The following is a 144179-nucleotide window of genomic DNA, read 5'->3' as shown; positions in this document are numbered from 1 at the left end:
TAACTGTAGCACACAATGAGTGTTATCCTTACAACAGAAACATTCGTTTCTCCTGTATTAATATCACAAATTCCTCAGAAAAGAACACTCATGAGCGAATAACGGCATTTAAAAATTGTGCAGACCAAGTGAGACGGTTACGGTTCACTGCTCCACACAGTTGTCACATAATTCACTCACAAACATCGTTCTAAATCCTTTCATTTTTAATTCTCTTTTGACGTGAACTTGCATTATTGTGTACGGTACTTTAAGTTCAGCTGCTCCTTTGCAAAAGGATTTCACTGGAGCGTGCTCAGTTGGTTGGCCAACAGCGGCCCACGCTTCCTCTCGCATTATTTTAGGGAACTGCGGGGTGTTCTCGGATGTCTTGAAAGATGTTTCATTGTGTAAAGAGGGTCGGCATGGTTAGTAATGCATTTGGCGTGGTTGAGAAATGACGGGAATCACTTCCAGTCGGCGTCCCGTTACACCACCCGGACGAAATGTGTGTACTCCAAATGTCTGCGTGTAGTGTTGTTCTTGTGAAAGTGGGCAAAAGTTTCTTTAATGTCTCCAAAAGTTGTAACTGATGTATAATATGGGTACCAGCACAGTGTTCACAGGGTAGGGTGTGGGAAACGGCCTAAAAACCATATCAAAGCGCAACGGCACACCGGCCCTTGTCGTTAACCTACCAGGTGGCGATTATGGGACGGTGCATCTCCCCGGAAGGGGGACTCTAACACGCTATGCTTTCCGGAAGGCTGAGGAAGGGCTTATGTGTGGTCATTTAATCAACATAGAGTTGGAGAGTAAAGGATCGATTTTTATGCGGACTTTACGACCATAGGCGTGCAGCTACTATTTTACCACATTTTCTAACTGCACGTAAAAAAACTGGCCAGGTGCGAGTAGGACTGGCGCGTTTAATCGAGAATCGACCATTTTTGCCTGATGTCGACATTGATATTGGCAAGACATTGGTACCAGAGATTCCAAGATTTTAGAGAATGTTTTAATTTTTAAAAAAAATGGCTCTGGGCTCTATGGGACTCAACATCTGAGGTCATCAGTCCCCTAGAACTTCGAACTACTTAAGCCTAACTAATCTAAGGACATCACACACATCCATACCCGAGGCAGGATTCGAACCTGCGACCATAGCGGTCGCGCGGTTCCTAACTGAAGCCCCTAGAACCGCTCGGCCATACCTGCCGGCTTTTAATTTCAGTGACATAAATGTGACGAAACTCATGAAGGTGGCAGGCGACCGCTACTATAATAATCAGTAGTTCTGCATTCGAGTTGACTGAGTCGCACTGCTTAAAGTCAAATATCAGGCACGGAATGATTTTATTGTTTACATGACGTGTTTCGGGATTTATCCACCATAAGACTCCATAAGTGATAGTTGTACGTCGTATCTACTTGCAGTAATCGCTCCTGGATATCGGATGACGGATGAATTCTGAAAAACGTCATATGAGCCATAAAGTGATTCCCTGCCTCATGTTTGACTTTTACCTTTGCGACCCAGTCTGTCTAAATGCAGAGCTATTGATTATTTTAATTTCGCATTTGACTTCAGATAAAAAATGACAAACGAAATGTTTTTTCAAGAGATATAATGTCGAATTAACTATTTTAGTTTTTTTTTAATTTCCTTTATCTGTACTGTGAAACCTTCTCGTCAAATTTCATCATTCTAGATCAAAGGGAGGTACTCTACAGGTTTTGATGAGCTTTCGAGTATCAAAATATGTGACATAAGGAGTAGTATCTTTTGACCGTATTAACTTAGAACCTTCAACTTCTTACGCCACCAAGGAATCATGGGCCTTAGTATGTGATATAAATTTTACCTTCGATCATCTACCCTTTCCTGAGAAAGCGGTTTTTAAGTGTTGGTCAGACGGACAAGCAGGCAGACAGACGGACAATATAGTGATACCGATTGAGGTACGGAGCTCTAAAAAGGAAAGAAAGAGTTTACTGTGCTGTCGGCGACAGGTCAGCAAAGACGAAGCACATGCTTGTACATCGGGAAGGAAATCGACTACGCGCTTTTAAGAGAACATCTCAGGAGTCGACTTCAGTGGTTTAGGGGAGCAGCAGATGTCCAACAACTGGATAACCGGAACGGAATTTGAACCAGAATCCACCACAGCTATCTAGGGTGCTACTTCATTGAGTAGGTACTGTGCTAAGGTCCATCCTGTGCTGTCTGAGTTTCGTTCTTTAATGCCGATAAAACTTCTTTCCGCTTCTACCATGTAAATGCACAATGTCGCAGTGTCGCTCTCCCTTCCTACAAAGTCTAAGCAGGCAAAGTGGCCCGCGACTAGGGTGCGTCACTAGATGTGTGTGTGTGTGTGTGTGTGTGTGTGTGTGTGTGTGTGCGCTGAGGTCTAGGGAAATCCTCCTCTTACGAGCCTTCCTGCCGACGGCGGCCGGCTTAAGAGGAAACCCCCAGCGTGACACACGTTGGCGGTGAAACTTTAACCCCGCCTCCCGGCCCAGCCTCCCCCGACTTGGTGCCGCTCCCTCACCCGTCCCTCAGCGCCCCCCCACCGCCACCCCCGCAGCCGCCACCCCCGTCTTCTGCGGCGGATCGACTATTGACTGTCGCCGGCCGTGACGGCGCGGTGCCGCTGCGACCGCCGCCTGAGTTACGGTGACAGGTGCCTTGTTTCTCTTGGAGACAAGGAGACTTGAGCCGCGCCGCCGTGACATTCGGCGCCTGATTGGGCACTTCGTCCTGACGTCACTCCCGTGCGGTCCTTTTCGTGTCTTCTCCGCTTTCCCCGTCTTCCGTGTCATTCTTCGTTCGCTAGTTCCTACGTCCCGAACAACCGCCTGAGTGTTCCTGTACTCCACGTATATGAATCGAAGGTGCATGCCAGACGAAATAATGCACTGTGTCGTTTGCTTCTCCACTTACAGTGTCTCGCTACTCTCTCACCAGTGGCTTGTGTAAACTCTGAGAAGGCAATTACTGGGGTAGAGAAAGAAAGCAAAGCTCGATACGTTGGATGCCTTTTATACAACACGAAGGGAATTAAATAAATAGTGCAGGATTCATGTCTGAGACACTCTGATTTTCCGCCAATGCTTGGTGTGCATCTCCGTTACAGACACCATTTTGAGGGCTACATATAGTGCCGCCACCTTTGGAACTTCACGAAACGACAGCGGCTGATACTGGAATATTCCATGATGTCCCCCCAACAAATTCCTCATTTTTTCAACCGAAATCAGCAAGAAAAAAAATGGGTGGCATTACTTATTGAATGCCAGTCGAATAATGTTACTGACAAATTCATTCTTCTGAAATTTTAATTTTATGTTCAAGGGGCCCAACTTACTTCCCAGGTTGTTTCCACCACGCTGCATAAAAACCGCTAGGAAGCCGTTAGACACTCTCCAATACATCCTGATCGATCCCCAGACGATTTCCACTCTTTTCGGAGACCTGAAGGAAGACTTTTGTGGCCTTCGATTTGCTTCAGACGAAAAGGTGCTTGCCTGGGAACTATAATGGTTCTGTAGGTAGTTGCAAACATTTTTCCATGAAGGCATTGATAATCTTATCTCATAGTCTGATTATGTGTAAACATTTATGGTGTTTTCCATGTACGGACTGACCATCTTGTCGCATAGTGGGTTGATGTATTAATATTTATGGTGATTAATTTTGAAATAATAACCAATTTTTCCCACTTGTTTTGTTTTCAATTGATTACCCGTTAATTAAGTCTATCTGCGTTTTCAAATAATAAAGTATGGGATTAAAGCTATTGTGTGTGTTCCTCGAAGTACTGTGAATGGAGGACTTATTGTCTGATAATGATTCTTGACAAACAGAAGTGGTAGTAATAATAAAGGTTTTCCTTAGCGGGTATGTTTTTCAAACTAAATGTTACTTAAGTGTGTAAACAAGACATTAGTAACCTGTTCGCTTTAGAAGTACAGCTGAATTAGAAAAGCAGTGACACTCAGAGTTCCGAAACGTTCTTAGTTGCGTATACAAAAGGTAGCGGAATTGAGGGAAACGAAGCAGATTCGTGGAAACGACAAAAATCTTTCTGCAGCGTGAGGGGATCTGTCATCCCCTTGGCTAATATTTCATCTCCTATTTTGCTGAAGAGAGGGATATCAGCTGATATAGTGTTCTTGCACAGAATAACTATTTATACTTTTTCTTCTGAACCTCAAACAACTGTATTTTATGATAATTTATTATGATCTGATTTAAGGCTGTCATGGCTTCTTGATACCCTCTTGCATGTCCTCCAATGTTATTGACGGGTAGTAAGGATTAAGTAAACGGGAAATGTACAGGAATGACGAGGGAATAAAGAAGTTCGTGAAACCACCTTCGACGAAAGTACCGGTTAGTGAGACGTCCTATAGCGCTCGCGCGTTGTTAAGATGAAACTAAAGAGGACAGTACTGTTATAAAGGATGTGTAAAACCGTTCACTAATGAAACTGAAATCAGCAGGCTCGGATAAATATATTTGGTGTTCTGACCTTTTTATGTTTGCTGGATTTCTAATTACTGTCGAAACAATCAAAACATTCACATGTGAAATAAGATTCACCTAATTCATGCCTGCTGTATGGCTTAGAAAGGGTATCTGCAGGTGGGGGAAATAGAGATACATCGCCCAAATCTTCTTTCGTGGTAGTACTCATCATTCTCTTGACATAATTGACTACAAGGTGTGGCCTTTATCAGTGAGGTCTTTACATGAACGTAGCACCGGGTCCTTGATCTTAAAGAACCATCTACGCAAATTTAATTGAAATGAAACTGAAAACTTCCAAGCAAACAATTTGAAACAAATGGTATGTTACACAGTTGGTCCCACGAATAAGGGTTTTTGCTCATAATTTGTAACCTACAAAGTGTTACTTCCACTTGTAAAAAATTATGCATTGAGTGCACGAAGTGTAGTAGCAAATTTATACTGAACGCCAATGGATATCAGCTCCAATTCCCGTTAGCAGCTTATGATCTATTGAAACGTTATCAGTAGATTACTTAAGCCTATAGACAGGTAACTAAAGTTGACTGTAGTTGCCCTACCATGTTGGCCTACAGAATACATGAAGATACTACTATCGTCCGATATATTTTTTTCTGTTCTTTCATTTTTTTCTTTTCATTTCAAATCATAGATAACTCCAACAGTGCAGGTTTTGTGTCTCTTGCTATACGCAGTCTGTTGTGTATGTGTTATTTTTCGTTCTCTGCTGTTATGTGCTTAGACTAATTTATGTGCACTAAGTTGTGTATTAATTGAAAATGTAATCACGCTTTAACGTAAAGTATTTTAATCCATGCAGTATGCTGCGAGGAGTGAGCTGTGATGTATATCGACGGGTCGCTGTGTGAAACGATACCAAAGGAGTGTGGGCAGAACATCAGAGACATTATTTTCCTGCGTGAGCGAGGGAAGGGCGTGTTTCTAGCGGAACTTTTTTAGTATGCGTTCCGCATAATATTTGTACTACGGTTTGTGAACTTAAAGTAGACATTTTTTATAAGTTGAGGTCACACTATGTAGGTTACAAGTTATCGACAGAAATCTTTATTCCTGGGAACAACTCTGTAACACATGCACTTCGCCGATTGTGAAGTTACAAGACAAACACGTTGTAATGTTTCATGTCGTAGACTATCATCTTATGCAGTTAACTTGGGAATTACGATGTGCAGACACAGAAATAAAGGATTTGCTAAGTGAACTGGTTTCGATATGTAGCGTGGGCTGTGAACTAAATGTACGTACATATCAAAGTGATCCGCATTGTAAATTATTGTATCAGAACATAATACCGTCAAAGCTGCATAATCGGTGCAGTGAAGATACAGGTTTAGCAAGTGGGGTACGTTCAATGCATTACTGTGAAGTTACAATTCCGCTTCTCGTTACAGACCAATGTTTCACAAAAATAGTGCTCTGGGAGCTACGAGGTTCGGACAATGAATGCAGTAACATGGTTCCTATGCGGACAGGTTTCGATATCTAGCCGGGACAGTGAAATACAAATATATAGAAGTGCTTCTCGTCATACACTAATATCCTAGGTAGAACTATAAAAAACTATAGTTTTCGACCTGTTGTGAGAAATGTTTGACAAACGCAGTGACGACGGTAAAGATGACGCTTTTACTGGATGATGCACGTTTAATCTACAAGACAGCAACAGATATTTCTATCAAAGACGAATGCTGTAAATAACGTACATTGTACTGCACTTGTATATAAGTTACGATTTTGAAGTTGTCAATTCCAGCGCCAATTCTTAATGATTACACTAATATCGTCTATGGGCTACCGCCCGCATCTCGTGGTCGTGCGGTAGCGTTCTCGCTTCCCGCGCCCGGGTTCCCGGGTTCGATTCCCGGCGGGATCAGGGATTTTCTCTGCCTCGTGATGGCTGGGTGTTGTGTGTTGTTCTTAGGTTAGTTAGGTTTAAGTAGTTCTAAGTTCTAGGGGACTGATGACCATAGATGTTAAGTCCCATAGTGCTCAGAGCCATTTGAACCATTCTATGGGCTACCACGTGGAATGAGTATAAACTATTTCCCACACTTACGTGTATCTTCATCAGACACTATGGCTATTAGGAAGCTATTCCCTCGTAAATTTGTATCATAAATCTTCAGCTAATATATATATATATATATATATATATATATATATATATATATATATATATATATATATATATTTGCAGCAGTTACTTTTACACTCTTCGTCATTGACACTTTATGTCATAGTTTCAGTAAAAAACAAAGTTTCAACTGAAATTTTCTTTCCCTATTCTGAATGTTCTTTCGTAGCCAAATATTATAATTCTGTGAATGTTTCCTCTCATGGCATCGCCTGCATTCTTGTAGCAATTACGTCATCAACGATACAAATTTTTTTATATAATTTTTTCTCCATCTTTTACTACACTTAAATGTGTATTTGTAGTGTTTATGAATTTTACACCATTTCTTTTGGAAATTAATCCGTATTGCATGCCAAATTACGTTGCTCAATGTAATATGTTAGTAAAATTCGAGGGTCGTATTGGTTCCATATTTTTGGATTCCCAGAGGCTTTCGACACTGCTCCTCACTAGCGACTCCTAATTGAATTGCGTGCCTATGGAGTATCGTCTCAGTTGTGCGACTAGTTTCGTGATTTCCTGTCAGATAGGTAAAAGTTCTTAGTAACTGACGGAGTGTCATCGGGTAAAAGAAGCGACATCTGTCATTCCCCAAGGAACTGTGCTGTTCCTAATCTACATAAACGATTTAGGAGAGTATCTGAGGAGCTTTTATCGATGTTTGCAGACGATGCTTTCATTTACCATCTTGTAAAGTCATCAGATGATCTACACCAATTGCAAAATAATTTATACAAGACATATGGTACCAAAATTTGCAATTGACTCTAAATAATAAAGAGTGTAAACTCATCCAGATGAGCAATAAAAAGATCCGCTAAATTTCAGTTACACGATAAATCCCTTAAATCTAAAAGGTTTTAAACTGAACAACACACTTACGGATTACAATTACGAATAACTTAGAATGTGTTGGCCACATGGATAATGTTGTGGGGAAACAAACCAAAGACTGCTTTTTATTGGCAGAACACATAGAAAATGTAACAGGTCTACTAAAGAGACTGCCTACACTATATTTGTCTGCTCTGTTCTAGAATGCTGCTGTGAGGTGTTGGATCCACATCAGATAGGACTGACAGAGGACATCGAAAAAGTTCAAAGAAGTGGAGCTCCTTTTCTACTATCGCAAAATATCGGAGAGAGTGCCACAGATGTGATACTTGAACTGTGGTGCCAATCATTAAAACAAAGGTGTTTTTCATTGCCGAAGTATCTTCTCGTGAAACTACATATTTCTCCTCTGAATGCGAAAATACACTTCTGGAAATTGAAATAAGAACACCGTGAATTCATTGTCCCAGGAAGGGGAAACTTTATTGACACATTCCTGGGGTCAGATACATCACATGATCACACTGACAGAACCACAGGCACATAGACACAGGCAACAGAGCATGCACAATGTCGGCACTAGTACAGTGTATATCCACCTTTCGCAGCAATGCAGGCTGCTATTCTCCCATGGAGACGATCGTAGAGATGCTGGATGTAGTCCTGTGGAACGGCTTGCCATGCCATTTCCACCTGGCGCCTCAGTTGGACCAGCGTTCGTGTTGGACGTGCAGACCGCGTGAGACGACGCTTCATCCAGTCCCAAACATGCTCAATGGGGGATAGATCCGGAGATCTTGCTGGCCAGGGTAGTTGACTTACACCTTCTAGAGCACGTTGGGTGGCACGGGATACATGCGGACGTGCATTGTCCTGTTGGAACAGCAAGTTCCCTTGCCGGTCTAGGAATGGTAGAACGATGGGTTCGATGACGGTTTGGATGTACCGTGCACTATTCAGTGTCCCCTCGACGATCGCCAGAGGTGTACGGCCAGTGTAGGAGATCGCTCCCCACATCATGATGCCGGGTGTTGGCCCTGTGTGCCTCGGTCGTATGCAGTCCTGATTGTGGCGCTCACCTGCACGGCGCCAAACACGCATACGACCATCATTGGCACCAAGGCAGAAGCGACTCTCATTGCTGAAGACGACACGTCTCCATTCGTCCTTCCATTCACGCCTGTCGCGACACCACTGGAGGCGGGCTGCACGATGTTGGGGCGTGAGCGGAAGACGGCCTAACGGTGTGTGGGACCGTAGCCCAGCTTCATGGAGACGGTTGCGAATGGTCCTCGCCGATACCCCAGGAGCAACAGTGTCCCTAATTTGCTGGGAAGTGGCGGTGCGGTCCCCTACGGCACTGCGTAGGATCCTACGGTCTTGGCGTGCATCCGTGCGTCGCTGCGGTCCGGTCCCAAGTCGACGGGCACGTGCACCTTCCGCCGACCACTGGCGACAACATCGATGTACTGTGGAGACCTCACGCCCCACGTGTTGAGCAATTCGGCAGTACGTCCACCCGGCCTCCCGCATGCCCACTATACGCCCTCGCTCAAAGTCCGTCAACTGCACATACGGTTCACGTCCACGTTGTCGCGGCATGCTACCAGTGTTAAAGACTGCGATGGAGCTCCGTATGCCACGGCAAACTGGCTGACACTGACGGCGGCGGTGCACAAATGCTGCGCAGCTAGCGCCATTCGACGGCCAACACCGCGGTTCCTGGTGTGTCCGCTGTGCCGTGAGTGTGATCATTGCTTGTACAGCCCTCTCGCAGTGTCCGGAGCAAGTATGGTGGGTCTGACACACCGGCGTCAATGTGTTCTTTTTTCCATTTCCAGGAGTGTATTTTGAGGTGTTCACCCACATAGGGAGAAATGATCATGAAAAGAAGGGAAATCAGCGCTCGCACAAAAGTCTTTCGGTGAATATTTTTCCCGCGCGGTGTATGAGAGTGGAGTGGTAGCAAAATAGTTAAAGATGGTTAGACCAACATTCTACCAGGCACTTAATTGTGAATCGCAGCGTAATCAGAAATAGATGTAGATGTAATGCAATCATGATTTGAAATCCAGTAGCAGCCAATGATGACAATTTGTTGCTCGCATCTCGTGGTCGTGCGGTAGCGTTCTCGCTTCCCACGCCCGGGTTCCCAGGCTCGATTCCCGGCGGGGTCAGGAATTTTCTCTGCCTCGTGATGGCTGGGTGTTGTGTGATATCCTTAGGTTAGTTAGGTTTAAGTAGTTCTAAGTTCTAGGGGACTGATGACCATAGATGTTAAGTCCCATAGTGCTCAGAGCCATTTGAACCAATTTGTTTCATTATAATTCTTCTCACCAGGACCTAGCCGGCCGCTGTGACCGAGCGGTTCTAGGAGTTTCAGGGGGAACCACGCTGCTGCTACTGTCGCAGGTTCTAATCCTGCCTCGGGCATGGATGTGTGTGATGTCCTTAGGTTAGTTAGGTTTGAGGAGTTCTAAGTTCTAGGGGACTGATGACCTCAGATGTTAAGTCCCGTAGTGCTTAGAACCATTTTTTGAACCAGGGCGTACGGCGAGTGTCAGGATGGTTTATTTGAAAAAGAGACGACCTATTTCCCTCCCCGCCTTAACTCTAACATAGCAAGTGCTGCGTCTCTAATGCCAGCGTCGCCGACGAGACGTTTAACGTCGCTCCACATTCTTTGATCTGACATTCCCATCCTCTCGCTGCACACTTTTGTGTTATGATAACAAAAGGGAACAACAACGTTATCGATGCAAAAATTGCTTGACTTCGACGAAGAGATATCGATTATTCAGTACATGCGACGGTCGTTTGATCGATTCGGTCGCTTCATAGCCCCTGTGATTTACTTCGTAGCTGTTCCGCTGTTCCATTACCGAAGAGACTTGGTCACGAACGTGGGGCGGCTTTCACATGTTTCGAACACATAATGAATGTATCATCTTCCGACGGTGACTAATGTTTGTCAGTAGACTACAAATCACTACAGACTCTTGCTTTCTGCCTGCTTATGGTCTTCCCCTCGTATCATCCATTCCTGTCCCTCGCTATCTCTTACGTACACTTTATTCCACAGAGATCTCGTTTCACACTGAAACATCAGTTTGACGTTATAACATGAAATACAAACTTTTCAAGGTTTGTGGTGTTGGTATCACGTAAGCCCCGAGTGGACGTTCTAACTTACGAAAACATTTTCTCATATTCAAAACTTCTGCGTGATTTGCTATAACTTCTCACTTTATTTTTCGTAGTAAAACTTCGAACTGGTGCAAATCTCTTCATTTATGAGTAACATAAGCGAAGTCTTGTCTTATTTGTTATATTGATGCCATAATCTGGCCACTTGCGAGTTTTTCCTCTCTACTGCTCCCTCTGGTACCATGGGAGTTATGTTCTGATGTCTTAACACATATCCTATTATGCTATCTCTTCACCTAGTCAGTTTCTCTCTATATTCCTTTCCTCGATTCTGGGGAAAATTCATTCATTTGTTGCCATTTCAGTTCCAGTATCCTAGTGTAACATTACCTCTAAAATACTTTGATTAACAGAGAGAGAGTGTGGATCTAAACAAATTTCAGTGTCTCTAATTCTACTTTATACTGGACATCTGTTTTTCCTCTTAGTGTCTGTGATTGTATTGTTCAAATACATGCAAAAGGGTCGCAGAAGAATTGCTTTAACGTTGTCGAACAGACGGAGACCAGTTTTTGACTGGGTTCTTGCAGTTAATAAAAAATGGGTACGAGATTTTTAGCTGGAACTAAAGTCTCAGTCGTCACAATGAAAAACTTGCGAGTCTTTATGACCGAAATAATTCCGCCAACAACAATCAAAGGTGAAACGGATGATGATCTTTGCGTATGACAAGAATGGAGTGATAACTACAAATACAGTGCCCCAGGCGACGTCTATAACAGGAGCATACTACATGCTATTCCTGCAAAATGTATTGCACCCGGTAATTCGACGAAGAAGGCCTCACACGTTTGTAGCTGGTGGACTCCTTTTGCTAGATAATGCAAGACTGCATATTACCCTAATAGTGAGAGAAACGCTCGAAAATATGGATAGGAAATGCTTCCATACCGACAGTCCACCCCTATTATGAGGCCACCAGACTTGTTTCCCAAATTGAAGGAACAACTCCGCGGAAAATATGTTTATACAATTGATGCAGCTCCCAGTGAGATGACCGTAGTATTCAGACAGTTAAACAGTTCAGGTGTCCTACCTGGGATACAGAATTTGCCAAAAAGTTGGGAAGTTGGGATAAGCAAGGATGAAGATTACATCGAAAACCTGTAAAGGTAGTTCGTAAACAAATATTTTTTCCAATTCTATCTCACTGAGCGCTGAATTTTTGAAATACCCCTAGTATAACAATGCGGAGATTCCGGCATGCATTTTCATCCAATGGGATAGTGTAATTAAGAAAGCGTTGATATTAAATTAGCAAGTAACTTTGAAAGTGGAAATGGAGGTTTTTACTGATATTGTGCGTATAATCTTACTTTCCCTCTTCTCATAAATCAGAGGGACAGAGTTAATACTTCACCCATTGTTTAGTAATTATCACTGTTGATAACGTCTGGCGTCGGTTTGCTTTGATGAAGGGGTGGCGATAGCGTTTACAATGTGTGTGTGTGCGTGTGTGTGTTCGCGCGTTACCTTTCCGAAAGTGCCCTGCAAACCGAGGTGTTAAATTCTCTTTCCCTTGCACAGCACTTTCCTGCTGCAGTTTTTCCTTGATATTGACGGGATGGTCTCCTGCCGAAATATCGTCGGTTGTCGGTGACATCATCCAGCTGCATTCCCGTAAGTTGCTTGAGCACTGTATACGCCGGAAGAAACTCTAGTCTCATAATTATGACTACGTGCTTGACATCGTGGTGATACATCTTTGGAACGCAATACAGCAGTGATTTTCCGTGGCATGGCTTCAACCTGTCCTTGCTAGGTTTTCGCAGGTAGGAGGCAAAAAATTTCTACGTACGGGTCACATAATTATCTTCAATGGATCGGGGATTTGTGGGCGTGCATTGGCGCCAGATGGCAGCCCACGTGTGTACCATGGTGTTCTCAGTAGACCAATTTGATGGGAAAGATGTCAGTGTGAATTTAATTCCATGCTCCTCAAACTACTGTAGAACGATTCTGGCACTGTTACGCTGCTAACACTGTTATCCTCCTCAGACCACTGTTGTACGATTCTTGTCTTGTTTCACTGTTATCTTTCTGGAAGATGCCATCACCCGTCTGGGACGCCATGGAGTACCAAGGGAAGCAGGTGGTCTCCAATAACGTCCACTCAGTCACAGGCGTCATGGTGTCTTCGATGACAATCACTGCCCTCACGGAAGCCTATATGAATGTAGCCCATAGTATAAGTCTAACCCCATCGGAATTCGTCCGTGGTGTTAGAGCTGCAATTGAGCTTGGCCATGGCATATCCATACACGACCATTGACAAGAAACGTAATTCATCCGGCCAAGTGATGCCTTTCCGTTGAGTCACGATCCAACCTCAGTTATCTTTGTGACCACTGAAATCGTAATTGACCATATCGTTGAATCAACATGAAAGGACGTAGGAGTTGGCTGCGGCAGTGTGCTCCGAAACACTTTAGTCTACACCACCATTCTACTCTGATCGTCAGATCTATCGGAGAGGACCGCCCATCCTGCTTTACAGAGTGGACAGGCCTCCAAGGTCCATGTGCTTTGATGACTATGTTACAACTCGTAAAAATATGAAAAACCAAAAACAAAACACATTGCCATGACTTAAGCTGTATAGGAAAACCTTGACATTGAAAACGGCTTCCAGTCCTCCTGGATTGTCACGTATGGTTTTCGAGGAAATCACATAAAGTGCCATGTGTCCTGTAAGAGTGTGTCAAGTTTACATAACGATGATAAAGGTGGACGGTGATCATGCATCCTTCTCTCCAAAGACAACCAGAAAGGCTTAATGCTATTGAGGTGTGCTTGGTGACTCTGGTTCCCATGGAAGAGGTGACAATTGATCCTCATGCCCAGAAAACAAATTCTGGACGATGCGAGCTGAGAGAACAGCAACCCTGTCGCGTTGTAACACAGCATTACCACTCTGGAATAAACATTGTACAATGGGATGTACGTGATCAGCTTAAATGGTCGTATAATCATTGGCTGTAATGCAACCAAACAGACCGCCTACGGGCCTCATGAGACCCTTAGAATGGCACGATATGACTGCCCAAATCATCAGCGAACCCACTGTTGGGAAATGACCTCAGCTAGAAGTTGGAAACAGTGTGAAAGAAGACTCATCCGACTAAATAATTTTCTTCCATTGTCCCTTGTTTAGTTTTTGTATCTTATACACCACGTTGTACTCTCACAGGCATTTGCATCAGTGACAAGTGATTTTGGAATTCCAGCTTGCCCTGCAATTTCCTACTTCCGGAGCTTCCTTCGTGTTCCTTTGATGCTGACAGAGTTCGTGAGAGATTTGCAGGCCCTTCAATAGCTGCCGTCCTCTTATTTTTCATCATAATCTTCTTCAATGACCGGCTGTCACGGTAACTCCGCGCACTCGTTCGTAAGCGTTGTAACATAGCGGATGACTTTTTTCTGCTTTCCCTGTATGATGTGCAAATCTTCGGTACGGTGATTCTTGAAAGACAATTTGGCTTTCTTGGTTACGAAGTTACCAACCAAAAGAGAACCAACAATTCGTCCACATTAGAATTGACATAGCTCGGACGTAATGCACTAACAGCTACAGAGAACACTGTTGTGTTCGCGACCGCCACTTGCAATGTACTGGGGGCCCTGTACAGGTGCCGTTCATGGTCAAAAACAACTGCGCAAGCTGCAGATTGACTATCATCTGTATTTACTTTTAAACATGCCTTTCTCGCGGAGTTTCCGTATATTTGTCCAAAGCATGTAAATCTGGCCTTCATCAGAGTCGATTATCTAACTGTATTTCTCCATCTGCTGCCCGGATAGTAGCTAGAATAAGACCCCAGTAATCTCTACTCAGATTACACATCTTCCTTACCACGTCACGCGCCACCAACGCCAACAAGTGGCATTTTACCGGGCCGTAATCTTCTGATGCGTCAGCGTTGATGGAGACGCAGAAGCGGGCAGTCTCATAAATAAATAAATCTGCCCCTGAAATATAATGCAACACGGTTTTTTTCTGAAGATTGATTTCATTCGCGATTCCAGTACAACTCATTATTATCCACTCTCCTCGCTACAAAACCCCGTACCGAGCGAGGTGGCTCAGTGGTTAGACACTGGACTCGCTTTCGGGAGGAGGACGGTTCAATCCCGCGTCTGGCCATCCTGATTTAGGTTTTCCGTGATTTCCCTAAATCACTCCAGGCAAATACCGGGATGGATCTTCTGAAAGGGCACGGCCGACTTCCTTCCCCATCCTTCCCTAATCCGATGAGACCGATGACCACGCTGTCTGGTCTACTTCCCCAAACAACCAACCAACCAAAACCCCGTATTTCAACATAATGTCCGTTTACTGCGACGGCATTACGCCACATTAATGTGAGGGCCATCGTACCACTCTACTTGTCGGAGCCACCTTCCTTCTGCAACAGATACCTCCAGTTGAGCATAGAGGCGTTTTATTGTGATTCGTAGATCGCCTCAAATGAGAGTGTCCGCACGTTCCAACACTGCAGGAGCTACAGCCGGCTCTCGTGAGACCGAACAGATTTGCGCGATCTTGATAAGATAATGAAAGAGGCCCCGCCCGATGACTCACCGTGATTTTGTTCACTGCCAGGTCTTGTGGCGTGAAAAAAATTGAAGAACTTCGGAAATTTAACAAAACTGACGTCGTAACGAAATAGATATTATCGCAGAAAAAGTAACAAAGACTGTAATCAAGTAATATGATCTGCGAATGTTACTGTAATCTCTGTTCCTTTTGAAAAAGGACCGACAGACATCCCTTTTGTTTCTTTGTAGTGTAAGAAGCCATTTTGTGCCAAGGCATGAAAACGTGTAAGTTTCATATAATATTTAGACTAAATATAATCAAATATTATTTAAGTGTCGCTAATGTGTTATTGCAACAGATCCTGTATTCATGAGGTGAATGACTTCAATAATCTATTCAAATTTTATAGGGGAATTGTTTCGAATGAGAAACAGCCCACAGTTGCACCGAATTAGTGCTACTGTGGTCTGTTTTGCATTCGAAACAATTTCGTAACGGTTGCTGGTGTTGCTGCCATGATGAAAATAATTTATGGGGGAGTATTGGTGCAGAGGTCAATGGCATAACGCCATTGTTCAAAATGATAACGGCCCAGAGTCGTAATAAATATTTTATTAATTGCTAATTTTGACAAATAATAAAAATAAATGTAACTGTAGGAGATTTCTCTTGATTACGGTTCTTCCGTCCTCCGCTTAACGGAAAATGCGAGAATCTGGAGATAGTTCTGAATGAACCGAAACCGGTCACATGAATACAAAAAAAAAAAAAATTGCAATCAAGACAGATTTTAAGTAACGTTATAAAATCACTGATTGCTGTTATCCCATAAGATATTATGTCTGTGTTTGCTAAACTGTGAGAATGTCCTCAGCATTCCTCTTCCACTAAAATACAAGAATAACCATAAACGCAGCTGTGTAACTGGAATATTGTATGGTAATAATGTCTTTTACTATAAAAACTGCGTGTCGGGCAAACTAACTGCGAGAAGTACCACAACTGAGCTACTGACAAATAATTTTCCAGTTGTGAAGCAGACAGAATAATACTAACTCCATGTTTACATAACATGCAAATACCAATATATACATAAAAAGAACCACCACAATCTCCGTAGACATTCAGAAAACCTCTTATAATTATCTGTGCTTCTCTGGCCTCCCTCAAAAGAAATTCAACGATGGTTCTCTGCCTGGAACATAACCGTTAAAGGTGCCACTTTGATGACTACGCTTAGCGTCACCACGTATCGGGTCGCCATGAAACTGTAGGGACTGAAGCTAAATTATTTCCCGATGTCCCACAGCAAAATCCACATTTTGGAAACCGAAATTGGCCGTGAAAAAATGTTACATTACTTATTAAAAGCCCCCCGTACAGCACCTTATCACTCGCTCCTTCAGGCTAGATAAGATATCTAAGGAACATACATTCAAGCTTCCCTGACATGAAATGAAAAATCACAATACAATATGTCTCGCCAGTTTTATGGAAATTCTGCAGCATCACATTTCGATTTTAATCATTGGAGAGAGGTCAATCACTGACATAGCATTAAGGGTAGTTGTTATTTTTGCGATTAGCTGAATTCTTTTCCGTGCAGATGCGCGCAGGATTTACGAGAAGACGGTAAAGATTATCTGGCAGGACCCGTGTCCACGCGGAGCGGCAGCGAGCCCGGGGCATTGTCGGCGCCTAACTGCCGGCTGATCCGGCTATCACCTCGGGCTTACGCCGCCTTAACTGCGCGGCCCCGGGGCCGCCGTGACCTCGGCGTCGTGCCCGCCAGCCTAGCTGCCAAGCATGCGCAGCCGACTGAACGGAAACTGCAGCGATAACAAGTTACCATCACATCACCAACAAATTTTGGGTTCATGCCATCATCAGTTAAGTGTCTGTCAGCTTTTAGTAGCAATCAAGAACACAGTTAACTTAGCAACTTGTACAGATTTTCATTATCGATCTCTCTAGTGGTTTGATACCTTTCTGTCTCTTCTGTGCCCACCTAAGGTTTCATCTAAGCATTTCGAATACACCCAGTCTTCCCGATAATATTTCTTATATACCGGGTGATCAAAAAGTCAGTATAATTTGGAAACTGAATAAATCACGGAATAATGTAGATACACAGGTACAAATTGACACAAATGCTTGGAATGACATGGGGTTTTATTAGAACCAAAAAAATACAAAAGTTCAAAAATGTCCGACAGATGGTGCTTCATCTGATCAGAATACCAATAATTAGCATAACAAAGTAAGACAAAGCAAAGATGATGTCCTTTACCGGAAATGCTCAACATGTCCACCATCATTCCTCAACAATAGCTGTAGTCGAGGAATAATGTTGTGAACAGCAAAGTAAAGCATGTCCGGAGTTACGGTGAGGCATTGGCGTCGGATGTTGTCTTTCAGCATCCCTAGAGATGTCGGTCGATCACGATACACTTGCGACTTCAAGTAACCCCAAAGCTAATAATCGCACGGACTGAGGTCTGGGGACCTGGGAGACCAAGCATGACGATTGTCACGCACAGTCACTGACGTTTTGCTGTCCAGCGCCAATCTGTCGGACATTTTGTAACCTTTTGTTGTTGTTTTTTTTGTTCTAATAAAACCCCGTGCCATTCCAAGCATGTGTGTCAATTTTTACCTCTCTATCTACATTATTGCGTGGTTTATTAAGTTTTCGAATTTATACTGAGTTTTTGATCACCCGGTATTTCTTTTTTAATTCCAGTAACTTTTTTGTATTCTGCGGGGTCCAGTGTCATTCAAGAAACGTAGTTTAAGTGACGTGTTGCATTCCCCAAGGTGATATGATCTCTGCAATCAATTTTTGTACAATATCACTTTAGTTCTCTTGCTTGTCGTTTCCTAACACGTTCATAGAAATACAGCCATGCCATTCTTTCAACACCACCCAACAAAGCGATGAAATTGGTGGCAAAATGTTCTGGAATGTTAGGAATCGTCATGTTCGTCTTTAGTTTCTTTGCCGACGTTTCGACCCCTCTGCAGGCATCGTGAGGATCTCCTGCTTTCTTCGGCTAGTTCTACGATTAGTCAGGAGCACCATAAGATCCTGAAAATCCTGAAGAAGATACGATCAGAGGGAGTCGAAGCTCCGATAGTAATAAGAAATTGAAGAGGAACATGACGTAGTATAACAGAGTTTAGCATCAGTCATAACGGCCACGAAAGCCTGAAGACTTAAATAAATCCAGGAAATCTTAATGAAACATAAATTCTTTAATTTTCGTTTCGACACATAATCTTTATTTTTGGTTCACTGACCATTGGTAACTTCTCTCATAAGTACACGAATCCACATGAAGTTTTATCCATAGCTTTCACAAACCTTTTGACGAAACGCAATTTAATGTACAGTCAACGTAGATACCCCTTTTTTATCAACAAGAAGTAGGTTATAAGGAGTAGGTAATTTATTCCCCAAAAAAGTGTTTTTTTTTTCCTTTCTCTGCAAGTCCTATTTGTATGGACAGCAGCAGCAGCAGTGTTTTGCGTACCGGATGCCAAGGAGAAGTGCAGCTACCTTGAGACCTCGTAATCTATAGTGTTTGTGTTTCGTGCTGGCTAAGTGTGAACAACAGTTTAAAATTGTCGAACGTCTCCTTCAGATTAACTGTATAAGTAATTGCAAGGAAATTTTTTCCCATTGTGGATAAGCACTACTTTCAGATTGTCTTTGCTCGAATCTATGAAAAAACGCCAGTCATTAACTTTGAAATCATGGTCAAGAACCTCCATATCGTACTGGATGTCATTACAAAAAAACACGTCTCATTCCTCGGAGAAATATTCAGAAAAAAACAGCAGGGCGTTTAGGATAAACACCTTTTTCGTATTGCGAACAAGAACAATGCATTATTTTAATCGCGAAACAAAACTCAGCCTGTTGCTTCTACAAATTTCAATCATGAATAACATCGGTTCGATCCCCTTAAGACAGAAATGAGTCTCATTTCTTTCACAGTAACCTTAAAACATAGGGAATATCTGGTGGCTATGAAAGTCGCATTCGTTGCCTTGTGTGTATTTTTCACTGTTTTCATCTTCACTTCCTACTGTCAAATCGAAAATAGGTCGCTTATATAAACTATGGTTTCACAACTGTTGGTTATTATTCGAGTTCCTGGCCCTTAACGAGTTATATAACTGCAGAGAGAGAGAGAGAGAAAGAAAGAGACGCTTCATAGAAAATCCGACAATCCAATGCATTCCATGCGTGTCATCAGGCTCACATCGACCAGATTTGGCAGGCAATCGAATATAGCTGCACGAAGCACACAAGCCGCACCGAATGTAAGCAACCAACAAAATCTGTAGTGCAGAACATTGCATCGGTCCATGAAACTGAATAAAATATGAATAAACGAAAGAGAAAAGAAAGACTTCGTCGTTTTTGAAATGTGTTCTAAAGGAGGCTATTGAAACACGAGTGGCTGGCAACCTGATCAACAGAAACAGTGGCTTGACTCTCAGTAGAGCTTGGAATAGCGCGCTCAACCCAATGGACTCAAGTCAGAACGTCGGCTGAGAGTTACTTACCGCACCCAACAGGGACAGCAGAAATGCTGAGGATAGGAGTTCGCTGCCAGGATTCGACGATAGCATCCCCCCCCCCCCCCCCCCCCACCACCACCACCACTCAATCCAACGCAGCTTGGCACCGTGAGCGAGTCAAGAGATATGGGGAGGGGGGGGGGGGCGGTAAGAATATAAAGGAGACGCGATGTAGCGAAGGTGCTCACGTCATGGATAATCGCCACATCCATGGCCTCACCGTTTGCACCTTCAACGCAAACAGTTTGGTCCCCCAACAAGGGGAATTCAGGGAGTTCTTGCGCGACGAGGCAATTGACATCTGCCTCGTGTGCGAGACCTTCCTGAAGCCGGGAACACACGTCAAGGTGGCCAACTACCGGTGCTACCGCACCGACAGGTTGACCCACGGCGGGGGGGACGGCTATTTATATCAAGGCGTCCCTCAAGCACCATGACGTTCAGCTTCCGCCCCTCACTGCAGTGGAGGCCACTGGGGTGGCTGTCACCACGACGGCAGGGGTCATCACCTTCGTTGCAGCCTACAGGCCGCCGAGGGGACTGCTTTAGGAGGCTGACGTCAACGCCCTGCTGGCTCTGCGCGGGAAAGTCTTCATTGCGGGTGACTTGAATGCCAAGCACACGCAGTGGAACTCCCGCGTTACCAATGGCAGCGGCCGCCGCCTCCTTCGCGCCACACAGCGGCATGGCGCGATAGTAATGGGGCCTTATGATCACACTGTCTTCCCCCATCGCGGCCGGTCAGATGTGCTCGACATCGCCGTTCTCAAAGGTGTTGGGCTCTTCACCTCAGCCACCGTTAGATGTGCCATGTCGTCCGATCACCTCCCGGTGGTCTTCGACATGGACGTCGTCGGTGCATCTCTACCGTCCGACCGCCACAACTTCCGTGGCATCGACGAGACGCGCTTCCGTGACGAGGTCCTTGCCCGCCTCGAGGGCGCGCCAGATCCCGCTGTGCATAGGGCTGAAGAAGCGTTAGCCTTCTTCACGCGGCACACACTAGCTGCGGCGGAGGCGGCCACCCCCAGGCGGCCGGAACGGCCGCGAGAGATGTCGCGCCAACTCCCGCCGCATATCCTGGAGGCGATAACAAACAAGAATCGCCTCTTCCGGGAGTGGCAGCTCACACGGCAGCCAGAAACGAAGCGCCGCCTCTACAGGGCTCGACGCGAGATTCGGGCAGCCATCGATGAACATCGGAATCGGGACTGGGCGGGCTTGGTGGCCTCCCTAACTACGACGGATGGTAGTGCTTGGCGGACCGCCAAGCGTTTCCTTCGTCGTCGCCAGCGAGTCCCGCCTCTCCATACGGGCGCGGACGTTGTCTGCGAACCAGATGCTAAAGCCAGCATCCTCGCGGACACGTTCGCGGAAAATTTTCGTCCCGTTGCTGGTGTGATCGATCCCGATCATGTTCGTCTGGTGGAGGATCGCCTGCCGCTCTTCCTCGCTGCAAGGGAGGAAGACGATTCGATCGAGGAGATCACTCCTGAGGAAGTGGAACTGCAGCTCCGTCGCCTCAACCCGAGGAAGGCGGGTGGCACGGATTGTGTCACCAACCACCTGTTGAGGATGATACCGCCGAGGGTACACCAATCTCTGGCGGACATCTTTAACAGCATCCTCCGCACTGGGACCTTCCCTTCCGCATGGAAACATGCAGAAGTGGTTACCATCCCCAAGAGCGGCAAGGATCCACGACACGCAGCGCACTATCGGCCCATCAGTCTGCTCCCGTCCCTCTCAAAAGTGTTTGAGAGGTTGTACGTGGAGCGGCTGCTGCGCATCGTGACAGAGCAGCAACTCATTCCCGAGGAGCAGTTTGGTTTCCGGCGGGACCACTCTACCACGCAGCAGCTGTTGCGCCTTGTGGAGCAGGCGATGCGAGCGCTGGAGACGCGGGAGTACCTAGGGGCGGTGCTTCTCGACGTCTCCAAAGCCTTCGACTGCGTGTGGCACGACGGCCTCGTGTACAACCTTTTTGTGCACGGGGTATCGACGCCGCACGTGGTCCTGCTGCGCTCGTATCTCTCGGGGCGCACATTCCACGTCCGAGCTGATGAGGGCACTTCAACCGACCGGCAGATTCGGGCGGGAGTGCCGCAGGGGTCGATCCTCGGTCCCCTGCTGTACTCCCTGTACACCGCGACGCCCCGCGGGTGGCACACGTGGAGTTGGCACACTACGCTGACGACACGGCGTTGTTCACCCGCAGCATGAACGCGGCCGAGATGCGCCGCCGCCTCCAGCTCGGATGTGACGTCCTGGGTGCCTGGTCCACGAAATGGCGCCTTAAGTTCAACGCTGCGAAGAGCCAGGCTGTCATCTTTAGCAGAAAGAGGCTGCCACCGGACCTACCGCCGGTCACGATCATGGAGGGCCCCATCCCATGGTTGTGGACCGGCAAATATCTCGGGGTGACGTTGGACAGACACCTGACGTGGCTGTCACACGTCCGCGACGTCAGAGGGCGGGCAGTGAGGCGCCTTCGTGCGCTGTACCCACTGCTGAATCCTTCATCGACGCTTCCTCCACGCCACGGCCTCACCATGTATCTGTCCCTCGTCCGACCGGTACTGGAATATGCGGCCGTGGTGTGGGGTAACGCGGCAGCGACGCACATTGTGACGCTCCAACGCGTGCAAAATAGGGCGCTGCGACTTGCGCTCCACAAGCCACCTCGCTACCCGGTATGGCTGCTCCATGAGGAAGCGGGCATCCCTTTCCTACGGGATCGCTTCCGGCAAATCGCAAGAGTGTTCTACAGCAATGCAGAACACTCTGCCAGTCGCCTGATTCGTGGTCTGGGCCGCCTGCTCCACCACAGGCCAACGACTCGCTGGCCAGACCTACGCGAGAGTAATTTCTCTCGCAGCCCGATGTCGGAAAACAATATGGCGTCGCAATAACTGACGCCCAGTGAGGACAGCTTACTCCGTTAGGACAAACCGCACCCTGAAGATGTCACTGCAGGAACAGCAGCCCCGCTGCTTAACCTGCCCCTACACCTGGCATATGTAGCGAGCGAGCGAGCAAAGGTGCTCATTCTAAGGCCACGGACCTGAAACTCATATAGGAAATTCCGGTAACATGATCTTGCTTCTCTGTCTCGCCACGTGGAGCGCTGCAAGTTTATCAGTTCGCCGCTTCGCTTTCTTATTGGTTGACTTTTAGTCTTCCATGTTTCTTTCGTTTCGTAGTTAATAGAAGTTCTTTTCACCACATTGTGCTTCTGTTTATGATTTGTAGCACGTATCGCACTCTTCGAAGTGCATTGTAAATATCTTTCTCATATTCTGACTGAGTGCCACTTCAATTTTTTAATATGGGGTGGGCTAAATGATTCCATATTTCGTTTTGTTTTGTGCAAAACAGAAACTGGTTTCGTCACGTGATGTTGTGTGGACCCTTATATATTTCTTACTGCTTAAGAATCTGTGTACGAACTGCTCTCTTTGAAGGCATGTTAACTAAATTGTTTTTATTCTACTTTAGCTGGTTTCGTCACTTGATGTTGTGTGGACCCTTATATATTTGTTACTGCTTAAGAATCTGTGTACGAACTGCTCGCTTTGAAGGCATGTTAACTAAATTGTTTTTATTCTACTTTATTCTGGTTTGCATCCGCAAACATTTAGTGGAGAACTCCATGTCACTAGCTTTTGACACTGTTGGTGTTCAACTTCATTACATCTTGTCACGGAATGAGTACATAAATCCGTTGTGGATGGTGTTGCTTTTTGCCAGTGAATGCATGCATTTCACAGTTGCTTGCAGATAAGGATGTATATGTATGAATAGAGGAGAGCGTTTAGTACCCCTGGTGACTAGAGCATTGTTGCCTGCAAATACTATAAGTGCGACAGTAGTTACGCAAATGTTTTCAGACGTTATTAACAGGTAATTCAAACAGTATACTTTAGCAGATGTCAATGAAAGTTTCGCTAGCTTCCATTAAATGCGAGAGTGCGAAAAACAGATGGGAACAAAAATAACGTAGAATGCCAGCAATATGCTTACAATGCATTTTAATAGAGCAGCTCACACACGGATTCGTTAGCAGTATCAAATAGACCTGAGTCCACAGAATACCACGGAATGAAACCAGTTTCTGTTTCATATGAAATAAAAACAGATATAGAATCCACCCAGTATTACGGATGAAAGCAAAAATTAAACATAATACCAGCAACACATTTACAGTGGAATTCAAAGGGTGCAGTAGTAAAAAAAGGTAGTAATCAGAAACGTAATTTCCACTTGATAACAGCCACACGGTCGAAATTGCAATATTCGGTTATCCAAATTAATACACTTCACCACCAGACTACCAAGTTCATCTGTGAAGAATACATGAAAAAATATTATCATCTAGTACTCGTATGCCGAAAAGTAAGGATACAGATTATTGTGCCATATTTTCCCGAATTCGAAGGTCGCTGCTAGGCTTCTTGGAGCGCTCCTATTGGTCTCTGTTTCCGCGTCATAACCTTGGGCCTTATATCTCTGATATTTTCGTGGTCTATGTTTAAGGTATCACCTGATGATGACGGCAAGTTACGCTGCCGAAACATCGACTTACATAAACGATTGCACTCAGTGGACTCTCGAAAGCAATACAAACAGTAACCAATGTCGTTTATTTTTTGCTTGTTTGTTATTTTTGAGTAATATTTGATTTTTATCTTTTAATAACCAACTAAGCTAAATGTGGCAGTTAGGGGACAAAAGTGTGAGCTTTGTACGAGATATCTTCGCTGCTGTGTGGCCTAAAAACAGTTAGGCAAAATAAATCATTATTTCAAAACGTGCGGCTAGGTTAAATTTTTCCTTTACTGATATTCAATAAATATTTTACTTACTCCACCATTCGTCACGTGTAATTAGAAAGTGAAACAGTGGCGTAACAGTGACCTTCTTACTGCATACACTGCATACGGTATTGCTGTTTTGTGGCGATAGAAAATTTAACAGCCCTCGTAGCTTAAGTATCAGACAACGACCTCTAGCCTTTACGCCCGTACGGGTTTCCACCACTCTTTCGCTCCTCTGCTCCCTTTCCTGGCTCAACCGCTGACGTTTCACATGTGCTTCACGGACGATATATTACCCGAGGGAGTGGAGTGGGTGTCTGATACGCTGTGGACGCGCTGAGGCATGACTTCGAATTCAATTAAATGAGTTGTTTTCGTCGACTGTCCTGTCTGTGATGTATACACGTATAAAACGCGACTCGCGCTTTCCCGAACAGGCGCCTGCCGACACAACTGCGGTCCTAGTCGGGTAAATTTATTTCATTTGTTTATTGTTATTGCCCGGGGCAGTGTTGCCACGTCTCTCTTCACGGCAACGCGAGCAGTGTCGAGAGCGAAAAAAAAGAGGGGTGGACGCGCAAAAGATATATGCAGAGGTAGTTTAATGGCCGCTGTCGGTGCTATACGGCAGGATCCGTTTATCGTGTGAAGGATTTCGCGGCGCAGTAGCTTTTCCACAGGTTGTATTTTCCTTCCCAAATTTTCAACCGTAGTGGAGCTATTTAACGCAGAATTAATTCCGAAATCTCTTTTCCCTACACTATCCTTGTTTGCATCTGGGTGGGAACTGTTAAATACTTACGAACGTAATCAGCCGTTCAAACTAAAAATTCAGATGTCGCTGTAACTCCGCACGACTGGTCAGCTGCATATTAAATATCTATTTTCGAATTCTTCTAACAGGAATATCAGCTAAAAGGCTGATGAAAGAAATATCTCTGCTTAAACAGATAATGCATCAAGCCAACACATTTTTAGCTTAATTTTAGGGGACATATGAATTCTTTCGGAACTTATGTGCATCTGAAATCCCGCTTGATAAGGCTAACTTTTCCCACATTTGTAAGCATTCTATTCACAATGCTGTATGAATTCTCAAAATGTGTCGATCAGACGCTTTCAGGCTACATTTCGCAACAGCCTGTTAATTTCATATCTTGAAGTGTACTATCGTGGAAAGCAGTTAGATAGAATTGGAGGTGTTTAAGAGCGGTTTTCGTTCCTACTGTTCTATATAAATCGTCTTCTTTCCGTCTTTTTGTACTTTAAAATACTCTAGCTCTAAAACTGAATCGTATATTAAGCGGTCATTACCTCATCATTTGGTATTAAAAAAATTTTTGTAGTTGTTACATTCAGGTCATAGTTTCCCTGCTGTTCGTTTCACATGATCAGTTTAATATTTATAACCAACTTATAATTCATGTACATACAACAAAAATTAAGCAAGCTCAAGTGAGGAAAGTGAATAGCTCTGATAAAATATGGATATTAGGCAACGAATGAAGGAAAAACCCTACGAAAGTATAAATTAGTTTTTATTTGAAGAGGGCTTTACACTACACAAGCACCCAGTAAGTGCTTCATAGTATTTTGAAATTATTAGTGTGTTTCGCTGTGTATTTATGAGAGTTAAGTCTGAGCATACTGTTGGATGATATTACTGATACAATGTGTTGATTCTTTGCAATGGACGCACCAAACCTAACTTCATGATGTAGGAGATAACCTACAGCTTGCCCCACGTTGGATGTTATTAGATATACTTGTTACTGTAGGTCGTATAGTGCTTTGCACTGAGTAGTCAGCGCTCCGAAACATCTAGAGGTACAGCCCAGTGGATGAACCACGCAAATAGGCGATATTCATGTTGGTATTCGGTTGCTATGGCTTTATTTTTCTATTATCACTTTTCATTTGTAGTTCACTGTTGCTATTTGAGTTTAGATATTGTCAGTTTGTCACTTGGAGATACTAAGTGGACCTGTGGGTGCTAGGAAATTGAGTGCCAAGTGTAGAAATGGGAACATTTTAGACATATTCTTCTGTTTGAGTTCATTAGAGGAGTGACAGCAGCGGAGGAAGACAGAAATGTCTCCATCGTGTAGGGGGATAATGGCACTGGGCAGAGCACGGCAAGAGTTTCGTGAATCCACAATTATCCCCGTAAGTGTACTCAAGAACTGCAACTGTGATGAACTTCGATCATTCCACTATCGTGTGACACTTTCATGCAGTGGAGAAGGTTCAGAAATCGGGTGTATGGGTATCACTTGCTCGTCATCAATTACTTGTGAAAAACACTGACCATTCCTATTCTATATCGTTACTGGTATCTTTAAGCTAACGTAAGGAAGAAAAGGATGGTTGAGGACAACCAAAGCAGCAACTCCTCGAACAAAGACTTGCGGGCTTAACGAAAACTCATGTTATGCGTCTGGTGAAACAGCGGCGTTGTGGTGTACTACAAATGTCTTCCCCAAGATGTAACCATCGAAAAATGAGACATCTTGTAGAAGTAATCCAAAAAGAACGGCCAGGAAGACAGTGTGAAGTGCTGCTACTCGACGATAATGTCTGCCCGCATTCTGTTAAGCGGGCAAGAAACGCTATAGAGGAGTTGGATTGGGAAGTCATCCCACACTCACCATTTTTTTCTGAACGTGCGCCCTCAGATTTTCACTTTTTTTGCTGTCTTCAATGCCCTTCCTTTCCGGAAGCGCTCTGTACGCGGTCAGCGAGTTCTTCGCCTCAAAACCACGCGCTTTTTACGGTCGCGGAATTGGACAGTTATCCTAGCTTGGGCTATCTGTTGTAAATAGTGAAGAAGAATGTATTATTGATGACTAAAGTATCTTTTATGTGTGACTGTTGTGTGTATTAAACTTATGGAAAAGCGCTTCGAACTTATGCACCGCACTTACCATCACGACTAGGGTTGGAAGGACAAAATAAAATCTAAAATAAAATCACTGAAAGGAGCCGGGTCTGAACGTTTGTAAAACCACACAGCTAGATGATGTTATAAATTACAGCCAAAATGAAAATTCAGAGCCTGACAGTAGAACCTCGGCTGAAGCTCTCGCCATCCTAAGCATCATGACTAGGGTTGGATCACTGAAAGGAGACAGGTCTGAATGTTTGTAGAACCACACAGCTAGATGATGTTATTAATTACAGCCAAAATGAAAAATATTGTAGTAGCGATTGGTTTCGTTAGTTGTGAATATGAGAGGATTGACACTTGCTCTCTCTTGTCTTGGAAAAGAGAAATGCGGACCAGGTTTCAATGTGTTTGGGTCACGCGGAAACTTGTGACCAGCAGGTATCTGCAGGGCGAAGAAATACCCTCGGCTGTTATCAGCCACCCGTAACAGAACGCCACTGCTATGGCGCCAAGGACGCAGCACAGTCGCGGTGACAAAAGCCGAGCGCAAACACAAATCAGAGAGTAGACAAATTGCGCGAGTTACTGGTGGGCACAAGCCGGTTGAGGCGGCGAACGGAGATTACACAGCACGCTCCGGTGGCATCACACACAAGGGAACAACAGCGTAGAGAGAGGGCGAGTGAGTGAGTGTGTGTGTGTGTGTGTATGAGTGAGGTGTTCCTGCCTAGGCACAGGCACAAACATTTTCTGTTTAAATCTGGAAATTATTAATCACGCCGGATTGGGCGGCGGAGCTCTTGTCCGAGTGCGGCGTAATGAGTCATCACGGTAGCTCCCAGCAGCGGTTATCGCCATGATTGATCCAGGCGACCGGCCGACACCGTCATTATCACGAATTAATCTGGCGAGTCGCCCGCAGTGACAACTAATTTATCTCGGTCACTAATTATTTACGGCAGCGGCGCGGTTATACCAACTTCAGCAGAGCGTGCGTACGCTATGTTCACCGACCTGCGACGATTTTCCACATTGGCATCACTCATATGCAGGTTGCAACAGGTTCGAGATGTTTTCCAATGGGACACGAGGAATCTATGTGTCACAAATGAATATTAGAAGTATACGGGTTGGTAAGGTATCGTAGATATTATCCGATTAAGAACCGGCAGCCACAAGGCTGACGCGTATGATATGCTGACTGATGATCCCGTTAAAACACCGTGTATGCACTGATATTGTAACGTCGAATACCCTAATTGGAAATGTTCACGATAAACTTGGATTCAGACCTGTACAAGCAGTTACAGTACACTTGCAACCACGTAATCTTACGAAGACGACGAAGAACTATTCACTAGATGGGTGTGTAAGTCAAAGCGTTGTCAAGGTGACAACTGAGTTTCATGTATGCTTTATGGGTAAATGCGAACAAAATATATTAACCTAGGTGATGAAATATTTTCAGTTGGGTAATTCGGCACGAAATAATCTCGTAGATTGGGGTACGTAAACAGAAAAGCTAACAGCATGTGCCGCAGCTACAAGATGCACAGTGCTAAACATCGCTTTCTACATGTGTGCTGAAGTTGCCACTTGATTCGCTTCATAGTAAGTAAAATGTAAACTAGTGAAACAGGGCAGGTAAGTTGGAGATCCTGACGACCCGGTCCTTTTCGTTCAGAGCAAGAAACAGATTCAGATTCTGGATGCATAGTATATTTAGGAATGGTTACATGGACGAACAAGTTGTTTTCACAGCCTTTGGGTTGAGCTACGAAGTAACAGCGAGTACCATAATATCCATATTTTATCAGAGCTATTCACTTTCCTCACTTAAGCTTGCTTAATTTTTGTTGTATGTACATGAATTATAAGTTGGTTATAAATATTAATTCAAAGCAAGAAATACTTATACAGTAGTGATGCGTTCAAATTAAAGATTTAATCGAAGTGAACGAGATATAAAAACCATAAAAGTGCTAATTAGGAGTTTTTTCTCACGAAAGTCGAGCAGTGTCAGCAAAAGTGTATATTTTGATAAACACTATAAAGTGAAAGGAAACACAAGGATGAAAAATGGATGGTACTGGAGCAAGAGGTACGAAACTCTGGGGTCTTTAAATGTGTTTGTAGAGGTAATAGGTCCCAGTTAGAATTGTGACGTGAGTAGTAAATAAAGTTACAAACCTTCGGCTGCTGCCAATGGAAGTAAAATAAAATACGTGTCTACAGTTACTTAATACTGCACATTTACATAGGAATTAAAGTGCAAGCTTACTAGGAAATTACATTCTAATTCGAAAACAAAAACGAGTCCCACATTTAAGGGAACGACATTGAGACACTTAAAGGGAGGGCTGTGACCGTTGGTAAATATAACAGTTTCCTGTGTCAGTCAGTTGTTTATTTCCCCACTAGCCGTTTCAGTGGTTCACAACATCATCTGCAGATGCAGAATGGTGTTGCGTTCCTAGTGTAATTCAAAGCGCAGTCGCCTTTTCTCAGTAGCAGACTAAGTGTATAGCAGATCATATTTCGTCTTTTGCTGGTGATAAAATTAATTTTTCACAAACGGAACTGTTTAAGGTAAGAAACATGAAATTGTAACCGTAACGCGAACTGTATAATCGAAATGATGCTGCAGACTGCTACTTGTTGCATGTCCTCTACGCTGTACATTATGTTTACGTTGTCGCTACACACGAACGTGTTTTATATGACAAAGGTACGCTATGTCTACATTGAGTACAAAGATAACTGAAAGACGCAATTACTGTAGCTTGTCTGTTCAGTTTCATGCATGTACTAGACTGTTATATTATAAGGATAGCTCACTCTCTGGAAAGTAATTTAAGAAGAATCTTCATAGCCAACTTAGGAGTATTAGAAGGAACAACTTGAGGGCTTGTATATGTTATTACACTTGCAAATATTCTCTCTTAGTACGCTTTGCATGATTCTGGAAGTTATTTATTGGTAACATTCAAACTTCGAATGCTATTTGCAGTACACACAAAATATTGGAAGAAATGGTGATTTTAACTCACTTTACAAACAGCAAAGTTCTACCGAGTTTTTTTGGTTTTGTTTTTTTGTTTTGTTGAGACACGTTTGATGGTTGGTGACTCAAAACAGCTTCATCAAATAAAATCAGCTTTGTTTATTTATCACTATGTATTTACACAGTATTGCCTGGTAATTTATTTGTCTTTTTCCACTAAGGACAAGGTATCACATGGAGGAAGACAGTGATTGAAAACCAAATTTCATCATTAAGTTTTACACATATCCTACTGCCCTTCTATGTGACCACCATCTAGATCAAAAAACATACTCCAGGCTTCAGTAGGGAAACAAAATGTAGACCTTAATATTTAAACCGTATTAATGAGGCCTGCTGCATTCCTGATACGATTCCGTAGATCAAGCACAACGTTCACTTTGCTAGTCTATACTTTGAACTTGATGTACCCCATGCAAAAAATCTAGAACAGTAACGTCCGGTGAACCGGGAGCCCACAGCTGAGGTGACTCCCTACCTATCCACCTCCATGGAAAGGTTCTATTCAGGTAATTACGGACGATGTGTGCAAAATGTGGAGGCGCGCCATCTTTCTGAAACACATATGTATCCCGTATGCCATCATCCTAAAGCTGCGGTTCAAGGAACATTTCTAAGGTGTGGAGGTAGCTGTTACCTTTCATTGACCTTTGAGCAAAGAAAAATGAGCCATACAGTTTTGCTTTTGTAATACCCGACCAAACATTGACCTTCGGTATATCACGGCCCACTCTGATGCAAAATACTCGTCCTCGAAATGGTGCAGAACCTGAATAAGATATGGATGTTTTCGTAGGGTGAAACGTAGAATTTCCCTACCTTGGCATCGAGTTCATACCTTCGGTCTCGTATCACTGGCAGTTTGAACATGCTGCACTACTTTTCCCAATACGCATCGTCGTCCATGACGTGCCTCACCACACAGACTCCGGGTATGCTTAAATCTGTTCACAAGCAGACGAATGTAAGCCCTTGATGGGGTTGCTTTGTGACATTTACGCGTAAGTTCCGCTCTGACGTCTTCGTATGGCAGTCCCCGTACTCATGCACGAACAATGGCAGCCCGTTCTCCTGTGCAAAACATCTTGCACGAAGGTACCTCTGTCTGCAGAGACTAGAGAAAATGACTTTAGAGACACCCTGTACTAACACAACTGAACCAAGACTGTAACAGGTAATTATCGTTTCTCTCGAAGCGATAATAAATAAATACTCGAGAAACGTCACATTTGAGCAAGGATTATAAAATTATTTAAGGCAAAATCATGTCGATTTGTCTGTGATCTCTCGATCGCGAACAAGAACGTCCATTCTCTATAAACTGGAATCTCTTAAAATGAAAAAAAGGAGATCCTTCAGAGTGATTGATTCTTTTTGATGAAATCTGTTTCATGTTCCTGTTTAGATAGACGCTTCGACTTCGGTACCCAATATGTACTCCACATTCACCTTTGGCAGGATGAGGTTATATTCCCACTTTAATTAAAATGGTAAGTCTTTCGATGAGCTGTTTCTAAGAGATCGAAGAAGTCTTATTTGATCTAATGTACTGAAGGAACACTTAGATGCCAATATACTGTCGCCAGTCAGCTCAAATACATTGAATATAATGGATTAGACACTATGAAACTTCATTATTTAAAACGAGAGAGTCTGTACTAAATTGCTGAATGACTGAGACCCACAATATCCTAGCACAACGCAATTTGACTGCTCAAAGAAGATAACCACACTTCAAATAATTAATTCAAAAGAATGTCCCTGACTAAAAAGAAAACCCAACTATAACCTATACATTTCATTAAGCACTTACCTCACAAAAATCTTCATTACGCGAACTACTGCAATACAGCAAGCGTCGATACTGCCAGCTAAACTACTACTACTAAAGCCACTAACTACTAATAGTCATGTGCTTACCAAAGGAAAGATTTAGCTGCAAGCCAAGTAATGTACTTTTTACCTTGATAATGCGACAGATATATAATCATCAATCATATTCAATTTCCAGGTCAGATACTTCCAGATCGTTAGCTTACGTTAACACCTCAGACCTCCACCCTCCATCAATGCTAACTTCTCACATTTAACACCCATCACTGCTGTCTGTTCACCTCCAACTACCCAACATCACTTCCATCACTGCTGGTGACTAACCTCCAACAACGAGTCCAACCAGCCACAGAGTTTCTTACAAGTAAAGCGCAGTCAGAGATCCAATGCAAAGCGCGACGCAGCGCTGCCAACACAGTAGCTGCCCACTTACAACTAATAATGGCAGTTTTTGATAATTTTGCAAGTCCCCACATGTCACCAGCACATAGGAGTGTACTATCCCCATAGCATTCTTTTACTGTGTTAGTAAGTCACTAGTAAACACACAGTTTTTTAAATAATCGAAATTCTTTGTAAAAAAACAGTTGCAAACGTCTGATTACAAATGAAGCAAAATGTTAAATATTTAACGTAAAGCATGTAAGTGAGAAACAGCGTTGAAAAGGTTTGAAATTACCTTTAAAGTTTGTCGGAGGTCGCCAAGTCCTCACATTACAGAATACTGGATTAATATAGTCTGGGTAATTTGCGCTCCATTTTAATCAAAGCTTGTTTTTGATACGTCTTAAGGTTTATCACGTAATCTGTCCTGAAATACGTGCCATACAATGATATAATTTTGAACATATATATTCAGTGATACTGTGAATTTTGTCTGCTAAAATGCTACAAATAGAGTTAGCAGTAAATAAGCCATAGATTAAAACGTCATAAATGATGCTATAGTTTTACTGCATGGAAAGTGAAAATTTAATTAGCGAGACTCATCTCTCCATTCATCTCAGCGAGAAAAGGTTTTGTAAATCTTTGAATGTATGTGTAAAGTTTGTTGGATGTCGCAAAATTCTCTGTCTCAAATACTGGATGAATATAGCTTGGGTGATGTGCATGTCGAGAGCTATGCAACCTCAAAAGACGTACACAGATTCTACCTGTAGTACTTGTCTTACGGTGTCAAACCTTTAACATGAAATTAAACCTAGTTATGAATATATTATGACAGTATTTTAAATTCGGTCACTAATTATATGAAAGACTGAAAATCCATTTTTATCCCCTTGAAGCTGTTAGATACGCAAACCTGCATCTCTAAATGGATGACTGTGCCTCGTGTTAAACGTTCAGAAATAAAGAGAAATACAGACGAGGTAAATTCACTGTTTCGACGATGAATAACACGACGGTCAGTCGACCATAGCGTGGTCTTCATAAATTTACTGTGGCGATACATACGTATACTGGCAAACACAGAATCACTTCAGTTTTTATGTATATAAGTGCCTAATTTCAAGCAGTTTTCCAATTCTTAGTACTCTCTTTTCGTTTCTTCCGAAACCGTTCACAACGCCTCAAGGCCACGTTTATAAATGCCGCGGTTTGTGTATTTAGTTGTGTAAGAAGATCAGTGGTTTCACAGAATTCAGAGATACAGTAAAAGATTTCTTATATGACCTAGAAGTTTCTGAAGGTATACGCGCTTTTATAAACACTTCTAGAATTTTCTGCTCTTCCATTAATGTGATCGACTAAATTTTTATTTTAATATCATTGTAACTGTCACTTATGAGCCTAGAGCCTGTATTCTGACACTTTTTTTCATTTATGCGCAAACTCCATCGCATCCCTACACCGTCTGCCCTTATAGCCAGCAGAAGTTCAACAACGCGTCTGTAGTCTTCTGTTCTTCCACTGCAATTAAGTTGATCGATCTAGATGTAATGTGTCACAGTCTAAAGATGTAAAGGAACGCCTGCTCAAAAACAACATGACAACTGACTCCTTAATAATACAAGGTTTTTTGCCGGCTTCGATGGCCGAGCGGTTCTAGGCGCTTCAGTCCGGAACCACGCGGCTGCTACGATCGAAGGTTCGAATCCTGCCTCGGGCATGGAAGTGTGTGATGTCCTTAGTTAGGTTTAAGTAGTTCTAAGTCTAGGGGACTGATGACCTCTGATGTTGAGTCCTATAGTGCTTAGAGCCATTTGAACCAATACAACGTTTTTATCGATGTAGCGTGCAAAGTTAGCTATACTGATGCCTTGTGAGTAAGAAAACGATGTTTAATACGAATAATAATTCATATACACTTAACTAAGTCAAATTCAAAAGCTAGATTTAGGCTCTAATTTTACTGTCAACTTGGAGATTTTTTTTTCCCTTGTTGGTCTGAACTATAAACAATGTTTCCCAAATTTTGTACCCTGCTACCCAGAGATACATCATAACGCAGCTGTACTTACATAATTGAATTGATGTAACAGTATTTCAATCAGTGAATTCAAGCATTCAAGCTAAATTGCCGCATACACCTCTTTAGTGGCGCGGAGCTGCAATAGCTACACTTCCCCTGTCTTCATCGTTTTTGTAACACTTGTTAAAAGCGCTGTTTGTTCATTTGCTAATCATCGGTACTCAAAATGTGCTTCCAGCTTTTAATGCGATCAGTAGTTGTTTATATCTGGTCAATTTACATGTCTGTAATGACCATCAGGTCGGAAAATGGGATTAAGGTCTACCATGTCTGCATCGGTAATGCCCCTCGCGCTGACGACAATCCATTTTAATTGCCTAAACACGTACTGAAGCTGATTCGCTGACGATTAACCGCAGTGTTTTCTGATCGTTATAAAGTTTCTTTTTTTCGATACTGCAGTTCGTTAGCTGAAACACGGCGGGATACGTGTTCTCTCTTGCATAGCGTCAGCAGCTTGGATCAGTCCAGATTAGCCTTGATTAAAATCGCTTCACCTAACCGAGCGCACATTATCTGAGGGCTAGAGTTCGCGGGGAAAGGTGGTATACAGAAACTGGTATACAGAAACTGTTGCCTTGTGAAGCCAATTTTCGAATGTGCGCTAGTCTAGGTGCTAAATAAATTTAAGAAACTGTAAAACTATTTGGGATACAAGGATATAGGAGAAATATGGAGTTTTTTTCATATATTGTTATCATTTATTTGAAAACACTCTGGATAACATGTCTCGAAGTTTCTACATGTATGACGGAATTAAATATTATTTGGGGGGGGGGGGGGGGGTAGGACGTCAAACGGGCCGACTTGGAGTAGGAGAGGCACCAAAGTACATTTTAATTTCTGCTGTCTATACTTTTACAAATAAATTCATAAAACTTTGTCACCATGACCACGAAGGATTGAGGACTCACACTCATGGAGGTGGAAGTTAAACAACCTAGCAAAATACCTTTTTTTTTTTTAATGCGAAATTTCATCATTTTTTTTCTTATTACTGGCTGCATTTACACTTTTCTTCCTAAGTAAGAGAGATTTTTCGATGATTTTTTCATAGCATACAAACAGTAGTTACAGGTTTATGAAAGTCTAGAATTTTCCAAATCTATTAAAAAACTGTGGAAAAATTGAGATAATTAATTATAAAACTTGAGTTTTTTCTAAACATGAAGTTTAAAATGTAACAGTTCATTCATTTTTCATAAATTAAATACCTTCTAGAGTTTCATACACCTGTAACTTTGATTTGTATGCTGGGCAATAGTCATCAAAGAATCTCTCTTACTTAGGAAGAAAAGTGTACCTATAACAACAAATGCAGCCCGTAGTAAGAGAAAAACTGATGAAATTTCACTTGTAAAAAGAATGTGTTTTGTTACGTTTTTGAGCTTCCACTGCTATGAGTATGAATCCCGAATCCTTCCTGGTCATGTTGTTAAAATGTTATGAATTTATTTGTAAAAGTATAGACAGTGGAAATTAAAATGTCCTGTGGTGCCTCTCCTGCTCCAAGTCGGCCCGTTTGACGTCCTACCCCCCTTAAGGAATGGACTGACGGGAAAACGCCATAACACCAAGGAGGAGTTGTGCGACATAAACGAAAGTTTTCCTACATCTGTGAGATGATTTCTATTCTAATTTCGCACCAGTCGCGTAAGGTTCAAATGGCTCTGAGTACTATGGGACTCAACTGCTGTGGTCATCAGTCCCCTAGAACTTAGAACTACTTAAACCTAACTAACCTAAGGACATCACACACATCCATGCCCGAGGCAGGATTCGAACCTGCGACCGTAGCAATCGCACGGTTCCAGTCGCGTAAGGGTGATGCTAGTAGTGCCACTGTGAGGGTACAGATCAAGTTTGCCTTAAGTACACCCTGTAACTGTCGTGAGCTTTAGTTACCCCGGATAGTGGACGTGGTGAGTTGACTTTAGAATGCCTTCAAGGAAACAAAGACATCATTATCAACAGCTGAGTTTCAACGAGGTCGCCGGCTGGAGTAGCCGAAGTCCTAGGCGCTACAGTGTGAAACTGCGAGACCGCTACGGTCGCAGGTTCGAATCCTGCCTCGGTCATGGATGTGTGTCATGTCCTTAGGTTGGTTAGGTTTAAGTAGCCTAAGGGTCTGATGACCTCAGAAGTTAAGTCCCGTAGTGGTCAGAGCCATTTGAACTATCAACGAGGTCGTTTAGTAGGGTTACGAAAAGTTGGATGCTCCTGCTGTGATACTGCAGAAAGGCTTGACAGAAATGCAGGCACTGTACATGACTGCCGGCAGCGGTGGTGACGAGAAGGTACGGTCGCAAGAATACGGGGATCTGAACGGGCATATGACAGGAAGAAACATAGTGTTCAGCGTATGGCTCTGGCGTATCGTACTGCATCTGCAACAGCAACTTCAACAACAGTGGCCACCACAGTGACACAAAAATCTGTTACAAAGCGGTTACTTCAAGGGCATCTCCGAGCCAGACGCCCAGCAACATACATCGCCATTTGCGACTTCAGTGGTGTCAAGCGAGAGCTCATTATATGGCAGGATGGAGCTCTGTTGTGTCATCATGAAAGCTGGTTCAGCCTCTGCGCCAGTGATCGCAGTGTGTTTGTTAAAAAGATCCCAACTGAACACCTGCGACCAATCTCTCTGCATGCTATGCATTGAGGTATGGTCCGCGGTGCGATTTCGTATGACAGCAGGAGTCCTCCATGCATATCCCGTGCACCCTGGCTCCAAATCTGTACGCCAGTCTGGTGATTTGACATGTGTGCTGCCACCATTCATGAACACCATTCAAATGGTTGTTTTCCAACTGGATAACGCTCGCGCAGATAATGCTGTTTTAACCCAACTTGCTCTACAGAGTGTCGACGTGTTGCCTTGGTCTTCTCGATTGCATGATCTGTCTCCAATATAGCAAATGTGGGACGCCGTCAGACAACAACTCCAGCGACATCCACAAACGTCGTTCACCGTTCCTATATTGGCTGACTAAGTGCAACAGGCATGAACCTCTATCCCATACACAGAGATTCGGCACCTATTCAAAACAATGGATGCACATATGAATGACTGCATTCAACATTCTGGCGCTTACACTTATTAATGTAGCAACTTTTCACATTTGCAACGGCTTATTACGCGCTTACATTAATCTGTGATCTTGCAATGTTAATCGGTTAAATATATTACCTAGACAGCTATAGTCTCGAAATTTCATTATTCTACATTAATTATTTTTTGGCGTTGCGATTTTTTTCCGTTAGTTTATACAACCGAAATATTCATCTTCGTTGTAAACTTTCAACAGGTTTCGGGCAACCAACTTTATATAGGATTACATAGGATTCAAGGATACTCTCTGAGTATTTTGGTATCAGGGACCCATTGCCTACGGTGGCTCGTTACAAAGTAATAATGGAATTATGATTTATTCGGTTTGTTACAGTCGTCAGCCAAGTTTGTGTGAAAATGTCGTCGTAGCGGTGAAGAAAGCCTGTAAAATAAAATCACCTAATTCTGCAACTTAAAACACAATGTGGCCAGAACTTTCAGGGGTTGGGGGTTGTCGTCGCTGGGGGAACAACGCAACATAGCACTGTTGTTCTGTTCTTCCACTGAACCCAGTGAACCCACGTCTTCATAACTAAAACTACCCGTGTTGCTGACTCTTGGCAGGCCAGGGTGGTCGAGCGGTTCTAGGCGCTTCAGTCTGGAACCGCGCAGCAACTACGGTCGCAGGTTCGAATCCTGCCTCGGGTATGGATGTGTGGGATGTCCTTAGGTTAGTTAGGTTTAAGTAGTTCTAAGTTCTAGGGGACTGATGAAATGGCTCTGAGCACTATCCAACTTAACTTCTGAGGTCATCAGTCGCCTAGAACTCAGAACTAATTAAACCTAACTAACTGTTTTTGCGCCTAGAACCGCACGGCCACTCCGGCCGGCAGGAGACTGATGACCTCCGCTTTTAAATCCCATAGCGCTCAGAGCCATTTGAACCCTTTTTTTTGCGCTGACTGTTACCGTTATCGTACAACTAACACTACCCGAAAAACAAATTCGTGACAGAACTCAATAGTACTGAATGGAAGTTTCAGGACGGGGAGTAGGGTAGGTATCGCTGTTGTTAACTGTACGTACAGTGAGTGACTGGAGCAGATTTGTTTGAAACAAGACACATCGCATACTTCCGACATTTGCACTGCTGTGTGCAGTTTTTAGTGCAGTACAGATACAAAACTGATTGAGTCAATAAACCAAACGAAATGCAATAACTTGTACAAAGACTCCGTAGACCGTGGGTCCGTAATACCAGAATACTCAGAAGGTCTCCCTGAACCACCTTCGTATGTTTGTTAAAAACGATTTAAAAGCCAAGAAAACCCGTTTCAACAGACTTAGCTGTCATCTTCAGATCTTAAACATCTTTTCGTAATAAAAATGCTTTATTTTACGCCGAACTACAAAAAAAAAGTTTAAGACCTTAAGGTGACAGCTAACAGTGTTTTAACCGGTTGTCTTGAATGAAAAATGTTTCGTGCGATCTTGGCTTTTGAATGTTCTATAACAATCAGAACAGATCACCCACCAGTACTGCCATAATAAGAAAATTCACTCCTCATGTTTGTCGGTGGAGTTTTTTTCCACCCGGTATATTGTCAGTACTTCGTGAAGAATAGTTCTTTTTCTCATTATGCACATTTACATTCTAACATGTGCGAGGAGCGTTAAATAAGTAGTACAACACATTTTTCCTGAAAGCAGGTTTGTTTTATTTGGGATTCCAATACACCAAATTATTCCCCAATATTTTGCCTCCAAAACCCTATATTTCAATACCGTTCAATGTGTACCAGTCTTCGCCACCTACCTGTGACGGCCTGCATGTCCCCATGGTACCACTCTACTGCTCAGCATCGTAGCCAACGTCTTGCTGCATCAATAACCTCCCCATCATCCACATACTCTTCGACAAAAATTGTCGAACGCGCAAGGAATTTCCCATTGATGGTCCTTCCTTGTTGTTCGTGGTCTTCTGTTAGGCGTCGAGGAACCCAGCGGCCAATCACCTTTGAGTACCCCAAATGTGTGTCAGCACTACAACAAAGACGTCCAGTTGAGCAGCGAATTGTTTGATTGTGATCCTCGATCACGTCGAATGAGAAAGTCGCCATATTGAAACACTGTAGGAGTCACAGCTGTGGACGGCAGGCCGGTATACGCGATCTCGTAGAATTTTGCGCGACCTTGCTGCAATGATGACTGACGCCTCACTCGATGACTCACCGTGCTTTTCTTCACTGCCACGTGTCCGTAGACATTCTCCAAGCGCCTATGAATATCTGCGGTGTTCTTGTTTTCCACCAAAAGAATCTCAATTAGAGCTCTATTTTTGGAACGCACCTCCGTTACAGGCGCCATTTTAAGGGTGCGTATAGCGCCAACTTCTATCGGAACTTCATGAAACTATACGGCCTGAAGCAGGAATATTCCACGATGTCCCACAACGTATTCCGAAATTCTTCAACAGAAATTGAGCGAGAAAAAAATGTGTTGCATTAGGTATGGAACGCCCCTCGCAATGTTACGTCAGTTGAAACTTTTCCTTATACTACAGTTACCAGTACTGCCTACATAAATGCTGTGAGCTAACTCCTGTGCATGTTGGATAGTTGTTGCTAGGACGCGTCGCAATTTTAAACTTAAAATATACAGCACCAGATACTGTCATGCAGATAACGTTTCTTTTCAAAATGCTAATCATTTAGTACATGAATTATTTCACCGCAAACAGTAAATTCCACTGATAAAGCCTCTTACTTAAATAACGTCGTAAAAGACAGAAGGTAATGACATTATGGACTCATACTCCATTGACGAAAGAGCCATTAGAGCTGAAGCACATCTTTGGAACGCACAAAGATGGGGAAGAAAATAGGGCGTGGATCTGCAAGAGAATCACTGACATTCTGCATAATTTCTGTTGTGGTTGGCAGGAGCGCCAACCGTATTGCTAAAGGAGGCCGAAATGCACGCGTTTTAGCTCACGCAGGCTGGCGCGAGGTCTGGAATATGACAAGGGTATTAGAATTGAGAAAAACGGACGTAGCTGGTGGAATACTTAACTTTAATCCATTAACGGAGATCGTCGCTCTTTATGGTACATGATTCACAATATCAATAGTACGGATACTGGCGCCTTGCTAGGTCGTAGCAAATAACGTAGCTGAAGGCTATGCTAACTATCGATACGGCAAATGAGAGCGTAGAAGTCAGTGAACTATCGCTAGCAAAGTCGGCTGTACAACTGGGGCGAGTGCTAGGAAGTCTCTCTAGACCTGGCGTGTGGCGGCGCTCGGTGTGCAATCATTGATAGTGGCGACAAGCGGGTCCGACGTATACTACCGGACCGCGGCCGATTTAAGGGCTACCACCTAGCAAGTGTGGTGTCTGGCGGTGACACCACAATTTCCTTGTATGTAGACAGGCGAACGCATGACGCAGTTCCTTAGATACGGTGTAGCGAGTAAGGTGCTGATGTTACTGTATGTAGAGAACCACTCAAACTTTGATATTTTTCCCGTATCCCCAGCACATTTACATGCCGTTGATTTAGTATACCATTGCAGTTCATAAACCTCGTCTCAGCTATAATTTCATAACAAGGCTATTCGAAGAAAGCTATTTAATACAATTCGAAAAATGTCATTTCCCGTGCAATCTCCTTGCTTTGGTATGGCGACAACAAATTGCCTCCTTACCAAATGAGGTGACACAAGTCGTGGGATACCTTCTAACTTAGTGTCGAACCTCCTTTTTCCCAGCGTAGTATAGCTATGACAAGGCATAGACTCGACAAGTCACTGTACGTTTGCTCCTGGGAACGTCAATAAAAGACTTCTGGTTTAAATAGAAATTAATAACCACGAATAATAGTGAAAAGGTAAAGACATTCTGGAACTACGTTGTCGAGGAAGTGCGGCAGCGAATCTGGATACAAAAATGTAAATTCTATGAAGTACCGGACATTTTTTGAAAGTAAAGGACTTTTTTGACGTTAGACAGCACAATGTAATTCACAGATAATAACTGTGACTCTTTATCTTGCACTCTTGTCTGATCAGCATGCACAGTCAGCCGTTGACAACGTAAGTGTAAACTTTTGTAATTACTTTATGCTAAATGCATGTTACCTAGTGTAAAATTGTTTTTCCGTAAGTGTTAAATCCACCACTCCTCCCAAAGCAATATATTGTTATAAGTTTCCCGGAAGCTAAGTTAAGCGCAGCGAGATCGGTGGCATTGTTGGCAGCCATTAACAACCACCGCTAATAAATAATTCCTTTATAGCTACCTGCGCTACGTACGGCTGCAAGTACGACCTATAGGTACTCTGCAAATAAATATCAAATACAGCAGCAACAATTACTTTAAAATTATTATGGAATTCAATCAGGACTACAGTTGAGTAATTTCTTTAATCCGCTTCTCGGCAGATGTTTTATTAATAACTTTTGAAGAATGAAAGAGAAAGAACACCAAGCAAAGAAATTATTAATAGTAGCATACAATATTCACAACGCGACTCCACTATAATCAATTTCTCTTGATTTTCATCTGATAGAAAAAGCTGAGATAAAAATTTTATTTGCACTATTCTTACGTAAGTAGTTACGTGGCGTACATTTAGGCGCTTCATGCTGAATTATAAATAATACAAAGTACACATTGATAGTAAAGAGTATCTAAAAGAAATCAATTCACATTATCCCATTTAATGATATACAGATATGATCGCTATAAAAAATAAATAAAACCAATTAATAAACCATGTCGGCCGATCTGGCCGGCCAAATCATTCACTCGAATTGTCCAGAATGTTCTTCAATCACCAACAACTGTGATCTGGTGTCATGGCGCACTGTCATCCATGAAAAGTCCGTCGTTGTTTAGGAACATGAAGTCCATGAATGGCTGCAAATTGTATCCATAACTGTTTCTGATCAATGATCGGTTCAGTTGGACCAGAAGGCCCAGCCCAGTCACATATAAACACAGCCCACACCATTACGCAGCCACTACCAGCTTTCACAATGCCTTGTCGACAACTTGAGACGATGTTTTCGTGGGGTCGGTACCACACCCGAACCCCGCCCTCAGCTCTTACCACCTGAAATTGGGACACACCTGTCCTCGCGACGGTTTTCCAGGCGTCTAGAGACCAACCGACGAGCCCAGGAGAAGCACTACATTCGACGTCGTGCTGTTAGCAAAGGCACTCGCGTCTGTCGCTTGCTGCCATAGCCCATGAACTCCAGCCTTCGCCGTTCGTCATACGTCGCTCGTTGATTACTGCTGTTATTTCGCGCTGTGTTGGTTGTTTGTTAGCACTGACCACTCTATGTAACCGCAGCAGCTGTCTGTCGTTGATTGTAGGCCGATGACCATTGCGTTGTCTGTGGTGAGAGGTAATACATGAAATTTCGTATTCTCGGCACAATCTCGACACTGTGGAACCCGGAATTTTGAATTCGCTAAAGATCTCCGAAATAAAATATCCCATGCGTCTAGATCCAACTGCAATTCCTTACTGAAAGTCTGCTAGTTCCCGTAGTGCAGCCATAGTCACGCAGGATTACTTTTAACATGAATCATCTGAGTACAAATAACAGCCCCGCCAAAGCACTGCTATTTTGTACCTTTTTTACGCGATACTAACGCCATCTGCATGTGTGAATGTTGATATCCCATGACTTCTGTCACGTCAATGAATGGCTCCCCGAGCAAATAAATGACAAAAAAATGTGCAAATGTGTGTGAAATCTTCTGGGAGTTAACTGCTAAGGTCATCAGTCCCTAAGCTTACACACTACTTAACCTAAATTATCCTAAGGACAAACACACACACCCCTGCCCGAGGGAGGACTCGAACCTCCGCCGGGACCAGCCGCACAGTCCATGACTGCAGCGCCCTAGACCGCTCGGCTAGTATCGCGCGTCAATAAATGACACATTCAGTAAGTATCCAGAGGGTCTAAGAAAGAAAAAGAAACAAACGTTGGCTTATTTGAGAAGTTAAAGAAGTAAAAGAAAAGATTGAAAAAATAGAACAGGACGGTTTTCACATCTTCCTCGAAACAAAGCACTGAACTGCAAACAATACCATCTAACACTTACCTGGGACGCTACGCCAAATCACAAGAAAATTGAAAACCGTTCCTGTTAAACAAAAGCGACTGTAAGAAGCTGGTGGTTATGAAAATGTACCACTATGCATCATCAGCCAATTGAAAGATGGTTGTTGATATTGTGAACTGTTCAAAAAATGGTTCAAATGGCTCTGAGCACTATGGGACTTAACTTCTGAGGTTATCAGTCCCTAGAAATCAGAACTGCTTAAACCTAACTAACCTAAGAACATCACGCACATCCATACCCGAGGCAGGATTCGAACCTGCGACCGTAGCGGTCGCGCGGTTCCAGACTGAAGCGTCTAGAACCGCTCGGCCACCCCGTCCGTCTGTGAACTGTTGTTCAGGAACGTAATACCTATCTTACATTCATGATCGCTCCCCACAAAACCAATGTAGATCCACAAAGAGCGTAATTTAGTGTCCAGAGATTTCATCACTCTCGGGAGTTGTATAATTCGTCCCGTTCCTGCGAGTTCACCATTGGCAGCTCTGCTCCGCCACTTTGCCTTTCCCGTCAGACCCACGATTATCCTACCCCCGCGTACAAGCGCCGCAGCCGCTGCAGATGCTCACGTCGGACTTCGCTGGTTTTTTTCTCCAGTGTACAGCTGTTTAAAAGTCTTCCGCTGGAGCTGGAGAGGTGTTACGAGCTGCGTTGGGAAAAGGACTTAGCGTAAACCGAGTTATCTCGCTGTTAAGCGCTAGCTTTTTGGCTCCGACAGGAACAGCAGCAGGTTTTAATGCAGAGCAGAAGCAGAGACGTAGAATATTCAAGAGATATATTTTTGGAGCGAGAAGGAGCTTTGTGCGCCGTGCCACGGAGGCCGTGTGTCAGAACAAAGCCACGCCGGACGTCCATTACGAGCAGTGAGTGCCGGGAATAAAAGGGGCAATATTCCCGCCTAGGTCCCAGCCTCCTGCCAAATTTCAGTGCATAAGTGATTTAGTAGACGAATTTTTAAAAAGGAAGAGGACTTTGAAGAGGGGCAGAAAAAGGAAATACGACGTCCCTCGCTGACGGGAAACTCGTACCTGTTGACAAACTGGTAAGTCAATAATCTTTGTAATATCATTTGTGCTCTTCAGAATCTTTAAATTAATCACCTTTAAACGGGCACATTTTATCTTCAATCATACAGTCCATGAATAAATACCAGCAAGAAAGAACACAGCATGTAAAATGTCTTTTAAACTCCTATCGTAGCGCCCGGGTATAAACTTTATGAGAAAATTTCGTGTTGTTCTTACCGAATTTATAGCCGTGTAATATGGAAGAGTGAAACTAAACAGTTTCCTAAAATAGATTAAATAAACTGAAAAGTTGATGAATTTAATATCCGTTCTACATTTCAGTCAGAAGAGAGCAACACAACTCCAATTGCCTTGATAATGATGATGAGGATGACGATGATGATGATGATGATGATGATGATGATGATGTTGATTCGTGTGGGGCTTAACATCGTTGTACAGGGTCCAAATCTTTCCATTTCCAGTCTTGGCACTTTCCGAATGATGAGGAGAGGATGGGGACAACACAAACACGTAGTCCCCGGTCGGATAAAATCCACGACCCTGCCGGAAACCGAACCCGGGACTCCGTGATTCAGAGGCAGCAACGTTATCCATTATGCATTCGAATTGCCATTGTCATTGCTCAAAGAATTGTCCCTTTTATTGTACAACACCCGATTGTCAAGAATCTGGCGTTACGTTTTTTTGTCACACTACAGAAGCTCACTTTCACCGGCTGTCTATCATTGTGTAATATTCTGTTGCTGAAGTGGTGTTTAAGAAAAAGCAGTTAATAAACTGAATCAAAGTAAAAGCATGTAATTATGAAGCATGCTCCGCGTAGTGGCACATTTAAAGCAAGCATCGCAGCCCTTTGTTGCCTCCTCTGACTAAATAAACAAAAAATAAGTAAATAAAAGTAAATAACTAAAATTAAAATAAATAAATTTAAAATAAATTCTGTCCTGGACTCTTCAGCATGCTGTCAATTAAAATGACTTTTCCGTAACTTTAGCGTAGCACACTGTTTCTAAAGCAGGTTAAGCCTAAATAATCAGTCAGCCCCCTTGCATTATTCAGTACATCTACATCTACACACAGACACTCCAAAGCAATCGTTCACAAGATTCCGCCTACATAGTCTCCTCCCAAGATATCTGTAGGTAGAAACAAAATACTGTTTGTCTCTTCTGCAAACGTACGCTATCGAAAATTTCGCAGTGAACCTAATGCACAAACCATCTCTCGCTGCATCTACTTTTTGAATTAGATATGTCCGTGATGCTTTCAGATTTACTGGGACGCACCGGCGACGATAGACACCACTCCGCAAGCCATCTAATGGTATGTGACGGAGAGTACTTTCGGTATCACTATCTGATCCCCCCAACCCTGTTCCACTCGCGAATAGTGCGTGGGAAGAATGATTGTTGGTAAGCCTCTGTATTGGCTGTAGTTTCTCGGAATTTTTCCTCGTGGTCAGTACGCAAGAAGTATGTGGATGGAAGTCATATGTTTTCTGTTTTCTCCTGAAAAGTGCTGTACCGAAAAATCAATAGTAAATCTCTCTTTGATGCACAACGCTTCTCTTGTAACGTCTGCCAGTGGACTTTGTTTAGCATCTCCGTAACGCTCTCCCGCCAACTAAACGATCCCGCGACAAAACGTGCCGCTCTTCATTGGATTTTCTCTACCTTCTCTATCAGTCCTACGTGATAGGGATCCCAGATGAATGAACGGTACTCAAGAATCGGACGAACAATGGCCATATAAGCCACTTCTTTCGTGAATGGGTTACATTCCCTTAAGATTCTGCCAATGAACGTGAGTCTGGTGTCTACTTTTCCCACTATTTGTTTTATATGGTCACTCCTTGCATTACTCAATATATCTACACTTACACACAAACACTGCAAAGCAACCGTACGATGTGTGGTGGCGGACCGTTCACAAGATTTTCACAAGGTAGCTCTGGATAGTTACGCCTAGATATTTTACGGCAGATGTTGTCGTCAGCTGTTTGTCATCAATAGTGTAGCTGTACAGTAGTGGTTTTCTTTTCCCATGTATGCGCAATATGTTACAATTATTTATGTTGAGGGTCTACTGCCAGAGTCTGCACCATTCATGAATTCTCTGCAGGTCTTTTGGCCAATTCTTACTATCTTCTGGCTTTGCTACTTTGGTATAGGCAACTGCATCATCTGCGAATAGACGTAAAGAGCATCCGACGCTTTCTACTAGATCATTTATTCATATTGTAAACAGCAACGGTCCTATCACACTTCCCCGTGGTACTCCGGATATTACCTTTACACCTGTCGATTTGGTTCCGTTAAGAGCGACGTGTTGAGTTCTATCCGCAAGAAAGTCTTGAATCCAATAGCAGGATTGCTCCGATGCTCCGTAAGCTTGCATTTTTTCATTAAACGGCAATGCGGGACTGTGTCAAATGCCTTACTGAAATCAAGGAACACGGCGTCAACCTGAGCGCCGTTGTCCAATCTGCTGTGGATCTCATGGAGGAACAAAGCGAGCTGAGTTTCGCAGGATCTATGTTTGCGGAATCTCCCCCTTTTGGGTCTTGTATGTATCCGTCGTTAAGCCTTCCTGATAAGATTCCTAGACTGACGAGCAATATTCAAGTACTGATCTAATGCAAGTTTTGTAAGCTATCTTCTTTGTGATAGTCTACATAACTAGTTTATCTACGTCTGGTATCTGCCTTATCTACGATAAGTTTTATCTCACAATTTCACTTTTAATCGCTTCATATGTAAGTAGGCTGTTTAGGTTTTTATATTGGCAACGCCACGTAGCGCTCTGTTTGAAAATCACTGACTGTGTGTTAGATGGTGGTGGTGGTGGTTAGTGTTTAACGTCCCGTCGACAACTAGGTCATTACAGACGGAGCGCAAGCTCGAGGTAGGGAAGGATTGGGAAGGAAATCGGCAGTACCCTTTCAAGGGAACCATCCCGGCATTTGCCTGAAACGATTTAGGGAAATCACGGAAAACCTAAATCAAGAAGGCCGGAGACGGGATTGAACCTTCGTCCTCCCGAATGCGAGTCCAGTATGCTAAACACTGCGCCACCTCGCTCGGTGCAGTAGTTAGAGTAACGAAGATTTTTTGTGAGGTAAGTGATCCATGAAAGGTATAGGTTATTGTTAGTCAGGGCCATTATTTTGTAGGGATTATTGAAAGTCAGATTGCGTTGCGCTAAAAATATCGTGTGTGAGTTTAGTGTTGATCAGAATAAGTAAAGAGCGAAATGTCTGAGTGCGTTCAGTTCTGCTCAGCTATTTGAAAATCAAATAACGTACGGGGTTTATCAGCACAGTCATTCATAAATTTTTCTAAGGGGATGTTTTATACATACTTACAAATATTTAATGAATTTTACTGTTTCCAGCGATTATTCTAAAATCGTGTAGTTAAAAATTAACGGAGAACACCGCCTAATGAGGCGCAACATGTTACATTTGTTTATGTCGAGCGTGAAATACCAGTCACTATATCAAGCATCGATTCTCTGCAGAGCGTCGCCGTTTTACTACAATGTGCCCTAGCTTTGCAACTTCTCTATATAAAGCAGTATCATGCTTGATCAGCCCCATGGACCTTCCCATGTTTCCCTACAGGTACTTCAAAGATTTTACAGCACCCGGCATATCCATGGAATCACCCATCCAAGTACTAATAGGGCCTGAGATAAGTTACCTTGCGTGATTGTGCGTGAACCTGTGTGTCTAAACTGGCAAGGCCGTTTTCAGGAATGAATAAGAAACTTGAACTGATTCCTGTCTCATTCCTTGGTTGAAGAACACTGCCAGGTGAGTGCCAAAACTGGACACCTGCGAGTGTAATAAAAATATCTTGAGACGTATGGTTGTAACGTTTCGCCTGTAAAGATGAAGAGAACATCTTATAGACCACGATATATCGATATTTTCGTAGTTAACATGAACTAAAATAATATAGTATTCATGTTAGTCACTTTTTTCTTTCTGTATATTTATTATTTCATCCTCTATGTTTTGCAGTGATTAAAAACTTATCAACAGCCAACGTCTCTTTCACGTAATTGTTCTTACTGAAAAGATCGTCGATATCTGGCAGCACATTCTGCACGATAATTAATTATGAACGTCCTTTAACACAATATTTTGTGCTTCTTACGCGAAATGTACCACTGATCAGTGCAACAAACAGAATTACACGTCCCCCCACACACCACTGTCCTTCAGCTTTCTCCCGCTACCTGTTTCTCCGATTTTACATTGATCTTAATATCTGTGGGTATAGTATTTATACAATAAAAAATACACATGTGAATTTTTTTTGTGTTGGTTATATATTTTAGAAAAAAAGTCGCAACTAAATAAACACCCAAAGAAACATTCCGCTTCAAAATAAGGGACCGTATTTTATCCCTAGCTAACTTCCCCTGCACCCCACAACGTGTCTGAACGGCAAGCACTATGGATCGCCCCCTGTGGTTTTCTGTGTAGTTGTGTGAGCCCGTCGACGTGTCCCAACGTGTACGCCGACTCACCAGTGCACACAAGCATTGTACATGGCCCCGGCTTAGTTGCTGCGCCCGTGTTAGCTGTAGCATGCGGCGAACAGCGGTTCACGTGTACGGCAGCGACTTATACATTCAACGACGTCCATTAAAGACCGTATTTAAGTATGTTACCTTTCTTAATAACGTTGAATGGATTTCTAAGGAAAATTAACGTAACACATATCTGTCACATGTTACATATGCATCCTACTTCGAATACATTTTATTTAAGCTTTAATTAGATTTGCGCTCTACCAAAATTGCAGTGCGGTAGTTTCGGTACACTACGTAAACGACGTAGGAAATTGTAGGGTTGGAAAGACGCATAAAGGAATGTTTAAGAGAGAAACTGGGAGACCACATCTTGTCTTGGTTGTTTGTTTGTGTGGTTGTTTATTATGCACATAATTAGAGCCGCACATCATTCAGTGTTACTTCATCGTGTATTTTACATTGTTACAGAATATAAATTGCGTTGTATAAGTAATAAAAATTAGTTGATCGCCTTGATTCTGCGCTTTCATTACTTTTGATGTAAGTGGAGTTTGTATGCACGAATATAAAAATTTGATTATTTTCGTTATTTTTTTACTCATTAGTACGTTATTCATCACAATCAAATTCAGCTGCCTTTTGTTACTGACAAGTGCGAAGGTTGCTTATGAATAAGAGAAACATATTTCACACAAGTTCTACGAAGCATTGAAGCGATGTGTGCTTTGCGTTTTATTTTTATTTTACCTTTTTGTTGAGGAAATTACGTTTTCTTGCGCCACATGATAAATCTATTTTGTCTTCTTTACTTTTACTGTAACACCCCTCTGTTTCACGTAACAAATCCATGATTTTCGAATAAAACCTGAACTAAACATTAACAGTTTCAGTTTTAATATGAATGCTGTTTACTTTTAAAAACAGACACATGTAAAACCATAAAAGTTCCGTAGGTTATCTAGCCCTTTATATATACCTACTCAGTTTTTAGACGACTCACCACATCAGATTTTTGAGATAATCTAGTAAGACACTGATCGTTTGCGTAAAGAGAGCTATCGTTATGAGGTAACGGCCGACGGGTATGCAACACACCTAACATACAGATGACGGGGGTTCCTTGTTAGCTGTTCAAAGCTACTAGGAGAACTACACTAGTCTGCGTTTGCTTATGATAATCTACGGTAGCTCCGGTACTTTTACAGCTCTAATTTTAACGCAACAGACGCTCAATCTAAGTTTAAATAGCCTAAATGATTAAATAGCCAAAATTACACTGCAATCAAGAGGTAACCTACTAATTTTATGTTACGCTGAATCAACGCGTGTTAGTCAAGAGTGATTAATTTCACTTGTGCGCTTCTGAGATAAAAAAACTGAAATAAAGTTAGTTGAGTGTTTAACTCAAAATCCGTAAACCGGAACTCGGCCTACCACTTCTACCCCGCACGTGAAGGCAGAACGAAGAAAACTGCGTAAACATAATTATCTGACATTATAGTTCCCACAAAAACGAAATACCAATGTTGCTGAGTAATAAGTATGCATACACCCGGAACTAAGTTCAGTCTCTCGAAATATACTGACGTGCCCGACACACGCAGTTCATATTACACGGTAAAAAGGCTAGCGCCAAACACTGGTGCACCAGCGGTAGGGTTTGAATGCGATACTTGCTGCAGTTCTCGATCCTTCAGAACAATGCGCACTTATGACATGTCCATGCACAAGCCTATGATGGCGGCTTGCAGAACGGTCCACTTGACAGTTTAACTTACTTACATCAGATCCTGCGGAACACGGTACATGCCCTGAATGAATGGAAGCATTTATGACAAATATTTTGCAAATTAACAGTGGGAGGTATGTGGATCAAACAGTACATTTATATATACAGAGCGCAGGAAAACTACGTATACAATGTTTTAGTGTTTAGAGGAGATGAAAAGCGACACATTTTTATGGGCTACTTTTGATAGTTTTGATAAGAGACTTCCTTTAGGCCAACGTTCACAGATGGCGGCTTGCAGAACGGTCCACTTGACAGTTTAACTTACTTACACCAGATCCTGCGGAACACGGTAAATGCCCTGAATGAATGGAAGCATTTATGACAAATATTTTGCAAATTAACCGTGGGAGGTATGTGGATCAAACAGTACATTTATATATACAGAGCGCAGGAAAACTACGTATACAATGTTTTAGTGTTTAGAGGAGATGAAAAGCGACACATTTTTATGGGCTACTTTTGATAGTTTTGATAAGAGACTTCCTTTAGGCCAACGTTCACAGATGGCGGCTTGCAGAACGGTCCACTTGACAGTTTAACTTACTTACACCAGATCCTGCGGAACACGGTAAATGCCCTGAATGAATGGAAGCATTTATGACAAATATTTTGCAAATTAACCGTGGGAGGTATGTGGATCAAACAGTACATTTATATATACAGAGCGCAGGAAAACTACGTATACAATGTTTTAGTGTTTAGAGGAGATGAAAAGCGACACATTTTTATGGGCTACTTTTGATAGTTTTGATAAGAGACTTCCTTTAGGCCAACGTTCACAGATGGCGGCTTGCAGAACGGTCCACTTGACAGTTTAACTTACTTACACCAGATCCTGCGGAACACGGTAAATGCCCTGAATGAATGGAAGCATTTATGACAAATATTTTGCAAATTAACCGTGGGAGGTATGTGGATCAAACAGTACATTTATATATACAGAGCGCAGGAAAACTACGTATACAATGTTTTAGTGTTTAGAGGAGATGAAAAGCGACACATTTTTATGGGCTACTTTTGATAGTTTTGATAAGAGACTTCCTTTAGGCCAACGTTCACAGATGGCGGCTTGCAGAACGGTCCACTTGACAGTTTAACTTACTTACACCAGATCCTGCGGAACACGGTAAATGCCCTGAATGAATGGAAGCATTTATGACAAATATTTTGCAAATTAACCGTGGGAGGTATGTGGATCAAACAGTACATTTATATATACAGAGCGCAGGAAAACTACGTATACAATGTTTTAGTGTTTAGAGGAGATGAAAAGCGACACATTTTTATGGGCTACTTTTGATAGTTTTGATAAGAGACTTCCTTTAGGCCAACGTTCACAGATGGCGGCTTGCAGAACGGTCCACTTGACAGTTTAACTTACTTACACCAGATCCTGCGGAACACGGTAAATGCCCTGAATGAATGGAAGCATTTATGACAAATATTTTGCAAATTAACCGTGGGAGGTATGTGGATCAAACAGTACATTTATATATACAGAGCGCAGGAAAACTACGTATACAATGTTTTAGTGTTTAGAGGAGATGAAAAGCGACACATTTTTATGGGCTACTTTTGATAGTTTTGATAAGAGACTTCCTTTAGGCCAACGTTCACAGATGGCGGCTTGCAGAACGGTCCACTTGACAGTTTAACTTACTTACACCAGATCCTGCGGAACACGGTAAATGCCCTGAATGAATGGAAGCATTTATGACAAATATTTTGCAAATTAACCGTGGGAGGTATGTGGATCAAACAGTACATTTATATATACAGAGCGCAGGAAAACTACGTATACAATGTTTTAGTGTTTAGAGGAGATGAAAAGCGACACATTTTTATGGGCTACTTTTGATAGTTTTGATAAGAGACTTCCTTTAGGCCAACGTTCACAGATGGCGGCTTGCAGAACGGTCCACTTGACAGTTTAACTTACTTACACCAGATCCTGCGGAACACGGTAAATGCCCTGAATGAATGGAAGCATTTATGACAAATATTTTGCAAATTAACCGTGGGAGGTATGTGGATCAAACAGTACATTTATATATACAGAGCGCAGGAAAACTACGTATACAATGTTTTAGTGTTTAGAGGAGATGAAAAGCGACACATTTTTATGGGCTACTTTTGATAGTTTTGATAAGAGACTTCCTTTAGGCCAACGTTCACAGATGGCGGCTTGCAGAACGGTCCACTTGACAGTTTAACTTACTTACACCAGATCCTGCGGAACACGGTAAATGCCCTGAATGAATGGAAGCATTTATGACAAATATTTTGCAAATTAACCGTGGGAGGTATGTGGATCAAACAGTACATTTATATATACAGAGCGCAGGAAAACTACGTATACAATGTTTTAGTGTTTAGAGGAGATGAAAAGCGACACATTTTTATGGGCTACTTTTGATAGTTTTGATAAGAGACTTCCTTTAGGCCAACGTTCACAGATGGCGGCTTGCAGAACGGTCCACTTGACAGTTTAACTTACTTACACCAGATCCTGCGGAACACGGTAAATGCCCTGAATGAATGGAAGCATTTATGACAAATATTTTGCAAATTAACCGTGGGAGGTATGTGGATCAAACAGTACATTTATATATACAGAGCGCAGGAAAACTACGTATACAATGTTTTAGTGTTTAGAGGAGATGAAAAGCGACACATTTTTATGGGCTACTTTTGATAGTTTTGATAAGAGACTTCCTTTAGGCCAACGTTCACAGATGGCGGCTTGCAGAACGGTCCACTTGACAGTTTAACTTACTTACACCAGATCCTGCGGAACACGGTAAATGCCCTGAATGAATGGAAGCATTTATGACAAATATTTTGCAAATTAACCGTGGGAGGTATGTGGATCAAACAGTACATTTATATATACAGAGCGCAGGAAAACTACGTATACAATGTTTTAGTGTTTAGAGGAGATGAAAAGCGACACATTTTTATGGGCTACTTTTGATAGTTTTGATAAGAGACTTCCTTTAGGCCAACGTTCACAGATGGCGGCTTGCAGAACGGTCCACTTGACAGTTTAACTTACTTACACCAGATCCTGCGGAACACGGTAAATGCCCTGAATGAATGGAAGCATTTATGACAAATATTTTGCAAATTAACAGTGGGAGGTATGTGGATCAAACAGTACATTTATATATACAGAGCGCAGGAAAACTACGTATACAATGTTTTAGTGTTTAGAGGAGATGAAAAGCGACACATTTTTATGGGCTACTTTTGATAGTTTTGATAAGAGACTTCCTTTAGGCCAACGTTCACAGATGGCGGCTTGCAGAACGGTCCACTTGACAGTTTAACTTACTTACATCAGATCCTGCGGAACACGGTAAATGCCCTGAATGAATGGAAGCATTTATGACAAATATTTTGCAAATTAACAGTGGGAGGTATGTGGATCAAACAGTACATTTATATATACAGAGCGCAGGAAAACTACGTATACAATGTTTTAGTGTTTAGAGGAGATGAAAAGCGACACATTTTTATGGGCTACTTTTGATAGTTTTGATAAGAGACTTCCTTTAGGCCAACGTTCACAGATGGCGGCTTGCAGAACGGTCCACTTGACAGTTTAACTTACTTACACCAGATCCTGCGGAACACGGTAAATGCCCTGAATGAATGGAAGCATTTATGACAAATATTTTGCAAATTAACAGTGGGAGGTATGTGGATCAAACAGTACATTTATATATACAGAGCGCAGGAAAACTACGTATACAATGTTTTAGTGTTTAGAGGAGATGAAAAGCGACACATTTTTATGGGCTACTTTTGATAGTTTTGATAAGAGACTTCCTTTAGGCCAACGTTCACAGATGGCGGCTTGCAGAACGGTCCACTTGACAGTTTAACTTACTTACACCAGATCCTGCGGAACACGGTAAATGCCCTGAATGAATGGAAGCATTTATGACAAATATTTTGCAAATTAACAGTGGGAGGTATGTGGATCAAACAGTACATTTATATATACAGAGCGCAGGAAAACTACGTATACAATGTTTTAGTGTTTAGAGGAGATGAAAAGCGACACATTTTTATGGGCTACTTTTGATAGTTTTGATAAGAGACTTCCTTTAGGCCAACGTTCACAGATGGCGGCTTGCAGAACGGTCCACTTGACAGTTTAACTTACTTACACCAGATCCTGCGGAACACGGTAAATGCCCTGAATGAATGGAAGCATTTATGACAAATATTTTGCAAATTAACAGTGGGAGGTATGTGGATCAAACAGTACATTTATATATACAGAGCGCAGGAAAACTACGTATACAATGTTTTAGTGTTTAGAGGAGATGAAAAGCGACACATTTTTATGGGCTACTTTTGATAGTTTTGATAAGAGACTTCCTTTAGGCCAACGTTCACAGATGGCGGCTTGCAGAACGGTCCACTTGACAGTTTAACTTACTTACACCAGATCCTGCGGAACACGGTAAATGCCCTGAATGAATGGAAGCATTTATGACAAATATTTTGCAAATTAACAGTGGGAGGTATGTGGATCAAACAGTACATTTATATATACAGAGCGCAGGAAAACTACGTATACAATGTTTTAGTGTTTAGAGGAGATGAAAAGCGACACATTTTTATGGGCTACTTTTGATAGTTTTGATAAGAGACTTCCTTTAGGCCAACGTTCACAGATGGCGGCTTGCAGAACGGTCCACTTGACAGTTTAACTTACTTACATCAGATCCTGCGGAACACGGTAAATGCCCTGAATGAATGGAAGCATTTATGACAAATATTTTGCAAATTAACAGTGGGAGGTATGTGGATCAAACAGTACATTTATATATACAGAGCGCAGGAAAACTACGTATACAATGTTTTAGTGTTTAGAGGAGATGAAAAGCGACACATTTTTATGGGCTACTTTTGATAGTTTTGATAAGAGACTTCCTTTAGGCCAACGTTCACAGATGGCGGCTTGCAGAACGGTCCACTTGACAGTTTAACTTACTTACACCAGATCCTGCGGAACACGGTAAATGCCCTGAATGAATGGAAGCATTTATGACAAATATTTTGCAAATTAACAGTGGGAGGTATGTGGATCAAACAGTACATTTATATATACAGAGCGCAGGAAAACTACGTATACAATGTTTTAGTGTTTAGAGGAGATGAAAAGCGACACATTTTTATGGGCTACTTTTGATAGTTTTGATAAGAGACTTCCTTTAGGCCAACGTTCACAGATGGCGGCTTGCAGAACGGTCCACTTGACAGTTTAACTTACTTACACCAGATCCTGCGGAACACGGTAAATGCCCTGAATGAATGGAAGCATTTATGACAAATATTTTGCAAATTAACAGTGGGAGGTATGTGGATCAAACAGTACATTTATATATACAGAGCGCAGGAAAACTACGTATACAATGTTTTAGTGTTTAGAGGAGATGAAAAGCGACACATTTTTATGGGCTACTTTTGATAGTTTTGATAAGAGACTTCCTTTAGGCCAACGTTCACAGATGGCGGCTTGCAGAACGGTCCACTTGACAGTTTAACTTACTTACATCAGATCCTGCGGAACACGGTAAATGCCCTGAATGAATGGAAGCATTTATGACAAATATTTTGCAAATTAACAGTGGGAGGTATGTGGATCAAACAGTACATTTATATATACAGAGCGCAGGAAAACTACGTATACAATGTTTTAGTGTTTAGAGGAGATGAAAAGCGACACATTTTTATGGGCTACTTTTGATAGTTTTGATAAGAGACTTCCTTTAGGCCAACGTTCACAGATGGCGGCTTGCAGAACGGTCCACTTGACAGTTTAACTTACTTACATCAGATCCTGCGGAACACGGTAAATGCCCTGAATGAATGGAAGCATTTATGACAAATATTTTGCAAATTAACAGTGGGAGGTATGTGGATCAAACAGTACATTTATATATACAGAGCGCAGGAAAACTACGTATACAATGTTTTAGTGTTTAGAGGAGATGAAAAGCGACACATTTTTATGGGCTACTTTTGATAGTTTTGATAAGAGACTTCCTTTAGGCCAACGTTCACAGATGGCGGCTTGCAGAACGGTCCACTTGACAGTTTAACTTACTTACACCAGATCCTGCGGAACACGGTAAATGCCCTGAATGAATGGAAGCATTTATGACAAATATTTTGCAAATTAACAGTGGGAGGTATGTGGATCAAACAGTACATTTATATATACAGAGCGCAGGAAAACTACGTATACAATGTTTTAGTGTTTAGAGGAGATGAAAAGCGACACATTTTTATGGGCTACTTTTGATAGTTTTGATAAGAGACTTCCTTTAGGCCAACGTTCACAGATGGCGGCTTGCAGAACGGTCCACTTGACAGTTTAACTTACTTACACCAGATCCTGCGGAACACGGTAAATGCCCTGAATGAATGGAAGCATTTATGACAAATATTTTGCAAATTAACAGTGGGAGGTATGTGGATCAAACAGTACATTTATATATACAGAGCGCAGGAAAACTACGTATACAATGTTTTAGTGTTTAGAGGAGATGAAAAGCGACACATTTTTATGGGCTACTTTTGATAGTTTTGATAAGAGACTTCCTTTAGGCCAACGTTCACAGATGGCGGCTTGCAGAACGGTCCACTTGACAGTTTAACTTACTTACATCAGATCCTGCGGAACACGGTAAATGCCCTGAATGAATGGAAGCATTTATGACAAATATTTTGCAAATTAACAGTGGGAGGTATGTGGATCAAACAGTACATTTATATATACAGAGCGCAGGAAAACTACGTATACAATGTTTTAGTGTTTAGAGGAGATGAAAAGCGACACATTTTTATGGGCTACTTTTGATAGTTTTGATAAGAGACTTCCTTTAGGCCAACGTTCACAGATGGCGGCTTGCAGAACGGTCCACTTGACAGTTTAACTTACTTACATCAGATCCTGCGGAACACGGTAAATGCCCTGAATGAATGGAAGCATTTATGACAAATATTTTGCAAATTAACAGTGGGAGGTATGTGGATCAAACAGTACATTTATATATACAGAGCGCAGGAAAACTACGTATACAATGTTTTAGTGTTTAGAGGAGATGAAAAGCGACACATTTTTATGGGCTACTTTTGATAGTTTTGATAAGAGACTTCCTTTAGGCCAACGTTCACAGATGGCGGCTTGCAGAACGGTCCACTTGACAGTTTAACTTACTTACACCAGATCCTGCGGAACACGGTAAATGCCCTGAATGAATGGAAGCATTTATGACAAATATTTTGCAAATTAACAGTGGGAGGTATGTGGATCAAACAGTACATTTATATATACAGAGCGCAGGAAAACTACGTATACAAAATTTTAGTGTTTAGAGGAGATGAAAAGCGACACATTTTTATGGGCTACTTTTGATAGTTTTGATAAGAGACTTCCTTTAGGCCAACGTTCACAGATGGCGGCTTGCAGAACGGTCCACTTGACAGTTTAACTTACTTACACCAGATCCTGCGGAACACGGTAAATGCCCTGAATGAATGGAAGCATTTATGACAAATATTTTGCAAATTAACAGTGGGAGGTATGTGGATCAAACAGTACATTTATATATACAGAGCGCAGGAAAACTACGTATACAATGTTTTAGTGTTTAGAGGAGATGAAAAGCGACACATTTTTATGGGCTACTTTTGATAGTTTTGATAAGAGACTTCCTTTAGGCCAACGTTCACAGATGGCGGCTTGCAGAACGGTCCACTTGACAGTTTAACTTACTTACACCAGATCCTGCGGAACACGGTAAATGCCCTGAATGAATGGAAGCATTTATGACAAATATTTTGCAAATTAACCGTGGGAGGTATGTGGATCAAACAGTACATTTATATATACAGAGCGCAGGAAAACTACGTATACAATGTTTTAGTGTTTAGAGGAGATGAAAAGCGACACATTTTTATGGGCTACTTTTGATAGTTTTGATAAGAGACTTCCTTTAGGCCAACGTTCACAGATGGCGGCTTGCAGAACGGTCCACTTGACAGTTTAACTTACTTACATCAGATCCTGCGGAACACGGTAAATGCCCTGAATGAATGGAAGCATTTATGACAAATATTTTGCAAATTAACAGTGGGAGGTATGTGGATCAAACAGTACATTTATATATACAGAGCGCAGGAAAACTACGTATACAATGTTTTAGTGTTTAGAGGAGATGAAAAGCGACACATTTTTATGGGCTACTTTTGATAGTTTTAATAAGAGACTTCCTTTAGGCCAACGTTCACAGATGGCGGCTTGCAGAACGGTCCACTTGACAGTTTAACTTACTTACATCAGATCCTGCGGAACACGGTAAATGCCCTGAATGAATGGAAGCATTTATGACAAATATTTTGCAAATTAACAGTGGGAGGTATGTGGATCAAACAGTACATTTATATATACAGAGCGCAGGAAAACTACGTATACAATGTTTTAGTGTTTAGAGGAGATGAAAAGCGACACATTTTTATGGGCTACTTTTGATAGTTTTGATAAGAGACTTCCTTTAGGCCAACGTTCACAGATGGCGGCTTGCAGAACGGTCCACTTGACAGTTTAACTTACTTACACCAGATCCTGCGGAACACGGTAAATGCCCTGAATGAATGGAAGCATTTATGACAAATATTTTGCAAATTAACAGTGGGAGGTATGTGGATCAAACAGTACATTTATATATACAGAGCGCAGGAAAACTACGTATACAATGTTTTAGTGTTTAGAGGAGATGAAAAGCGACACATTTTTATGGGCTACTTTTGATAGTTTTGATAAGAGACTTCCTTTAGGCCAACGTTCACAGATGGCGGCTTGCAGAACGGTCCACTTGACAGTTTAACTTACTTACACCAGATCCTGCGGAACACGGTAAATGCCCTGAATGAATGGAAGCATTTATGACAAATATTTTGCAAATTAACCGTGGGAGGTATGTGGATCAAACAGTACATTTATATATACAGAGCGCAGGAAAACTACGTATACAATGTTTTAGTGTTTAGAGGAGATGAAAAGCGACACATTTTTATGGGCTACTTTTGATAGTTTTGATAAGAGACTTCCTTTAGGCCAACGTTCACAGATGGCGGCTTGCAGAACGGTCCACTTGACAGTTTAACTTACTTACATCAGATCCTGCGGAACACGGTAAATGCCCTGAATGAATGGAAGCATTTATGACAAATATTTTGCAAATTAACAGTGGGAGGTATGTGGATCAAACAGTACATTTATATATACAGAGCGCAGGAAAACTACGTATACAATGTTTTAGTGTTTAGAGGAGATGAAAAGCGACACATTTTTATGGGCTACTTTTGATAGTTTTGATAAGAGACTTCCTTTAGGCCAACGTTCACAGATGGCGGCTTGCAGAACGGTCCACTTGACAGTTTAACTTACTTACATCAGATCCTGCGGAACACGGTAAATGCCCTGAATGAATGGAAGCATTTATGACAAATATTTTGCAAATTAACAGTGGGAGGTATGTGGATCAAACAGTACATTTATATATACAGAGCGCAGGAAAACTACGTATACAATGTTTTAGTGTTTAGAGGAGATGAAAAGCGACACATTTTTATGGGCTACTTTTGATAGTTTTGATAAGAGACTTCCTTTAGGCCAACGTTCACAGATGGCGGCTTGCAGAACGGTCCACTTGACAGTTTAACTTACTTACACCAGATCCTGCGGAACACGGTAAATGCCCTGAATGAATGGAAGCATTTATGACAAATATTTTGCAAATTAACAGTGGGAGGTATGTGGATCAAACAGTACATTTATATATACAGAGCGCAGGAAAACTACGTATACAATGTTTTAGTGTTTAGAGGAGATGAAAAGCGACACATTTTTATGGGCTACTTTTGATAGTTTTGATAAGAGACTTCCTTTAGGCCAACGTTCACAGATGGCGGCTTGCAGAACGGTCCACTTGACAGTTTAACTTACTTACATCAGATCCTGCGGAACACGGTAAATGCCCTGAATGAATGGAAGCATTTATGACAAATATTTTGCAAATTAACAGTGGGAGGTATGTGGATCAAACAGTACATTTATATATACAGAGCGCAGGAAAACTACGTATACAATGTTTTAGTGTTTAGAGGAGATGAAAAGCGACACATTTTTATGGGCTACTTTTGATAGTTTTGATAAGAGACTTCCTTTAGGCCAACGTTCACAGATGGCGGCTTGCAGAACGGTCCACTTGACAGTTTAACTTACTTACATCAGATCCTGCGGAACACGGTAAATGCCCTGAATGAATGGAAGCATTTATGACAAATATTTTGCAAATTAACAGTGGGAGGTATGTGGATCAAACAGTACATTTATATATACAGAGCGCAGGAAAACTACGTATACAATGTTTTAGTGTTTAGAGGAGATGAAAAGCGACACATTTTTATGGGCTACTTTTGATAGTTTTGATAAGAGACTTCCTTTAGGCCAACGTTCACAGATGGCGGCTTGCAGAACGGTCCACTTGACAGTTTAACTTACTTACACCAGATCCTGCGGAACACGGTAAATGCCCTGAATGAATGGAAGCATTTATGACAAATATTTTGCAAATTAACAGTGGGAGGTATGTGGATCAAACAGTACATTTATATATACAGAGCGCAGGAAAACTACGTATACAATGTTTTAGTGTTTAGAGGAGATGAAAAGCGACACATTTTTATGGGCTACTTTTGATAGTTTTGATAAGAGACTTCCTTTAGGCCAACGTTCACAGATGGCGGCTTGCAGAACGGTCCACTTGACAGTTTAACTTACTTACACCAGATCCTGCGGAACACGGTAAATGCCCTGAATGAATGGAAGCATTTATGACAAATATTTTGCAAATTAACAGTGGGAGGTATGTGGATCAAACAGTACATTTATATATACAGAGCGCAGGAAAACTACGTATACAATGTTTTAGTGTTTAGAGGAGATGAAAAGCGACACATTTTTATGGGCTACTTTTGATAGTTTTGATAAGAGACTTCCTTTAGGCCAACGTTCACAGATGGCGGCTTGCAGAACGGTCCACTTGACAGTTTAACTTACTTACACCAGATCCTGCGGAACACGGTAAATGCCCTGAATGAATGGAAGCATTTATGACAAATATTTTGCAAATTAACAGTGGGAGGTATGTGGATCAAACAGTACATTTATATATACAGAGCGCAGGAAAACTACGTATACAATGTTTTAGTGTTTAGAGGAGATGAAAAGCGACACATTTTTATGGGCTACTTTTGATAGTTTTGATAAGAGACTTCCTTTAGGCCAACGTTCACAGATGGCGGCTTGCAGAACGGTCCACTTGACAGTTTAACTTACTTACACCAGATCCTGCGGAACACGGTAAATGCCCTGAATGAATGGAAGCATTTATGACAAATATTTTGCAAATTAACAGTGGGAGGTATGTGGATCAAACAGTACATTTATATATACAGAGCGCAGGAAAACTACGTATACAATGTTTTAGTGTTTAGAGGAGATGAAAAGCGACACATTTTTATGGGCTACTTTTGATAGTTTTGATAAGAGACTTCCTTTAGGCCAACGTTCACAGATGGCGGCTTGCAGAACGGTCCACTTGACAGTTTAACTTACTTACATCAGATCCTGCGGAACACGGTAAATGCCCTGAATGAATGGAAGCATTTATGACAAATATTTTGCAAATTAACAGTGGGAGGTATGTGGATCAAACAGTACATTTATATATACAGAGCGCAGGAAAACTACGTATACAATGTTTTAGTGTTTAGAGGAGATGAAAAGCGACACATTTTTATGGGCTACTTTTGATAGTTTTGATAAGAGACTTCCTTTAGGCCAACGTTCACAGATGGCGGCTTGCAGAACGGTCCACTTGACAGTTTAACTTACTTACACCAGATCCTGCGGAACACGGTAAATGCCCTGAATGAATGGAAGCATTTATGACAAATATTTTGCAAATTAACAGTGGGAGGTATGTGGATCAAACAGTACATTTATATATACAGAGCGCAGGAAAACTACGTATACAATGTTTTAGTGTTTAGAGGAGATGAAAAGCGACACATTTTTATGGGCTACTTTTGATAGTTTTGATAAGAGACTTCCTTTAGGCCAACGTTCACAGATGGCGGCTTGCAGAACGGTCCACTTGACAGTTTAACTTACTTACACCAGATCCTGCGGAACACGGTAAATGCCCTGAATGAATGGAAGCATTTATGACAAATATTTTGCAAATTAACAGTGGGAGGTATGTGGATCAAACAGTACATTTATATATACAGAGCGCAGGAAAACTACGTATACAATGTTTTAGTGTTTAGAGGAGATGAAAAGCGACACATTTTTATGGGCTACTTTTGATAGTTTTGATAAGAGACTTCCTTTAGGCCAACGTTCACAGATGGCGGCTTGCAGAACGGTCCACTTGACAGTTTAACTTACTTACATCAGATCCTGCGGAACACGGTAAATGCCCTGAATGAATGGAAGCATTTATGACAAATATTTTGCAAATTAACAGTGGGAGGTATGTGGATCAAACAGTACATTTATATATACAGAGCGCAGGAAAACTACGTATACAATGTTTTAGTGTTTAGAGGAGATGAAAAGCGACACATTTTTATGGGCTACTTTTGATAGTTTTGATAAGAGACTTCCTTTAGGCCAACGTTCACAGATGGCGGCTTGCAGAACGGTCCACTTGACAGTTTAACTTACTTACATCAGATCCTGCGGAACACGGTAAATGCCCTGAATGAATGGAAGCATTTATGACAAATATTTTGCAAATTAACAGTGGGAGGTATGTGGATCAAACAGTACATTTATATATACAGAGCGCAGGAAAACTACGTATACAATGTTTTAGTGTTTAGAGGAGATGAAAAGCGACACATTTTTATGGGCTACTTTTGATAGTTTTGATAAGAGACTTCCTTTAGGCCAACGTTCACAGATGGCGGCTTGCAGAACGGTCCACTTGACAGTTTAACTTACTTACACCAGATCCTGCGGAACACGGTAAATGCCCTGAATGAATGGAAGCATTTATGACAAATATTTTGCAAATTAACAGTGGGAGGTATGTGGATCAAACAGTACATTTATATATACAGAGCGCAGGAAAACTACGTATACAATGTTTTAGTGTTTAGAGGAGATGAAAAGCGACACATTTTTATGGGCTACTTTTGATAGTTTTGATAAGAGACTTCCTTTAGGCCAACGTTCACAGATGGCGGCTTGCAGAACGGTCCACTTGACAGTTTAACTTACTTACACCAGATCCTGCGGAACACGGTAAATGCCCTGAATGAATGGAAGCATTTATGACAAATATTTTGCAAATTAACAGTGGGAGGTATGTGGATCAAACAGTACATTTATATATACAGAGCGCAGGAAAACTACGTATACAATGTTTTAGTGTTTAGAGGAGATGAAAAGCGACACATTTTTATGGGCTACTTTTGATAGTTTTGATAAGAGACTTCCTTTAGGCCAACGTTCACAGATGGCGGCTTGCAGAACGGTCCACTTGACAGTTTAACTTACTTACATCAGATCCTGCGGAACACGGTAAATGCCCTGAATGAATGGAAGCATTTATGACAAATATTTTGCAAATTAACAGTGGGAGGTATGTGGATCAAACAGTACATTTATATATACAGAGCGCAGGAAAACTACGTATACAATGTTTTAGTGTTTAGAGGAGATGAAAAGCGACACATTTTTATGGGCTACTTTTGATAGTTTTGATAAGAGACTTCCTTTAGGCCAACGTTCACAGATGGCGGCTTGCAGAACGGTCCACTTGACAGTTTAACTTACTTACATCAGATCCTGCGGAACACGGTAAATGCCCTGAATGAATGGAAGCATTTATGACAAATATTTTGCAAATTAACAGTGGGAGGTATGTGGATCAAACAGTACATTTATATATACAGAGCGCAGGAAAACTACGTATACAATGTTTTAGTGTTTAGAGGAGATGAAAAGCGACACATTTTTATGGGCTACTTTTGATAGTTTTGATAAGAGACTTCCTTTAGGCCAACGTTCACAGATGGCGGCTTGCAGAACGGTCCACTTGACAGTTTAACTTACTTACACCAGATCCTGCGGAACACGGTAAATGCCCTGAATGAATGGAAGCATTTATGACAAATATTTTGCAAATTAACAGTGGGAGGTATGTGGATCAAACAGTACATTTATATATACAGAGCGCAGGAAAACTACGTATACAAAATTTTAGTGTTTAGAGGAGATGAAAAGCGACACATTTTTATGGGCTACTTTTGATAGTTTTGATAAGAGACTTCCTTTAGGCCAACGTTCACAGATGGCGGCTTGCAGAACGGTCCACTTGACAGTTTAACTTACTTACACCAGATCCTGCGGAACACGGTAAATGCCCTGAATGAATGGAAGCATTTATGACAAATATTTTGCAAATTAACAGTGGGAGGTATGTGGATCAAACAGTACATTTATATATACAGAGCGCAGGAAAACTACGTATACAATGTTTTAGTGTTTAGAGGAGATGAAAAGCGACACATTTTTATGGGCTACTTTTGATAGTTTTGATAAGAGACTTCCTTTAGGCCAACGTTCACAGATGGCGGCTTGCAGAACGGTCCACTTGACAGTTTAACTTACTTACACCAGATCCTGCGGAACACGGTAAATGCCCTGAATGAATGGAAGCATTTATGACAAATATTTTGCAAATTAACCGTGGGAGGTATGTGGATCAAACAGTACATTTATATATACAGAGCGCAGGAAAACTACGTATACAATGTTTTAGTGTTTAGAGGAGATGAAAAGCGACACATTTTTATGGGCTACTTTTGATAGTTTTGATAAGAGACTTCCTTTAGGCCAACGTTCACAGATGGCGGCTTGCAGAACGGTCCACTTGACAGTTTAACTTACTTACATCAGATCCTGCGGAACACGGTAAATGCCCTGAATGAATGGAAGCATTTATGACAAATATTTTGCAAATTAACAGTGGGAGGTATGTGGATCAAACAGTACATTTATATATACAGAGCGCAGGAAAACTACGTATACAATGTTTTAGTGTTTAGAGGAGATGAAAAGCGACACATTTTTATGGGCTACTTTTGATAGTTTTAATAAGAGACTTCCTTTAGGCCAACGTTCACAGATGGCGGCTTGCAGAACGGTCCACTTGACAGTTTAACTTACTTACATCATATCCTGCGGAACACGGTAAATGCCCTGAATGAATGGAAGCATTTATGACAAATATTTTGCAAATTAACAGTGGGAGGTATGTGGATCAAACAGTACATTTATATATACAGAGCGCAGGAAAACTACGTATACAATGTTTTAGTGTTTAGAGGAGATGAAAAGCGACACATTTTTATGGGCTACTTTTGATAGTTTTGATAAGAGACTTCCTTTAGGCCAACGTTCACAGATGGCGGCTTGCAGAACGGTCCACTTGACAGTTTAACTTACTTACACCAGATCCTGCGGAACACGGTAAATGCCCTGAATGAATGGAAGCATTTATGACAAATATTTTGCAAATTAACAGTGGGAGGTATGTGGATCAAACAGTACATTTATATATACAGAGCGCAGGAAAACTACGTATACAATGTTTTAGTGTTTAGAGGAGATGAAAAGCGACACATTTTTATGGGCTACTTTTGATAGTTTTGATAAGAGACTTCCTTTAGGCCAACGTTCACAGATGGCGGCTTGCAGAACGGTCCACTTGACAGTTTAACTTACTTACACCAGATCCTGCGGAACACGGTAAATGCCCTGAATGAATGGAAGCATTTATGACAAATATTTTGCAAATTAACCGTGGGAGGTATGTGGATCAAACAGTACATTTATATATACAGAGCGCAGGAAAACTACGTATACAATGTTTTAGTGTTTAGAGGAGATGAAAAGCGACACATTTTTATGGGCTACTTTTGATAGTTTTGATAAGAGACTTCCTTTAGGCCAACGTTCACAGATGGCGGCTTGCAGAACGGTCCACTTGACAGTTTAACTTACTTACATCAGATCCTGCGGAACACGGTAAATGCCCTGAATGAATGGAAGCATTTATGACAAATATTTTGCAAATTAACAGTGGGAGGTATGTGGATCAAACAGTACATTTATATATACAGAGCGCAGGAAAACTACGTATACAATGTTTTAGTGTTTAGAGGAGATGAAAAGCGACACATTTTTATGGGCTACTTTTGATAGTTTTGATAAGAGACTTCCTTTAGGCCAACGTTCACAGATGGCGGCTTGCAGAACGGTCCACTTGACAGTTTAACTTACTTACATCAGATCCTGCGGAACACGGTAAATGCCCTGAATGAATGGAAGCATTTATGACAAATATTTTGCAAATTAACAGTGGGAGGTATGTGGATCAAACAGTACATTTATATATACAGAGCGCAGGAAAACTACGTATACAATGTTTTAGTGTTTAGAGGAGATGAAAAGCGACACATTTTTATGGGCTACTTTTGATAGTTTTGATAAGAGACTTCCTTTAGGCCAACGTTCACAGATGGCGGCTTGCAGAACGGTCCACTTGACAGTTTAACTTACTTACACCAGATCCTGCGGAACACGGTAAATGCCCTGAATGAATGGAAGCATTTATGACAAATATTTTGCAAATTAACAGTGGGAGGTATGTGGATCAAACAGTACATTTATATATACAGAGCGCAGGAAAACTACGTATACAATGTTTTAGTGTTTAGAGGAGATGAAAAGCGACACATTTTTATGGGCTACTTTTGATAGTTTTGATAAGAGACTTCCTTTAGGCCAACGTTCACAGATGGCGGCTTGCAGAACGGTCCACTTGACAGTTTAACTTACTTACACCAGATCCTGCGGAACACGGTAAATGCCCTGAATGAATGGAAGCATTTATGACAAATATTTTGCAAATTAACAGTGGGAGGTATGTGGATCAAACAGTACATTTATATATACAGAGCGCAGGAAAACTACGTATACAATGTTTTAGTGTTTAGAGGAGATGAAAAGCGACACATTTTTATGGGCTACTTTTGATAGTTTTGATAAGAGACTTCCTTTAGGCCAACGTTCACAGATGGCGGCTTGCAGAACGGTCCACTTGACAGTTTAACTTACTTACATCAGATCCTGCGGAACACGGTAAATGCCCTGAATGAATGGAAGCATTTATGACAAATATTTTGCAAATTAACAGTGGGAGGTATGTGGATCAAACAGTACATTTATATATACAGAGCGCAGGAAAACTACGTATACAATGTTTTAGTGTTTAGAGGAGATGAAAAGCGACACATTTTTATGGGCTACTTTTGATAGTTTTGATAAGAGACTTCCTTTAGGCCAACGTTCACAGATGGCGGCTTGCAGAACGGTCCACTTGACAGTTTAACTTACTTACACCAGATCCTGCGGAACACGGTAAATGCCCTGAATGAATGGAAGCATTTATGACAAATATTTTGCAAATTAACAGTGGGAGGTATGTGGATCAAACAGTACATTTATATATACAGAGCGCAGGAAAACTACGTATACAATGTTTTAGTGTTTAGAGGAGATGAAAAGCGACACATTTTTATGGGCTACTTTTGATAGTTTTGATAAGAGACTTCCTTTAGGCCAACGTTCACAGATGGCGGCTTGCAGAACGGTCCACTTGACAGTTTAACTTACTTACACCAGATCCTGCGGAACACGGTAAATGCCCTGAATGAATGGAAGCATTTATGACAAATATTTTGCAAATTAACAGTGGGAGGTATGTGGATCAAACAGTACATTTATATATACAGAGCGCAGGAAAACTACGTATACAATGTTTTAGTGTTTAGAGGAGATGAAAAGCGACACATTTTTATGGGCTACTTTTGATAGTTTTGATAAGAGACTTCCTTTAGGCCAACGTTCACAGATGGCGGCTTGCAGAACGGTCCACTTGACAGTTTAACTTACTTACACCAGATCCTGCGGAACACGGTAAATGCCCTGAATGAATGGAAGCATTTATGACAAATATTTTGCAAATTAACCGTGGGAGGTATGTGGATCAAACAGTACATTTATATATACAGAGCGCAGGAAAACTACGTATACAATGTTTTAGTGTTTAGAGGAGATGAAAAGCGACACATTTTTATGGGCTACTTTTGATAGTTTTGATAAGAGACTTCCTTTAGGCCAACGTTCACAGATGGCGGCTTGCAGAACGGTCCACTTGACAGTTTAACTTACTTACATCAGATCCTGCGGAACACGGTAAATGCCCTGAATGAATGGAAGCATTTATGACAAATATTTTGCAAATTAACAGTGGGAGGTATGTGGATCAAACAGTACATTTATATATACAGAGCGCAGGAAAACTACGTATACAATGTTTTAGTGTTTAGAGGAGATGAAAAGCGACACATTTTTATGGGCTACTTTTGATAGTTTTAATAAGAGACTTCCTTTAGGCCAACGTTCACAGATGGCGGCTTGCAGAACGGTCCACTTGACAGTTTAACTTACTTACACCAGATCCTGCGGAACACGGTAAATGCCCTGAATGAATGGAAGCATTTATGACAAATATTTTGCAAATTAACAGTGGGAGGTATGTGGATCAAACAGTACATTTATATATACAGAGCGCAGGAAAACTACGTATACAATGTTTTAGTGTTTAGAGGAGATGAAAAGCGACACATTTTTATGGGCTACTTTTGATAGTTTTAATAAGAGACTTCCTTTAGGCCAACGTTCACAGTATTTTTGGTTGGTTCGTACGCAACACGTTGGCATCTGTGACAAAATTACGTCTTACTGCTACTAGAGATGAGTTTTAATTGTTGCTAGCATCCCTGTACAAACTACTGCATTATTACGCTGATGTTGTGTTGACAAGAAAGTTTCAACTGATGTTTACAGGTTCGTTTCGGCTAAATACACAGAAACCGAGATAACTGACACGCATGTCGTTTACAGGCAAGCAGAATGGAACAGTCGAACAGCTAGGAGCCCGAATGCGGAACGATTTCTAGGGACGCAGTTACCGAATAATATCGAATTTCAATCAGTTGATGGCTATCTTCAATTTCCCTACATCACTCCTGTGGATTTCTCATTGCGGAGCCAAAAGAAGCGATTCGGGTAAGAGGCGCCGATAGACAGCCCAGAAGAGCTGGTTGCCCATTTGGCTGAAGCTACAGCCATTTTTCGTGAAACACCTGGTCGTTTCGAACGCGTTGGACACGCAGAGGTCAGTTATGCATTAACGTAAACGAATGACAACTACTGTAAAATAATATTCATCACGCGGCATGTTGAACACTGACTCTGAACATCGCTAGTATCAAAAACTGTTTGTAATTTTCGCATGGCGGCACGGGGAGTCTTGCCACGGTCCACAAGGCTGCCCCCATTGGATGTTCGAGTCCACTGTCCTTAGCGTAAGTTAGTTTAAGTTACATTAAGTAGTTTGTAAGCCTAGGGACCGATGACCCCAGCAGTTTGGTCCCGTACGAACTCACCACAAATTTCCAATTTTCGCATCATTTGTCACTGCTAAGTTACGTAACACGGTGAGACGTGAACCACACGGAGACAGAATTGCTGCCGTATAGTACAGAACGTAATAGAAAGGAATGTGCGATGAAACGAACATAAATGACACTTTTATTTAAAGACAATAGTTACACAGAAATCATTGCATTTGGGCATTACAAGAGGAGAGACGTGTTTCGTAATACGGTGTCTAATCAACACGGGCGGCATTGATTACTCTGAAAAGTACTTCCATGCTGGCCGCAAGCTGTAAGAAGTTTTTGTGCAGGGCGTTCCATTCCTCTAGCAGTGCGATTAACAACAGCTGCACCGAGCGAGGTGGCGCGGTGGCTAACACACTGGAGTCGCATTCGGTAGGACGACGGTTCAATATCGCGTCCGGCCATCCTGATTTAGGTTTTCCGTGATTTCCCTCAAGCGCTCCAGGCAAATGCCGGGATGGTTCCTTTGAAAGGGCACAGCCGACTTCCTTCCCTGTCCTTCCCTAATCCGATGAGACCGATGACCTTGCTGTCGGGTCTCCTTCCTCAAACAACCCAACCCAACAACAGATGGATGGACGCTGGCGCCTGTGAACCTGCTGCACCTCGTCTTCCCAGTGCATACGTCGCGTTGCCGATGGGATTCAAGGCGGGAGAACGAGCAGGCGTGTCCTCTCTTCGAGTATCCTCTCAAGAACTCCTCTACTTGCTCTACTCGATGCAGTCGCGCACTGTCATCCGTAAGTCAGGGACGAAAGAACCACTGATAAGATGCATCTGGGGAAGGAGTACAGATTTCCAATAACGTTGATCGGTGAGTGTAACGTGTGCAAAGACTTGGAGGTCATTACGCCCATGCAACATTGTGGCTTCCCAAATCATAACATCTGGACCACCAAAACGATCTTGTTCGACCATTCTGACCGTACACTCATATGGTGAGAGGTGGGACTACGTAATGCACCCAGCAAAATTAATGAACGTTATCATTTAAAGCTTTGCGGCCAGCACTGATGCACGTCGCAGAGGATGCATTGTTGTCCGTCCGTCCGTGATGACCACACACACTAGTAAGAATGATTGTAAAGTCCAGAGAATCATCATAAATCTTGTTGACTTCAATGCAATTATTGACTTTGGTCACATTGAGTATTCCGCTCAGCTGCCTTCTGTGCTCTGGTGTACTGTAGCAGTTCTTTCTATGTATGGTCCAGGTTTCATCGAGCTGTGTGACTTGGCAGTCACCCATCATGCGAAAATTACCTTCGCCCTTACGTTTTCACATCAGTGTATTTATTTTGGTACTGTTGCATGAAAAGGTGACAATATTGTCGATCTCAGGCTATAGTACTGTAAGTAGGCTGTTTAGGTTTTTATATTGGTAACGCCACTTAGCGCTCTGTATGAAAATCACTGGCTGTGGTGTGTGCAGTCTGTGGCTGGTTGGCATTGTTGTAATATTCGCTATTGTAGTGTTGGGCATTTTGCTGTTAACAGCGAGTAGCGTTGCGCAGTTGGAGGTGAGCCGCCAGCAGTGGTGGATGTGGGAAGAGCAATGGCGGAGTTTTGAGAGCGGACGATCTGGACGTGTGTCCATCAGAGACAGTAAATTTGTAAGACTGGATGTCATGAACTGATATTTATATTATGACTTTTGAACACTATTAGCCGATCGGAGTGGCCGTGCGGTTCTGGGCGCTACAGTCTGGAGCCGAGCGACCGCTACGGTCGCAGGTTCGAATGCTGCCTCGGGCATGGATGTATGTGATGTCCTTAGGTTAGTTAGGTTTAATTAGTTCTAAGTTCTAGGCGACTGATGACCTCAGAAGTTAAGTCGCATAGTGCTCAGAGCCATTTGAACAATTTTTTTGAACACTATTAAGGTAAATACATTGTTTGTTCTCTATCAAATTTGCTAACTATGCCTATCAGTAGTTAGTGCCTTCAGTAGTTAGAATCTTTTATTTAGCTGGCAGTATTGGCGCTCGCTGTATTGCAGTAGTGCGAGTAACGAAGATTTTTTTGAGGTTAGTGATAAAAAAAAAGGTATGGGTTATTGTTTATTCAGTGCCATTCTTTTGTAGGTATTATTGAAAGTCAGATTGCGTTGCACTAAAAATATTGTGTGTCAGTTTAGTGATGATCAGAATAAGTAAAGAGAGAAATGTCTGAGTACGTTCAGTTCTGCTCAGCTGTTTGAAAATCAAATAACGTAACACGTTTATCAGCACAGTAATTCATTAATTTTTCAAAGGATACGTTCCAGTACAAGCGGAACGACTTTTGTTTCAGAGGGAAAACAGCAAGCAATTTCTGCATTCGAGAGCAATCCTATTAAGCAGTCTGTTGTAAAAACGTCTGCTTTGGCTGCACCTGACCTCACTGCAGGATTCCGAAATACGGTGATGACGATAACGCGCAGTGCAGCTTTTGACGATTCTTCATTAAAAACTGTCACCAGATCCGTTAAATTTCTGCTACGAGCAACGATACGACTCCCATTCTGCCGCTGCTTTAGCCGGAAGCTTGATTCCGTGGGACTGCAGTTCCAGAGTGTGCATAATTTTAAAAACAAGACACTGACATTTTTGTGGGAGGATCTTTGTTTTCACCATATCACACTCCGTAGTGCAGCAACAGTTTCTGTTCATTAAGCAACACGACACAGTTCAAGGGATGGCCGATGTGGCCGAGCAGTTCTAGGCGCTTCAGTTAGGAACAGCGCTGCGCTGCCTTGGGCAGTGATGTGTGTCATGTCCTTAGGTTAGTAAGGTTTAAGTAGTTCTAAGTATAGGGGTCTGATGTCCTCAGATGTCAAGTCCCATAGTGCTTAGAGCCATTTGAACAGTTCAAGGCTTCTTCGCATGAAAGCACATTCCATTCAAATGTGTTATTATGTAGATGTGTTGTTTCACCAGCGATGCAACGATTTACGTCCACTGCAAAACGATAAAACCGTTTTAGTTCATCCAGGAATAGAAATGTGTTGTGTACATAGTACCGCGTAGTCAGCGCGTACACAACGTTCCCAATAGAGCGCGCCCCGCTAAGCACAACAGCGCAGGCGCAGTGCTCGTCCGTCTCCGCTCTACGAGATGGCGCTGCCTTAGACACGGACCAAATTCTGCTTCTGCCGATCCGCGTATTAATATGTAATACAGCCAACGAGATTGCTGCTAATGTAGAACCTTTTCTCCTCATGGTTCACACTCGCGCAGTGATACCTGAACGCGTGAGGTATTATAACGAGTGTACAGCCCGCCGATTAGTCAGTCTGTACGAGTCTGCATTTGTCTGCATTAGTCTGCATTTGCCTGTAATAGTCTATAGTCAAGTTTCAGTCTGCGCCTAATAAGGTTACCATATTCCTGTACATAGCCATGAAGATAAATGTATAGACACTTTGTCAAGTATCATAGATATGTGAGAATAAGATTAACGTACCAATACCAAAGGAACTTCAGATTGTCAATTGTAAATAGCATCCAGAATCAAGTTAAGTAAGGTTTATGATTGTTATTATTTTAATAAATGTGTGTGAAAATTAATCATGTTCTGTTTAAAGTTGATCATTGTCAATCTGCTACTCTAAGTGTGCAAGTGGCATTTCTATCGTCTGACCTAACGGCAGAAGATAAACACGCCACGATAAGACCACGAGACATATTGCTGACACTCGCATACTCCGTTAGAGCAACAAGTCAAATAATCTGATGGTGTGTGTACCGAACGTCTTACAGTACGGACACCACAAAATGCATGACACAGTCCAAACTTTTCTCAAATGTAATCGCTGCTCCTTTGCAGTTCAACTTGATACGGTTCTCAAATTACTTTAAACGTTTTATTCGTAACATCTCACATGAAAGGCAACCCACCATTCATATTGCCACCAAAACAATTATCGTTTCCCTACCACTTTTACCTTGCACGTAAAGACAGAACGAAGAAAACAGCATCCCTAAACATTGATTTTTCAATTTCGATAACTGAAATAAGCTCTCTAACAGCGAAAATATATTGAATTATTTATGTTGAAGCAGCTATATTTGTAATAATTGAACTTTAAACGTTTATTACTAAATAAAGGGAATAAAGCAAAATAATATAAGACGAAAAAGATGTATATGCCGTTGAGAGATGTATGTTTGCAAGCCACCTTCATGTAGAAACGCAGTGCATTCTAGTGGCATCGTATTGGGTTCCTTTCCCCTTCCGTTCAGCAATGTTATGAATCAGAGAGTTGACAAGCGGTAAAGGGTCGTTTCGTCAAGAACTTTAGATGCTCGACTGAGGTAAGATAAAGCAGTGGGAGAGGGGAGAAAACTAAGGGCCCGGAACGGATAACAGCAGAAGCCTGTCCAATATGAAGAAAATAATGAAGGCAATCCGATAACATGCTGTCTAATAAACGTGCCGGAGCAAGAGACAAACCGCATCAGACAGCGGAACTGAAATCAATACCCGCAGAGAGGAGCGAGCGAAAGGGAAACTCAATAAGAGACAGATCTTTCGATAAGACAGGCTGCGAGTCGGACGACAGTGAAGCGGGGAGAGTTGTCCGCGACGGGGTAGGATAAAATCAGAGGAAATGATTCTTAAAGAACTTTCTTAAATGTTTCTTTCTGGGTGAAAGCACCAACATTGGACGTACTGTATTCGTTCAAGAAATAACTGCTTCAGGGTCCGAATTTGTAAAAATCGTAACGCTTACATCTTCACTCTGGTAATCAACTTCAACTTATGCATATAGTTATACCTTTATGTAGGTAACTTGCTACAGCTCTTATATATTTGGAAAAAAGCATATAGCCATCAGCAGTACACATTAAAATTTATTCCTTGCCAGCTTCATAGTTTAATTCTGTCTTATGTAACGGTTTTTATAACATCTACATCAGTATCAACTTACATACTCCTGTCCCACTCGCAATTAGAGCGAAGTTAAAAACTACAGTCTTATGCCTCCACGCGAGTCGTGATTCCTCTTATGTTCGTAGTCCTTGCACAGAGTGTACGTTGGTGGTAGTACAATCGTTCTTCAGTCAGCTTCATTCTCAGTAGTGTTCCTCGAAAAGAGCTTCGACTTCACTCCAGGGATTTCCATTTGAATACCCGTAGCATCCTCGAAATACTTGCGTGCTGAATTTCTTCGATGTCTTCCTTTAATACGACGTGATGTGGATCCCAAACATTCGAGCAACACTCTAGAACTGGTCGCTTTAGTGATCCATATGCGGTATCCTTTATAGACGAATCTCTTTCCGAAAACACTTCCAATAAACCCAAGTCGACGATTCGCTATCCTCGCTACAATCCTTACAAGGTCGTTCCTTTTCATATCGGTTTGTAACGCTGTGCCTGGATACTGAATAGACCTCACTGTGTCAAGTAGCACTCTCCTAATGCTGTGTTCGAATATTAAGGAATTGTTTTTTCTACTTGCATTAATCTACATTTATACGTACACCTCAGCCTCATCATCAAACAGCCATAGATCTCTCAGCCTGCCCGTCAGATCATTTTCGTGTACAGCGGGCCTGTCACACTTTTCCGGGCACTGCTGGCGATACCCTTGTTTCTGATTAACACTCGCTGTCGACGACGAACTGAGTGTTACTACTTCAGATGTCTTTCAGCCACTCACATATCTGTGAAAATATTCCGTATCTTCGTTTCGTCGTTAATAGTCTGCAGTGGGGCACCGTTTCAAAAACTTTTCGGAAATCTAGGACTATGAAATCTGCCTGTTGCCCTTCATCCATAGTTCGTAGAATATCATACGGAAAAAGTGCAAGCCGAGTTTCGCAGGAACGATGCTTTCTAAAAAATGGTTCAAATGGCTCTGAGCTCTATGGGAATTAACTTCTGAGGTCATCAGTCCCCTAGAACATAGAACTATTTAAACCTAACTAACCTAAGGACATCACACACATCCATGCCCGAGGCAGGATTCGTACCTGCGACCGTAGCAGTCGCGCGGTTCCAGCCTGTAGCTCCTAGAACCACTCGGCCATCCCGGCATGCTTTCTAAAACCGTGTTGATTTGTGGACAGAAGCTTTTCTATCTCAAGAAATTTATTATACTCGAACTGAGATTTGTTCAAGTATTTTGTATAAAATCGATGTAAAGGATCAGTAATTTTGCGGGTAAAGGGCTTTATCCTTCTTATACACAGGATCAGCCGGCCGCGGTGGCCGAGCGGTTCTAGCCGCTTCAGTCCGGAACCGCGCGACTGCTACGCTCGCAGGTTCGAATCCTGCCTCGGGCATGGATGTGTGTGGTGTCTTTAGGTTAGTTAGGTTTAAGTAGTTCTAAGTCCTAGGGGACTGATGACCTCCGATGTTAAGTCCCATAGTGTTCACAGCCATACGCAGGATCCAAATTGCATACTAACTATACTTGACCCATTAGCATACCAGATACATTGATGTTTCACTGTGTTATGTAACATACACTTAATTTGGGTACTGTCATATATTACTCAAGTAGGTTTCAACTTATTATATATTCCATTGAATTGTGTGGTTTATGATGTTAGCTAAATTATGTGAAGGATTTCTACCACTGTGGAATATCGTTGTGTTTGGCATACAGATAACTGATCTGCGAGTAGTAGACTGTGAATTTTTGATCCATATCATGTACTGCTTTTCTTCCAGAAATGATGGTTATAAAAACCGACACCGGTAAGGGATAAAGTTGAATGTGTACAGCTGATGGCTATAATAATGCTTTTTTTTAAAAAAAAAAAACTTCCTGGCAGATCAAAACTGTGTGCCGGACCGAGACTCGAACTCGGGACCTTTGCCTTTCGCAGGCAAGTGCTCTACCAAGTGAGCTACCCAAGCACGACTCACGCCCCGTCCTCACAGCTTTACTCCGGCCAGTACCTCGTCTCCTACCTTCCAAGGCCGGCCGGTGTGGCTGTGAGGTTCTAGGCGCTTCAGTCTGGAACCGCGTGACCGCTACGGTCGCAGGTTCGCATCCTGCCTCGTCCATGGATGTGAGTAATGTCCTTAGGTTAGTTAGGTTTGTTCTAAGTTCTAGAGGACTGATGACCTTAGACGTTAAGTCCCATAGTGCTCAGAGCGATTTGAACCAGTTGAACCTTGCACACTTTACAGAAGCTCCCCTGCGAACCTTGCAGAACTAGCATTCCTGAAAGAAAGGATATTGCGGAGTCATGGCTTAGCCACAGCCCGGGGAATGTTTCCAGAATGCGATTTTCGCTCTGCAGCGGAGTGTGCGCTGATATGAAACTTCCTGGCAGATCAAAACTGTTTGCCGGACCGAAACTCGAACTCGGGACCTTTGCCTTTCGGGGGCAAGTGCTCTACCAAGTGACCTACCCAAGCACGACTCACGCCCCGTCCTCACAGCTTTACTTCTGCCAATACATCGTCTCCTACCTTCCAAACTTTATAGAAGCTCTCCTGCGAACCTTGCAGAACTTTTTTTTTTTTTTTGGTCATCAGTCTACTGACTGATTTGATGCGGCCCGCCACGAATTCCTTTCCTGTGCCCTCTTCATCTCAGAGTAGCACTTGCAACCTACTTCCTCAATTATTTGCTTGACGTATTCCAATCTCTGTCTTCCTCCACAGTTTTTGCCCTCTACAGCTCCCTCTAGTACCATGGAAGTCATTCCCTCATGTCTTAGCAGAAGTCCTATCATCCTGTCCCTTCTCCTTATCAGTGTTTTCCACATATTCCTTTTCTCTCCGATTCTGCGTAGAACCCCCTCATTCCTTACCTTATCAGTCCACCTAATTTTCAACATTCGTCTATAGCACCACATCTCAAATGCTTCGATTCTCTTCTGTTCCGGTTTTCCCACAGTCCATGTTTCACTACCATACAATACCGTACTTCAGACGTACATCCTCAGAACTAGCACTCCTGAAAGCAAGGATACTGCGGAGACATGGCTTAACCACAGCTCCGATTTTCAGTCTGCAGCGGAGTGTCAGTTATTCAATTAAATCAGGCTAAGTTACACAGCCCTTCCTAGACTACATCATGTCTGCGATCAGCAATTACTTCCCATTTGCCTTAGCAACGAGGCCTAATAATAGCTGATTATTTAGCGTTTCGGAATATTAGTGACATTTACTATTGATTTCTGTACATTTACGTTTCCTGAAACAAATTGAATACCTGATCACAGGACGAAGAGAGATGGCGCACGTGTTGTTCCTTATTGTGGGCGAGCAGTGAGATAACGGCACCGGCTGGGCGTCTCAACCAGTAATTCGTTAACGGAGTTCTTAGACATCCGATTGCATGTTTCTGATAAGGAACATACGAATTCTAATGGCTCATATGGCAGCAGAAAAGCTGGAGTATCGACCCTGTGATTATTCCTTTGCTTTAGGACGTCTATGAATATCTGGAAAATTTAAATGGTTGAATACCCCAAACTGATGATTTCCTGTAACAAAATGTGTAGGCATACCTCATTACATTAATGTTGAGAAGTACAGTATACTGTAATTTAAACTCAGCAATAGTCTGTGAGCCTACATATCCATTAATACGACAACTTGGCATGAGGTTCCAACTCACAATGAAAATGTTTCGTAACAGATATTTTTGAAAGCCAGAAGATGACAGCAAAATCTGCCGAAACCGACTGTCCGAAATAATGCAGTATTTATGCGATTCTGGCTATAGAAAACTTTTAACTAAGTATAGCAGATCCCTCCTTCTCATTTTTCAACATAAGAAAATTCGACCAAATTGTTCAGCTGAGCTAGGTCTCAGAAATATATTGAAGTCGACGATGTATTTAACTCTTAATTTTTTTGTATTTTCCCCTTCCATTCTGATAATGTTATAGATGGAACTAATTCAGTGAACTTAATAATAATGATATCCATTTATTAAGCCTGTTTACGTAAACAAAGGAACTTCCCACAATGGTATTTCGTAAGCTTTTCATTGATATAAGTGGGCAACATTCACTGGTGATATCTCGCACAGAGCCAGATGAACTTGAAAAGCTGAATTTTGATTATGAAAGCAAACAAAAAAACACATGGCGGCTTCAGACTGCTTGTTATTACGTAACAATTAGACTCGTGATATCCTAACAGACAATACATATAACCGGTAGCTTCTGAAGTGTATCAGTAGAGGCTTAACAGAAACCACTAACTGCGCGTTGTCTCCTGTTTTGCTTATCTGATGCATTGTGTCACGCATGATTTTCAAGGTTATGTAGTTCATGCTGAAAGTGACGGATTGTGCTCGTCAAAATTTTGTGACTCGGTTGTTGCTATCGCAATGGCTGTTTTCCATATAAGCTTAGGATCTCACTTCCTTCGTTTCTTGTGTGTACTGTACGTTAAGAATTAGACGACGTGATTAATACAACTCGTAAAAAACTTTTTATACTCTGATATTGACGTGAACCTATGTTCTGAGAAGCAGCCGCTGGAATAGATTTGTCTGTATACAACTGTGACCCTGTAAGAGTCCAGTTTTTTTGCGTAAATCTGGCAAAGACTGTCGTTCGTACGAACAGTTCGTAATGTAATTAAAATGCTTCATGTCCTGTATAAGTGGATGAGACCTTCCAGATCAGAAATTGGTGTACCAGCTTTGAGAAGGTTAGAGCCCAACAAGAACACTTCTGTGCTGTCGGCGCCATCGTAACCAGTACTCCTTTAAGGTCATAGCCTGACTGCTTTCAACCGAACAGCCACGTCGTGAGTGACTCCAGGCTTCAGTGATGAAAGGCAGTGACTGTTCCACGCGGTGACATGTGACTGACAGAGATCAACAGTTCGCAATATGAGAACGATAAAGTTAGCGCTGTTTTGTCTCACAGATATTCAGCAGGCTAACAAACCCATGCATAAGGTTTCATTCCTGGGAGCGTTTCTTGAGCTAGTAAATGTATAGTTTAATCTGAAATGAAAAAGTGTGTTTCACTCTGAGGTTACGGCGAAGAGTGTAGAGTGCGTGCAATTATTATGTCCATAAAATGTACTATAGCTTTTGAATTGCCAACTTTTCGACATCTAGACTTACAGTGATTAATTTCAGGCGGCTTCACGGAGACTTCTCAGCACCGTTCAGAAACACACTTCAGTTTCTGCGAATTGGGTAGCTGTAGCGGCTTAATGGTGAAGTTTCAAGCGGGGAAGTTGTAAGCTGTGCTATGCAGCTCAGGAGGATCTTATGCCATATGCCCGAAGCTTTTGGTCAGATGTACTGGCAAAACAGAACAATAGGACACTGAGCATCGTTGCGCAGTAAGAGATAACTAACTAGAATACATTTTTAATTGTCTTGACTGCATTTTTTCTAATGACTGGTTTCGGTTTAACATGAACCATCCTCAGATCTGACTGTATCGGTTACAACCGGTCCAACTGTCAGAAAAAATTACGTGCTACGTTATAGAATTAAAATGATTTAAAAATAAAAATACACTACTGGCCATTAAAATTGCTACACCACGAAAATGACGTGCTAAGGACGCGAAATTTAACCGAAACGACGACGATGCTGTGTTATGCAAATGATTAGCTTTTCAGAGCATTCACACAAGGTTGGCGCCGGTGGCGGCACCCACAACGTGCTGACATGAGCAAAGTTTCCAACCGATTTCTTATACACAAACAGCGGTTGACCGGCGATACCTCGTGTAAGGAGAAGAAATGCGTACCATAAAGTTTCCGACTTTGATAAAGGTCAGATTGTAGCCTATCGCGATTGCGGTGTATCGTATCGCGACATTGCTGCTCGCGTCGGTCGAGATCCAAAGACTGTTAGCAGAATATGGAATCGGTGGGTTCAGGAGGGTAATAAGGAACGCCGTACTGCATCCCAACGGCCTCGTATCACTAGCAGTCGAGATGACAGGCATCTTATCCGCATGGCTGTAACGGATCGTGAAGCCACGTCTCGATCCCTGAGTCAACAGATGGGGACGTTTGCAAGACAACAATCATCTGCACCATCAGTTCGACGACGTTTGCAGCAGCATGGACTATCAGCTCTGAGACCATGGCTGCGGTTACCCTCGACGCTGCATCGCAGACAGGAGCGCCGGCGATAGTGTACTCAACGACGAACCTGGGCGCAGGAAATGCAAAATGTCATTTTTTCGGATGAATCCAGGTTCTGTTTACAGCATCATGATGATCGCATCTGTGTTTGGCGACATCGCGATGAACGCACATTGGAAGCGTGTATTTGTCATCACCATACTGGCGTATCACCCAGCGTGATGGTATGGGGTTCCATTGGTTACACGTCTCGGTCACCTCTTGTTCGCATTGACGGCACTTTGAAAAGTGGGCGTTATATTTCAGATGTGTTACGATCCGTGGCTCTACCCCCCATTCGATCCCTGCGAAACCCTACATTTCAGCAGGATAATGCACGACCGCATGTTGCAGGTCCTGTACGGGCCTTTCTGGATACAGAAAATGTTCGACTGCTGCCCTGGCCAGTACATTCTCCAGATCTCTCACCAACTGAAAACGTCTGGTCAAGCAGGTGGCCGAGCAACTGGCTCGTCTCAATACGCCAGTCACTACTCTTCGTGAGCTGTGGTATCGTGTTGAAGCTGCACAGGCGGCTGTACCTGTACGCGCCATCCAAGCTCTGTTTGACTCAATACCCAGGCGTATCAAGACGGTTATTACGGCCAGAGGTGGTTGTTCTGAGTACTGATTTCTCAGGATCTATGCAGCGAAATTGCATGAAAATGTAATCACATGTCAGTTCTACTATAATACATTTGTCCAATGAATGCCCGTTTATCATCTGCATTTCTTCTTGGTGTAGCAATTTTAGTGGCCAGTAGTGTAGTTTATTTAAATTTTAAGGGCAAGTCGGACAAAAAGAAATGTGTTTTCACCAGTTATATCACATTTTGTCCAAGGAAAGCACGTTAATTTTTACGTCTAACATTTTTAACCCAAGATATACCAAGCGGGGGGGGGGGGGTGGAGGGGGGCTACTTTATTCTAATGAATTCTTCTATCGGGTTCCGTAAATGTTTTGTATTTCTCAGATGAATTTAGCCCGGAGATTTAGGTCTCATTAGTGGTGTCACTTTCTATAATGAATGTGTTATTGTCAGACTGAGAACCTTACTTTCATACCAGTATCACTTTAAAAAGTGTGTCTTAAGTGAACGTCACCGACAAAGAAATTTTTAATTTTCAAATTTTTTGTGGTGGTACACCAGTTGGTAGTATACGTTAATGAAAATGAGATAGATATTGCTAATACTGTTCTAAAAGATATTTTCAGGTTCTGGATCCCACTTATACCTAACCATCTCTTAAAAAAGTATGTTTTTAATGTTTTTTTATAGGATGAGCATAATGTCCCCTTCCCCCTTAGTAATGCGTCTTATGGAAAACACGTTGCTATTATTGGATGCTACGGCCGCAGGTTCGAATCCTGCCTCGGGCATGGATGTGTGTGATGTCCTTAGGTTAGTTAGGTTTAAGTAGTTCTAAGTTCTAGGGGACTGATGACCACAGTTGTTAAGTCCCATAGTGCTCAGAGCCATTTTTTTGCTATTATTGGACGTTGTGATATACCTTTCTTTACCTAAATAACTTGAGGATGACGAGAACAAGATAGTTTGAGGAAACTGTTTATTCATCAGCACAGTCGGCCGTCAACGATCTTATGCAAACACTGCTTGATCGTAAGTACAAAACCAGTCGATCGAACCGATAGTTTCGCAGAAACTTTGTATTATTACTTCAACGATTTCGTAATTTTAAGGAAAGAATATAAGCAATAACAGTTTGTCTCCGTAACGGAAAAAATCTTTGTTACAAAAAGACAGAAAATGGTTTCAATCCAGGACGCATTTCACTCATTTTGAATGCCTTAATATTAACAATGACCTTCCTACGCAGCTTTCCCATAAAATGGATGAGCCGTCGATCAAAGCACCCAGTGTGGAATTCTCGGAGAGCGGTTGGTTCAACTCGGAGGACGCGTACAACAGTTCGATAACAGACGCCTATTTTTCATTACCCTACGCTTCGTATTTACTGACGGCATGAGTCTGAAGTGGTCTGTCCTCACGCGTGAAATCGATCCTCACTCTTTTGTTGCCCCTCTGGTGACAGAGGCATTCCATTTTAGGTTTGCAGTTATAGGCTGCTACGTTCCCGCTCCTTATTGTTCCGCCTTTGCCATTTGACCACCGAAATTTGATTTCTACTTCCGAATGTTTATTAATCAAACTGGGGGCCAGAACCCTTTTTTGTTGGAGTGCTACAATGAGTCACTGTCGGTAAGGATTTTCGTTACTTTAACTTCGGTTGATTTTCTCCTTACTGCATCTCAGGTCTGGATGACAGTCCCAGATCTAGGTTAATCCTTTTTTTTTTGTCGGTTTCATTGAAATTCCAGTCGTCAAGAAGCGCTATGCTGATGCCACGTGCCTTATTGCTCGAAACTTGTATGTCATTAAAGTTAGTTCTTCCACTGTCCTGTTTGGCTGTTCTACGACAGACCTTTTTTCTCGGACAATTGCGGTTGAAAAAATCCGGAATCTGTTATGGGACATCGTGGAATATTTCCGCTTCAGTCCCTATGTGGTTCATGAAGTTCCGAATGGTGGCTGCGCTAAAAATGGCTTCTGTAATTGAGATGCGTTCCAAGCAGAGAGTTGTCATTGAGTTTCTTTTGGCGGAATACTTTGCAACTCATATATTCATAGGCATATCTGCGGAGACCTGGCAGTCAACAACACCACAATGAATCGTTGGGCGAGGCATCTGTCACCACAGTAACGGGGTCGCGCAAACCTGTCTGATGTCGCGCATGCCTACCGGCCACTCACAGCTGTGATTTTTACCTGTTGGAACGTGCGGACACACTCATTCGAGGTGATCGACGGATAACAGCCAGACACTTTGCTGCACAACTGAGCGTTTTTCTTGGTTGTGCTGACACACTCGTCTACAATTTAGCGTACTCAAAGGTAGGTGCCCGCAAGGATCTTCGCTGCCTAATAGAAGAACAACGAAGGATCATCTGTGCGGTTGCCTGCGCGTTACGTGGCTGATCGCGATATTTTTTTTTTATCAAACATCTTCGCAGGCGATGAAACATGGGTTCATCACTTCGAACCGTAAACAAAACACCAATCCATTGAGAGACGCCGCCTCTCCTCCAAAGAAAATATTCAAAGCCGCACCCTCAGCTGGTAAAGTCATAGCGACGGTTTCCTGGGATACTGTTTGATGTCCTCCTTCACGGTACAATAATCATCTCTGAAATGTATTGTGCTACCTAGGCAGCTTCTTCGTCTTCACAAAAATGCAAACGAATTTCACCTTCGTCATGACAAGGCCTCACACAAGTCTGCACACCCAAGAGGAGCTCACAAAATTTCATTGGACTGTTCTTTCTCATCCATCGTACAGCCATGATCTCGCACCTTACGCGTTCCATATGTTTCGGCCAATGAAGGATGCATTCCACGGGAAGCTCTACGTGGATGATAGGAAGATTATTGATGCACCTAGATGTTGGCTTCTACGTCGACCCATGTAGTGGTAAAATGCGGGCATATAGGCCCTCCCTGTAAGGCGGCGCATGGCGGTCGCATATAAAGGAGATTATGTTGTAAAACAGTGTTTTGTAGTCAAACGATTGCATGTATTGATATCCAGAAAAAAAGCACCCTGCTTGTAGAATAAATGTGTGGCGTGGCATTGCATGTTGAACACCACTCGCAGTGTTTAGAGGAAAACGTTCCCTGTGCTGGATGATGGTCTGATTGTCAGGCGAGGATCCAAGTGGAATAAGAGGGCACACGTGGGGGTCACGACCTACGTACAAAACATTTCAATAAGAGAGGTTATATTTTAGCAAGTATAATTTGCAAATATCAGCTATGTTTTGGAGAATAAAGTAGCATGGAGGCTGAGAGTCTAGAAAACGGTAATTACATTCTGAAATTACAAGTTTATACATTTAAGTGAGGATATCTTACAAGTAAGTGTTCGTGTTAGGGCCTGACGCGTGGATGATTGTGTGACGTAATCGCCTGCAAAGACCGTTCCAGCCAAGAAACAGCTAGCATTCACATGCCGACACTGTGCATCCACATACAGTAACAGGAATCGACAAGAAGTTATGCTAGGTGGGCCAGAAAGGCTGGCCGCACGGTATGGCCGGGCGGTTCTAGGAGCTTCAGTTTGGAACCGCGCGACCGCTACGGTCGCAGGTTCGAATCCTGCCTCGGGCATGGATGTGTGTGATGTCCTTAGGTTAGCTGAGTTTAAGTAGTTCTGAGTTCTAGGGGACTGATGACTTTAGATGTTAAGTCCCATAGTACTCAGAGCCATTTGAATCATCAGAAAGGCTGTCTCCGGAAAGAAGTCGAACGGAAATCTCGAACTCATTCCGAAAGTCCTGAAAGGAACAGCGTCCCCCATGTCTACAAGCTCACATAGCTGTAGTCTGCAGCTCTGAGTCCATAATTGTAAAGATAACAGAAATACTGATAACGGTAAGTGACTATTACGGTTTTAAATCGTGTAAAATGCAGCGATAAGTTTGGCTTTAGGAAAGGTGGAGGCACCATAGAGGCAGTCCTGACGTTGCTCTCGATAATGGATGCAAGACAATTAAAACACGTTCGTAGGACCTGTCAACCCGAAAAAATCGTTTGCCCATTTAAACAGGCTCAAGATGTTCTAAATTCTCAGAATAATAGGGGTGAGCTATAGGGAAAAACAGTAATATGCGAATTGTTCAAGAATCATGAGGGGACAGTAAGATTGGCATACCAAGAACGATGCACTCTTTCGCCCCTACCGTTTAGTCTTTGTATCGAGGAATCAACAACGGGAAGAAGAGTGGAACTAAAATTCAGGGTAAAAGGATGTCAGTCATAAGATCGCTGACAACATTGATATTCCTGATAAACGTGATGAGGATTATAAAATCTGTTGAATTGAATGGACAATCTAATGAGCGCACAATATAGAATGAGAGTAAACTGAAGGAAGACGAAAGCAATTAGAAGGAGTAGAAATGAGAACAACGAGAAACGTAAAATGAAAATTGGTTATTACGAAGTAGGCGATGTTTAGGAATTCTGCTACCTAGGCAGCAAAATAACCCATGACGGGCAAAGCAAGGAGGACACAAAAAGAAGACTAGCACCGGCAAAGAGGGCATTCCTGGCAACGAGAAGCCTACTGGTATCAAACATAGAGATTAATTTTAGGAAGAAATTTACCAGAGTGTACGTTTGGAGCAAACCATTGTATGGTTGTGGATCATAGGTAGCGGCGAAAGAGGAACAGAAAAGAATCTAAGCAGCTGAGAGGTGGTGGTAGACAAGAATTTTGAAAATCAGATCGACTGATAAGGAATTAGTTTTCCACACAATCGGCTAAGAAAGGACACTATGGAAAAAATGGACAAGAAGAACGGGCAGGGTGATAGGACATGTGTTAAGACAAGAGGGAATAACGTCTATTGCATTAGAGGGAGTTGAAGATATTAAAAACTGTAGGGCAAGACAGAGATTGGAATACGCCCAACAACTAATTTGGGAGGAAGGGAGCAAGTGGTACTCTGACATGAAAAGGTTGGCAAAGGAGAGGAATTTGTGGTGGCCCGCATGAACTAGTCAGAACATTAATATCTCAAAAAGAAAAGTACTACATTAAAAAAGTTGACAGATTGTTGCTGTTACAAATGGCTCTGAGCACTATGGGACTTAACTGCTGTGGTCATCAGTCCCCTAGAACTTAGAACTACTTAAACCGAACTAGCCTAAGGACATCACACACATCCAAGCCCGAGGCAGGATTCGAACCTGCGACCGTAGCGGTCGTCGGTTCCAGACTCTAGCACCTAGAACCACTCGGCCACTCGGGCCGGCGTTGCTGTTACAGTTTTTAAGTCAAGTCTCTTTGTCAAATTATCTGACGCATGTTTTTCAGTTGCAGTATTTCTCTACAATTGCCGTTTCTTCGAAGTTAAGGTGATGTACTAAAGGCCGATGTAAACAGATAGTTATCGTAATACTGCAACCTTTTATATATTTTATTGTAGTTAACCGATTTATTGTTACACTCAAAACGTTCTTAATTTTTTATTGTCATTGTTATTATAATCGTATTATCTGTGTCACGTTGAACATGGGTTTTCCTCGCCTCATGTTGGTGTTCGTCAGCAAATAGGCACAGGTTTGGTTGGCTAAATTTACGATATGTGGTGTGCCACAACACGTCGGCCGCCAATAAAAAGGTGAAAGGTCCAGCTTTCTGTTCTCAGTCCATAAGCGCTCCTGGTGGTGGTTGTTTGGTCCATTTAAACAAACGCTATTTGTGCTGGTTTGGTCCACTAAAACACGCACTTTTTGTGCTTCTTAGCCATGATTATCTGGCCGCTAGAGTATTCAGATACTATGACCGTTATATGATCATGGCACACCCTCAACAACTTTCTCGATGCTTGGATAGAAGCGCAATTTTGGAATCTCCGCTTGTGATGAAGGAAAAAAGTATGCGGCTTACGAGCTTCCCAGCAACATGCGCGGTTCGCGGTACATCGAAAAGCCACCGGGGACGACTTTCGAGGCCACCCGGACTTGGTGTGGCCACTAGGACCGTCGCCAAGGGCTCAATTTGAAATTCAAATAAAACTTCATCAGTATGCGAAACGTGATGGGGGAAAAATTAAAATAACTTATTGTGGTAGTTAACGTTTCGTTTCTTTACAGTGTGTCTTCAAATAATTTTCTGTGGCATACAAATTTACAACGTACAGGTACTAAGCACCAAATGGAGCAATCGGCGAATAAATCTGAACTTTCAACGTGGTATCCTGTATAGTACAGCATTCAGTCCCTTAGATAGCACTCCTAAAGTCAACGGATGCTAAATTATGTAAAAGCTTTAGCATTCTGCTAGAGGTGTAGTGTATGTAAAGAGAGGCTAGATAGTTAAGGTCCCGACGACGTCAGAATGCATTTCACTCTGCCAGATTCGAGTCCCGATCCGACACGCAGTTATAATCTACCATAATGTTTCATAATAGCGCACACTCCGCCGTAGAGGGAAAATTCATTCTAGAATCAATCCCCTAGGTTGTGGCTAAACCATGTCTCTGTAACATCGTTTCTTCCAGAAATTCTAGTCCCGCAAGCTACGCAGGAGATCTTCTGTGCAGCATGGAAGGGAGGATGATGTGTTGGTGGAAGTAAAGCTGTGAGGACGAGTCAGTAGCCGTGCTCGGGTAGGTCAGCTATTTGAGCACTTATCCGTGGAAGCCAAGCGTCTCACATTCTAGTTCCGGTCCAGCATACAGCTTTAATCTGTCAGGGGCATGAGCCCGAATAAGGAAGAAGAGGACCGAGTCTTGTGCCGAGGAAGTATCTCAGCATTCCCATTAATCGATGCTGGGGAGCCGCAGTAAGCCTAAATCCGGACGGTCGGATACATTCTCGAACTCCTGTTCGTCAGAATCGAGTACGGAATGCTAAACCTCGCTCGGTGTAGTATATGTACCAGTTCCATCTTACATCCAACGTCGTCGAAAAGGCTACGAATTTTCGTAAGAAATCATAGCTTCTTCATTCGGTTTGCTTATTTGTCACATATTACATATTACAGACTGATTCCGCCATGATTTCCTAGCAGGAGACAAAGCTTACTGTAGGAATCGGATTTCGCGAATATTATGAACACAAACTGCCTTTCCAGAATGAATATTCACTCTGCAGCAGAGTGTGCGATGATCCGAAACTTCCTGGCAGAGTGGAACTGTGTGCCAGGCCGGGATTCGAACCTGGGACATTTACCTCTCACAGTAAAGTGTTCTGTCGACTGAATTATCCATGCACGACTCAAGAGCTTTACTTTCGCTTTTGTCATTCTGCACACTGTAACACCCCTTCGGTTACAAGCGAGGCCGCCTTCATAGATTATGAAAATTCACCCTCTTTGAATAACTTGCAAATCTCTATTTTGAATGCTTCGGTCCCTTTACGAAACTATTGTGTCATGAAATCTCCGCCATACGTCGTACAGGCGCTTTTAGTTTATAAATGCTTAATCATGTTGCTTCATTCTGACAGTTTCCAGTAATAGATATCGTCACGGCGAAACCACACACAAGTCCAAATCCGAAGGCAAGGTCGTGAATGAAGCAGAACAGTTGACAATAGCAGCACGTTTATTACTTGCACTAGCGTGCAACCAGAACAGAACTCACTCCCTGGGCGGGGAATGTAGCTATTTAAAAAACCATCGAATATTCTAGAATGTTGGTGTTTACGCAAACAATGAAATATTCCAGACTGTACAAACATTGCAGAGATCTGCGGAGAAATTCTCGTATCGTAGTACAAAAAAGCGAATTTCCTCCTTTTCTTAAAATACTCTGACTGAAAGTGAGGTATCAGCTGTCTCATTTTACTTTCCTCAGCGCCTTTAAAAATTTTCGCAAAATATTTGGCATTCAAACATCTTCGCTCGAATATGTTCAGAAGTAATATTTCTGGGACAATTTTAAAGTGCTGATGAAGGCAGAGTGACGCACCTGCTACCACACTTTTCAGGGATCGAGTCTTTTAATAAACAGGACACAGTCGCCCTTTTTGTACTCGAGAGGTTTTTCCGCTGGTTCGCTTCCGTTCGATGCTTTACTTCTGTTTAATTGAAATAACGCGAAACTACATAATTTTAGACCTCAGACCGGATTTTATGTACACAAAAAGTTTTCATTTTGTTCAGTATTACAACAACATAGGGTTCCCAGAATCCTTCTGACGGCAACGGGGACACTTAAGGAGGAGGAGGAGATTAGTGTTTAACGTCCCGTCGACAACGAGGTCATTAGAGACGGAGCGCAAGCTCGGGTGAGAGAAGGATGGGGAAGGAAATCGGCCGTGCCCTTTCAAAGGAACCATCCCGGGGACACTTAACAGCATATTTCTTTATGATACCTCACTTTATACACTATGTTTTCGTCTCATACAGGTTTTAGAAGCGGATTGTACGTTTACATGGAAGGTAACTTTGAATCCCTGTGTTTCGGAAACGAATAAAGATGTGAACAAAGTTTTCAAGATCGTTCGAGATTGGTTTGTTAGAATATACCGTAAAAAATTCAGCAATTTGTTGCGCGTAGCCATCTTGGAATCCATGGTAGCCAAAAACAATATTCTTCGGATTTTCTCAGAAACCACTCTCTGAGGGCCACTACTTCGAATGGTGGACGTCTGTAATATTCATACTTTTATTCGGTACTATTGGAGGATTACAGTAAGATAATCTGCTGTTGGGTATACAAATGGTCCCTAACCCAAGGACTATCCAAAATTCTTCAAGCCACCTTTCTATCACCAACGGAATCCGTGGTACGAGTACCGAAAAAAAACCTGTTTTTATGTGCGACGATTTGGAACGTATTAGATAGTTACTATACTGCAGTGCCTATGTTGTTTAGAAATACGATCCTTTGGACATTCATAAGCGGGAAATCCTGTTTCGAGTCCCATTCCGGCACATTTTATCGCTGTCATCATTATATTATACAGCCGACAGTTGTCCATATTCGTAAATGCAAATACATTGCTTGTATGTTAGGTATCGCGTACTGTCACTTGTGTACCGATACGATACTCCAGGAACGTTCCAGAAATAAAAAATTCCAAGTAACAAATAACTTTTGGTGTTCGGGTTTGAACTCCGAACTTGCAGCACGTCATCCAATGACGCTGTCCACCTCGCTACACTGCATGCAACACATCTCGTAACAAAGTACTTGTTTTCGCTTTCATCAGCAAGTTACATCTGCTTGACTAACAGGATCAAGTCTTTTTTATTCCCCACGAATACGACTTAGTTAACCAATTAACACCCAGAATACTTTCCCGTTATTGTACTTGACTAATTGATATACATCGCCTGGCGTATGTTTTCGTGCCTCTAGAACTTTATAGTCGTGTCGTTGGGGAGTAAGATGTAGAAATACCAGACAGATTAGTTCGTTTTGACTGTTAAAAACTTTTCTGAACGCTCCGTGTAAAGTGAGCTAGAGTTCTAAGTAAAGTAAATGAAGCGTCCATCAGCGTCCGGGAAGACCAGACCTCATCTCCCCCTGGTGATGGTCTCAGAGTCGTGGTAGCGCGCTGGCGAGATACCGTTCTCTCGCTGCTTCCAGGACGTCCCTCGGTGGAAGCCGGCATCGGTGATGCAGAGCCAGCTGTGGATGGAGCACCATCGGAGGGCTACCGCGACAGGTGAAATACCGCAGGAGAAGTAGCAAGCAGGCTATTTCCAGGCGAACGGCGTCCCGCAAGCGGACGCAAAGTACAGGCAGTCCGTCGGAGAGGCGCGCATATCTCAGAGCTGGTTCTCGCGTTCACTGTGCTCTGTCTTTCATAACATCTCACCGCACACGTGGCTGCATCGCCTGTCTCCACCGTGCGTTTCTGCTGTACTGGAAGCCTGAGCTCTCCAGCAGGCGACGTTGCCATTATCTTGGTAACTTCAGCGAATATACGTGACGTAGAGGGGTGGGGGATTGACGCTTTATTTGGGTACAGTAAGTGTAGTTCACATCAGCGACGGTCTCTTTTGTTAAGGGCAGCCCGTTTTCGGAGGTTTGTCTTCTACTTACAGCATTTTACTATGGACGGCATGAGGGTTTGATGCGTCTGTATTGCATTTGGGTATGTGGAGACCGGTGAACTGAGATTAGCTTCGTACGGCTCAAATAAAATTGACCTCCTCCCCGCGCTATACCTTCAACTCCGTGCCCTGTCACACAATGGATACATCCAACACTCTACACACAGCTTGTGCAACAACATTAGCAGGAACCAATGTAAATGCCCTAGGGCCGGCCGGGGTGACCGAGCGGTTCTAGGTGCTACAGTCTGGAACCGCGCGACCGCTACGGTCGCAGGTTCGAATCCTGCCTCGGGCATGGATGTGTGTGATGTCCTTAGGTTAGTTAGGTTTAAGTAGTTCTAAGTTCTAGGGGACTGATGACCTCAACTGTTTGGTCCCATAGTGCTCAGAGCCAGTTTTGAACGCCCTAGGTCACCTCTGAGCTCCAAGCACGAAGTAAACAGAGCGTAATCAGTACAAGGCTCTTTCTTATTACAATTGTCACACCCCACTTACAATACATATTTATCAGTTTTGTGGAAGTACTATTTGTATATTCATCGTCATCATCATCTCACGTCGCTGTACTCATTTCTAAACATCGTAACCCCATGAACCAAACCTCGTCATCCTCGGCGGGTGCTAGCTTCTCTTAGCGCCTGCATGTTTTGTTTAACGTTGAAACTACATCAGAATATTTTATGATCTGAAGATGGTAGTAGCCAAAACCTGTAATAGTGAAGTGTAAAATTTCATGTGATCAGGGAGAACCTGCAAAATAAAGTGCCAAACTCTGACCATGGACTCATTTCCAGATTCTGTCTCTTCAACTAGAAAATCTTGATTTGATCTATCCACCGGCTCACTGCTCTTCCTCTCTGTCTCGTGCCATTGAACTTTCCTTTCATGATTATTTTCATAGCTTTTGTCCATATCTTCTCACGACATAGCCAAAGGACGGGACAATTTTTTGTTTACACCAAAGAAAGGTTGTTTTAGATATTAAGTTGCTTAATAACGGACACGTTAGTTCTCCTTTCGGTCCATTTTACGCACAGCATGCTGCGCCATCACTAAAGCTCAAATGCGTCATTAAGCTGCCTGTATAAACAAGCCAAATAATTGCAGTGTACATTATTGCTCTGTTCTGCCAGATCTTCGGGAGCTTCTTCATAGCCACTGGACGTTCTACAATCTACGTTCTTAACAACTTCTCGTGTTGCAGATGGCTGATGTAAGATAGACGAAAGAATGCATGACTTCCAACCCCTTTAACCATCGGTGAGTTGGATCTGTGCTCAGTCAACTGTCACGAGTATGGACATGATGAGATTGATGTTCAGTCCCTATGACAGACTAAAATCTTTTTATTTTTGTCAGTCGTTCAGCATCTTTGCATTCGCTGATATCGTCGGCAAACCGGAGGTTGTTGGTAGTTCTTCCACCAATTGATATGCCTGTATTCCATCCATTATTTAGGTCTCATGCCACCAAAAACGTCTACCCCACGAATGGTTTCTGACAAGGGAAAACACGTGCCAATTGAATAATGTTGTACAGTACTATAGTCAAATCTATCCACAACCTCGCGAGTGATCAGGAAGAATCCATGAGCGTCTGCAACTCTCGACTTCCCAGGAAAATGGTCTTTTCTAGCGGTATCGTCTGCTAACCAGATCGCCCAAGGAATGTTTGTTAAGCCAGTCAGGTGCCACTACTTTAGTATTTCATTTCAAATGAACTGTGGCTTTGAAAAAATAATCTTTGCAGCTAGCTTGATAGGAGACTGACTCGCTTTGCGTATATGTCTTGGATTTAGGAGAAAGTTTTCACATGAAACAGGACATAAAGAGTTTAAATATAGGACTGTGGTTTGTTGGTTCAGATTTGGAGGAGTCTGGTATCCTTTAGGTACTCAAGGCAGGCAGAACCACTGGGTTCCCAACCAATGGCTGGTCCTGGCGCCGATCCATCGGCAATGTCCCCCATGCCACATTCTTGTACACCTAAGTCTACACGAGTGCTCAACAATTCATTATTAAATGCCTGGCAGAGGGTTCATCTAACCACCTTCAAATATTTCTCTACCACTCCACTCTCAAAAAGCGAGGGGGGGGGGGGGGGGGAGGGGACCGAACACTTACGTCTTCCCGAGGGAACTCTCATTTATTTTATTATAAAGATCATCACAGAACAAAATATTTCCGCATTCGGATTTAGTGATTGAAATTTCGTGGAAAGATTCCTCCGCAAAAAAAAACATCTTTCTTTTAATGTTTGCCATTCCAACTCGCGTATCATTTCCGTGGTACACTCTCTCCTGTTTCTCGATAATACAAAAGCTGCCTTTCTTTTTTACCGATGTGATCCGTCAACACTATCTGTACGGATCCCACACAGCATAGCAATACTCCCGAAAAGGAAGGAGATACTTAGTGAAGGCAGTCTCTTTAGCAGATCTGTTGCATCTTCTCTTCACCGATAATTCTCAGTCGCAGGGTAGCTTTTCCCAGAATATTATTTAGTTCCGATTTAAGGTATCGTAATTGTAATCTCTAAAATTTAGCTGTATTCAAAGGCTTTGGGTTTGTGTGAAATATCGTGTAACCGAAAGTCAGCAGACACCTTTTAGTACTCAGGTGGATGACTTCACACTTTTCATTATTTAGAGGCAATTGCTATCTTACGCACCACACAGGTATCTTATCTACATCATTTTGCAATTGGTTTTGATCATCTGATGCGTTTGCGAGATGGTAAGTGACAGCCTCATCTGCAAATAATCAAAGGGGGTTGCTCAGATTGTCTCATGTGTCGGTACGTAGATCAGGAACAGCAGAGGGCCCATAACACTTCTTTGGGCAACGCTAGATATTACTTCTGTTTTACTCGTTTACTTACCATCAGTGACTGCGAATTGTGACCTTTGTAAATCATGAATCCAGTTGCACAATTGAGACTATACTCCGTAGGCACGGAATTTGATTAGAAGTTGCTTGTGAGGAACTGTGTTAGAAACCTTCTTGAAATCTAAAAATATGGTCAACTTGAGACCCCTTTCGATAGCCCTCATTACTTCGTGCGAATGAAGAGTTAGTTGGGCACGGAATTTTATGAATCGGTGCTGACTATTTAACGATAAACCGTTTTCTTCCTGGTAGTTCATAATATTCGAAAACAATACATGTTTCAAAATCCTATTGAAAATCTACGATCTTGTTATGGGTTTGTAATTCAACGGATTATTTTACTTCCTTCTCGAGTATTGGTGTGACTTGTGCTTCTTTCCAGGTTTAGGCATGGATCTTTCGTCGGGCGAGCTGTTGTGTAAGATTGCTTACAAGGAGCTATTCTATCGGCAACTCTGAAGGGAAGCTAATGGATATACGATCTGTATCGTAGGTGATTTAAGGTACTTAGCTGCACCTGTTATTTCTCCTAAGTTCGTGTCTAGTAACTCCTCTTTAGTGGCATTGCAGTCACAACGTTAGCATTCCTATCGCGTGGTGAAGGTATTCAAAGTGTTTACCGCACACTGCTGGCCATCCAAAATTCAATCCAAGAAGGACTGGAGATATCGCAAACAGATTGATTTTGGAGATAACACGTTGTAAAAAGATCACAAGATTGAAAATACAGCCCCCTGTGAAGTAAGGAAGATGATGAAATAAGAGTTGAGTGATGCTGCGATTGCTGGTTTCAGCTGCTGCTAAACGCTTCAGCATTGAATCAATGAGGCTCTGGATGTGTTTTTGGGGTATAGCAGTCCATGATGCTTCCAAACTTTGCCAGAGTTGAGCTGGTGTATCCAGGTTTAGTTGTTCCGCAGTCATCGACCAGACATTTTCGATAGGCGAGAGATCGTTTGAACAGGAAGCAAGGCAGCAATGTCATCCGAAGTCTCTAACATTGCGTACCACGTGTGGTCGAACATTATCCAGTTCCAATGGGCCCATTGGCAGGCTCCGAAGGTATTTGAGAACAGCAGGCTCCAACAATTCTGAGATGTAACTCTAGCTGGTTAGTGTACTAGAAATGCGTTCTAGAGAGGTGCGGGAATGGAATCCAGTACCAACCGAAGTATAATACTGGGTGCAGGACCGATACGACGATGCTTAAGGCAACATTTCAACATTCTCTCATCACGGTGTCCCCAGAATAATCTGACCATCATGATGGTGCAGGCAGAAACTGGATTGGTGCAGGCAGAATCGTAATCCGTCAATAAAAAGAACGTCGTTACATTTCATTGTCCGTCGTTCATCGCACCGTTGCCCGCGCAGGCGCCTGTGGCGGTAACTCAGTGATCAGTGGTCAACGAGGCAATGGACGTCTGTTGTGCAACATAGCGAATTTGTTGTGATATGGTTCGTGAAGTGGAAGAGCGATCTATCACTTTTATTTTTTGGTGATCAGTCTTCTGACTGGTTTGATGCGAACCGCCACGAATTTCTCTCCTGTGCCAACCTCTTCATCTCCGAGTAGCTATTGCAACCTACATACTCAATTACTTGTTGTATGTACTCCAATCTCTGCCTTCCTCTACAGTTTTGGCCCTCTATAGCTACCTCTAGTACTATGGAAGTCATTCCCTGACGGCTTGAAAGATTTCCCATCGTCCTGGCCTTTCTCGTTGCCAGTGTTTTCCATATATTCCTTTCGTCTCCGATTTTGTGCAGAACCTCCTCATACATTACCTTATCAGTGCACCTAATTTTCAACATTCGTTTGTAGAAGCACATCTCAGATGCTTCGATTCTGTTCTGTTCCGGTTTTCCCTCAGTCTAAACGTACGTTGTCATAAATTTCTTTCTCATATTAAGCCCTATGTTTGATACTAGTTGACTTGGCCAGGAATGCACTTTTTGCTAGCGAAATGCCCTTTTTTGTCAGTGCTACTCTGCTTTTGATGTCCACCTTGATCCCCACGTCATTGATTATTTTGTTGTCTAGGTAGCAGAAGTCCTTTAACTTCATCGACTTCGTGACCATCAGTCCTAATGTTAAATTTCTCGCTGTTCTCATTTCTGCTACTCCTCATCACTTTCATCTTTCTTCAGTTTACTCTCAATCCATATTCTGTACTCATTAGATTATTCGTTCCATTCAGCAGATTATGAAATTCATTTTCACTTTCACTCAGGATAGCAATGTCATCAGCAAATCGTATCACTGATATCCTTTCATCTTGAATTTTAATTCCATTCGTGAACCTTTGTTTTATTTCTATCAATGCTTGTTTGCTGTACAGATTGAACAGTAGGGGCGAAAGACTCCATCCCTGTCTTACGCCTTTTTAATCCGCGCAATTCATTGTTGGTCGTCCACTCTTATTCTTCCCTCTTGGCTCTTGTACATGTTGTATATTAGCCGCCTCTCCCTATAGCTTACCCCTATTTTTCTCAGGTTTTCGACCACCTTGCATCATTTTACATAGTCGAATACTTTTTCCATGTAGACAAACCCTATGAACGTCTCTTGACTTTTTTTAGTCTTGCTTCAATTATCAACCACAATGTCAAAGCTGCTTCTCTTATGCAATTACCTTTTCTAAAGTCAAACTGATTGTCGTCTAGCACATCCTCAATTTTCTTTTGTTTTCTTCTGTATATTATTGTTGTCAGCAACTTGGATGCAAGAGCTGTTAAACTGAACGTGCTATAATTCTCGCACTTGTCAGCTCTTGCAGTCTTCAGAATTGTGTGAATGATATTTTTCCGAAAGTCAGATAGTATTTTTCCAGACTCATACTTTCTACATACACCGTGAATAGTCGTTTTGTAAGTAGGCTGTTTAGGTTCTTACACTCCTGGAAATTGAAATAAGAACACCGTGAATTCATTGTCCCAGGAAGGGGAAACTTTATTGACACATTCCTGGGGTCAGATACATCACATGATCACACTGACAGAACCACAGGCACATAGACACATGCAACAGAGCATGCACAATGTCGGCCCTAGTACAGTGTATATCCACCTTTCGCAGAAATGCAAGCTGCTATTCTCCCATGGAGACGATCGTAGAGATGCTGGATGTAGTCCTTTGGAACGGCTTGCCATGCCATTTCTACCTGGCCCCTCAGTTGGACCAGCGTTCGTGCTGGACGTGCAGACCGCGTGAGACGACGCTTTATCCAGTCCCAAACATGCTCAATGCGGGACAGATCCGGAGATCTTGCTGGCCAGGGTAGTTGACTTACACCTTCTAGAGCACGTTGGGTGGCACGGGATACATGCGGACGTGCATTGTCCTGTTGAAACAGCAAGTTCCCTTGCTGGTCTAGGAATGGTTGAACGATGGGTTCGATGACGGTTTGGATGTACCGCGCACTATTCAGTGTCCCCTCGATGATCACCAGAGGTGTACGGCCAGTGTAGGAGATCTCTCCCCACACCATGATGCCGGGTGTTGGCCCTGTGTGCCTCGGTCGTATGCAGTCCTCATTGTGGCGCTCACCTGCACGGCGCCAAACACGCATACGACCATCATTGGCACCAAGGCAGAAGCGACTCTCATCGCTGAAGACGACACGTCTCCATTTGTCCCTCCATTTATGCCTGTCGCGACACCATTGGAGACGGGCTGCACGATGTTGGGGCGTGAGCGGAAGACGGCCTAACGGTGTGCGGGACCGTAGCCCAGCTTCATGGAGACGTTGCGAATGGTCCTCGCCGATACCCCAGGAGCAAGAGTGTTCCTAATTTGCTGGGAAGTGGCGGTGCGGTCCCCTACGGCTCTGCGTAGGATCCTACGGTCTTGGCGTGCATCCGTGCGTCGCTGCGGTCCGGTCCCAGGTCGACGGGCACGTGCACCTTCCGCCGACCACTGGCGACAACATCGATGTACTGTGGAGACCTCACGCCCCACGTGTTGAGCAATTCGGCGGTACGTCCACCCGGCCTCCCGCATGCCCACTATACGCCCTCGCTCAAAGTCCGTCAACTGCACATACGGATAACATCCACGCTGTCGCGGCATGCTACTAGTGTTAAAGACTGCGATGGAGCTCCGCCGTATGCCACGGCAAACTGGCTGACACTGACGGCGGCGGTGCACAAATGCTGCGCAGCTAGCGCCATTCGACGGCCAACACCGCGGTTCCTGATGTGTCAGCTGTGCCGTGCGTGTGATCATTGCTTGTACAGCCCTCTCGCAGTGTCCGGAGCAAGTATGGTGGGTCTGACACACCGGTGTCAATGTGTTCTTTTTTCCATTTCCAGGAGTGTATATTGGTAACGCCGCCGCCACGTAGCGCTCTGTATGAAAATCACTGGCTGTGCTGTGTGCAGTCTGTGGCTGGTTTGCATTGTTGTCTGCCATTGTAGTGTTGAGCAGCGGCAGCTGGATGTGAAAAGCGCGTAGCTTTGCGCAGTTGGAGGTGAGTCGCCAGCAGTGGTGGACGTGGGGAGAGAGATAGCGGAGTTTTGAATTTTGTAAGACTGGATGTCATGAACTGCTATATATATATATATTATGACTATTAAGGTAAATACATTGTTTGTTCTCTATCAAAATCTTTCATTTTCTAACTATGCCTATCAGTAGTTAGTGTCTTCAGTAGTTTGAATCTTTTATTTAGTTGGCAGTAGTGGCGCTCGCTGTATTGCAGTAGTTCGACTAACGAAGATTTTTGGTGAGGTAAGTGATTTGTGAAAGGTATAGGTTAATGTTAGTTAGGGCCATTTTTTTGTAGGGATTTTTGAAAGCCAGGTTGCGTTGCGCTAAAAATATTGTGTGTCAGTTTAAGCACAGTCTTTTACAATTTTTCTAAGGGGACGTTTCAGTTTTGTTGACACTTCCCTCAATAATTTTAGAAATTCTGATGGAATGTTATCTATCACTTCTGCCTTATTTGATCTCAAGTTCTCCAAAGCTCTTTTAAATTCTAATTCTAATACTGGATCCCCTGCCTCTTCTAAAATCGACTCCTGTTTCTTCTTATATCACGTTAGACAAATCTGACCATCATAGAGGCTTTCAGAGTATTGTTTGCAACTATCCGCTCTCTCCTCTGCATTTAACAGTGGAATTCCTGTTGCACTCTTAAAGTTACCACCATTGCTTTTTTTACTTTCTTTTATGCAGAGTCTGTTCTTCCGATTATCGTTTCTTGTTCGGTTTCTTCACATTTTTCATGCTCCCGTTTCATGCAGCTATTTCCTCTTAGCTTCCCTGCACTTCCTATTTATTTCATTCATCAGCGACTTGTATTTCTGTATACCTCAGTTTCCCAGATCATTTTCGTACTACCGCCTTTCATCGATCAATTGAAGTGTACCTTGTGTTACCCATGGTTTCTTTGCAGCTACGTTATTTGTGCCTATGTTTTTCTTTCCGACTTCTGTGATGGCCCTTTTTAGAGATGTCCATTCCTTTTCAACTCTCCTGCTTACTGAGCTGTTCCTTATATTCGTTATTGCTGTATCTATAGCCTTAGAGAACTTCATACTTACCTCTTCATTCCCTAGTACTTCTGTATCCCACTTGTTTGCGTATTGCTTCTTTCTGACTAATCTCTTAAACTTCAAACTACTCTTCATCATTACTACATTGTGATCTAAGTCTATGTCTGCTCCTTGGTACGCCTTACAATCCAGTTTCTGGTTTCGGGATCTCCGTCTGCCCATGATGTAATCTAACAGAAATCGTCCCGTATTACCCGGCCTTTTCCAAGTATAGCTCCTCCTTTTGTGATTCCTGAACAGAGTATTCGCTATTACTAGCTACAGTCGCAGGTTAGAATCCTGCCTCGGGCATCGATGTGTGTGATGTACTTAGGTTAGCTAGGTTTAAGTAGTTCTACGTTCTAGGGGTCTGATGACATCAGCAGTTAAGTCCCATAGTGCTCAGAGCCATTTGAACAATTTTCCATTCCACATTCTCCTCCACTCTCTCTTGTCATGTCTCTACGACCTCCTTTCCTCTCTCTGTCTCTCTCCCTGTCCTTTCTCTCTTCCTCTCTCTCTCTCTCTCCATCTCCTCCTGCCCCTCTCTCTGTAGCCGGACGCGGTGGTCTCGCGTTTCTAGGCGTGCAGTCCGGAAGCGTGCGACTGCTACGGTCGCAGGTTCGAATCCTGCCTCGGGCATGGATGTGTGTGATGTCCTTAGGTTAGTAAGGTTTAAGTAGTTCTAAGTTCTAGGGGACTGATGACCACAGCTGTTAAGTCCTATAGGGCTCAGAGCCATTTTGAACCCTCTCTCTGTACATCTCTTCCTTCCTGCTTTCTATATTCATTTCCTCAAGCCCCTCTGTCCATCTATTCACCCCTCTCTCAGACCTTTAGCCTAGTTTATTGTAATTGCAAATTCAGGTTCCGTAGTAGTCTAATCATTAGCCGTTTTTTCCATAAATACAACTTTCCTGTTTGCTAACAAGATTTCGCTAATATATATAGGGTGATTTTTTTTCTACCGTGTATTAACTCTTGGAATTGACCGATGAGAGAATACGGAACTTGTCTGGAAATGCATGGTTTCCGTATTAGAGACCATTTATTCAATAATACGTTGCCACAGAGGCTGCGGTCTAATACGCGCTGTGCCATGGAGCCACAGTTACAATACGTGGTGAAAATGGTTTCCATGTGCCTCAACGCATGCGTGTACGCGCAGTAGCATGTTCTGTCTCATACGTTCACATCGGCTAGGCTGCATCCGAACATTGTCAAAAGCAGCATGAATACGCTGCTCCAATGGCTCCACATCTGGATGGGGTCTGCATACACGATATGTCTAAGATGGTCATATAACCAAAAATTGCTCAGGTTGAGATCCGGTGAACGAGCAGACCATACAACTGGACCTCCTCAACCGATCCATCGACCAGGGAAGACACGGTTGAGTTGCGTCCGGACGTTAATGGCGAAGTAGGCTGTAGAACCATCATATAGCAGCCACATAACCCTTCGAATCATCAATGGCACTTATTCCGTCAGGGGAGGTAAAGTCATCCCCTCGAAACGCCGATATTTCCGGCCTGTTAGGCATTCCGGCTGCAACAATGCTTATGTTTCGCTCTCACTATACCATGGAGCATCCACACAATTCCGAAGACGGCAAGAGCTGACAAGTGCGAGAATTATCGCACAATCAGCTTAACAGCTCATGCATCGCAGCTGCTTACAAGAATACTATACAGAAGAATGGAAAAGAAAATTGAGAATGCGCTAGGTGACGATCAGTTTGGCTTTAGGGAAAGTAAAGGCACGAGAGAGGCAATTCTGACGTTACGGCTAATAATGGAACAAGGCTAAAGAAAAATCAAGACACGTTCATAGGATTTGTCGACCTGGAAAAAGCGTTCGACAATATAAAATGGTGCAAGCTGTTCAAGATTCTGAAAAAAAGTAGAGGTAAGCTACAGGGAGAGACGGGCCATATACAATATGTACAACAACCAAGAGGGAATAATAAGAGTGGACGATCAAGAACGAAGTGCTCGTATTAAGAAGGGAGTAAGACAAGGCTGTAGACTTTCGCCCCTACTCTTCAATCTGTACATCGAGGAAGCAATGATGGAAATAAAAGAAAGGTTCCGGAGTGGAATTAAAATACAAGGTGAAAGGATATCAGTGATACGATTCGCTGATGACATTGCTATCCTGAGTGAAAGTGAAGAAGAATTAAATGATCTGCTGAACGGAATGAACAGTCTAATGAGTAGAGAGTATGGTTTGAGAGTAAATCGGAGAAAGACGAAGATAATGAGAAGTAGTAGAAATGAGAACAGCGAGAAACTTAAAATCAGGATTGATGGTCACGAAGTCAACGAAGTTAAGGAATTCTGCTACCTAGGCAGTAAAATAACCAATGACGGACGGAGCAAGAAAGACATCAAAAGCAGACTCGCTATGGCAAAGAAGGCATTTCTGGCCAAGAGAAGTCTACTAATATCAAATACCGGCCTTAATTTGAGGAACAAATTTCTGAGGATGCACGTCTGGAGTACAGCATTGTTTGGTAGTGAAACATGGACTGTGGGAAAACCGGAACAGAAGAGAATCGAATCATTTGAGATGTGGTGCTATAGACGAATGTTGAAAATTAGGTGGACTGATAAGTTAAGGAATGAGGAGGTTCTACGCAGAATCGGAGAGAAAAGGAATATGTGGAAAACACTGATAAGGAGAAGGGACAGGATGATAGGACATCTGCTAAGACATGAGGGAATGACTTCCATGGTACTAGAGGGAGCTGTAGAGGGCAAAAACTGTAGAGGAAGACAGAGATTGGAATACGTCAAGCAAATAATTGAGGACGTAGGTTGCAAGTGCTACTCTGAGATGAAGAGGTTAGCACAGGAAAGGTATTCGTGGCGGGCCGCTTCAAATCAGTCAGTAGACTGATGACCAAAAAAAAATACCGTGGAGGTTCTACATATATCCCACAGATGACTGACATGAAAGTTGAAGATACCACTCCTCGTAAAGGTGGTTTATCTGTGAATAGAATGGATGACACACATCCTGGAAACGTGGTTGCCGGTTGAAGAAATCTTTGACTAAATTGTTCCTGATATGTAACGTCTGTCGGTAGTAAGACCTGCACACGTTGTAAGTGATAAGGGTAGCTACAGTTGTCATGGAGAATGTTCCACATAGTTTCTGGCTTACCTCGTCTGGAAGGGCAACTACCTGGTACTGACACGGCTGTCGATTTTCACAGCGTTAATCACATTTTCCTCTAAGTCTGGTGTCCGAACATTTCAGGTACGTCCTACAAGGTGTCCTGCTTCCTGAAATGACCCTGTCTCTGGCAAACTATGAAACAGTGTCGCAAATGTTGAATGCTGCGGTTGTTGTCGGTGGGGATAGGTCTCCTGATACAACCTTGCTGCCCGCCAGCCGTTGCCATTTGCCTTTTCGTAAGCGAAAACCATGTCGGCAAGCTCTCGATTCGAATACGGAACCATTGTGTAAAACTACAATGTGCATCGGGTGCAACATTATCAAATACTATGGCAGGAGAAGGCGCTGGGGCGTGACATATTTGGAACAGCACCCATGCATACTGTAACTGTGGCTGCATGGTACAGCACGTATCAGACCGTAGTCTCTGTAACGAAGTATGACTGAATAAATGGTCTCCAGCATGGAAACCATGCTATTCTGGACGTAAGTTAATTAGACCGTTTTTGTGCTGTAGTCTCTCACCGATCAATCCCTACAGTGCACACAGTGAAAAAAAAGCAGCCTGTTTATTATATATTAAGTGTATTAAAATTTATAGCCTACATGTGTTCTTAAGTATTTACGGTAGCGTGTAAAAATTTGAATTAAATCGGTCGAGTCGTTTTTCAAGTTTATGGTAATATTACATATATGTACCCATATGTTATTAAAACATATCCCCCTCTGAATATTCATGAGAGTGTTGTGCAAAAATCAGAAATGAAAAAAAGGACTTTCAGATATGTTTGATAGTAAAGTTTCCCCATTATTACTTACGTGCTCGTATTTGGCTACAAGGTTGTGTTAAAATAAGCAATCAATGAAGAGCCCTCCCAAATAATTGCAGTATTGTATATACCTTATGGTGTTCCAGGAGGTATACAAGAACACGCTCGTACTCGAATGCAACATTATGTCAAAATTTCAAAGGCATTGGTGTAGAACTTTCGGATTCTGAAGATAGAGAGATTTACATTTTCATTTACATAAATCGCTTTATAACTGGTAGTTGATTATTTTAAGAAAGAAGCTCTACGCAACGTCACACACTGCCAAATCATAATTGAAAATTTCTTCGGTTTCAAATATTTAATGTTTATTCCTCATTTTCTTATATTCAGTTGATATGGCCGTATTTCAAAACTTCTTAAATAAATTTGTATTTGCTTGGCGAAGTATTATGTTTCTGTGGCTCGGTACCTAATCAGTCTCAGCTCAGCGCTTGTGAAAGTATGCCAGCATTCTACAACAGAGTTGTCTAGTCTGCAAAACACGACTAAGAAATATATTCCACACTGGTACAGCGAACTGTCCGTAGCAGAGCGAAAGCTCGGCGGCGGCTCTGCGAGACGCGAGGGTCCGACGTACGAAGTGGTCTCTCACTCGCAGGGACGACGCGCCCGCGGCTGCAGATGGGCGAGCGGCCACGACCGTCCTCTCCGTCGCCTTTCATCGCCGAGTCGTGTCGATCGAACCGTGCGCTGGTGCTCCTCCACTGCAAAAGGACAGTTGGCGGCTACCAGCTCCTCCTGCTCCTCAGCTCTGGTTACTCGCAGCGACGCAGGGAGGACCGGAGCTAAAGGGAACCGCCGAGGCGAATCGCGAGCCACGCCGCTTTCCACGGTGCGGTCTGCAACCTGCTCCTTCCCACCTGGCGCGAAACAGCTGCACGTAGTCGCAGTGACGTGGAAAGGCGAAGCTCAGAACTTTGACACATTCAGCTCACAAAAAGCACACAGTAGTTCTCTCCGAAACACCGAGAAAACTACGTTGCCAAAGTAAAGAATTTTCACTGTACATCGGAGTGTTCGCTGATTAGAAACTTCCTGACAGGTTAAAACTGTTTACCACACCAAGACTGCATTCCACAACCTATGCTTTTCACGGCTGAGCTGTCCAGACTCGCCCATTCAGTTCGCTTCCGCCAGCAGCTCTCTGCATCTTTACAAACTTGAAGTTGGTACCTTGCAATACTAGCACTGGTGGAAGAAAGGAAAAAGTTCTGGGTTCTAGTCCCCGTCTTGCACTACGATTTAAATTAGCAATACCTTTCAAATTGTCTGTGATTAACAGTTAGGTTTTCTCAGTGCTTAAGTGAGAACTATTGCTTTTTAAGATACTCTGGAAATAGTTATTAACTGCAAGAAGCGGTAATTAATTGTGGAAATCAGATGTGACCAGGGATCCAAGAGAAACTTCTGCACTTTTATGGTTTTAAATAATGACGGTATTTGGAATACGTGTATTCTTCGGGATAAGGTTAGTTGTGGGAGCGAAGAGAAAAAAATCTTTAAAAAGGAACCGAACGGCGTGAAACAATAATCCTGAGTTTATGATAAATCCTTGTATATACATTCAATGTGTCCAAAAATCAGTTTGGCGTTCAGAATGTATGCCCTGGCTTGTGCGACAGATAGAGATCAGGGACTGTAAGTAGGGCCACATAACGTGTTTAACTTGAGAAACATCTTCAATTACGGTAACCACATTAGGCCGTAGTTGCAATAGGTACATCGCAATTCAGGGCGACAATGCGACAAATGTTTTTCATTCCGGAAAGTATACACGTTTAGAAAAGTCAGTTTATGTAAAATGGTTCAAATGGCTCTGAGCACTATGGGACTTAACATCTGTGGTCATCAGTCCCCTAGAACTTAGAACTACTGAAACCTAACTAACCTAAGGACATCACACACATCCATGCCCGAGGAAGGATTCGATCCTTCGACCGTAGCAGTCACGCGGTTCCGGACTGAGCGCCTTAACTGCGAGACCACCGCGGCCGGCCAGTTTGTGTAACGGGTGGAGATAATGATCAACCGTACTGGTCATGGTTGTTATCTTTGACAATGTTGTATACATATTATCCAGTTAATAAACACTACAAAATAAATAAAATTGTATTTATAATACGAAAGGATGGAAAGAGAGTCTCGTGTTCGTTAGCTTCGTGAAGTAAGTTAGCTTTGTGAAACATAGGTATGAAACTGAGCATCCATGAAGCCCTTTTGCCTATGATAGTTAAAAGTCTCTTTTATATTAACATTTACTGAAAATAGTATGTTTTAGCGCAAATTTGGTACGAAGTGTCCGAAACCAGTCAATAAACCTTTCCAATGATGCCCAATTCATGCCCGTACGATTAGTCCTGTATGTACTGAGAAAAAGGGATGTTGACTTGAGAAATAATTTACAGGACGCTCGAAAATTCCCGTCACAAACTTTTACGACTTGTAGAGGGGAGTACGTTCACAATATTTTGGATAGGTAACAATGTCCGGAAACACATCGTTTCAATTCAAAAGTGTAACGTGTCCACGCCTGAAGAGGGAAAGAGAAAAGTCTCAGAGTTGTTATCCGGGTATGCAATAAGGTAGACAAGATGACGTCTTTAACGTCAAACGAACACTTGATGTCACATAACGCCCGCCTGGCTACGAGATTTCTGTAGGGGCACAGGAAGATTTCGTGTCACGAGTTCTGGCCGCTGCACTATACACTGAAGAGATACCAGGTGGGTGGAGAGTGTGTATTATGTTGCATTGTACGACACTGGGATCCTAGAAATGACGTAGAGGCTTCGTGGTATATAAACCTATACATAAACCTATAACAGGCCACAGCAGTCCACTCACCCCACCGCCACCCCACAATGAACCCAGGGTTATTGTACGGTTCGGCCCCCAGTGGACCCCCCCCCCCCCCCCCCCCCCCCCCCGGGAACGTCTCACACCCTCACACCAGACGAGTGTAACCCCAATGTTTGGGTGGTAGAGTAGTTATGGTGTACGCGTACGTGGAGTAAGTGTTTGCGCAGCAATCGCCGACATACTTTAACTGAGGCGGAATAAGGAGAACCAGCCTGCATTCGCCGAGGCAGATGGAAAGCCGCCTTAAAAACCATCCACAGGCTGTCCGTAACATCGGACCTCGACTCTAATCCGCCGGGAGGATTCGTACCGGGGACCGGCACGCCTTAAGCCGTCGGCACACGGACCGTGCTGTCGAACGTTAACGTTGAGCGTGCCAACCTCAACGTGCTGCTGAACGCTCAGGAAAGATGCGACGTGTGCACACGGTACGTGGGCCTCAGCGTGGTATAAGCGATCGCAACGCACTCCAGCGGCAGTTGAGGAAAGTTTCTAGTTCATAAATCACACTGTTTACTCAACAGGCGCACGTAACATTCCTACGTTAGTTCCATTAAAACGAATTTTTCCTCCATCGTCCACGAAAAGGACAATACCATGTCCAATCAATAAGGACACAGGTTTATAAAGGTTCCATTATTAAACAGTGCGGTACAAATTTGGAATACTTATCCACATAAGATAAACATTATTTCATCATCCCCACATTTTAGTAAAACCCAAAAGTCAGTCTTACTTGATCACTGTTCCTACCCAGTAGCAGAATCTTTGCAACATATGAATTCCGAAGCGTCTAAGAAAACGGAGCAAAATATCTTTATACAACTAGCGCAAGCTGTCCTGTAGATTAAGCCAATCGAACAAAGTCACCCCTCAAAATCAGGTGAACTTATATTTACATAACATCAAATATTATAGCATGTACTTATAGTATCAGAACCTATTAAAAACGCGTATGTTAGGAAAAAAAAATTGGAAGTGTTAAGACACGATCGACCACCCCAACAAAAACTGATTTCCGGACAGAGACGCTACTCATTACGCTTTTTTCCGTTGTAGATCTTCTCCTTTTTTGTTAGTCTCATTTTGTTCGTTTATACCTGCTCGGTGTGGACGTCGCAACACACTTGGTTCAGTTCGTCGTTGATACATTAACTCAGTCTTTTTATTACAGAGGGCAGATAACCCTCTCACCGAACACGCTGAGTTACCGTGCCGGCATTGGGTTTGGTCGTTGCAGACATCTGTTAAAGATAGTTTGTTGATCCTTCCACTCAGTTTTTTATTACAAAGGCCAACCGGCTCTCTGACCGAACACGCTGAGCTACCGTGCCGGCGTCTAAACCAACAACACGCTTCCAGTCCTTAATGATACTGTGTTACCCTTGCTAAAAACGTTAATCGTAGATAATTATGTTACTAACTGAAATTTAATTATAACAAATGGTACCAAGAACAATGTGTTTTTGGTAGATCTACAGTGTGTCGCTGCCTTCAAATAGCCTACTCTCACAATATGCAAGTTACAATAATTCTTTTGCCACGAATATGATGTTTCTCATTATTTTATTGGAACGAATCGTACAAGTAACAACGGGTTTTCCAGTGATTCTCAATTTTCTGGTGCTCAGAAACGGCATATATGCATATAGGCTAGAAATGAATGCCAATATGGCGCCTCACAACTCTGCACTGAAGGGGGACGGCGTGCGTGTGACGTAGGTGGCGTTGTGCCATCTCATTGGTCAACGCTCACACGCACGCTCAGAATATCTGACATTCCAGATATTGCTCTGCACGTTCGGAAAGGCTCCCGAACGTGCTATTCCACGCTATGACGTCAGAAACACGACAAGGTCAACGCTCAACGTTCGGATGCACGGTCCGTGTGCCGACGGCTTCACCGCCCGGAAAGTAGTGCGTTGCCCCGCGCGGCTAACCGGGCAGGTTGGAGAGTGTGTACCAGAACATGCATCGTAGATACAATGCCTCTAACAAATTTTCCGGTCGCCACCCATGCAGCTGTTGGAATGCATCGGTATTGTTCTGTTCGTACGGCATGCTGGGTTCTTTTTGGTTTTGGAATAATGTAAACACGTAACGTTTAAGTGTTAGTACAAACAAGTGTCCTGATGTGACACATGGATGTTTCGTTACGTTCGTTATGTTCCCTTTCCAATTGTTATCTAATTATTATATTGCGTCACGCCTAATTCAAGTCCACAAGGAGAAGTGTATAAGTTAAACATCTGAACTGAAACTATCGATGAACAGAAGCGGCCTGTTTCCGGACATGGTTTTCTGTTCAAAGTATTATGTACTCTCTCGCTTTTACACGTCCGCGAAGTTTGTAAAGGGAATTTCCGAACACCTTGGTGCTATCTTCGAAGGAAAATAACACTTGACGGACAAGCCGAGGAAGACATAAAAGCAGGCTAGCACAGGCACAAGGAGCATTTCTGGTCAAAATAAGTTTACTAGTATCAAACATTTCCTTTTATTTGACAAATAAATTGCTGACGTTGTACATTTGAAGCGCAGCTTTGCGTGGAAGTGAATAATACCTTGCAAGAAAATCATAAAAGAAGACGATCGAACTGTTTGAGGCGGGGTGCTGCGTAAATACGCTCAGAATTAGGGGCGCTGATAAGGAATGAGGTGGTCGTCCGTAATATCTGCGAAGAAAGGAACATGCGGGAAACATTGGTACGATAATAGAACAACTGTGAAGGCGTCAGGAAATGGTTTCCATTCAATTTGAGGGAGCTGCATACGGTAAAAACTGTAGGGGAAGACTGAGATTGGGGTATAGCCCACAAATAATGTGAGTGCAAGTGCTACTCTACGTGAAGAGATTAGAACAGAAGAGTAATTCGTGGCGGGCACATCAAATAAGTCAGAGGACTGATGTACAAAATAGGAAAAACAAACGAACAAACGTTTTTAGCAATCAGTGACTTCTCAAGCACGCCTGAGATTTCGTTATTTCCAAAACCTGTGTGTACTCTAATCTTATACTGTACTGTATTGGATCAAAACATTCTTGTTTTACTGTTTCCGTGAAGCCATTGTTATCATCCTGGCACTTACCGGGAGAACAGAGGAAAATATGATCAGGTTGTGAGGCGAACTAAGCCTGCTCTTACCCCTCACCCTTTTCCTGATTGTTAAAACAATGACTAAGCAAAAAGCGAGTAGCGAGTAGCGATCTCATTCGGTAGTTCGGAAGTGGAACGCCGGGAGCCGTAATCGATTCGGCGCTGAAAGCTATTTGCCGGCGGCACGGAGCGGCGCACACACCCCGCCGCTACACACCTCGCAGGCCGGCCTCCGCCGGAGGCCGAATTTCTCGCCGCGTCAGCGAAGCTGCGGACCGCGGGCGGCCGTATAGCAGCAGCCAGCACCTGCCCGGCCGGGAAATATGCCCTCTGGGCCGTTACGTTTTTATAGGCTGCCACAGCGGCGGGCGACCCTCAGGGGCGCGATTGCATACATGGTGTCTGCTGGCCCAGACCTCCGTCACCTGCATCGGCGAAATGTCCGCCCTCGACAGCCAAATTCTGCAGACGGGATGCTGGGGAGAGCATTTGACATACAGCTGCTGGGTATGTTACGAATCGTTTTAGCTACGCTACACTGCACAACCAGGTTATTAACTTACTTCGAAGTTAAGTGTGACAGAAGTCTTGGAAACAGCGATGTGCACGAATATCCGAGGGCGGTAGTGTGACGTACACGGAGTATAGAACAGTAGTGCATTGTCGCAACTGTCATTTGTACTTACGTGATTCACGTGAAACGGGTTCTGTCGTGATTACGGCCGCACGACGGGAACTGAGAGACTTCGTACAACGCGGAATGGTATTTAGAGACGGAGGCATTTCGGAAGTCGTTAGGGATTTCAATATTCCGAGAGCCACAGTGTCCAGAGTGTGACGAGAATACCAACTTTCAGAAATTTCAAAAAATGGTTCAAATGGCTCTGAGCACTATGGGACTTAACTTCTGTGGTCATCAGTCCCCTAGAACTTAGAACTACTTAAACCTAACTAACCTAAGGATATCACACACATCCATGCCCGAGGCAGGATTCGAACCTGCGACCGAAGCACTAGCGCGGTTCCGGACTGAGCGACTAGAACCGCTAGACCACCGCGGCCGGCTCAGAAATTTCGTCTCACCACGGACAGTGCATGGCCGACTGCCTTAACAACCGAGTGTAGCGGCGTTTACCTAGAGTTGTCAGTGCTAACAGACAAGCAATACTGCGTGAAATAACCCCAGAATTCAAGGTGCGACGTAAGATCCGTTTGCATACTGCGGAGAAATTTGGCGTTAATGGGCTACGACAGCAGATGATTGACGCAAGTGCCTTTGCTAGCAGCACGACATCAGCTCTCCTGGGCTTGTGACCAAATCGCTTGGACCCTATATGACTGGAAAAAGGCGGCCTGGACAGATGAGGCAGTATTTCAGTTTGTAAGAAGTTATGATAGGTTTCAAGTGTGGAGCAGACCACACTAAGCCGTGCACTCAGATTGTCAACAAGGCACTGAGCAAGTTGGTGGTGGCCGGCGTGGGCTGTGTTTATATGGAATGGACTGGGTCCTCTGGTCCAGTTGAATCGATCATTGACATTGACTGGAAATGGTTATGATGGAGATGATCTGCAGCCATTCATGGTCTTCATGTGAGAGGTGTCATGAGCCCCTCTCATATTTCTATCTTACTCTCAGTAATTCGATTTTCCTCTCTAATTGCATGTGGTGAAAAGTTGCTGTTCCTTCACACATGGACTTCCCACGCAGCGTGCCTCTTCACGCGGGTGGTCCGCTGATAGGCGGGCTCTGCTGATTTTGGAAGGCTTAAGCCGACAGGTGTGAGGGAGTCGAGTAGATGCTTTCCACACGCCGAAATTGTCATAGGAGCGGGGGCGACACGCCCACAGGGGCCTGACGGAGCAGCTGTGCTAGAGATTCCGTTACTTCGCAGAAATTTGTGAAAACGCTTTCTGGCAGGGTACCAGCGAGGCGTGGGAATGACTTGTGTTCCCAGGCAGTCTTGGCAGGCAAATTCCCGCGTTTTCTGCAAAATCATAACTGTCATTGGCTTGCTCAGGGGATAGCTCTGCGGCGTAGCAATTGGAGCCAAGTATCTCCATTGGTGGAATAGTTTAACCACGTTTAACCACGGCCACTGTCGTGGGGGCGGAAATGTTCTGTGTTTGGCTTGTACGGGTGCTCTTGAAGGGAAATGTGAATTGCAGAGTAGTCATGTAGAGTCGGCTCTCGCCTTTCGGTCGAAGTAGGTTACAAGACTGAGCTCTCGCTGCTCTGGCCAGCCTGCCTTACGTTGGCTGTATAATATACTTTCATTTAATTGTAACTGTTTGACGAAGTTGATGAAGTTTCAATTTCAACGTAACTTTCCGAGTACAGTTGGCAATTAAGCGTTCTGCCTACAAGCGGCCTGTGTTGTCCGTCTTGAACAGTATTGGCTTAAGTCGACTGTGTGACTTCGCTTGTTAAAATCAATCACGGTACCGTCAGTGTAGGGAGCCTTCTTCGTCTCCCTCAGAGGCGCATTTGTATTGATAGGAAGTCTTTGGTCTCGAACAACCAGACCAGAATAATTTGTTTCGGGCTATACTCGCGACATTATCATCACCACCTGTCGATTGCAGTCAGTTCGCGTTTGTTCTTAATCCATGTGCAACTGCAAAAGTCGGAGTTAGAAAAGGGGTGGCTTAGAGCATCATTTCCAAATGAAGATTCTAGAGGAATTTAATGTTAAATACACTGCTAGCCCCGGCACCTCGCACATGTTCCCAAGCTACGATGAAATTTTCATGGATGACAACGCAGCATGCCATCAGGCCACAATGGTTCGCGATTGGTTTGAAGAATACTCAGGACAATTCAAGCCAATAATTTGGCCACCTTGATCGCCCGACGTAAATCCAATCGGACACTTATGGAATGTGTTAGGGAGGTCAGTTAGTGCACAAAATCCTGAAATGGCAACACTTTCGCAATTATGGGTGGCTATAGAGACGGCATAGCTCAATACTTGTTCAGGCGACTTCCGACTTGTTGGGTCCACGCCACGCCGAGTTGCTATACTACGCCGGGCAAGAATAGGACTGCCACTTGGTATCCCAAGACTTTTGTCACCGCAACGGTCTTGTGCAGCAAAGGTTATACCTTACATGAACTTTACGTCAGTCATTTACCTAACGGGGCCCTAACCTATCACCGTTATTGATTCCGAGAATACCAGCAGTGAAAGAATAGGAAAGTTTTGAAAGTGATGACCTTATTTCATTTCAGCAACTGAGATAATGAAATGCAATTTGTAAAACTGAAAACTATCCAAAACTGTCATTTAAGAGTAGTGAACTTTCTCTCTTGCTAGAACAACTGCTTAAAGAATAACTATTAACAGTAAAAGAGTAAGAGCATATTTTAAATGAAAATTGCCAAAATATTATTTCATAATGCAATTCATGTTTTTGGTGCATTGCAATCTCCGCTTACATTTGTAAATTGTGTAACAGTATAGTGCAGAATTGCTTATTCTTCGCTAAATGACACATTATGAACATTCCGGAAATAACTTACTGTAACAGAAAACAAGTATTTGTGAACATTTGCATTTCTAAAATTTTTAACTGTTAGCGTTACAGTGACGTAAAAGTATTCATTAGGTGAACTGTTTGGCAAACAACTTCCAAGTCTTCAGTAAACATAATTGGGATAGTTTTTTGATTAGCTTTAGTTTTATTGTCTGTGCTTTTACATCTGAGCTCGTCAAATCAAAATTTTAAAGTTATCAACCAAGTATATTCCTACGAGTAACACTTGCTCGTCTTTCTCAAACTGTTCCTCGTAGCTTCACTGTAATGAAGTGCCTTTTGTCCCGTTCTCGTCTGATTACAATTCAATGATTAGTTGGTAATTACATGAACAATTAGTGGTCATAAAGTAATTTTTGCCCACACAGGGATTTGCAATCTAAAATTACAACAGATTCAGTTTTTTTAAATCTAAATTTCACTAAAATAAATGTTCATATATGTGAGAAATCTTATAGGACTTAACTGCTAAAGTCATCAGTCCCTAAGCTTACACACTACTTAACCTAAATTATCCTAATGACAAACACACACACACCCATGCCCAAGGGAGGACTCGAACCTCCGCCGGGACCAGCCGCACAGTCCATGGCTGTAGCGCCTGAGACCGCTCGGCTAATCCCGCGCGGCAAATTTCATTAACAATTTCTTATTTTTACGGTTTTTGTCAATAATTCCGCCGATTGACACCGTGCGAAATTACTTGCGCGGTAATAATTCGGTTATAACTGTACCTGCACTTATGCGTATGTTCATTATTCTTCGGAAGAGATGCCTTTCTCAATGAACATGGAATATTACGAGCTACGAGGGTCATTTAAAAATTCTAATTTCAGCGATTTTATGTCAAATCAGAATTTTTAAAGTTATCAATCAAGTATATTCCTACGAGTAATACTTGCTCGTCTTTCCCAAACTGTTCCTCGTAGGTTCACTGTAATGAAGGTGTCTAATGAGACGTGAGGCGTAACTGTGTAAAGGCATTTCCCTTGGGCAGCTGTGAAGACGGACGGCTTCCTCTGGAGAAAATATTACTGCAGCCTTTTGACGATTCAGACGCGAGGAACAAGTGGTCACCTCGTCGGCTACTTATCACATACAGAAAAATAGCGTGTCGACAGACCATTCCTACCCACCACTTGATAAGAACGGTGAGGAGAGAGAGAGAGAGAGAGGCGGGTGATGAAATAGCGGGGATCGCGTGCCGCACTTCACGTACTGGCACAGATGTTACTCGCTTAATGCATAACGTCTGATATTTAAGGAACAATTTTGTTCGTCTGCGCCGGCCAACGAGGGGGGCGCAGTAGCCGAACAGGGGGCTAGCTGGCATCATGAATTTTCAGGAGCGAGAATTAATTATCCAATGTTCCAGGCGCAGTGGGCGTGCTGTAATTATGGGAACTCCACCCCCCCCCTCCTCTGCCATCGTAACTGCCATATTTCATGCGGAGCGCCACGCCGGCCTGCCGGCGGCCACCGCGTCCGCCGTTCCAGCTGATCGCAGATCACTGCCCGCGCGAGTCGATTCGCTCGACCGGTAGGAGTCGCCGGTCGGTCCGGAAATCAGGAACCGTTAAGAGATGAGCTCTTCGGACCATATAACGCGTGTGGCTGCTCCGATTATGATCTGAAATAATTGCTGCGCTGTCTTCCGGCGGTGCAGGACGGCACTAAATCAGTGGTGTAATGAACGAAATTCTATACCGGTCCTCAGTTTAATACTCGGTCCATTATGGTGACTGCTATGAACAGGGTTTAGTGACCACCCATACGTGTCCTATTCCTAGCAGTTAGACCTGTTCCGATACCGAATCACGACGGGTAGCTTAGGTGGGGGTAGAGCCTCACAGTTTTCATGTTTTATAATACTGTGCTCACTTTCCAATGATTTTAGACTGAAGTCATATAGGTTTGGTTGTTACCTGGAACTCTTACAGAACTACAGCTCCGTTTCTTAATTACAGAGAAATTTATAATTTAGATAAAACAAAAATTGCGGTGTTTTACCTCACAAAAGCGGATATTTGCCCCCTTTTAAGATAAACGTGGATAAAAATGGATGACTGCATAGTAAAAACACTGGAAATAACCCTTCCTAGCGTTTTGGTACAGTAGAAAAGTTCCTCAACACTTTATTGAACTGAAATGTCTCGTAAATTTGAATATAATGCTTAAAAGTAACTGCATAAAAACAGTTCAATTACTAAGGCTAAACTATCTAGGTACCTAGTAAATAGCGTACTTCGTTTGTTCTTCTAGTGCTTCCTTGAAGTACTTCGTTCTCATTCTTCTGCAGATACTTTTTCGCCAAATAGTACATCCGTACACATGGAATCTGATCACAGCTGTAGCCGAACCTCGTTATTAAGAAAGATACTACGCAATCCGGATGGCTTTATTCGCTAGGATCATTTCCAAATCACATTACTATTATATTCGTTATATTAGTACTTTAAACGGAGAAATTTAAGGAGACGGCAGAAGAAAACACTAACCCTCAGTTTAAGAAGAATTAGCCTCATCACGATATATGCTGTGGTTCCAGTTGCACCACATACTGGCAAAAGTAGTTCCATTTGAACTGCTAGCAAGAATTCGTCGGTTTATGCGTTGCTTTGCTTGTAACACTGTTATCGAAATTACTCAAAACGGTCTTATCTAACTTCTTTGTCTGTTTTTACCTTATGTAACTTCTGTGTATCCATGCTCTTTGATGTAACATCGATGTAAATGTTTTATTAATTATTTATGATAATTTATGTTATTTAACTAATCTGTGGATCTAATTTCAAAAGTAATATGGTATAAAATAATACAAAAATTGAAACTTTAATTACAAAATAAAATTATGGCAGTGAACTGATACTTCTGTACTGACAAGTTACTCTGTAACTGCAATATATGATCTGAAGATGGGCAGCTAGCCTGAAACCGGCCATTGAAAATAAAAAATAGCGATCAAAGCTGAAACGCCATATTTTTATTTAAAGAACGATCGCGGAAATCCCATTAAGACAGTTATGTCTAGTTTTGATAAATTTGTGAAACGTTTATTCCCTCAAATACTCCTCAATGGTACCCAACTACCATACCAAAAAACAGTAAAAGACCTTGGAATAATCTTGGATGAACACCTAAACTGGGAAGAACAAACAGTCACAGCTTGCCGGAAATCGCTCTCCTCCCTACATGCAACTCAAAAATTTAGAAAAATATTCCCAACCCATGGCAAACAAAAATTAGTCCAAACACTAGTCTTGCCTAATCTTTACTACTCTAATGTAGTTCAACACGGCACAAATAAAGAAAATTCTAGATGCCTCGAGCTAGTGATGAATGCTTGCGTTAGATACGTGTGCAATATTCGGTTGTATGATCATATCTGTCCTTCATACCCCCAGCTAGCTTGGATACGCCCGCATAAGGCACGCGATCTCCACACGATGTGCTTACTTCATCAATTTCTTAGCCACTGGTGCCCCCAATACTTATCTTCTCACATTAAACACCTATCATCATTCCACAATCGCAATACCACATCGGATACGTCTAGCATCTCGGCTGTACCTTTACATAACACAAAATCTTTCTCCGTGTCATTCTCCATCTCAGCCATACGACTATGGAACGCGCTCACCTGTGATCTGCGTCTTATCCAGAACTACTCAACATTCAAGAGGGAACTCAGAACTTACATCTTAGGGGCGGTATAGCCACCATTGTTGTGCCCCTCTCATCTCTTTCTTTCTCCTCTCCATCACAGCTTCGAATTTTCCCATTCTATTTCTCTTCCTCTAACCTATCTACCTCTTATGTATCTCTTTTACCCCATTCTATCGTCTTATGTCTCTGCTCGATGAGAATAACTCACAAGCTGCAAGAACATAACGAGAAAATTCCCAACTAATAATAGCACTGACATTGACAAAAGAAAAGTATGTTTACGTTCATATACATAGTCATTACTATTATTATTATTATTATTATTATTATTATTATTATCATTATTATTCTTGATTGTTATAATTATTTTTTATTGTTATAGTTATCATTGTACTACTGTTATAATCTCTATTTTCTTTCTTTAACATCAATACTGCATAATACGTTATATGTCCTTAATGTTCTGTAGAAACTGTAACTCGTTCAATCTGAGTATGCCTGGTTAGGTGTAAGAGAGGGCCTGAAGGCCCTAATCTTGCCAGGTAAAATAAATGCATAAATAAATAAATAAAATATTGTAATAGTGATTCACGCGTACGGAAAGTAGGTTTGTAATCATATAAAACTTAGAGGTAAGTCCCTCTGCAACGGAACTAACTAGGAGGGACTAGAAAAGGCGGCTGTGGCGGTCGAACTGCCAAGCTCGTTTGTGACATGAGACAGTCGGTGGTTAGGCAAAGGGCGCGCAACTTCTGAACTGAAAGAGGCGACAAGAACTGAAAGATTACATAATATAGCATCGGATGTGGAAGTAATTCGGCTTATTATTCATGAAATTCTTTGGTTAGCTCTGTTCTATGAAACTCCGACACCAAAGAAGAGAATTTTCAGAGTTTATTGCACAGGAAGAGCCATGGATAGTTTTGCTGCCTTTTTTTGAATAGCAAAGTAGGTCGAAGCTACTATCATATTTTTCTCAAATTGTCAATTGAGCACTGTATTACTGCAGGGATCAGATGTGTGGTTTTGTTGTCAATAATTAGATTGTGTTCTGTAAACTTCGTGTTGAGCCATTGAATTTTACCCTTACTCATTTTCCTGGACAGAGTCTTATATGAAGTGTTACGATATATCCGAATATCCTATTTTAGTCAACTGAAAAGTAATTATCTTCTTTAAGAAAAGTTAATAAATTTTGTAGAGTTGTAAAGTGCATAATTATTCAGTGAGCGTAATTTTTTAAATACTCCACGTAGTTTGCATAAATGAACAACTGAAGATTCATTAAAGTACAATTACTAAGAGAAGATTTAAAGAGATCAATTCAAAGATTTTTCGTATTGAAATAATAGTGTTTACAATTCCATGCGTTGTGTAGTTGACAGTGTTTCCCATTTTTTTGTTATGACTATTTAGTTCAGCCTCGATCTACGTCTACCGACAGATTAGTTTCTGGGTCTCCATGCTAGTAGTTCAGCCAGATTTAAATGTCGTGCTACAATAACAGCAATCAAGAATAAGCAGGTGACTACAAATATTCAAACTATACTAGATACAGGTTTCACATATTCCACTTGAGCAAAATAATGTAAAGAAGTGAATATTTCTTGAGAATGCAAATAATAATTGGTACAAAAGATACAATTACTTCACAACTATTTCAATAGTAGTAATCTCCTGTAGTGAAACTGACTGACTTATTTGCAGGTATACGTCTGCACTCATACTGATATTTCAGGCCGACAGAACTGCAGAACGCCACTAATGTAACCAAAACCAAACAGCGGAGTGGAGACGGGCTGCATGATTTTGTGCTATTGGCCGGGAATTGCATTGTGTATCAGGACAGCAAACATGTACCTGCTAAAAAGGTTAATTACGTAACTTCACACTTTCGAGACAACTGAAATTTTATGACAACCCCTCCTATTGAACCGGGTGGTTATTATTAAAGTGCTGCTGCTCAAGGATATTCACTGTGGGCTGTAATTATCGTACGGCAATGAAATAATAGAGTCAACATTAGGCCTTTCTCAATTCTTTCACCTTTTCTTTCCATCTGCCGTTTCTAATCCATTACATATGGAAATATTTCTAAACGTCTTTCCTTATTCACAGCGCCAGATTTGCACCTGATAGACAAAATCGGAACTATGTTTTTTGCAGCGCAAATCGCTTCCGCATTAACGCATTAGCATATTTTACAGGTTTCGCTGCCATTTACTAATTACAGTCCACACTGAATCTCTGGAAGCAGCTGCACTTTAATTATAACCACAGAAAATAAAGTCACATCAAACAGAAAGTCTAATCAGGATTGCAATTAGCTACCTATACTAAACGGTCTCCATCAGACCATCTGAATAAGTCATCAAGAGCTACTCAAAGTATGTTGTTACAGAGATCTTTTGCTTTTTGTTTTATCATCAGTGTTCCGACTGGTTAGGTGCTGCCCGCCACAATTTCTCCTCGCTACTAATCTTTTCATCTAAGAGTAGCACTTGCTCCGTGCGCCTTGCATTATGTATTGCATGTATTCTAATCTCTGTCTTCTCCTACCGTTTTTGCCCTCTACCGCTCCTTCTTGTTCCATGGAGGTTATCCCCTGATATCTTAACAAATGCCCTATCATCCTGAGTCTTCTTCTTGACAGCGTTTTACATATATTCCTTTCCTTGGCAATTCTGTGGAGAATCTTCTCCTACCTCATCTTATCAGTCGACCTAATTTGAAACATTTTCTATAGCACCACGTATCAAACGCTTCGATGCTCTTCTATTCCACTTTCCCCACAGTTCACGATTCGCTACCATATAATTCTGTGCTCCAGACGTACATTCTCAGAAATTTAGTTCTGAAATTAAGGCCTGCGTCTGATAGTTGTAGACTTCCCTTGGCCAGTAATGCACACTTTGCCTATACTCAAATGGTTCAAATGGCTCTGAGCACTATAGGACTTAACTTCTGTGGTCATCAGTCCCCTAGAACTTGGAACTACTTAAACCTAACTAACCTACCTCATCTTATCAGTCGACCTAATTTGAAACATTTTCTATAGCACCACGTATCAAACGCTTCGATGCTCTTCTGTTCCACTTTCCCCACAGTTCACGATTCGCTACCATATAATTCTGTGCTCCAGACGTACATTCTCAGAAATTTAGTTCTGAAATTAAGGCCTGCGTCTGATAGTTGTAGACTTTCCTTGGCCAGTAATGCACACTTTGCCTATATTCAAATGGTTCAAATGGCTCTGAGCACTATAGGACTTAACTTCTGAGGTCATCAGTCTCCTAGAACTTGGAACTACTTAAACCTAACTAACCTAGGACATTACACACACCCATGCCCGAGGCAGGATTCAAACCTGCGACCCTAGCGGTCACGCTGTTCCAGACTGTAGTGCCTATAACCGCTCGACCACCCCGGCCGGCTGTCTGTGCTAGTCTTTGCTTCGGGGTAAAAGAAGTTATTGACTTCACTTACTTCGTGATCACCAAGTTTTCTCGCTTTTGTGATTTCTCCTGTTTCTCATTACTTTAGTATCTTTCCGGTAAATGCTCACTCCACAGTGCTTATTAATGCTTCCTTCAGTTCAACAGATCCTGTAATTCTATTGCTAACACTACAAGTAGAAATTTATTAAGGGACATCTTCTATACACCATGAGTTCCATCAGTAATGTTTATTTGCCAAGCCCGCTTTTCGGGTTCATAACCCACGATTAGTGTCATCTGATAAAGAGAAGCGAACAACTGTATGTACATAGATTTCTACAAAATGACAGTAGCAGAAATGTAAGTCTACTTATGTAATAGCTCTCTGTTGCAATGACTTTTGTGTCAGTCAATACGACAGGATAAGAAACCTGTCCTCTAACATAGTACACCGGTTGTTCATGTGAGTTCCTGCTGTCAAATCCCAAATAGTGACAGTTCCAGCGTAAAATTCAAGCGCCAGCAGGGCTCTGAAGAAGACGTCAGCAAATGGTAGGCTGACAGTCCCCAATCTAGGACGATACCGAGACAGCGGCGGCCTCTGGGCAAAGAGAACATAAGCGCCGCGCCGCTTCGCCGCAGCCCAGTTGAAGACTATACGTCTTTCGAGCTCTACAGCAGCGACTTAGGAACTGTATTGTTTCACCTGTTTCAGGCATTATCTATAGTGATATATAGATTTCTTATTTTGTCTGTCACCCATTGCTTGCGACACAGCATTGTAAATTCTCGAAGTTAAGTACTGTCATTTATCTGACTGTAATAAAAATTCATTGATACGATTTGCTTGAACTGTTGTCTAGCGATCCGAGAAAGCAGGTTTCCTAGGCACCCCATACTCGACGAGTAGGCAGGACAACAACAGTGACAAACCTTGATGTCGGTTGAGAGAACTATCATATAGCGTAAAAATTGAACCGAAAGGTCAAAGAGGCTACATTAGCTGTCTTTCATCGTTCCTAATATTATATTTATATACGTCTGTCAGATGCATTTATATATGTAAATTACAATCTTTAGACAATTTGTATGTGAAGGTTTAATGTAAAAAGACATAAAATTGCGAAGTAGTCCAACGTATGATATCAAATTAGACAATTTTACATGCAGGACATAGATTCCAGTAGAAGTTTATTCGTTGAAAACTCTGTCAAAATTTTGTAGATACATCTTATTCTCTACCTCTGTTCATTAAGTATATTGTCCGAGTGTCTTGTCATATGGGAGTATAATTCAAACAGATATAGAATTTCAGCAGTGTTTTTACGGAATAAATCTGGTTTGGAGTCTATGTTCTGCGCGGAAAATTTGACTCGATATGTTGGGTTATCGTGCAATTTTATATATTCTGCATATTCTATCTTTGTGTACCAATTGTCGAAAGATTGTAATTTACATACATGAACGCAAGTCATAGATGTATACAGGGTGTTACAAAAAAGGTACGGCCAAACTTTCAGGAAACATTCCTCGCACAGAGAGAAAGAAAACTGTTATGTGTCCGGAAACGCTTACTTTCTAAGTTAGAGCTCATTTTATTACTTCTCTTCAAATCACATTAATCATTGAATGGAAACACACAGCAACAGGACGTACCAGCGTGACTTCAAACACTTTGTTACAGGAAATGTTCAAAATGTCTTCCGTTGGCGAGGATACATGCACCCACCCTCCGTCGCATGGAATCCCTGATGCGCTGATGCTGCCCTGGAGAATGGCGTATTGTATCACAGCCGTCCACAATACGAGCACGAAGAATCTCTACATTTGGTACCGGGGTTGCGTAGACAAGAGCTTTCAAACGCCCCCATAAATGAAAGTCAAGAGCGTTGAGGTCAGGAGAGCGTGGAGGCCATGGAATTGGTCCGCCTCTACCAATCCATCGGTCACCGAATCTGTTGTTGAGAAGCGTACGAACACTTCGACTGAAATATGCAGGAGCTCCATCGTGCATGAACCACATGTTGTATCGTACTTGTAAAGGCACATGTTCTAGCTGCACAGGTAGAGTATCGCGTATGGAATATGTGATAACGTGCTCCATTGAGCGTAGGTGGAAGAAACTAAAATGAGCTCTAACATGGAAATTAAGCGTTTCCGGACACAAGTCCACATAACATCTTTTCTTTATTTGTGTGTGAGGAATGTTTCCTGAAAGTTTGGCAGTACCTTTTCATAACACCCATATAAATGCGATCTTTTAGAAATAACAAAAGACAGGAAATGTAGACACTTTGTCTGTCAGTTGCTTCCTTACACTATACGGAAGTAATGCCAAACGTGATCAACAATTCTCACTACCGAAGTTTTGACAGCGACATGGATAACAATCTGTGTACTGTGTGATAAGAAAGACTTCATATCCTATCCTATTAACTGACACTCATGCGAGTGTTACAGAGGTACATAATGTATGTAGACTAAGATTTCTGCCACTGCAATATGGTTTTCATTTTGTAGAAATCTATGTACATACAATTGTTCGTTCCTCTGTATCATATGCCACTGGTGATGGAATAAAAACCTGAAGCCAGTTTTGACAAATAAACATTCCTAGTGCATCTGATCGGGTATAGATGGTATAGATGATATCCTTTAATAGATACACTGACGGAAAAAATCGCAAGAAGGAGTTGCGTAACGTGCAAGAAAGATCGTTGGCGTGTTTCTACATCTGAAAGATGATTATTCAAATTTCCCGCTAGTCACTGAAGAGGCGCTAGTAACCTCACTATGAGGATGCGCATCAGGTTTGCTGTAAATGCTCGCTGTAACGGTCGTGAATGTTAGCTAACTTTGAAACTGAACGTAGTGAGTTAATGTTAGTCAACACGGCCATTAAGGTGACAAAGACACCTCACTGAGTTCTAACGAGGTCGTGTAATAAGGCTACGAGAAGTTGGATGTCCGTTCTGCGATATTGCAGAAAGACTTGGCAGGGAGGTAGCCGTAGCACATGACTGCAGGCAGTGGTGGTCACCGTCGGAAGAAGACTGGGCACGGACGGCCACGTGGGACTACCAAGAGGGAAGCGTACGGCTGTGGTACATCGTACTGCAATCTGATCTAAATTTGGCACCACAGGACACAACGAACTGCAACAAATCGGTTACTTAAGGAGAGCTCCGGACCAGACGCCTTGTAGCGTGCGTTCCACTGACCCCAAACCACGTCCAGTTGTGACTTTGTTGGTGTCAAGCGAGAGCTCGCTGGAGTGTAGATGGGAGCTATGTTGTGTTTTCTGATAAAAAGCGATTTTGCCTCGGTTCCAGTGACGATCATATGTTGGTTAGAAGGAAGCCAATTGAAGGATGCAACTAACATGTCTGCATGATAGACACACCATGCCTGCACCTGGAGCTATGGTTCCGGTGCGATTTCATATGACAGCAGAATCACTCTACCGGTCCCGCTCAATGTAACTCTTAAAACTGTACGTCAGTCTGGCGATTCAACGTGTTGTGCTGCCATTCATGAACAGCATTGAAGTGTGTTTCTTACAACTGGATAACGCTCGCCCAATTACTGCTGTAGTAACCCAACATACTCTACAAAGAGTCGACATGTTGATCTGACCTGCTCGGTGACATGATCTATCTCGAACACAGCACATATCGGACACCATCGGATGACAACTCCCGCATCATCTACAGACGTCATTAAGCGTCCCAGTATTGACCGGCCAAGTGCTACAGGTATGAAACTCCATCCCACATACTAACATCCAACATCGGTACAACACAATGCGTGCATGATTGCATGCTTGCATTCAAAATTCCGACTGATACTTAGGTTATTAACGTACCAGCATTTTACATTTGCAAAAGCTTATTTCACGCTTACGTTAACCCATGATTTTGCACTGTTTATCAGTTAAATACGTTAGCTACACAAATGTATCTCCAAAATTTCATTACTCTACTGTAACTAATTTTTGGTGTAGTGATTTTTTTCCGGTGTGCTTCTTAAAGCAAGCGTTCAACATTTTTACTAGCAGAAATTCTCCCACTGCATACATGGGGTCAGCACGACGAAGGGTGGACAGGGGGGCGAGGGGAGGGAGTACGAGGAAGTAGGGGAGGTGGCAGTCAGACCGAGAAACGTAGGATCTTGGCTTATACTTTCATAGGACTGAACACCGACCGAATGGAAAATTTTCAAAACACTGGTTTCGTATTCGGAAAGAGTGGTGTTCAGACCCTCCAGCCGACCATCTCTCCGCTTCTTTAAACCTCCGGGATCCTCGCTTCGGAATGGACGCTCACAAATTACTGCCCCATCTTTGTCATTCTGACCTAATGCTCTGTCTCGTACCCTCGTCTTCGTTGACATATCACATATTCCTTCCCTTTCTGGCTTTCACGAGAGATCGTAGCGGATACGACAGGTAGTAAAACATTTTTTGAAGTTGTCTAGAAATGCACTCGAACGAAGATTAAAATATTAATAACGTGGAAAGTTCAAGTTGTTAGCGTACTGAACATTAGGACGACCCTCAGTACAGAGGCATTTCACTGCAGAAAACGTGTGTTATGGAGAATTTTCAGAGTGAATATCTCATTCAGCTTCCTAACATTTTAAGACTTCGTGATAACCGAATCCTGAGCGAAGAATCTTACCGTTCGTGGGCTGTTCTCTTACCTGTTCACCTACCAAGGCACGAGACGCAGCTTCATTCCTGTCATGCAGTCTCTCCTATTTTCCAGACGTCACACAAACCCTTCCTCATATGTCACTGGACTACTGGAAAATCGATTGTCGCGGAGAAATGAAATACTGCAGTCGGAATATTATTATGAGACCGAAAGATGGGCTGCAGTAATTAAAGGGAGGAGTGGTAACAAAATACTAACATTAGTAAAACCGTCGTACAAAGCAGTCCACATCCTACTTTACTAAACGTAAACCGCGTGCATATTGCTGCACTGAATGTAGGCCTGGGCTCCATCTTACTTTACTGAAAGTAGTCCCTGTCTTAACTTTACGGAATATAAACACTGCCCAGCTAATGAATGTAATGTAAAGTGAGACGTAAACTTAGTTCGAAAGTTATATTGGTTTTAGGATTGCAAAAGTATTACGTTTTTTGTAAGGTCTCTCGTATATTTTACCTAAACTTATGAGCGTTGTCTCAGAATCCTAGTGTGGCTACTTTTCTTATCACGTATTTTATGTGCCTGATTCTAATTACAGTACGTTACTCTAGCTAATTACGACCTGCGAGGGTAGCCGAGAGCGCTAACGCGCTGCTTTCTGGACTCGGCTAGGCGTGCCGGCCCCGGATGGAATCCGCCTGGTATAACGACGACGGCCGGTGTGCTGGCCAGCCTGGATGTGGTTTTTAGGCGGTTTTCCACATCCTAATTGGTGAATACCAGGCTGGTCCCCACGTCCCGCCTCAGTTCCACGACTCGCAGACATTTGAAACACATACACACTATTCACGATTTACACAAGATGCAGACAGCTGGGGTACACTAATTCCCTTCCGGAGGGTGTGGGGTGGCGGCAGGAAGGACATCCGGCCACCCGTTAAAATTAACCATGCCAAATCCGTACTTAACCCTGCCGACCCTGCGCACAATGAGGGATAATGGCGGTAGCATAAGAAGAAGAAAAAAGAAGAAGAAGACTCTAGGTAATTACGACCAGTGTTGACTTCCCATATCATCGTATAGTTAAGTTTATATGTCGTCTCTGGTGACATTATTATTATTATTTCTTTCTTGCTTATCTCAGAGTTTATGTCTGGTCTAAAGTAGAAAGTGACGCGGACCTTGATCAAGCGTGACTTCCTTTTAACTGTATGGTATATGTTATATTGAATTTAGGATCTTTTGGGTAATTGTACATGTATCAATAATTATGGATTTCTGTAGTTGTATATATAGGTTTGGATGTAGCTGTATTGCATTGATATACTGGTGGATATTGTGTGGTATGACTCCTGTAGTTGATAGTATAATTGGTATAATGTCAACTTTATCCTGATGCCACATATCCTTGACTTCTTCAGCCAGTTGGATGTATTTTTCAATTTTTTTCTCCTGTTTTATTTTGTATATTTGTTGTATTGGGTATGGATATTTCGATTAGTTGTGTTAATTTCTTCTTTTAATTGGTGAGTATGATGTCAGGTTTGTTGTGTGGTGTTGTTTTATCTGTTATATTGGTTCTGTTCCAGTATAATTTGTATTCATCATTCTCCAGTACATTTTGTGGTGCATACTTGTATGTCGGAACGTGTTGTTTTATAAGTTTATGTTGTAAGGCAAGCTGTTGATGTATTATTTTTGCTAATTGTCATGTCTTGTGGGGTATTCTGTATTTGCTAGTATTGTACATCCGCTTGTTATGTGATCTGCTGTTTCTATTTGTTTGCAAAGTCTGCATTTATCTGTTGTGGTATTGGGATCTTTAATAATATGCTTGCTGTAATATCTTGTGTTTATTGTTTGATCCTGTATTGCAATCATGAATCCTTCCGTCTCACTCTATATATTGCCTTTTCTTAGCCATGTGTTGGGTGCGTCTTGATCAATGTGTGGCTGTGTTAGATGATACAGGTGCTTGCAATGTAGTGTTTTCTTTTTCCAATTTACTTTCTTCGTATCTGTTGATGTTATGTGATCTAAAAGGTTGTAGAAGTGGTTATGAAATTGCAGTGGTGTAGCTGATGTATTTATATGAGTGATTGCTTTGTGTATTTTGCTAGTTTCTGCTCGTTCTAGAAATAATTTTCTTAAATTGGCTACCTGTCCATAATGTAGGTTTCTTATGTCGATAAATCCCCTTCCTCCTTCCTTTCTGCTTAATGTGAATGTTTCTGTTGCTGAATGTATGTGATGTATTCTATATTTGTGGCATTGTGATCGTGTAAGTTTATTGAGTGCTTCTAGGTCTGTGTTACTCCATTTCACTACTCCAAATGAGTAGGTCAATATTGGTATAGCATAAGTATTTATAGCTTTTGTTTTGTTTCTTGCTGTCAATTCTGTTTTCAGTATTTTTGTTAGTCTTTGTCTATATTTTTCTTTTAGTTCTTTTTTAATATTTGTATTATCTATTCCTATTTTTTGTCTGTATCCTAGATATTTATAGACATCTGTTTTTCCATAGCTTCTATGCAGTCGCTGTGGTTGTCCAATATGTAATCTTTTTGTTTAGTGTGTTTTCCCTTGACTATGCTATTTTTCTTACATTTGTCTGTTCCAAAAGCCATATTTATATCATTGCTGAATACTTCTGTTATCTTTAGTAATTGGTTGAGTTGTTGATTTGTTGCTGCCAGTAGTTTTAGATCATCCATGTATAGCAAATGTGTGATTTTGTGTGGGTATGTTCCAGTAATATTGTATCCATAATTTGTATTATTTAGCATGTTGGATAGTGGGTTCAGAGCAAGGTAGAAACAGAAAGGACTTAATGAGTGTCTTTGGTATATTCCACACTTAATCTGTATTGGCTGTGATGTGATATTATTTGAATTTGTTTGGATATTAAGTCTGGTTTTCCAATTTTTCATTATTAAGTTTAGGAACTGTATCAATGCAGGATCTACTTTGTATATTTCCAATATTTGTAGTTACCATGAGCGAGGTACACTATCAAAAGCTTTTTGGTAATCAATGTATGCGTAGTGTAGCGACCTTTGTTTAGTTTTAGCTTGATATGTCACCTCTGCATCTATTATCAGTTGCTCTTTACATCATCGTGCTCATTTGCAACAGCCTTTTTGTTCTTCATTTATAATTTTGTTCTGTGTTGTATGTGTCATTAATTTCTGTGAAATGACTGAAGTTAATATTTTATATATTGTTGGTAGTCATGTTATGGGGCGGTATTTAGCTGGGTTTGCTGTGTCTGCTTGATCTTTAGGTTTCATATAAGTTATTCCATGTGTAAGTGTATCAAGGAATGTGTATGGGTCTGCAATGTAACTGTTAAATAATTTAGTTAGATGTGAATGTGTTGAGGTGAACTTCTTTAGCCAGAAATCTGCTATTTTATCTTTTCCAGGGACTTTCCAATTGTGAGTAGAATTAATTGCTTTGGTGACTTCATGTTGCAAAATTATCACTTCAGGCATTTTGGTATCATCTTGTATGTGTCTGTTTCTGCTTCTATCCACCGTGCATGCCTGTTATGTTGTACCGGGTTTGAATATATGTTGCTCCAGAAGTGTTCCATGTCTGTTATGTTTGGTGGATTGTCTATTTTAATGTGTGTGTTATCTATTGTCTGGTAAAATTTCTTTTGGTTTGTGTTGAATGTTTGGTTTTGTTTCCTTCTATTTTCACTTTTTTTGTATCTTCTAAGTCGTTTGGCCAATGCTTGTAATTTTTGCTCCTTTTCATCTAATTGGTCTATCGCTTCTTGCTGTGAGATTTTACCTAACCTTTTTCGTTTTTTTTCTGATATTTATTTTCTTATAAATTGTGTTAGCTGTCCAATGTCTTTTCTCAGTTTTTCTATTCTGATCTGTAGCCTGTGCTGGTTTTGTGGTTTTCTTCCGTGTGTTGGTTGGTTCTGATCTCTGCGTAGTGTGTATATTTAGTGTAGTGAGTGCTCCTATATAAACCAGTAGTTGTAACTCTTCCATAGTTGTATTTTCATTTATTTTGTTGTGTATGATTGTGTTGATAGTTTTTATTGTTGTTTCGACTTGTGGGTTATTTGGCGGTCTATGCAAGAATGGTCTAATGTCTGTATTTGTGTCTTTGTATTCTATATATGTCAGCTGAAATTTTTGTTCTATATCTAACATGTGTGTCACATCATGTTCTATTTGTACTTGTTCTGGTGGCAGTCTTAAGATTTCGTTTACCTCTGATTGTTTAACTGATGTGTGTTGTTCTTTGTTTGTTTGCTCTGGGATGTTTGAGTCCATTACTGTATTTTCTTCTTCTTCTGATTGCACATTATTTTGTTCCAGTATTTGTTGTACTTGTTGTTTGATGTTTTCTAATTCTGACTGGGGTATCCTGTTTTTTTTTTATTATTACACGGATCTGATCAGCTAGTCGTTGTTCTGTTAAAAATTTTAATTCTGAGTATCTGGTAATAAATGTTGTGTATACTTGTGATCTGTATTCAGTTGTGTTGGTTCCTAGGTTTGTTGCTTGGTAATAACAGAACATGAGGTGTCAATTAACTTCATCTGACCATCTCATCCTCTGTCTTTGTTTTCCTTCTAGGATGGTTGCAGGAAGCATATCCTGCAAAACACCTCTATTTGGATTTAAATCATTTTCCAGTTGGTTAGCAGTGTCGTTACCATTGTGGGCGGGCATAGGGTTCAAGCGTCGTCCCCGACCATGACAACGCTTGTCCGAGGCTTCTTTAGTTCTGTCCTGAACCAACTAATCACACTAAAAGGGGGGTTAGCCCTATTAGTGGTTTGTTCTTTTCGTCGCCATTTACGACTGGCAGAACATACCGGAGGCCTATTCTTTTCCCGGGCCTCCACGAATCCTACACGCTCGAAACACATTTATGTGATCCACCGCCTATGTACATATATCACGTAAGTACTCACAGACACCGGTAGAGTTGGCCGAGCGGTTCTAGGCGCTACAGTCTGGAACCGCGCGACCGTTACGGTCGCAGGTTCGAATCCTGCCTCGGGCATGGATGTGTGTGATGTCCTTAGGTTAGTTAGGTTTAAGTAATTCTAAGTTCTAGGGGACTGATGACCTCAGAAGTTAAGTCCCATAGTGCTCAGAGCCATTTGAACCATTTTGAACTTACAGACGGCAGCACTAGCAGTGAAGAGTGCAGTATATAAAACGTGTCCGGGAACGCGGAAAACAATGCAGTCGTTGTCGTAATGCGGAAACGGAACGATTTTCTACCGTCCAAAACGGCATGATCATTATCTTTTGAGTCAAGGACGGAAGTATTTCCGAACGGCTAAGTTTGTAAACTGCTCGCGTGCCGCCATGGTTAAAGTAAACTGTGTAAAACGGCGCTATCCAAAACCGGCGCCAAGGCATCTCTGCAGCGCCACAGCCCGTAGACGACATTGGTGAACAACGGATGCGGAGATGTATAGCGGCAAGTAGACGTGACATTAACGTGAATGCTACTCTGTGATACTCTGTTGAACAGGTCTTGAGGATAGGAAGTGGATAACCCAATGAAAAGTGTGGTTTGCTATTTGAAAAAGACAGACTGTACTGCTGTTCTATCTTCGCTATGAACAAAATTCTCAAGAAAGGCCATCATGATGGTTAATGTCTCCCTGCTAGTGTTAGCATTTGCTTGGTACGTTTTATTTCTGGACGAAAAGTTAATTGGGGCGATCTAGATGAGACACCTTGTATTCTAGAACTTCGCGCCACATAAAGAGTTGAATGGTCTGTATATATAGTTGTGGAAGGATCGTTCGGTCCACGCGCGGAGAAAATGCTCAGCCACCAGCGAGGCGCACTGATAACATCGGCCCAACTACTGGCGTCCAGTACACCTCTCTCTCTCTCTCTCTCTCTCTCTCTCTCTCTCTCTCTCTCTCTCACTCACTCACTCACTCCCTCGACCCGTGTGCTATCAAATCCTGTGTGTAAACAGGCGGTGCTTAGCCTGTCAGGTAGCGGCAGCCGGTTGTCCCGTGATCTCCGGCGCTACCAGCGCTGTCGCCGAAGAGGCGCACTTAATAAAGCTTTGTACGCGCCTGAGCTGCTGTGAGCCGCCGACTGCCGTGCGGGCTGCGGAGCGCCAGGCGCTTGCGACCGTGCCAGTATCACACACCACCTGTCCCCTTTGCCATATCATGGAAGCACGACAGCAGGCCGAAATTAACCTTTGCGTAAACCGTTCAGCCAGCTTCCTACTCTAACCTATCTGCTCTAAAACACATAATGCATTTTGCGCTGCCACAAAATCTGTGATATTTCAGTTGAAACGTACCCTGTTGGGCCAACTGCGACATCCGTTACCTTTAGTTACACTACTGGCCATTAAATTTGCTACACCACGAAGATGACGTGCTACAGACGCGAAATTTAACCGACAGGAAGAAGATGCTGTGATATCCAAATGATTAGCGTTTCAGAGCATTCACACAAGGTTGGAGCCGGTGGCGACACCTACAACGTGCTTTCGTGAGGAAAGTTTCCAACCGATTTCTCATACCCAAACAGCAGTTGACCGGCGTTGCCTGGTGAAACGTTGTTGTGATGTCTCGTGTAAGGAGGAGAAATGCGTACCATCATGTTTACGACTTTGATAAAGGTCGGATTGTAGACTATCGCGATTGCGGTTTATCGTATCGCGACATTGCTGCTCGCGTTGGTCGAGATCCAATGACTGTTGGCAGAATATGGAATCGGTGGGTTCAGGAGGGCGATATGGAACGCCGTGCTGGATCCTAACGGCCTCGTATCACTAGCAGTCGAGATGAAATGAAATGTTGTGTGATGAGGGCCTCCCGTCGGGTAGACCGTTCGCCTGGTGCAAGCCTTTCGATTTGACGCCACTTCGGCGACTTGCGCGTCGATGAGGATGAAATGATGATGATTAGGACAACACAACACCCAGTCCCTGAGCGGAGAAAATCTCCGACCCAGTCGGGAATCGAACCGGGGCCCTTTGGATTGACAGTCTGTCGCGCTGACCATTCAGCTACCGGGGCGGACAGCAGTCGAGATGACAGGCATCTTATCCGCATGACTGTAACGGATCGTGCAGCCACGTCACGATCCCTGAGTCAACAGATGGGGACGTCGCAAGACAACAACCATCTGCACGAACAGTTCGACAACATTTGCAGCAGCATTGACTATCAGCTCGGAGACCATGGCTGTGGTTACCCTTGACGCTGCGTCACAGACAGGAGCGCCGGCGATAGTGTACTCAACGACGAACCTGGGTGCACGAATGGCAAAATGTCGTTTTTTCGGATGAATCCAGGTTCTGTTTACAGCATCATGATGGTCGCATCCGTGTTTGGCGACATCGCGGTGAACGCACATTGGAAGCGAGTATTCATGATCGCCATACTGGCGTATCACCCAGAGTGATGGTATGGGGTGCCATTGGTTACACGTCTCGGTTACCTCTTGTTCGCATTGACGGCACTTTGAACAGTGGACGTTACATTTCAGATGTGTTACGACCCGTGGCTCTACCCTTCATTCGATCCCTGCGAAACTCTACATTTCAGCAGGATAATGCACCACCGCATATTTCAGGTCCTGTGCGGGCTTTTCTGGATACAGAAAATGTTCGACTGCTGCCCTGGCCAGCACATTCTCCACATCTCTCACCAACTGAAAAGTCTGGACAATGGTGGCCGAGCAACTGGCTCGTCACAATAAGCCAGTCACTACTCTTAATGAGCTGTGGTATCGTGCTTTAGCTGCATGGGCAGTTGTACCTGTACGCGCCATCCAAGCTCTGTTTGACTCAATGCCCGGACTTATCAAGGCCATTATTACGGCCAGAGGGGGTTGTTCTGAGTACTGATTTCTCAGGATCTATGCACCCGCATTGCGTAAAAATGTAATCACATGTCAGTTTTAGTATAATATATTTGTCCAATGAATATCCGTTTATCATCAGCGTTTCTTCTTGGTGTAGCAATTTTAATGGCCAGTAGTGTATACACAGTCAGGTCATATTAATGCAACCAGCGCCTATATTCGGCATCAACGTGCAGTGACCGTTCAAGACGGCAGGTGATAACACTTGCAGTGGAGGATATATAAAGTGTTTTGGAAGGATGCGGTAAACAGTGCAGTCATTGTCGTATTGCTGAAATGGAGCGAGCCAAAAGGGATTGTTCACTGGCTTTCGGGCAAAGGCTGGAAGTATTTTCGAAACAGCTAAGTCTGTAAACTGTTCACGTGCGGCCTTGGTTAAAGTTTCCTGTGCGTGCAGAATGGTCGTAAACGAAGGCGACGCAGGACGTGCAGTTGTTGAGAAACTGACCTCCACGATGAACCAAGGGGCTACCAAAAGTGTCTCCTCTACGACCGTTGAGAGAATGCTACTGCATACTGGCCTCCGCAGCAGGCGCTTAGTTGATGCACCCATCCTGAATGCTACTGATCGGCTTCGAAGGCTGGAATTTGCATGTCAGTACCGCAACGGAACATCCACTGTGCGGAGACAGGTGGCCTTTTCAGATGAAACACGTCTTATGCTCCATCGCACAATGGCTGTTGGCGTGTACTGCATGACAATGAGTTTACTGTAGTCCTCTGGCGACCCAAGTCCCAGGATTAAAAGCCAATCGCGAATTTGTGGGACCACCTCGATCCGGCTGTTCATGGCATGGATCCTCAACTGAGGATTCTAGAGCTGCTTGTTGTGGCTCCACAGCCCTGTCAGCGCCTTCCTGAACCTCAATGACCCACTTCCTGCACGTCCGCGCTGCCAAATATGGTCATTCCGACTAACGGCAAGCGGTCACGTTAATGCTATTACTGAATAGTGTGTTCCAGTCGCTTTTTTCCATCAGTCATCTGACTGGTTTGGTGGGACCCGCCACGAATCCCTCTTCAGAATACAACTTCCATCCTACGACCTCAATTATTTACTGGCTGTATTCCAGTCGTCTTCCTCCACAGCTCCCTCTAGTATCATGGAAGTCATTCCCTGAAGTCTTAACAGATGCCCTATCGTCCTGTTCCTTCTCCTTGTCAGTGTTTTCCACGTATTCCTTTCCTCTCCAATTCGGCGCAGAACCTCCTCACTCCCTACCTTATCAGTCCACCTAATTTTCAATATTCGTCTGTAGCACCACATCTCAGATGCTTCGATTCTCTTCTGTTCCGGTTTACCCACAGTTCATGTGTCACTACTGACGTACATTCTCAGAAATTTCTTTCTCAAAATAAGGCCGATATTTGATATTAGTAGACTTCTCTTGGCCAGGAATGCCCTTTTTGTTAGAGCTAGTCTGATTTTGATATCCCCCTTCCTCCGTCCGTCATTGGTTATTTTGCTGCCTAGGTAGCTGAATTCCTTAATTTCATCTGACCATCAGTTCCGGTGTTAGTTTTTCGCCGTTCTCATTTCTGCTATATCTCGCTGCTTTCGTCTTTATTCGATTTACTCTCAATCCATTTTCTGTACTCATTAGACTTTCCATTCCGTTCAGCAGATCATGTAATTCTTCTTCGCTTTCACCCAGTATAGCAGTGTCAATAGTGAATCGTATTGTTAGTACCCTTTCACCTTGAATTTTAATTCCGCTCCTGAATCCTTCTTTTATTTCCATCATTGCTTCTTCGATGTACAGATTGAACAATAGAAGCGAATTACTGCATCCCTGTCTTACACTCTTTTTAATCGGAGCACTTCGTTCTTGGTCGTCCATTCTTATTATTTCGTCTTATTTCTTGTACATATTGTATATTACCCGTCTGCCCCTGTAGCATACTCCGGTTTTTCTCAGAATTTCGAATATCTTTCACCGTTTTACATCGTCGAACTTTTTTCCAGGTTGACGAATCCTATGAACGTGCCATGCTTTTTGTTTAGTCTTACTTCCATTACTAACCGCAAAGTCAGAATTGCTTGTCTTGTGCCTTTACCTTTGCTAAAGCCAAACTGATCGTCATCTCACACACTCTCAATTGTCTTTTTCATCCTTCTGTGTATTATTCTTGTCAGTAACTTGGATTCATGAGCTCTTAAGCTGTTAGAGCGATTATTCTCGCACTTGTCAGCTCTTGCAGTCTTCGGAATTGTGTGGATAATGTTTTTTTTCCGCAGGTCAGATGGCACGTCGCCAGACTCAGACAGTCTACACACCAACGTGAATAATCGTTCTACTGTCATATACCCCAACGATTTTAGAAATTCCGGTGGAATTTTATCTATCTCTTCTACTTTATTTCATCTTACGTAGTCCTTGTAGCATAAAAAAGGTTAAAAAATGAAAATACACAGAAGCTCGTTCCCAGAGTCATGCTATCATTTTCTGGCTGCCATTTATAAATCACTTTATTTATTGATTGCTTTTTCGCATCTTAACGGTGCATCTCCTTAATGATTAATTAGTTGACAGAAAGATGATGGTAGCGTGAATCTCGAACCACGTGATTGTTTCTTTCATTGTTTTAATGTTGCTTTACGCTACATAAATATGACTCTTTACTCAATACATAGAATGGATATTACTGACGCTCTGAGGATGGACCCTGAGTAGGGCTGGAGCGGCGACTCAGTTAGGAAGACGGTCCCCGAGTCTTCCGCGTGCTCTGGTTAAAAATATTCGTAGCTACCATTGCGTCTCCTGTCCTCTTTTGGGGGGCGTTGTCCTACCACGTAGTTTTCTATTTCTGAAATATCTGTACTCCACTATGTATGGTTATACTCTGTAGTGTATCCCATACTGCTTTTGCCTGCTACCTGTATCTTTATTAGCGCACTGTTTGCACACTACATAGTTCTGGCAGTGGTAATCGCGATGACAAAGATGTTTTCAGTATCCTAAAGGAAGAAATCGTCACTTCCGTTCAGAAGAAGAAGTTGATGATTTTGATATGGATCTAGATTAGCGTGTGGCTGAATGCTCAGGTAAATAATACATAAAAGGGCATGATATAGTGAATCAATTGGGCTATTACATCGCTTAAACGAAGATTCTTAAAGCAGCTCTTATGGTAATACGTATCTTAAGAAAACCGCACCCAAACTGTGTATACAAAGCATGTTTCGATATATATTAGAGTGATAATGAAAAACGTGCAAACAATAACGGAAGAACATAGTGTAGGCAGTCTCTTTAGTAGATGTGCTGCTTCTTTTAAGTGATGAGAAACTCAGTCTGTGGTTCACCTTCCCCACAACATTGTACATAATGGCTACAATTTACATTGCTGGTGATTATATTCCAAACGAAACATTAAAGTATGTGTATTTATAGTGTAAGTAAAATTTATGATTTGTTTTGTACCACTGTTCTAGACTTCCACTAACTTTTTATTGTTTAGCTTTAATTATCACTTTTCTTATCAAATAGACATGTTATGTATTTGGCAGTTCGTTTTTACCTTCTAATGATCTTACTGAACAGTAAACTGCAATATCATCTGCATTTAGTACTGAGTGTCAGATTGTCTCCCATTTCGTTCACATAGACTGGGTATAACAGACGGTCATAACACTTTCTAAGGAAACACCAGATATCACTTCGGTTTCACTAGGTATCCTAATGTCAGTGAACTTCGAACTGTAATCTTCCTGGCAGGAAGTCACGAATCCCATTTGATTAGAAGTCCCTTGTGCGGAAACATTAAAAAAAACCTGCAAGTCTAAAATAACTGAACCACTGTTGATATTATTTATTAATTCGAGTGAATAGAGAGCCAGTTGAATTTCACAATAACGATATTTTTCCTCGTGGTTTTTGTATTAGCAGATCGAGTTCGATGAGCTATTTCGGTAAGATGTAGCGATGAAACTGAACTAGCTCTCTGTGAGTCATTTGTAGTAACAACACTATCAGTTGTTCTCGAGTAACAGTCTTCCACTGACAAGAAGTCAGACAGTAACGGGATTATCTTTGGAGTTTTCTGCCATGGAGTCAAGACACAGGCAACGCTAGTGGTATCTTTTCTGGGATCAGTCAAAAGTGTAGCTGCACGAACTGTGGTGGCATTCAGAGTTGGCAGAAGTCTTATGAAATACCACTGTAGACTGCTCAGTTATCTGATTCCGATGGCTCTACCTTCGTCTTCTATTTAGTCTTCGAATTTCTGATCACGTCCTTATGTGGGACAGCTGGAACCAGCTTGCTAATATCACCAAAATTTTCATTCATTACATAGCTCTGAATACACGTCGAGTATTTCGAGAAATTTTGTGGTAGAAAGTACTCAGTAGTTGTTTCACGTGATCATACATACGTGCATTTGGTTTGTATATCACTCTTAACTTGGTAATTTTTTTTCCTGTTTTCTCCTTCTTTATGGGCTGTCGATGATGAAATGAAATAAGTGCATGACATAGTTGGTCGCGAGACCTCTGCTCAGGAATTCAACCGTATGCTGCAAGTCGTTTTACTTGACCCCACTTAGATGACTTACGCGCTGAAGACTATGAAATGATGATGAGGACAACGCATACATCAAGTCTCCAGTGATGAAAATCCACGACCTGGCCGGGAATCGAACCAAAGGCCCCGTGATTCACAGCCCACAACGATAAGGTACGCAGGTTACATTGTTATCCTCAGCGAAAGTAAGGAAGAAATGGATGGAATAAACAGTTGCATGAACACACACTACTGACTGACCGTAAACCGACGAAAGGCCAAAGTAATCAGGAGAAGTGAAAATGATATTAATAAACGTAACATCAAAATTGGAGACCACGATGTAGGCGAAGTGGACGAATTCTGCTACCCCGGAAGCAAACTAACGTGTTGCAGAGGAAGCAAGCAGAACATAAAACGCAAATTACCACAAGGGAAGAGGGCATTCCTGGCCAAGAGAAATCTGCTAGTATCCAACATCGTCCTTAATCTAAGGAAGAAATTTCTTAGATACACACGGAGTATATCAATGTATTGTAGTGAATCAAGGACTATGAGGAAACAGGAAAGATGACAAACGAAACGTTTAACATTTGGTGCTAGGGAAGCGTTTTGAAAATGCTGTGAAGTGGTTCTCTGCAGAATCAGCAAGAATATGAACATGTGTAAAACTTTGACAATAATCGGTGTCAAGATGAAAGGATATGTGTTAAGACATAAAGAAATCGTTTTACAAGAAGCCGTAGAGAATAAAAACGTAGAGGAAGACAGAGATAGGAATTTATCTAATAAACAATTAAGGTCTTTGTGTGTACTCAGGAGAGGAATTTGTATCATCAAATCAGTGAGATGATTAATAACGCCTTCTCCTAATACCCCCTCCCGCGAAAAAAAGAACCATACAGAGAGAGAGAGAGAGAGAGAGAGAGAGAGAGAGAGAGAGAGAGAGAGAGAGAGAGAGTAGGGAGGGGGGAGGAGGGGGGCTTGACTTCCCTTTGTTAGCAATAATGGTCTTCAAAGCGGTTCACTAGGAGAGAGCGAGTGAGAACTTTTGTGTCTTCCTTTGCATGCCTCGCGGTGCAGTCTTGGTTTTCCATAAATAACTTTAAAAAATAAAGGCTGTGTGTTCTTTTAGCTCCAAATCGGTAGCTTATATACTATCTTTGCTTCGAGGATCTGATGAACCATGTACTGAATGGTTTGGATTTAGTTTCACTCCTTCCATGTGCTGTTGAGCTGTTTCCATAATTTGCATCAGCCATCACCGAGCATTTACTTTTTTTTTCTTTTTGTAAGAAGGTTGCTATTCATTATGTGTAATTTTTGATCATGGTTCCATAAAGCAGTATTAAATGACTAATGTGTATTTTGGATTTAAATCCCATCATCAACACATTTTTCGCAAACAGAGGAGGAGTTTCAAGTTTTAACATTCATTACACTTATAACAGTGGAGAAATGGGTTAAAATCAGTTGAAGATGTGACCGAAGAAGGCTTTGGTAGGACACCTGATATATCACTGTAAGTTTGGTTAATAACCTGATTGGTTAATAGAAAATAGTAGTAGAATGAGAAAGTAATGTAGACAAAGGGAGGTGAAGTACAACCTATTATCGTAAAGAAGTAAACAGAACAAAAACCATTCCGGTCTAAGAAAAAGTTTAGAGTTAAAGACAGATCATCGTTTTTGAATTTTCTTGTGTAGTGTAATTAGCATCTGTTTATTAAAGTAACAATTATTTACTTAAAAGTAGGTCGCTCGTGTTTCTCATAGATAGTGAGGCCACCTAGGATTGTACTATCTCTAAATTTATGTGCGAATCATGCGTACGATTGTAATCCGTTAACGAATTGCTTCAAGACTGCAAACAATGTGCCATCATGTTTTTCGTATTGTACAATCTGTATTTGTGACGAACCTGGTATACAAACTATTAATCTTTGTAAAACAGTTTGAGATCAAACGCTGACGGATAGACCTTTGGGTCATCCGCAATACATGTAGTAAACTTAGCAATTGGTGGTTTAGAGGGACGGGTTTTTGGGGTAAACGTGGATTGAAACGTTCATGCCATGTAACACAGAAATTACAAACAGATTATTACAAGAAATAAATTTACTCTTGTACCCGTCCATGACGAGGTAAAGCTGTAAGCTGAGCCGGGAAGCGAACCCGACTACTTGCGTGTCACAGGCCGTACTCTTTCAATTTAGCCATCCGGACACGCTTTTATCGATCTACTGACAGCTTAACATATCATGAATATTCAACAGTGAATAGCTCTAATGCCGGGGAACACTCAGTTTTCTGCACGGCACCCTTCATTCGAGCGATACTAGTCCTGCAAGGTCAGCAGAAAACACTTTGCGAATTTCTGAACAGAAAAAACTTCAACCCAAAATCCGGAACGTTGAGAGTTGCCCTTTTGCCCACAGTCTTTACACACTGTGACTCACAAGTTAGAGTACAACATACACAGCTATATGACATTTTCCGAAAACGAAATCGTGGGTAACTATACTTAATAAGGGCATTACGACTAAACAATCGTTCCTCACATCTTAGGAGCACGGTAAGCAGTCTAGAAAACCTTTCCAAGACGACGTGACAGCATATGGCTAAAATGGCTCTGAACACTATGGGACTTAACATCTATGGTCATCAGTCCCCTAGAACTTAGAACTACTTAAACCTAACTAACCTAAGGACAACATACAACACCCAGTCATCACGAGGCAGAGAAAATCCCTGACCCCGCTGGGAATCGAACCCGGGAAGAGAGCATATGTGTTGCTTTAGTGACTATCACTTTAGTTATCACGATCCTACAGGACATCAGTGGCATGTTGACTTTATCATCCTGTAGCGTACAGTGGATCAGTGATACTGTTACTCCGTGTGGCTGCATGGTATATAACGGGAGAATTCTGTTAAATTGCGATATCCGCACTCTTAATGGCGGTTTGCACAAAAAAATCTATGTTTAGTCAATTTCGTAAGTTTTAAATCACTCAAATTCGCTCCAATTTTTTTTTTAATCTTGTCGCAGATGAACCGATGTACAATTGAGAACTGTAGCAGTAATTCACCACTTAGGTATTAACCATACTTCAGGACAACAGTTTCATCAGATCCATCAACGTGGTATAGTCATAGCTAATACAGTCCAGATGGAGACATGTGAGACATCTGTACGGTTTGGTTTTACCGTTGAACAACAGTCCATGACTTTGTTTGTACACTACGAATCACCTACATCATGTTTCATAATTTGTTCAAGATATCGAGAACAGTATTTGGTGGCCGAGAGCACACAACTCGGTGAGTATTATCGTCTGCGGTGAATTGTCCAAACTTTTTTATATGCCGAGCTGTAAAAGGAACCACTATGCTTAAATTTTTGAACTGTCTACGGAAGTTCGTTATTTGATATCTTTGTAGAGCAATACTATAATGATATAGAAAGGCCAAAAGACCATGCGATGTTACCGGCCATAATTCAACGCCACAGGCATAATGTAGAATCAATAGAGACTAATAGTTGGTCAGCACACCGCTCTCTCACTCGTTCTTAGCTTTCCGACATGGGTGTCGGTACGCTTACTCAAAGAAATGAATTAACGTCGCCTATAGGACCTCCTTCCCGCGGTGCACTTAGCCCTTGTGAGGCAATCTGAGGAGCTACTTGATTGAGAGGTAGCGGCTCCGGGCTCGGAAACTGACAAACGGCCATGCTCCTCCATATCCGCATTCAGTGACGCCTACGAGCTGAGCATGACACGACTGCACGTCGCTCGGCTAACAGCAGCCTACTGCAGACCGACACTTAAGAGACACAAAATACAAATCGACATCGAGAGACAAGCCCTTTCATATGGCACTCGCGACGTATACGCTAAAATTGAATGTAAATAATACGTCTTTTGTAGTGGGCGTCACTCTACTGCAGTGTCATTCATGGCGAATAAATAGGAAAACAGTATGACGTCTGTGTAGGGCCATGTTTTTACCTACAGTGTCACCTGGCTGAATGTTCATGGCCTGTAAGGGAGGCGTTAGTTAGTTAGTTGTAGGACCTCCTTCTGCCCTGTCTAGGGAAGCTGTTCGATGTGGTTGGAAGTCCTGCGCAGAAATATAGAGCCATGCTGCTTCTATGGCCATCCATTACTGCGAACGTTTGTCACGCAAATAGCTTAGGTGGCGTCAACTCAAAAGACTTGCACCAGGCGACGGGTCTACCCGACGGGAGGCACTAGCCACACGACATTTTTGTTGCGAAAGTATTGCCGGTGCAGGATTATGTGCACTAACAAACCTCTCGATTACGCTCCGTTAATATTCCATGGGTTTCATGTCGGGCGATCTGGGTAGCAAATTTATTCGCTCTAATTTTCCAGAACGTCCTTCAAACGAGTCGGGAATTGTAGCCCAGTGACATGGTGCATTGTCATCCATAAAAATTCCATCACTGTTTGGGAAAATAAAGTCCATGAATGGCTGCAAATGGTCTCCAAGTACCCGAAAGCCGAATATAACCATTTCCACACAATAATCAGTTGAGTTAAATCATAGGACCCTGTCCATTCCGCGTGAACACCGCCCACACCATTATGGAGCCAACACCAGCTTGCACAGAATCTTGTTGACAACTTCAGTTCATAGCTTTGTGGGGTATGTTCCCCTCTCGAACTCTACCATCAGCTCTTACCAATTGATTCCGGTGCCAAAGCCTATTAATGCCAAATCTCGCTGTACTGTCCTAACAGATACGTTCGTCGTACGTCCCACATTGGTATCTTCGGGTGTTTCAAGCAGGTGAAGGGCTTTGGCCACTGCGTTGTTCGTAGTAAGAGATAATGCCCGAATTTCAGTATTCTCCCACGCTCTTGTCACTGTGAATCTCGGAATATTGAATTCTCTCACGATTTCCGAAATGGAGTGTACGATGCGTCTAGTTCCAACTACCATGCCGCGTGCAAAATCTGTTAATTTCCACCGTGCGGCAATAACACGTCGGAAACTTTTTCACACAAATCACTTGAGTACAAATGTCAGCTCCGCCATTGCAGAGCCCTTTCATGGAGTCCACACGGGATAATATGGCCGATGCACAGTGATCAATTTTCGTCTAAAGTACCAGACGAGTTTATTCGCTTGTTCGAAAGGGGAGGCCGACACATTGTGTAAGATAGGTTCTAGGAGCTTCAGTCCGGAACCGCGCTGCTGCTACGGTCGCAGGTTCGAATCCTGCCTAGGG

This window comes from Schistocerca gregaria, chromosome 4 (genome assembly GCF_023897955.1).
Source record: "Schistocerca gregaria isolate iqSchGreg1 chromosome 4, iqSchGreg1.2, whole genome shotgun sequence".
Classification (NCBI taxonomy): Eukaryota; Metazoa; Arthropoda; class Insecta; order Orthoptera; family Acrididae; genus Schistocerca; species Schistocerca gregaria.
This window is presented reverse-complemented; position numbering follows the sequence as displayed.